The sequence below is a fragment of the Labrus bergylta genome, chromosome 3 (genome assembly GCF_963930695.1).
Source record: "Labrus bergylta chromosome 3, fLabBer1.1, whole genome shotgun sequence".
In the NCBI taxonomy this organism is placed as follows: Eukaryota; Metazoa; Chordata; class Actinopteri; order Labriformes; family Labridae; genus Labrus; species Labrus bergylta.
Window position 1 is genome coordinate 4,289,657 of NC_089197.1, and position 144,179 is coordinate 4,433,835.

General features: G+C 42.0%; 1 protein-coding gene and 1 long non-coding RNA gene across 3 annotated transcripts; one reads left to right on the forward strand and one right to left on the reverse strand.

Annotated features, from left to right (window-relative positions):
- Positions 1–30,589: 30,589 nt before the first annotated feature.
- LOC114921322 (uncharacterized) lies at positions 30,590–52,960 on the reverse strand. The gene is made up of 3 exons (XR_003809626.2): positions 52,821–52,960; positions 52,532–52,628; positions 30,590–34,463 (listed from the first exon to the last, which is right to left on the reverse strand). It is a non-coding gene; the product is annotated as an uncharacterized lncRNA (long non-coding RNA).
- On the forward strand, positions 51,934–93,807 carry tshz3b (teashirt zinc finger homeobox 3b). 2 transcript variants are annotated; one of them, XM_020654245.3, is made up of 3 exons: positions 51,934–53,647; positions 54,108–54,587; positions 86,532–93,807. In XM_020654245.3, exons 2-3 carry the CDS (start codon positions 54,548–54,550, stop codon positions 90,173–90,175), a joined length of 3,684 nt encoding a protein of 1,227 aa, XP_020509901.2. In that variant the 5' UTR covers positions 51,934–53,647; positions 54,108–54,547; the 3' UTR covers positions 90,176–93,807. The 2 variants fall into 2 exon arrangements, with proteins under 2 accessions (XP_020509901.2, XP_065808576.1); XM_065952504.1 differs by lacking the exon at positions 51,934–53,647 and having other exon boundaries at positions 53,707–54,587.
- The last annotated feature ends 50,372 nt before the right edge of the window (positions 93,808–144,179 follow it).

The window sequence follows — 144,179 nt, forward strand, 5'->3', positions numbered from 1 at the left end:
GATAATATCCTGCTGCGTTCTCACTCGGACTTGCTGTGGAAAAAATGCTGGGGTTCCTGCAGGAGAAACTCCGTTTTTCAGGAGTTTTCTGCAAGTGTGAAAGTCCCATAAGAGTAGGTTTGTGTTTTAAATCTTTCAATTGTAGAATAAGAGGAGTCTTTATGATATCTTAAATGTTTGATACTTGATTGCAGGGAACATTTTCACCAAATCCAGAGATGTTGAGATTTTGTTGCTTTGTTGTTTAAGATAAGATTAACGTTTATTGATCCCGCATTTTAAATTTTAACAGCAGAAGATGAACGGAAAGAAAAAAGACACATGGCACATAGTGCATGAATGCAAGTATTACCTTCATGTTGTTTAGCTTGGTTATCTTTCTCTTGTTACGTTTTTTACAAATGTTTTTAAGAGTTATAATAGATAACGATTTAATGTTTGGATGGGATGCCATTTATTCCCTGAAATTCCTGATTAGCACTTTAATTTCTTGTCGACTCTGTTGATAGTGATTTGTGATGAAGGTTGATCTGTCCATCAGAGTTCATCAGAGTGATGGTACGCTAATGTTTGTGCAAAAAAACATGCTACCAATGTGAAAAAAAATAGTAGCAAATTACTGGACTCTGAAATAAATGGACATACCTATACAGTACAGTCCTTCAAATTATGATGATGTACAGTATTGAAGAGTAAATGAGCTTACAAACAGTATAATGTGCATACAAACAAATGTATTCACAATGTTCAGAAAGAGCACTTTGGAAGTGAGGAGCTTTGGAAGATGGCTCCGAATTATGGAAACTAATATTTTGTCTTTCAGTTCAATAAATGCAACAACCTGACACTGTTGAAAACCGAAAACCTCCTCGACTCTCTCTCCATTTTCTTTTAAAACTGGCAAATTCAGTCTGATCATTCTCCACCCGCTCTCATAACTCCTTTACATCCTGTACATTTGTGTTTTCTGTGTTTTTAATGTTAATTTTATCGTTGTGTTGTTACTTTGTTGTTTTTATCTCTGCTTTGTAAGGTGACCTTGAGACTTTTGAAAGGCGTCTTTAAATAAAATATATTATTAATATTATTATTATTATTATTATGTTTATAGTAAACTCTGTTTCATGATTTGTGTCAATCAAAAACTGGAACAAAAGACATTTCATGTAATCCTTATAACAATTTCTCCTCTCTTGTGACATTGAGTTGCCCAAACTTGATCTGACATCAGAAAAAAGCCCAATACATAGAAACATTTGTACATACAGGGGCACCTATAGCCTGGCGGTTAAGAAGCATGCCCCATGTATGTAGGCATTGGTCCTTGGCACAGCGGCCGTGGGTTCAAATCTGATTTCTGCTCTTTGCTGCATGTCATCCCACCACTCTCTTCCCAAAATGTTCTGTCTCTCTCCTTCAGCTGTTCACTCTAATAAAGTCAAAAAGGCCCCCAAAATATATCTGTAAAAAAACAAATTGTCTTTGCAAGTATTATTTTGTTCGCCCTCCTTCAGCTAAATTTTGGATTCAGCAGGAGCAGTTTCAAAAGGCCTTGAGGCCACACACAAACACACATCTCCCTGATAACCAAAAGAAATGAGCCGAAAATAATGCAAACAGATAACGCAGAGAGAGAGAAAAGGAGAAAAGGAGAAAGAGAGCAGGAGAGGGAGATCAATGACAAGGTCAGGAAGCAGCGAGGAGCCGGCGGTCCTGCAGAAGTCCTGGAGAAAAGTAATATTTAACCCGAGGCTAGAGAATAATTTCACTTTCCCTCACATCAGTTTAAAAAATCTCTTGCTGTCAGAGCTTGGCAGATTTATACAAATTAATGGCCTTTAGTTGAAAATCTCCCAGCACTTGGGTTATTAATTGTTAAAGTGCATATATTAAACAAAATGAGCAAAAAGTCATTTTCATAAATTATCTCGTACTAAAAAAAAACTTTGGAGGTAAAAAAGGGATTGTTGGCCTTTTACATGAGCTGAGTGTGATAAAGGCAACAATCATACGTGTGTTTAAAAAGCAGAGAGGGGGGGAGAAGATGAACTTTTGGTTTCATTATCATTTTTAATTGCCTTCTCCCTTCTCATCTTTATTCCCAAAGTGTGTGTGTGTGATACTGAGAGTAAAAGCAGCAGACCTCCGGCTCGTCTTTGTCTGCTTTTGTGTTTGTGAGAAGCAGGTATAGACGTGTTGCCAGGTCCTGACAGGTGTGGGAAACTTTCCACACCGCTGTCCCGGTGGAGGTTTTAATTTTGGACCGCTGAGCGTGCAGAACAGATGACCGGGATGCAAAAAAACATCTCACTGTTTCCCTAAATGGACACTACAGCAGTAGACGCTCAGCGCTTTAAGATTAATGAAGCTGTTTCCTTTAAAGGGGAAAAAAAGTGTTTTTTTTAATTACGTCAAAGAGTGTAGATCAGAGGTTCTCAAACTTTTCACAATGAGTCCCACCACAGGAAATATTTGGCTCTCCAAGTACCGACATTAAGGCCAAAATTGAAATACAGCAGCATCAGGCTATTTAACTACGTATTATTTATTATTGACTGGGCTTATTCTCTGCGCGGCTCCAAAATGAATCCAAACTGGATGTGACTCCAGTCATGTTTTCTTACTGTTTCGCGTCATTTGTTGCTAGCGGGTTCCGTAGCGTCACTGCTAACGTGGCCTCTTGCTCTTGTGCTGGGTTCACTGTCGTTGACTTCAGTTTTTGCTTCGATGCCCGACGACCCGCCACACTTTTCTCTCTAATATTTCTTATATGGAGCCACAAATGCAAAAAGAATTGTAACCATCATATTTGCTTCCTCCACAGCTTTGCTTGTCAACCATTTGATTTGTACACCTTTATTTAAAAAAAAAAAATCTCTCCCAGAGTACCCCAAGAGGGATATGGAGCCCATTCCCAGCTGTCATTGGGCGAGAGGCGAGGTACGCCCCCTGGACTGTTTTCCATTCAATCACAGGGCTGACATATAGAGACAGACAACCAGTCAGACTCACATTCACATACAGGTCATTTTACAGTCACCCATTAACCTAACACGCTTGATTGCCCCTCATTATGCAAAACTCTTAGGCTTTATTAAAAACAAAACTAAAGAATTAAAGAAATCACCTCCCCTATACTGTGTGCATAAAGAAATTAGCTTTTTAGACCTGAATCTCTTTATAACCCAGGCTGTAAAACATGTTCATTTGGGGTGTAAAAGTGTCTTTTTTAATAAGAGATCTACCGGTAATAGGGATGCCTTGACTTTTGCAGCCGGCCTCAAGTGGTCACTTGAGGAACTGTCGTTTTTTTGCACTTCAACATTGGCTTCATTTGTCAACAATGGAGGATGCCGCTTGGATGAAATACACGTGTTGGCTGATGATTTTTTTATTTTCCACAGATAATGACTGCTAAACTGTTAAACAATTATTTTTAACTCAATGCACTGACCTAATATGTTGGGGCAAAATGAGTGTTTGTGTTTACACCCTTTTAGAATTTTCATTTTGTGACCAAAATGTAAAAGAAAAAATAACATTTGAGTCTCTGTCATAGTAATAAATCATGCAAACTGAAGATTGTGTATGAGCCAAATTCAATAAATGTGCCCCAGGTTGAAAGCACTAAAGTCAAAATGTTACATATTCAGTGTCTCATGTTTGGTACTTTAGGTCTATAAAAATGAACGTCCAAAAAAGGCAATTGTCATTCTTACGACTTTGCACAAGTATTTCTGTCTCCATGCACATAGTCTTGGAGTGTTTCTCTAATCTTAGCTATATTTCCAGATTTCTCCTAAAATACTCACACACACACGGCTGAGTGATGGGTACTTGAGGTGTCACAGGTCCTACTGGCGGGGATAGAGCAAGAGAGCAAGAGAGAGAGAGAGAGAGAGAGGGAGGCAGGGAGTGAGTGGGATGAGATGTTATTTCCTAAATTTGGCCCCTAGGACAAAAGAGAGGCCTGTTTGATATTCATCTATCCGCCGGTGGCAGACTGGCGGGGGAGCCTGTGAAAATCTATTCACTATGATAATGAACAAATTGTCATACATTGGGCTCTGTCTCCCCTTGACAGTGATAGTTATCAAAGAGAGAGATCGAGGCAAAGGCCGAGTGTGTGTGTGTGTGTGTGCGCGTGTGTGTGCCTCCCAGATTGTCTCCGTTCCAGAGCAGTGGCTGTCATTAGAAAGACAAGCCTCCTGGCAGGAAGCTCCTGTCATGTCACAGCCTCACATTTAAACGCTGTCATACCTGATTGATACACACACAGCTGCTATTTGTGTGTGTGTGTGTGTGTGTGTGTGTGTGTGTGTGTGTGTGTGTGTGTGTGTGAGCGTCTAAATAGTACTCCAGATTGATGTTTTCATCACTACTTTGTATATCATATTATCATAGTTTCTCTATTATTCACTTCTGGATCGATCCATCGGGTGTTGCAGAGGAACGTTCCCCTTGAAGTCATGAATTCAGATTTATTCAGCTCCAGAGAGGCGCATGATCGAAGGTAATGTTCTGATGTTTTTAAAGGTCAAAGGTCATGGCAACTGTTCATAGCAGGTCAAAATAATTCACAGGATGTATGGTGTTTATCAAATTACATTGTTAGGCATTTATATGGTAATAGGCCCTCATGTTATGTAACCTGTAACCTGGTATTAAGTCATATTATAAAATGGTTGAGAGCAAACTTTATGGTGCAACTACAACATTTACCCGGCAGTCTTGGTTTTCCTCACTGCAAAGACATGCTGCTAAGAAAATCTTCAGTGCTTTAATGTCTGTAAAGTGTGTCAGCCATTATGCAATTTACATTCATTTAGCATAGAGACTCCCAAAGCACCCTGGGTCACCTAACGTGGAAAGACGAGAAGACACGGCTCACATTCAACAGAGAGGAATGTATTCACTGGAGGGTTCTTTGATTGGACGGGGCAGATTGAGCTTGGTTTTACCTGAGGATGGTTTTTATGTCTTTTAGGCTACATATACAATTATACACTTTTGGAAATCATCAAATCATCAATAGATAAATCATAGCGACTATTAGATATGTAGTGTTGAGACGGTTGCTTTATCTTTAGACAATGAACTTTAATATTAAACCAGAATACTAAACTGTGTTTTACAGAAATATGTGTATATTTTTCATCATGTAGATGATGTTTTCCTTTCCCTGCTGATGTGTCTCAGCAGTTGAGTCGGTCGTCTCTCAACAGGAAGGCCGGGGTTCGATCCCCAGCTACATGTCTGATGTGTCCTTGGGCTACACACTTAAGAATATGCGACACCTCCCCTATTCTGAAGCCTCGGCTGTTGCCTCCAGCGGCACACCTCCGTGAAGGAGTTATCAATTCTGAACGCACCATAATTTAGCAGCATGAACCGCAAGCGACGGAAAAACTTGTCCTTTGCTTGAGTTGCAATCACCTGTGTCCTGCATTGTTGTGTTAGCAGGCTAATGTTAGCACACTTCAGTTAGCTCGTAGCTTCACATTGCACATACATTGACACAGAATGAGCGTGATCTAAAAAAGCTTATGTGACATTCAAATAATCAGTGAGTATGTTCTTCTTCTTCTCTCTAGTTCTTAAATAAAACAGCTTTTATACACAAGGGGAGGAGCCGGCCGTCCCGTCCATGTAAACACGGCTCTGACAACAACACAGCCAGCGGGACTCGAGCTTCTCCCTCATTGTAGACAGTCATGACTCAGAGACACATTTACACTGGATTTACTTGATTTCTGATATATTTATGTGTAAAATATCACACATTCTTCCTTTAACGCCAAGTTACTCCCGCTGCTTTGTTGGCAGTGTATGAATGTGTATGCATGGGATTAGTTAATTCAGAGAGACACTTTCTGCCATCAGTGTGTTGTCCAAGGAAACATTGGACATGATTTTTTTATGGTTAAAACTTGTCAAATATGAGGATTAGATGCATTTCCTATAACAATTACTAATTTGTTATTTGTTAAATTCTCATTCTCATTCGCATCTGTACTACTTGTGCAGTAGAGTTGAACTGTGTACATGCAGAACAAAAGGCCGTGCATGAGAAGGCGGTAGCTTACAGCCTGCAAACAGCCAGACCTGCAAAAAGCAGCATTACAGCAGCATTAGCCTGTTGTGACTCCCCGACCTGAGATGATAAAACGTTTCATTCTCAGAAGCTTGAAATAAATATTTAAAGCTGTGTCTGAAACCACATAATACATACTCAAAATAAATATACTGCGAGCTTCAGTGATTGGACAGTCTGAGAGCCGCAATGCATTGTGGGGTGGTTTAGTATGACCAGCATGCTGCCGTGCCACACTTCAAATTCTGGCTGATCTAGTAAACATCCGGGTATTCCTCACATACACAAAATTGTAGACTATCCAACTATTTTGGATCATACTACATAACCAATGTGACGTCACATATGTGGTTTTGTACACAGCCTAAAGGCCTTTGCACACTGAGTCTGGTTTTTCCGGATGCATTTTTTGGAATCTTAATCCCAAAAAAAAAAAAAATTACACACAAACACCTTTCATACCGAGTCTGATGCGTTAATTTTTCTATTAATTCCAGACAAAATGCCTCATACTGACGAAAAATGTCAGTCTTCATTTCTTTCATTCAGCTTTATTTCTAATGAGGTTATGGTTATGTGAACTTGTGTTTTCGAAGGACGTTGTGTGTCACTCAGTACCTTTCCAGAAAACCTTTTAAAGGTCTGAACCTTCCTTCAAAATCACATCCATCCATCCATCCTGACATCAGAGCCCGTCACATGAGATGCCTACGGTGATGCCCTTGAAAGTGTGGAAAGCTGTCCTAAGTGGCGATGCTCCAGAGGGCCTGTTGTAAATTACCCCGAGGAAATAGTAAAAAACAACTGTAATAACGCTGAGGCTGTAGGTGGCTGTGAGAACGCTTCGCCTGATGCTGAACATTAATCATCCTAATGCCTGACTTAAAAACCCGGCACACATAAACAGGAGGCTGCAGCTGTAATATACACACAAATACAGACATGTATTATACATGTATGAAAGCCCCCTGTGTTCCAATGTCAGAGCACGTTTCGCTTCAATTCAGGGGTGTTTGTATTTTACAAATGTTTGTGTCTACCTCTGAAGTCTTCAGGTCAGAAGAAACATTTCACTTCTCCTGAAGTCAAAAAGAGAAACTGTACACTTGCATTCATATATAGACTGTTGTTAATCCTTCTTCAATGGTAACAGCCGACCAGAATGAATAAAGTCAGTGACGTACTCATCACACAAACGTCTGTTAACATTGGTCACTAAATACATCATTGTACATTGTTGTTTTTTGTTATTCACTCTATGCTGAAGTGTGTTTTCATTTTGTGGAAATAATCACTAAAGATCGGTGACAATTTAAAAGAGATCTATAACACGGATCCACATGTAATTATCTGTGTTGTAGGACTTGAGATCGGTCTTGGTCCATATTAGTCTTTGAAGCATATTTGCTCTGGTCAAGACCATCACTGATTGGATGTTTTTCCACATCATTACTGTGATTAGAACGACACCACTTCTTTCTAAAAGAACAAATAATTTAAATTAATTTGTGGTTTGATTTTTATTTTTATCCCCCGGTTACGGCTGCAACCTTCTTGATGTTAGGCTCTAAGTGAGTGACACGCCCCCTGAACACAAGATGATGATTTTTCAATGATGTTTATGGTCTTGACTCCGACTTTGTCCCTAAATGTCTTGGTCTTGTCTTGGTGTCTGCGAACACTCTGGTCTCTGATATAGCTTAGTCTCGGTTTGCGTGGTCTTGACTACAACACTATTAAATGCACACATATATATAACGGTATGATGTTGGATGTTGGATGTCCGTACTAAGCCTCAGCAACGTTTCTTTAAACACAAGATTCACAATTGTTGGCGTAATCCCCGAACGTGGTTTCCTGCTTGGCCACTTGATGTCAGGTTCTGCCGAGGTATTGTAACAAAACATGGAGCAAAGTTGTAGGACACGCCCACCTTGGCAGCTCTTCTAAGGACACGCCCACCCAGAGCTGGCCAATCAGAGCAAAAACAAAGAAAAACAGCACAAACAGCTCCTCTTATAGAATTCATTATGGGCAACTACAGCTGTTTCAAAACCATAATATCCAACCAGTGAAGAAAAAATAATTTACCAGCTAGCACAGCCAGGACAAATGAACAGTTCAAACATATGTTGCCAAGTCGTGGAGGCCTGCATAGTCTGCATAGAGTGGAGGTTTACACTAAAACAAGACCATCTAAACATGAGACTGTGGTGCTGTTCAAATCTGCCCTAACAGACAGACGACAAGAGAAACAAACGCTCCCAGCAGTCTCGCCTCTCTCCACCTGCCCAGCCCCTCTGATGGAGAGCAGCCGTGGGTGGGTTGTGTGAGGGTTGGGGTGGGGTGGTGGTGGCGGAGGGGGGGGGGGGTGTCACTGATATACATGCCGTGCCCTTAAGGAGATGACGGCCCCTGTCACAAGGCAGAGGGCCCCGCGACATGCCGGGATATAAATCTACACAGGAGATAAAGAAAGTACATGATAAATTAAGCCGGTGCGTATAAATTCTTAAGAGCCTCCATTTTAATGCCGGTCATTATTCAACAAATTTTTCTAAGAAATGCCACATGGGCAGGAACAAGTAATTAGGGGGAGAAAAGTGAAACTGTCACCCGTAATGGTTTACTCTGCCGCCTCACCTTATCAGGGGAAGAGAGAGAGAGCGAGAGAGAGAGAGAGAAAAAGAGAGATAGAGAGAGAGAGAGAGAGAGAGAGAGAGAAAAAGAGAGATAGAGAGAGAGAGAGAGAGGGAGCTCCGCGGGGCCGTACTGTAGCTACCAAACTGCCATTAGGCCAATTCTGAAGACTAAGTGTTCAAGAGCTGCAAATCTACCCGCAGTCTCAGTCCTGCATTCAGAGCATTGTTAAAGGGGATGTTGTTTTCCTTACCTCCTCTTCTATCACTCTCTCTCTCTCTCTCTCTCTCTCTCTCTCTCTCTCTCTCTCTTTTTCCCCCCTCTCTCTCTAATCGGCCAAGGCCTCAATAAATCTACGGTCACGGGGGATATTGTTAGTGTTGGCCAAAGTACTATTAAAATGAAGGTAAATTTATGGATGACACTTTGTAACAATTAATCAGGAAATGTTGATTAATAAAGTTGGTCGGTTATCCTCCAGAAACCGAGGGAGGCTACGCCACATTGTCAGGCTGATCATTTTATTCATTATTTTTGATTAATGTACCCAGATATCCTGACTCTAAGAGAAGAGGAAAAGAGGGGAAAAAAGGATGAGGGGGGGCACTTATCCTGTATGCAAAATCATAAATAGTGAATGAGTGTGTATACGGGTATAACCTTGGCTGAGGCAAAGGGATTTGAGGGGAGGGGGGTTGTGATGGGGGGGGGGGGGGGGGGTGAATGTGCGCATTCAGCAAAATAAACTGCAAGTGGGGATTAAGGAAACAAAACGGGGTGGGGGTGGGGGGGTTTGATGAACATCACCTCTCTGGACCTGTCCGTCTTCGCTGGACGCCCATGATTAATTAGTTTGTTTAGATACTCAATTAGCCCAGCCATGCAGAGAAAAGCATGGAAAGAAAGTGTGTGTGTGTGTGTGTGTGTGTGTGTGTGTGTGTGTGTGTGTGTGAGAAAGAGAGAGACGAGGGGTCAGGGAGGCAGTGGGGGGGGGAGTGAAACTGCAGAAAAAGAGACAATGAGAGGAGGTAAACTGCACTGGGTAAGGTTATCAACATTTTCGGTCATTTTCGACCACATATTTAAAAAAAATAATAACGTTTCTGTAACTTAAGGCTCATCGTCAGCCCCATAGCAGCTGCAAAACAGAGACCACTGTTTAACATGCACAAATACATCGACAACGTTTCAACACCAAAATGTCCCCAAAGTATTTGTTCAATTCAGAGAGTGGGAAGAAGTTTGCCGGCCTCTATTGGGAAATACAAAAACAAGAAATAACCAAATAATAGCGGTCGAGGACTTCTTTTTTTAATTGCCTTGGTGTCAACACAGGTTTGGATGTCCTTTGATTTCACTATCATATGAAAGTTTAAAATCTGGGAATGTGACAACCCTGGATTGTGTAAGTAAATCTGAGATATGGGAACACACATCAGAGGGAAACACTCCATGCACTTTGAGCTTATTCAAAGCCAACATACAATCAGGTTCCCAGATCAGAGTCAGTGGCAATTATAGAGTCTGTTGGGGCCCCAGGCAAGACATATTTTTGACATATCAGGCCCTACAGCCTGCATTTATCACCATTATGTCTGCCATTGTACCCATGCTTACTCTTCCTTACTTCCTGTTTCTGTTTTCTCTCCTACAGATGGATAACTCCTCTACATTTTCCTTTGTTGACTTTTATTGACAAACTTTGATCACAGCAATAATGCATGCAACGCTTAGCAGGGCAATGAGTGAATGAGTGCTGTCAAATGGGGCCTCTTGGGAGGGAGGTTTCCTATACTGTCATCGCAAAATTTTGCACATTTTGGGCGGCTTCTGTGGTTTAAAGTTTGTGAGCCCTTAGGGGCCCCCTATACTGGTCTGGGGAATGACAAGCAGCACCTCTAATCAGAGTGAAATGTTTGATGTGTAAGAAGATCGCTTTAAATCTCGATACCAGCTCAGTCCTCTATGGTCATCTTCGACCACAAGGAAGTCAATCAAACAGAGTGAACACAGACTGTTATATCTGTCTGTGGTATTTACTGATGGGCTTGGTAATGGTTTCGGCAGACCATGGATGTCATAAAGTTATATGGTGACCAGTTGTAAGGTGGCTGGTTTGAGCCAAAAACGGCAGGCCCATGATGTCCTCTTCATGTACATACACGCCCATAAAAGCATTCAAAAGGAAAAGCTTTGGTTCATATTGACAAGGAAGCTGTTAAATGCTATTCTGAATGTCCCTTTAAAGGGCTGCATCCTTCAGAGGGCGCTTTGAACAGTGTCCCATTTCAAAGGCCCAACAAATGGGTCCTCTTTTCCTGCCCAAAGAAAGGACTCATCCAGTGCATCCTTCTTGGCCCAACATATCCCGAGATTCTATGTGTGCCAGCTCCAACGAGCTTGCAGACCCTCATGTGGCCGATAATACACTTTAGAATGTAAGTCATTGATTTCTACTCAATTTACAATATCTCTAGTCCTAACTTTGAGGGAAATTCTTAGAAAATGTCCCGATACCAATAATTTTCGGAGAATTTTGTCACTAGGAGTAACTCGTAGTACTTAGGAGGCTTTGTGAATACGGAGGTAGAAATATCTGACTGAAATCTCAGTGACATTTTTCCTGGTTAAATAAAATGAAAGTCTGTCAAAATATCTTAATAAAACCATCATTGATGCCAATAACTCAATTCAATTCAATTTTATTTGTATAGCACATTTCATACAAACATAAACTCAATGTGCTTTACAGAAAAGAAAGATAAACAAACACAATACAAACTCATTTAAATCAGAAAAAAAACATGAAATAATGAACAAATGGATTCTTTAAACAAAGACATATTTGTAAAAGGAGCATCCCATACAACACGCACCTGTTTCTATAGAGTGCACACAGGGACCATACACCAAACATATACACACACACACACACACACACACACACACACACACACACACACAAAGATAAATTAGCAACCAAAGACGCGAGAGAAAAGTGATGTTTTAAGACCGTTCTTAAAAGAACTTAAAGTTTCTACAGACCTCAGGTCAGCGGGTAGTTTGTTCCACAAAACTGCAACATGGTTACTAAATACACCTTTTGGTAAATTCAGCAGATCATTAAAGGTAGTTTAAATTGTTATATGTGTCAGAGACAGTACGTATATTGTGCCTGATATCTGTCCATTCGGTGTGTTCCTGTGAGCAGCATGCCGTCACTGAGAGACTTCTCACTGTAAAACTGGACATTAATAATAGACGCCTCTATTTCTCTGATAAACACAGGTCGTTCAATATACACACACTTTCCAGAGGTAAGAACACACTGAATGCATTCATGTATATATTAAAAGGCTTAAACTGATGAAAGTCTGCCAAGCCGTCCATAGGCAGGGCTGTATCCTCACACGGTCAGGCATGTGTTCAGTGGGGAGCAGTGTGGTGCCAAGAAGCCCTCTTTTTCACTTTGTCACATCAAATTTGCTGAAACAACAGTGAAAACACAACTGCTCTCTCCGACTGTCTCTTCTCCTTTGTTCTCTGCCCTGCTCCCCTCCCATCCACTCTCTGCAAGCTGGGACAAATGGCTGCTTTGGGACAGTGTGTGGCTGTGTGGTTTTGTGCCAGTGTGTGTGTGTGTGTGTGTGTGTGTGTGTGTGTGTGTGTGTGTGTGTGTGTGTGTGTGTGTGTGTTAGGGGGGGTGTCTCATTGTGTTATGTGTGATAAACTGCTGTGACAGCAGAAATGTTTGTGTGACAAGCGCTCCGCGGTTGGAGTCCATTAGCTTCCTCTTTTGAGTCTCCTAGGCGGGTTATCACTCTAACACACACACACACACACACACACACACACACACACACTCTCAGACAAATAGATGTTTATACTTAAAGACTCTCACACACACACAAAGCACACTTCACAAATGAGACAGTTGGGGCCTGTGTCCTAGCAACATGTGTCTCAGGGTATTACTTTGTTGTGTGTGTATTTGTGTGTATGTGTTTATTTGTGTTTTTGTCGAGTATACAGCAGAAGAAAAACAGCTTGAATGTTTGGCTTGTTAATAATCAGGACAAATATTCTGAATTGGGTGCATGATATTTCAGGCACGATGTGAATAATAACATGTTTTGTCTAAATCGAGTAAAAGAAACCCAGTGAGACGAATTGTTGCGTGCTTATAATCAGGGGGGACCAGACTTTTTGGACTGGGGGGGGGGGGGGGGGGGGGCACTGGCTTGTGCAGGGGTTGCCTGAAGTTTGCATGCACACACATGAATCAAGTGCATTGTTGAATCAAGTGCATTTATTTACCCCTATTCATCCCTCGGACACGCCCCTGCCTATAATGCAATAATATATTTGGGGCGTTTTTCTGCCTTTATTGGAGAGACAGGACAGTGGATAGAGTCAGAAATCGGGTAGAGAGAGAGTTTGGAATGACATGCTCGCTGACAAAACAGTGACAGAAACGTCTCCTCCTTACTTTAACTCTCTGATCCAGGTCTACACTCCCTCCCGCCCTCTACGCTCTGCCAATGAAAGGCGTCTGATCCGACCTTCACAACAGGGTCCTAAAACGCTGACTAGACTCTTCTCCTCTGTCGCCCCCCGGTGGTGGAATGAACTTCCAAACTCCATGTGATCTGCAGAGTCCCTCTGCACCTTTAAGAAAAAGCTAAAGACCCAGCTCTTTCATGAATACCTACTAACTTAATGATGAAGGTCTCCATATTATTGATGATGATGATGGTAATGACGATGGTTTTTGTTTGATAACGACGACTTATAAGATGGTTTCTATACTGATTAGAGCTCTCAAGAACTGCCCTCAATGTTGTGCTTTGCCTCTGGTCACTTCCTGTCAGCACCTGTGTGTCCAATCAGACTCAAAGCTGATCGTTTGCTCTTACTGACATTGTTCCCTTTTTTCTAGATCCTTGCTTGTGTTGTTCTTACTCTCTGATGTACGTCGCTTTGGATAAAAGCGTCTGCTAAGTGAATTGTAGAAATGATGAATTGTAGACATGCAGGAAAGAAGCCATAGGTCGGTTTTGAACCTGGGCCACCAGCGCCCCACCTCAATGGATTTTCTAAAAACTAGTTAACCATTATAGGATGAGTAGTGTCTTTGAGAACTGCTACAGGGGCTGTGGGGTGTCGACCATTCACCTGCAGCGTCTCGTCAATTCCAGCTAGACTCAGATCCCTCTCTCACCTTATTCAACCTATACAGGTTAAAACACACACTCACACTCACACACGCACACACACAACAAAATAAAACAATAGAACCGAGTGGTTAGCGTTCATACCTATACATGAACCCAAACAGTTTATCTTTGTACACATCATGTGCCCAGGTGAGGTTTAAAAAGGTGCACATGGTCTCAGAAGAAGCATCAGAGGAGAGGAGGACTGCTGCTGCTGTTGCCTCTCATTCTTTGATTTGGGGATTGAGTGTCTTTATGAGGATGTTTTTTTAGACTATGGCTTTGCATCAGTGTTCAGTTAAGTTTCAGAATAAATGTTTGAAGCAGGGTTTTACCCCCCCCCCCCCCCCCTCCCAGTGTCTGGTGCAAATCACTCTACAGCTGGAGTCCTAATTCCCCTTGGACCAGCTCTGCGCTCATATCATCGTTTAGCCCGGGCTCGCTTTCCAAATGGGCCTAACCTTTAGGGACTTGTTGGACCCCCCCCCCACCCCCCATATGAACAGCCCCAAAAATATGACCCCCCCTCCCCATGTATGCGCATGTCCTCACACGCACACAGATACACACTTTTCCAAACCAAGTGGATTGAATAATTGATGCCTCTCCTTCTGATGCATTTGTTAAGCTACACGAGTCAGACAGAGTCTGTCAGAATGTGTGTGTCTACCGGTCTGTGTGCGTGTCATACTCAATGTGTCTTCCAAAATCCCCCCCACTGCCCCATCATCACAGAAAACATGTACTGTCCTCTTCGACATTCATCATAAACTCCATATGTTGTCCCCCCCCACACACACACACACACTCTCTCTCTTTCTCTGTCTCCCTCGTTTCATTCTCCCAGAGACCCAGAACTGACAAACACACAAACCGTTTCTGATGTGAAACAGTGGACCAGACGAGCTTTTAGACCACTCGCTCTGACAGTTGAGGGAATAGAGTGTGGAAGGCTGTGGGGGGGCCATGCAAGTTTAAACAGACAATAAGAGAGGGGAGAATTGTTTGTTTCTTTTAAAGAAAAGAACGGAGAGATGTTGACAGATGAAAAAAGGGGGAAAAAAGGCAGAGAGTTATTGAATTCACTTTGTGTATTTCCAAGTCAAATGTCTCAACTCTTTTTTTTTGGCCTTTGTGCTGGCAGAGCTGTGTGTTGTGGCATGGCAGCTCGTCTTTTGTGTCTAAGTCTGAGGGAGAAGACTGTCATAAAAAAGAAAAAAAAAAAAAGAGCGTTACAACCTTTAAAAGACACAAAAGCCCAAGAACATGGCAGCGACTTTTTTTTAAATTTTGTTTTTGAAACACACACAAATGCATCATGAAAAAAGAAAAAGGTTTTATTTAATTTGAGGTCATGCGTCAAGTTTGCTTCGAAAAATTAAAAGACATCAGTGCTGGCTTTGTGAGTGGTTCAAATTGTTGAATTCAACACGGCCTCGTCCCAGTGCAAAGCCGAAGCTGAAAATGACAACAGAAAGACAACAAGAGGGGGAAGGCAATAACAAACATTCATCAAAACTACAGGGAGGATGAGGCTATTCATTCTAGAGGCAGGGAAGAGAAATATCATCAATATTTGACATTGTTTTATGGAGAAGCCACTTGATTTCGTCCCGGGTCCTGTGCGGGTGACCAGCAGCAATCAATTACCATTGACAAGATTTGTGTACACGGAAGGCCCTCGCACTTTGTTTTCGCTCTGCCTCTGCCTCTGTGAAGTTGCCTCCTCAGAGATCACAAAGCAAGTCCTCAGTGAGTGCTCCATCTTCCCTTCTGACTGCTCGGCGTCATTACTCGGAGGCTGGCGGTATACAGAGAGAATATTGGACTAATTATGTTGTTGTGTGGAGTGTAATTGAGAGTGGTAACAGGCCCTGTGCTCACAATGAACTGTGATGTTGAACAGACATCTGGAAGTGCATTGCAAATTCAAAAGGCGCTTGCATCACTGACGTTAAAGTGTATCGTCTTTGATTGCCTATTGTGGGAATAAGAAGCTTAAAACATCCTGAAGGTGTATAGAGAGGGACTTTTTAAATGTGATTATAAGTTTGCAAATATACCAGTTGTTCAGTTAGGTGTTTAGCAATGTTGCTCATGGAAATACTTCAATTTCAATTACAATTTACCATGGCCATTTATAAAGACAATGCTACACATGTAGCCATCACATGGACTTGAGTATTCTTTTTTTTTTTTTAAGTATCCCGTTTAGGTTTTTGTGCATGTAAAACATCATATCCCAATTTCAGAAACCCAAATAAACCCTTATTCTGATCTTGAGAAACCCAATAAAAAATACCTTGAGCATGTTAAAAGAAAAAGGGATACTGTGCCAGGTATACGCCTTGCCCAAACTGAAAGTTGCTGTATCAGCAAAACAAACATGGCAGTGAAAAACAGGAGCGTCCTACTTGTTACTTGTACCTGAGATGGATACGCCATATCTGCAGCCAATGTTAGCATTTTATAGTGCTAAGCTTCATAAGCCATATTGTTCTAATTTTTCTCAGATTTCAAAATGCTTTCACACACGTGTTGTAAAAATTACATCACAAGTGAAAGTGCAAATAAGATCCGGAAATCCTGAATTTATCAAAACGGTAAAAACCGCAATAAGGCTCATATAAGTGGGATACTCAAGTCCATGTGAATGTATTCATGGTAGCATTTCCACTTGCACAAGCAGCCTTTTTCTCTATATAATAAGTAGGTCTTACACTGCAGAGCTCCTGTATTTATTCACATATTGGTTATAAGGAAGCATATTGTTCCACACAACATCAATGGTTGTTTACTGTCACATCTCTTCCTCTGCTGCTTCTGGGCTGCTTCTCCTCCTGTTCTTCTTCGCTCAAGCCAAACATCACACCCACACCTACGGACACTTAATAGTCACCAGTTAACCTAACGAGCATGTCTTTGGACTGTGGGAGGAAGCCGGAGAACCCGGAGAGAATCCATGTATGCACGGGGAGAACACAGACTCCACACAGAGAGAGGAACTGGCTGATGGGGTTTCGAACCAGGAACCTTCAGGCAATAAAATTACTAACAATAAAAAAAGAAGAAGCAACTTAATTTAGAAACTGACAGAAAAAAACAACTCAAGCCCCTTCCATCGAGTTTAGAAGCTTTAGATTTCCATGGACAATCAAAAACATAATTTTTCAGATTTGTTATTAAAAGTTGTTTCATGGAAATCCTGCGAGGGTTGAAAACTCCAAAAAGATACTGTCCATTAAAAATGTCTAAACTTACAACACATTGGGTTTATAGGCTATTGGAGAGAGAGAGAGAGAGAGAGAGAGAGAGAGAGAGAGAGAGAGAGAGAGAGAGAGAGAGAGAGAGAGGAGTATACAGTAATTATGATGTGTCGCTGAGATACCGCTGAAATGAAGGGGATGCCAGTTGGCTGTAAATACGTCATCTGTGGGGATACAATTGTTACTTTTGAAACCTGTCAACTTTCAGACATGGTATAGATGTTTCAGGTGTCATGAAACTATCGTTCTCGCTCATGTGAGCTACAGTTTGAAGAAAAAGAACGACTTCAACAGTAACACCTTTCATTTGTTTCATGCTTCACTGTGTTTCCTTCTAATAAGCAAAATCATCATAACCTCATCAGAGCATCATCATCAATCAAACTTTATTTTGATTGGCATGACAGAGACATCGGTAGTGTAAATATGATGGTGCATTGTATTGTTTGTATTAATATGAGTGATGGATAACATGACATAAAAAACATGCAAACATATGAAACTCTGCATAAGAATACTTTGTTCCAAGGAAGTGATCTCACCTCCTCTTTGAACACTTTTTTACTACTTTAAAAAAAGGAACACATAACAGGTCCTCGCTGCACAAACCGTTAACAGTAAAAATCTTAATATGCGTCCAGCAGCACAGCTTCTTTTACGTATGGATTATGCCCCACTTATAGCTTGAGCATTCATCGTAGCTGGGTTGACTGTGACCCCACAGACATACTGGATGTATAGAGAATATTTTTGCATTGCTACATAACTCACTCATAATGGCTGCATGAATGGGCCGGTCACTTTACGCGGTTGTAGGCTGTAGTAATGCAGCAGAGGAGGGAACAGTGGTCCCTCGGAGTGCCGCAGCACTAGCTGGTGATTTGTAGCTCAGGGAGACTAATGAAGTGGTCGCTCTGCCACCCTGCTTCTTTTGCAAGATCAATTCGGCGTCAGGGCGCGTACGGCGGCCGCACTTTATGAATGATGGAAACCTCCTTAGGCCATCCATATACCTGAATCCCCCGGCATCACTACACCCCCTCCCTGCTCCAACCCCTCAGCACCCCCGCCCCCCCCCCCTCCCCGGGAGGCAGGGATTCAGCAATCTTTCTTGTTTGGAGAAAAATGCATTACCATCAGCCTCTTTGGCTCTCCGGCCTTTGCACAGCACACAAACACACAAACATATATTGTACACCCCTGCATAGCTTGACTCTTTGGGCTGCTAAAGGAAGCAGTTAACTTTTGTGTGTGTTGTGTGTTGTGTGTGTGTGTGCAGATCTACACACACTCCTCTTACCTCTGTAGGCTTTTTTAATAAGACCAAACTCGCTGCCAGAGCTGTCATCATTAGTGCAGATGATGTGATCGACTTGACGCGAGGCTGCAGTCACGATGACATCCTCTAATACAGAAAGAGGTGTTCAAGAGGGCCGGAGGAAAGAGGAGCTTTTAAACTGTTAATGCATAATGCGGTGGATGTTTTAGTCGCTGGATGGTAATGAAAATGAGCTAAAAGCGGCGGGCGAGGGAGCCAGTCGCTCTCTCCCTCAGCTGGCCTTTGATCCCATCCAGTCTGGCTTTGAAAGCATCTGCTTCCGTAATGAGGGAGAGTTTACCATAGCTGATGCAGATTCAAATGAATTCAAAAGTTAATGGCGTATTTGTCCCGATGATTAAGAGCTGCGCCTCGTTCTTTTGTGACATTGCTGATCCTCGCCGTAAAACAGGTTGTGTTGAAGGGAAAAAAAAAAAAAGGTATTTATCATAAGTTAGAACAATTATCCCCAAAACACCCAGGGAGTAATTATGGCTGCTTTAGTTGTGGGTATATTCAGTGTCTGTGTTTTTAGTGTGACGGGATGAGTGAGGCCTCGGGGCTGGCGGTGCACAGGCTGATCTCTGCTGCAGCGTGTGTCAATAAGAAAAATCTGTCAGGGGTGTTTTCATATTCAGAGATCACAGAGCAGCTCATCGAAAGGCGTCTGTGGCAATTTAAGATCAGGGCATCGTGTACAAAGACATCATGAGCCGAGGCCTCCAGCTGAGATGTTAAAAGGAAAAGTAGAACAACAATGAATACTTGCCGGAGTTTTCTAGAAGCTATGAAATTTAAAGGCCTCCCCTTTCATTTCACCCTTAGATTAAAATATAAAGAAAAGAGGGGGCGGGGGGGGGGGGGGGGGGATTGAGACAACAGATTGTAAGATTGTAAAGAGGTGGGAAATGAGGTAGTGAGAGAGCCGAGAGGAGGCGCAGCCTGCAGCCTTTACTGTTCATCTTACTTTAGAGATAGATTGGTCCAAGCTCCCTGCAAATCAGAAACCTGCACGGCAGTCGTCTTCCTTTATGATAATCTGAGTGTCAGCAGCCAAAGAGAGAGAGAACAAAATATGTGGCAGTGGGAGAAGGCAGAGTACTGTCGTCCAATTGAACCTCGGTTGATAGCCTCCCTCCCTTTCTTTCAGCATCCTTCCCCTCCTCTTCATCCTTCTTGTGTGGGCCGTGAGGAGAAGATGAGCAGGGGGGGAGTGTTTAATGTTTCCTCTGATGCTACTACAGAATGAGCTGGGCCGCTGGCACCTGTGCTTGGGAAATGAGCAATACGCTGATGATACTCTGAAATATTTTATTGTTGGGAAGCGATAGATTTTTCTTTTTTTTGTTTTATCAATAAGAGGACTGGTGTCTGGATTGGAGCACACACAATGTGTTACATTCATGACTGTTTTATGCACAGTGAAACATTTTCTACATGCATAAATGATCATGTCAAATATGAATAAAGGATTATCTTTGATTCATGGGCAAAGGGAACAAACACTTCTTTCTTTTTTTTTATATGTTTTCAGATATCTGTCTGTGTAAAACTTGTAAAGGAGCCCTCCCACAGCTGAGATTTCACATTTACTTTTTGTTTACTGTCAGTCATGAAGGTGACTGATGACCAGGGCCAGTTATAGAACAAAATGACTTAGGGTGCATATAAGATTAAAGGGGGTGCAGATACAGCGAGCGGCAGACAGCAATGAAAAAGTGTTACTGGTCCTGCATGTCGTCCCCGCTGAACAGACAGGTCACATGCATGCGGTAATGACCATCAGATCATGGATGTAAAGAGCAAAATCTGAGTCACTGTTGTCATTAGAAAGCCTTGATTACCTTGATTTCCTTTCCTTTGAGGTTGCAGAACTTGTGGGTGCACTGCATCCTATTGCACCCTTGTAGAACCGGGCCTGCTGATGACCTGAAGATGGGGTTGATGTAACTATTTATGACATTTTTTGTCAAACATGCTTGCAAACAATAACCTGTTTACACATTCAGTAGCAACAGACCAACATTTACATTAATCATTTTCAGTCATGTTTGCAGTCATGTGATAAATTGTCATCCAATATAAACGCTCATTTTGTCCCTTTTAACTCTTAGAGAAATATCACACTCTCTTATGACTAAATACTTGATGGTGACCACCAACATACTTGTGGGGTTGGTAGCAGGACTTGGGTTTAATTGGTGCAAACATCGAAATCAGCTGAATCCAGCAATGTGGAGCAGAAGGACTGGACAGAAACAGTTGCAGACCATAAGATCAGATCAATGAGTGTAAAGATACTTTAAATATTTCATGGAACTTAGAAGTGCAGTTGATTATTCTATTTTGTGGCACCTTTGAAACAAAATAACACTGAGGGCTTGATTAACTGAAGGATTGCATGACTGTTTGTGCCCACTGAACGCATGCAAGTGAGACATAAAAGACATCTAACTAACAAAAGAAAATGCAAAGCTTTCATTGCTCCCCAAACTGCACCACAACGAACAGCATTTTTGTTGTGCTGTTTTAAACTATTAAGAGATGTTATGCAGTCAGTTGGGGAAAATTTGACTCTTAAAGGCAGGGTTGTTAATTTCCTCCAGATCTACTTTTTAAGATGTTGGTTGAAATTGTCTTTAGGTCCTGACAGAAACTAATAACTCATGTGCTCTGAAAAAGGAACAAAGAGAATCCATCATCTGTATTGATGAACCAATCAGACGCCTCCCTGTCTCCCTGCTCACTCTCTACCTGTTGTGTGCTCAAAGCGCATCACCGATGACTTTAGGAGTTTATACTGTGAGTTTACTGACCGCTGAATGAGACATGAGAAGACGTACTCAACTGTACTTATAATATACACTATAACAGCTACGTTGAGAACGAGAATGTTCACGTACTTGCCTATGTACAACGCTTGTTACTGGAGGACTCCTCTAGACGGAGCCATACATAAATCAGACCATGTAAAACCATCGCTATGCAATGGCAATGTCTCATCATACAAACGCAGGTATTTGCGGATATGACTTTTTAACTTTTCTTCAAAGATTTCCGCCCCTTGTTGTAACGGCTCTCTGGTGTCTCCAATGTCGTCACATCCTGTCTCATCACCATACAACCCTACACCGCTCCTATCAGTTATATGCATATTGCATAGAGATCATTTTGGAGGACGTGCACAACCGACACTAACGAGCCCAGAATACGGAAGGCTGATGTCATGCATTTGCGTATGCGTAGTTAAAAGCAAGTGTACTCAGTGAAAAACCCGAGTAGTTTTAGAAAATGTACCGTCAATCCTTCAAATAAACACACAAACGTACATTTGTCTTTCCCTGTTACACACACACAGACTAACATTATACAGCAACAGACACATTAAGAACAGCTGTGGCTCACTCACGAACATGTATGCAAACCACACACACATCCCTCCAGAGCAGCAGGGGATGAGATCGACCAAGAGATACGGTGTCTGTGCAGCAGCAGCAGCAGCACTGAAGCCCTCTCCTTGTTTCCCCCTGAGAGTTCTGAATTTATTTTTCCTTTATATATTATTCAAGTTCAAATAATTAATTCAGGATATCAAATCAAGATGTAGGAAATCAATCAAGAGCCTTTTTCAATCTGCCTTTCATTACGCTCCCAACCCCTGGTCCTGGCTGTGCCTGTAGCAGAGCTGGCCTGCACTTCTATAAAAGACAGACTGAAACACTTACGTGGCATCCCGTCTGCTGGAGAGGATGACTGCTCCACTCTGCAGGGCCATGCTGAAGTACTTAAGCTGCATCCGATTGGGTGGTTGGAATTATTTTTGTATAGCGCTGATATAAAAATGAACCACATGGCGTACCAAGATCTAATGGTTCTGTTTGATAATGACTTTGTTAACCATTTGTACATTGTTGTAAGTGAAGTTTAGGATATCAGTCGTTTTTACTCTGCTTGATGTTTTAAGTGTGACAGACTATTCTCTTTGGGGGAGAAAAAAAAACTACTTGCTGCCTTTGATTTCACTCAAACTTTATTGTCACAAGAGAAAATGTAATTTCACAGCCAGGAAGGGAATAAAAGCAGTGCATGCAAACCCGTCCTCTTTGGATACACTTAAAAAAAAAAAGAAAAAAAAAAAAAGAGGATTTGATGTATTTGTGCAAAATGAAGCAGCTTGAAACCCTGAGCAGAGATAAAGTAAGAACAGATGTTGAAGGAACTTTCCCCAGTTAGCAGGCATGTATGCATCTTACCGTACAGTTTTACGGCATGTCCTTTCCTCATGTCTGCTGTCAAATGTGGTCGGCGACTTTATAGCGGAGCCGCTCTGATCCTGCTCAGCTCTGTTGGAATCAATAACCCTGGTCAAATGACACCGACAGGGCCGGATTCATCTCATCCCCTTTTAGTTGGATACTTAAGCTACATTTGGTGCAGCGATGACTCTCCCATCGTGAGCCAGAGGCAATAATGTTGTGGTAAAAACGTCAGTCAAAGAGCCGTGAATGTGAGGGTGGAGGTGTGTGAGTGTGTATGTGTGTGAGTGTGTGTAGGGGTTGGAGTGTGGGGTAGGGGGGATTTATTGAGGGAAATGTATCTATATTCTCATAGAGCCACTGTGAAGCCGAGATCTCCATCGCTGTGATAATTCGCGGTTGTTAAAGTGACACAGTGTTGGTAGGCTGGCCGAGGCGAGGAATGTGGGGGCCAGACCTGACAATTAGAGCTCCGTATATCACACACACTCTCAAAGGAGGGATGGAGGAGAGAGGGCAGCAGAGGTCAGGACACACACATACACACACACACACACAAATACACACCCAGGGACACATTTTTACACATGCTTCGTAAAGGCGATGCATGCTCGGTGGTGGACATGCTGTAAATATGAGCACAAATGCACTTTGGATTAAGAGGTCAGAACATATTGTTCTTTGCATGCACACAGGCAAGTGCACTGCACAAAACGATACCTCTCAGGTGAGTGGTCACAGTAGTCTCTCTAAACGTAGCTTGAAAAACAAATCTGAGTCATTTCTGGTGTTGTGAACATAAAAAAGGAGCCAAAATTTGAGTCAAATTTCAATTATTTTCAATGACTGTGAACTATTCTAATATTTACTGGAGCTTATTTACATTTAAAACATTGTATTTTTTAATTTACTTTAACACAGTTGGACCTTTTAATAAGAAAAGTGTCATGGCAGGTATTTTGTTATCAACAGACAGGTGTAGTGATGCCTGCCGGCGAAGTGTCAATGACTGTTGGGTGGAAACAATAGTCTGTAAAAAAAAAAAAAGACGGACAACACAACCATCTGTGAGTGAAGCCAAACACATTTGGAGCTCCCCTGCTGACTGGCTGCAGTATCAGATATAAGCTCCGCCTCCTCCATGTTATCAAACCAAACAATAAAATAAAATGAGATCTTTCTCAAACTTGGTTTTGTCGTCAAAGTTTATTTTTTATTATTTATGTAATGGGATGATTGACAGCTCTGTTGACAAATCCGGTTCCTGCAGCGTTGTGTGCACTGTATCAGCAGAATACGGGAAAAAATGGTGATCGGATATGGAAGGTAGCGTCCTCTTGAAACTGATACAAGCATCAGTTCTGCTGTGGTCTGTCACAACCTGAGGGATTTTTTGCCATTTTTTCTGTGTTTAGGTTTGCGGAAAGTGCAAGATTTGACTCATGCAGCTCCACCTACTAGATCCCTTCTGAGCATTTCCTGGCTCCACATAATGCCATCAGTGCGATACGTCAGAGGTATTTTGGCTTCATGTTTGTTCAAGGGGAGAAGGTAGAGACATGTCTTCCATATTTATAGACAATCGATGGTGTTAACTGATGAATGTTTGTTGTACACTACCTGAGTTGGTTATCTAAAGTATCTTTGAGGAGGGTGTTGAGGGTCTGCAGTGGGAGTCTGATTCTGTGAAAGTACCAATCATTAGCATCGCAAAATACCTTTGAGAAAAAATGTAGGAACCTGCTAATTATCCTATGCATAAAGCATATTGTAACCCACCATAAAGTAACATATCTTAATGAATATTTTCAGATAGAGGCGTGTCTTCCTCCTCTGTCTCTGAATCAGAAGTCTCCAACGTACTCCAAGGCTGTAGAGCTGATTATCACATGTGCTCTTGCTGTGCAGAAAAAAATGTCCAAAGAAATGTCCATCAAAAGTGTTTTTACCTTGGTTTCTTATAGTTGTGGACATTCAATTTCCATCAGATTGTAGTTGTAGTTTTTGAATGAGATTTTCCATATCTGTGCATTAATTCATTTCTAGAGTAACATTAATGAACTCTCGCCACTCCTTTGAGAAAAATGTGAGCGAATGCAAACATAAAATAAAATCCCATTTCCGACAGTCCAATCTGCATTATTTTTCTATATCTGTTCTATGACATGACAACACCTCAGACAAATGCCGTGTAATTGGACAACAGAGAGGTGGACGGACTGCACAATACTTAATAAACAATTCTGGATTCCCGTGCAGGGGTGAATTTACTTCCACACCTCAGTACACGCACAGAAAACACGCACATGCTTAATTTACCCACTTTATACTCCCGTTGCTCTTATAGGAGCGTCAGACGACCCAGGCTGGAGTGTAAAACCAAGAGTCAATAAGTGTCTGCGATATGAGGGTGAATAATTGTTGTAATTAATGACCTGTGGGTATAAACCGGAGCCATCTGACGGACCTCTGAGGCTAATTCTGCGACGGAGTCTATCTGATATCGGTAGCATCATTTACACTCTCAGAACAGCATATTACAAGGCTCTGTTTATGCTTTGTATAAATCTATGTGTGTATGTTTGCCCTTGTGTTTTGTGGGTGAGTCTGCTGGTGTATTGTTTTCTGCTCACGTCTGCCCCCCCCCTTCCTCTGTGACACACACACAAACCTGTCCAAAGTGTCTGAACTTATTCCATGTAAGATAGCCCGAGCCATTAGCTTCCTGTGACCTTTTACCACTCTTTCTCTGCCGTCACATTCGCATTCTGCCTCGACTGTGTGCGTGCGTGCGTGTGTATCAAAGTGTGGTGTTAAAAAAAAAAAAATGCTATGCTGAAAAAAAAAAAAGAAACATGAATTCCCCACAAGTCTGTGCACCAAATGATCAGACGCCTGCAATCCTAACCATAACCACACGTAAATATGTTGACTTCTACTGCATGTGTGCAGACTGGTGTAGGTTAATAATCAAACACACACACACACACACACACACACGCATGCAGGCATGTATTTGCAATGGATTTTCCTTTTCTTTTATTTGCTGTAATTGGAAAGTAATTCAGGCAACGTCAGGAGGAATCGATAAAGAATTAATGAAAGAAGAGGGGGAGTCATTAAAGGCAATAAAGAGGGAGAGGTTATGATGAAGATGGCATCATGGAGACACAGAGGAGACAAGCGCTGCTGCTGCTGTGTGTGTGTGTGTGTGTGTGTGTGTGTGTGTGTGTGTGGAGAGATGCTCTATGCATCGCAGAATAGGTTGCATTTTTTTTTCTGCAGAGCTTTAAAAAGAGGTAACAGCTTCATTGAATACGCAGATTTTCATTCTGCAAAAATAAAGGCGCTCCAGGGGTTAAAAAGGCGTTCTGATTGACAAGTTGATTTGACAATTAGAAGCAAATCCCAATTTTAGATTATTATTTTTTTTACCATAGTTTCAATTTCTCATCTATTGATAACACCGTCTTTTCATTGCTATATCCCTCAATAAAGAGCCCATCCTGTTCTTCCATTTTAACTGCGGGTGTCACACTCAATCATTCAAAAGGGTAATTATATGACACTGCTACGCTAAAATACCTACGCTCCCTTAATAGGATCTGAGCCATCCACATCCAACCTTAAGCTTCCATCCGGCCCCTACCACTCATCTAAGTGCCGTAAAGCTGCCAGAGGAAACAATACTGCCTCTCTGCTCACCGCCGAGGTTAATGGCAAATGGGGCTATGGCTGCCGGTGATATTGTTGGATAAATGATTATTGATTAGGTAAAGGTTGAGCTAATCATTAGGCTTCATCCATTTTACGGACTCTCTCTGTGACCTTTCTGCCTCACCCTCTTGGATCACCAGGATTTCTTCATACGATGATTTGATCGCTCCGCAGATGGGCACAGGGGAGGAGAGAGAGAGAGGGGGGGATAAAAAGAGGGGGGATCGAGGAGGGGGGGAAAGGTAGATTAGAAAAATGGAGCTGTGAAGGAACAATGGAGGAGAAGAGGATGTGTATGAGTGCTGATATGAAGCTGATACTGATGATGAAGTCCCCCTTAAGTACTCCACCTGCCCACCTCGCATGCAGACTTCAATTTCATTTATTTCAATTATCAAAACTAAGAGAGAGAAGGCACAGTGTCCAGGATGGGTGGGGTCTTTTATAATACAGCTGGCTTTCTATGGAGCCGGCAGGTGTGTGTTTTGTACCTTAACTCAATAAGCTTGTCTTTGACAATGTGTGCAGGTTTCAGGGGGAAACACAAATATTAACATTTTCTAAAACGGCAGAACTACAACCTTTTCAAGAATTTTACTGAAGCTTTTTCCTCTGAAGCTTCAGATAATCGTCTGATTTAAATTACACACTGTATGGAGGTAGTATATGTGTATGACAGATGAAAAGCCATAATGTAATCGTAATAATGTAGAAACCATATTGTTTCTGGAAGACAAGATCATAGTAACATGATCTAAATAAAATCTGATGAATATGAAACACAACATACAGGAGGATCATGAAAAAACCTCATGTAACATTTGATATTAGAAATTTTCAATCTCTGTTATTTTAATAATTCACAGCCTAAAAAAAATACTGAAGCTTCAAAATACTGCAGATTATATTTTTAACCCAAAAGAGAAACAGTATCTTTCAAACTGCACTAAAAGTATTTGTGTATTTCAGACAGCGTGGAGGAGTTTGCTCGCAGCTTTTGTTCCTTGAAAACAAGAAACGGGTACTGGGTTCCCAGGACTTCTTCTTTTTCTTGCTGTGGTTTTGAAACAGGTAACAAGATATTGTTTGATTTGAACATCTATCATATCAAAGTTCTGGTATCGTGACAACGCCACATGGATGATTTTTATTTTTTTGTGTGCGGTGTGCGAAGGTGCCGGAAATAACAAAAACATTTATTTTCCTTCCATACCAACCATTGAGTAGCTTACTTAATAAAACTGTATAAAAAGATGTAATGTTGCTAACTCCTTCTTGTAAACACTCAGGGTGTGGTCAAAAGTAAAAAAAAAAAAAAAAAAAAAAAAAGATTTCTTGCCTACGTCCTTTCCTATCCACTTTTCCTTGATCTTAATAACTAAGGTCACATGGTCGAGGAAAGGTGTGAATAAGAGTACAGGAAAAGAAAACCAGGGGAGTAAGGGTATACCACTGCATGTATTCTGCTGTATTTACAGATGTCTCTTTGGTTCGCAGTATAAAAACTACAATTTACCTAGGATGGACTACAAAGAGTGCCTCCATCATTAATGCAGTCAGAAATATGTGATATCTAGAATTATTTTTGAACCATTTAAATCCCTTGTTATTGCATTTATGTAGCAAAATCATCTATCTACTATGATTCAAATCTACTACAATCATTTGGACAGCATGTTTTCACGAGTGTAGTGCATCATAAAAATGACGCAAGGCATTGTGGGACATTTTTCTTCTCTCCTTTCCTAAAGGATTATCCTGTGTAGCGTCTGCTAAAGGTGATAAAAAAGGAAGCAATGAAGCTCTTTTCCTTATCTCTGAGAATTCAAACAGTGTTTATCATCAGACGGCGATTCTGGAGTCTGTTGGGGCCCTTGGCAAAAATTCACAAGGGGCCCCCTCCAACCGTTATTCATCACTAACTTTTAAAACGTTTTTACAGATTTTATATGTTAGAATTTTTTTCAAAACATAGATCTAAAGAACAGTAAAACCTTTCATTTTCATCCATCGAACAAAGGTTTTCAGGAATAATGCCCACAATGCTTACCTGTGCCTCGCCTTGCCTATAGCTAAGCAACACCTCTTATTATCACGGCTGACTCTCGAACACTTTCCTAACCTAAACCCAGCAGGTTCCCATTATCATGCTCTATTTGGAACAAGCATTTTAGTGCAGCTCTATTCAGTCCTTGGTGTTTTGGTATATGATTATCTTTTTGATTAAGGATCAAATTAAGAATTTATTTACATTATTTAAAATACTGCTGATTTAGAGGTCACATATTGTGCACTTCAACATGTTTCTCTAACACTAACATGTGTCTCTAGTCCGTCTACAAACCCCCCAATAATGAGAAAAGTTCATCCTCTCTGTCTTTTGCCCGCTCCACTTTTCAGAAAATGTGTGCTCAAGCAGGCCATTTGGAGATTTTCCCCTCATGACATCACAAAGGGCAGTAGCCCCTCCCCCCAGGTGGGTGACACTCCCACAGCTAGGTGTTTGTTCTGCCCTCTGAGTCTGCCTTCTCACCGTAAACAATAGGACATGGAGCGAGAAAGCCCGAGCCACCCAAGCCCTTCCAGAAAGGGGGCGTGGTCAGACACATCTCATTTACATATTTAAAGGTACAGACACAGAAACAGCCTGTTCTGAGCAGGGCTGAAATAGAGGGGTTTATAGACATGATCAAGAACAACATAATTAGAACAAGAGACTTCACACACATGTTTTGGGGAGATCTGAGACTTATTTAAACTGATTGAAGAGGAGGAGAATATGTCACCTTTCAGTATTTAAGTATATTATTAAAAACCGTAGGTACAAATCTTCTGTGACACCATTCTAAAAAAAACAACAGTTGAACTTGAAAAGACATTTTGATAATCAAAGTTAAAATCAAGTTCAAATTCACCTTTTAATCGAAGCGCTTCAATATCAGCATTCTTGAGTTTCGCTGTTCTCTATAGAGCCGAGTGTACAGGCCGAGCATTAGACACACTACAGGCGGATTGAAAACACTCGACAAGAAACATCCGCTCCGAAGCCTTGACATGGTGACAAGGAAATGCCTCGCTCCTAACAGCTCTATTTATTGAATTGTAGCGAATATTCCTGGCAGGCGGATTTTTAACTAAACCCAGCCCGGGGGTCTCAACATCTGCACCCAATCAGCGCAGGAGAAAACTCCTCTGTTCCTCCTCTCCTTCATTTACTCACAGAGCCAGCGTCCAGAAACAGAATGTTTATTTGAGGTAATACTTTTTCTCTCAACTACTGGATGGCGATACGTTAGGTTAGCGTTTTTCATTGCTGCATGCAGAATGTGTTATGAGTAATGAGAAACACTATATTTGTATCTCAGTAACCGGAAACTGTGAATGTAAAACACACCACATGTTGCCCCCCCCTCCCCCCCCCCCACCGCCTGTACATACTGTATAACCTGAACCTTTCCTTTACCCGACATGAGCTGCAGCTGATCAAAAACAGGAACGCTCTGACTTGTTGTGATGCTGGCATATGCAACATGATTGTTCTTTTTTTTTTTTTTTTACTTCCTTTCTCAAATCTAACTTCAATTATATCCACAAGTATGTGATTCATGTTGCTTTTATAGCAACACAACAGGAAGACGTTTCACAAACAACAGAATCTTTTGCACACGACATGACGGATGATTCAGCACAGAGCTGCTGATAAAATACAAACAACACATTTTAAAAATCAACTCTTCATTTTTTTATTGACTTTTTAACAGTCATATAAACGCGACAGGACACACAACAATGTTTCTTGTTTTTTTTTCTGCACATTTTTAGTTTAATGCACCACCAAACACACATGTACACACACACGTTTATGGATGTTCAGTAAAGTTATTTACATGCAGATCGTAAACGTCCAGACAGCGTTGAGAAAAATAGTTTCATGCAAAAATCAACACACACACTCACACAAACACACACACACACACACATACTTTACAAATAAGACAGTTGGGGCCTGTGTCAGGTTTTCACTTTGGTGTGTGTGTAATTGTGTTTTTGTCATGTATACAGAGAAACACACACACACACACACACACACACACACACACACACACACACACACACACACACACACAATAAGAGAAAAAATAAAGTAACACAGCAAACAGACAAAGGATGAGTTGAATAAAATAAAAATACACACTTAACCTCAAAGCTCTTTAGTTATGTATCAAATATGTGAGGTAATGTTGTGTCCTACCTGCGATCCTGGTTTCTGAAGTTTGCAAACCTTAGACAGCAGAAAAAGTGTTCAGGAGAAGTTTCTTTTATTGTTTAAAATCACTGACACCCTACACACACTGTCGACAAAGAAATCAAAACATTACATTTTAAATAGATCCTTTTTTCAAGCAGGTATTTTTCCAGAGGAGATCTCTGAAATTACTGAAACTAAAAAAAGCTGTTAAAAGATTATCCTTTGAAGTTTCAATTTCAACATAATCCATGTATTAATCATCAAAATACTCAACACATTTTACAGGTTTTAACTCAATTATAATTAAATAAAACAATACAACACTTATTAAAAATCCTAATACAGTTTCTTGCCTTCTTCTAAAGGTTCATCTGTGTTTTTTTGATTTTCCTGCTTCTTCATTTCGGTGATCTTTTGGAGGGCAAACATATTTGCATCCTCTTTTTGTTTTGCCTCGTTCTTGGTTCATCTCTGCCAGAACCTTCGGTCTAAATGTCTTCACTGTCTTCATCACGTGGGTGTATGTTACAGTAGATGAGTTATTAATAGACACAAACTCTGTGAAGACGAGGGCAGAGTTCACATCAGATCGCTAAAGTGACCCATGAATAATTAGCTACAGCCCTGCTTTTATTGAAGATTATTTGGACAATATCAATAGTTCTTTAAACAGCTGTGTCTCCAAGAAAAGTTGTTGTGTAAAATATAATTAAGATCATTTTGATGATTAGTGAAAAATCTGAAACCCCTTCTGTAACTGAAAATAGCACAAAGACGTTTTAATTTAAATTTTATATACGTTATTAATCTCTGAGGGGGATTTCTGGTTTATACTCGGTCTTTGAGAAACATGCTTCTTACAGTAAACACATAGGCCTGAATCACACACATGCACAAACAGGAGCTGTGGACATGCATTAGTGGAGAGAGTCCGGCTGCTACACAGGGAGCACGTCAGAGCTGTTGGTGCCTTGCTTAAGGACACTTCGGCAGTACTCTGGAAGTGACCTGGCACCTCTCCAGCAACCAGGCCAACTTCCATACTTTATTCTGCACCAAGCAATTGTAACATGCTAACATTAGCATTATGCTTATTTGAGCTGGATTTACAACTAGATGTCTGTGTCCTGAATCAGCTCCTAATTGTTTTATTTATTATTATTAGGGTAAAATGAAGGTTATCAAAATGAATGAATACTATTTAGTCAGATAAAGTCTTAAAAGTCAGATTGAAGGGTTTCATTCTAAGGTCAGAAAATCAGACATTTAATCAATTCATGAATTTATTTTTAATTGTATTTAATTGTATAATCTTTATCAATCCTGAGGAAAATATAAACTGCCGTCCCTCTTCAGTGTTTTTATTTCATTTATAATTTATTTTTTAGTAACATAATAAACATTAAACAACCAATAAACTTCTCTGGCATCAGCAAAAAACATAAATCCAAATCCTCCCCTCCCCAACGTACTCCTCACACATTATCAGTCACTCACCTGATCACGGTATGATCACTGTACATGTTGTTTTAAAATAACTTTATAGTCATTTATTTTATAAAGAAGTGACGTTTCCAGTGGTGCTCATGTTTCTGTGAATTCTTCCTCATTATTTTGCAGTCTGTGATCCATTCTTTGTGCTGCATTAAACTGAATCCACTCACAATTACTTTTTTTGTGACCATAAGTGACAAAAATAAATATTTTATTTGCAGATACGCTCATACATTTTCGCAGATCACCAAGTATGCATGTTTCTGGCATGAGTGTGATGTCTGAATTAGTGTCGATCATTGCTTTTTTTCTTTATCCCAAACCTGTACATCTGTACAGTGGTATTTGGACTACTCAAAGTGCTTTTACACCGCAGGTCACACCTACACATTCACACACTGATGGTAGAGGCTGCTGTGTAACGTGTCCATAAGCATTAACTAATCAATTCATACGCCACAGACGAAGCAGTGGGAGCAACTTGGGGTTAAGTGTCTTGCCCAAGGACACATCGGACATGTAGCAGCAGGAGCTCTGGATTGAATCCCCAACCTTCCGGTTAGGAGACGACCGACTCTAACAACTGAGCCACAGCCGCCCCATGACATGCTACACACACACACACACACACACACACACACACACACACACACACACACACACACACACACACACACACACACACACACACACACACACACACATAGGCCTGACGCTCAAATAGGACCTATGGACGTGCATTTTTATGAACAGAGTGTCAGAGTGATGAGGCTGCACGGAGACATGTCATCCTGAGCAGTTGGTAACCTCAGGAAGTGATCAGGTCCCTCTCCAGCAACCAGTCCCAATTTTCCATACTTGGTCCGTACCATGACTTGAACCAGAAGCCCTCTGGTTCCCAACCTAAGTGTCTTCAGACTGAGCGACTGTCGCACCCCTTTTCCACACAATTTGATGTGAAGTTTTGGAGTCATTACCTTCCTTTGAGGAAGCTAAGTGCTCTGACACATAAAAGGTCTGCTGGTGAAATTTAAGACACAATGAAGGTTTTTCTCTCCACACACTACTTCATAAGTGAAAGCCAATTCATCTACCCTCCTTGTCACACGGCCTCTCTCTCTCTGTGCCAGAAAAAAAGAAATCCTTCACATTCTGCTCTCCATCTGAATATCGCCGCTTTCTCCTTCCCTCTCGTCCTCTGTCCTGCGTTTCTCTCTCTCTCTTTTCTTCCCCTTCCCTTCCTTCACCTCTCCTACCCCTGCCGTTTTTCATTTAAATATTTCATCCAGTTGTCTCGCGGCTTCTGCGGCTTGCCAAGTGTCATCTAGATCCCAGGGCCCGACACTAAAGTGGAGCACGGAAGTCATTTTTAGAGACGTGTGTGTGAGAGGGAAAGAGACAGAAAGAGAAAAAGAGAAAGGGGGGGGTGGGACGAGAGGGGAGACGCTGAGACATCGGCTGGTGATAAGAAGTGAAAAGGTGGAGAAGACATGGGAGTGATAACTAATGTACTTCCTGTGTACTTCCTCTTCTCCCCTGTCAACCCCTCATGCTACCAACAACCCCCCTGCCCCCCCCATCCTTTGGCATAAGAGATATAACTGATGTGTGATGTATTCTTATTGTGTGTGTGTGTGTGTGTGTGTGTGTGTGTGTGTGTGAGAGAGTCTGGGTTTATCTGACATGTGGTATAAAGGAGATGTGCGTGAATGTGAAGATGTACATTTACGGTTCTGTCTGACAAACTGATGGCTGATGTGGAGAGAGGCGTGTGTGAGTGTGTTTTATGTGGGTGTGTGTGACTGTGTGTGTGTGTGTGTGTGTGTGTGTGTGTGTGTGTGTGTGTGTGTGTGTTAAACGACGATGTGGAAGTGGAGAAGCGAGGAATGACATGGACAGATGGGCGAGTGAGAGAAGAGAGATGCTTAAAACTTCTACTTAGTAAAAATGTCTTTACTCTTAAGTGTGTTTCTTTGCACTTAAATGTGTGTGTGTGTGTGTCAGTGTGTGTATGTTTGTGTGTGTGTGTGTGTGTGTGTGTGTGTGTGTGTGTGTGTGTGTGTGTGTGTGTGTGTGTGTGTGTGTGTGTGTGTGTGTGTGTATGTGTGTGTGTGTGTGTGGTCTCTCATACCCGGGGAATAGTTTGTTGGTTCCAGTCGGGGATCCATCGCACGGGGGTCAAAAACAATGCTCCTGCAAATGTCTGCACCGTCCTGCCGAACAAAAGCAGAAGAAGCAGAGAGAAAGTGAAAGATGAGCTTGTGACCACCGAGTTCCAATCTGTGTCGTCCGTCTGTCCTCACGGCAACAACTGGCTCCTGTTGTAGTTTAGATCGTAAGCTGTGAAAACACGTCGACAAACACGGTTTGCCTTTTAACGCGATTCCCCCCCCCCCGTCTCTGACATGCACAACCTGCCGCTACATCCACACATAGCTCGCTGTTATATGTTAGGAGCGGTGAAATCACTTCCACTTGTACATCCTTACTTCCTGCAGAGAGGATCACACTGAATCCCCAGGTGTAAATGAAAGTCATGCTGCTGTCGCTGCGGCAAAAGGTTGACGGGTCGAGCTTTGCTGCGTTTTATAAATAGAGAATGGATGTTCTGAGGAGAGGTATTACTCGGCCACAGTTTCTTATACTGAACGTATTAATATGAATAACAACAGAAGGGTAAGTTGACATGAACAAACATTGCTTTCACATGATTTCAAGACCGACAAAGACAGATGCGACTGATGTCTTAATGCTCTGGGAAAATAGATATCACCGCGGCAACGGCACAATTAAATGACCTGCAGCCGCGAATAGCATCACATTATTCGCACTTATCATCAGGTATGATGGTTAACACTGTTGTATACACTTTTCTGACACCTTCAAGGTTTTCACCAGATCAAAAATAACTGAACTTTATCGGAGTTTATGTCCGCTGCCGACTAAAACCTTTTAAGGAGAGTAGACTTCTGGTTTTGGTTTTGACTTAAGTGATTCTGACTCTCCTTCAGTACTGTAACACCACATGGTACATGTGTCCGTGCACTACTTTAAACTACTTTAAAGGGAGATCCGGCCTTTTCAGTAAAAGCCCCTAAACTGTGGAACAGCCTCCCTCATTCCATCAGGTCTGCACCCTCTGTTGACTCTTTTAAGTCCTGTCTCAAGACATACTTTTATATTTTAGCATTTGAGTCCTCTGGTCCTGAATAGACCGTTTCTTTCAGGTTCCTTTGTTGCTTTCTTTATTTTGTTGCTTTCTTTATATATTCTTTCTTTATATATGTATACATATATATATATTTCTCTCTTGTGGACGTTGTGATCTCAAGTTGTTTTTGCTTTTTTAATGTATTGTGCAGCACTTTGGTCAGCTGTAGCTGTTTTTAAATGTGCTTTATAAATAAATATGACTTGACTTAAATCTAAACTGCTCCGCCACATTAAAAAAATAATCAGCTTTAAGATTGTAGGCCAACCACTCCAGAGACTCTTTGAATCAGCCTACAATAAAAAGCATGTTAAGGCTGGCGAACAGCGTTTTGTCTCTGACTCTAAACGCGACGGTCTGAACACAGAATATAAACTATATCAAAACTGAGATACATTTTAATAAGGTCCGACTGAAGCACTCTTATATGGAGATGACTCCTAGAATGAAAGTCAGTTGACAGCCTCTGTGTAATGCCGTACTTAAAGTCACACAGCCCACCCACATGTCCCTTCAGTGGCCACCACGACCCAAACAGCATCTCCACCTTGAACAGACCCAGACGGTGAAAAAAGTGAAATGTTTGATGTCATGAGGAGGACATTCTTTTTGACTCGTCAACTGAGCTGTCTGTGAGGTTTTCTTTTTGAAGTAAAATGAGACGTTCAAAGGCGCAGAGGTGTCGTTCTTTTCCATCACTGCTGCTGCAGGGAGACTCTGCTGTCTGTGCAGTGGCTAAACTACGGTGCACCTAAAGGGACAAAATAGCATGCAATCAACGTAAGCCACAACCTGAGGTCTTGAAAAATGAAGCCAATGTGGAGAAGTGCAAAATTGTGTCTGCCCCGGAATCACATACACACCACAGCCAAAAAGTCATTTTTACAGAATAAATAAACATGTTTACAGCCTGGTACAAAAAACAAATAGATCTGATGAGTTATTGTCATCACTGAGACACACGGTACGGAGGGTGGATTGTTTTTAAACAGCCCCACTGTTATGTTAAATTGTTCTTCAGTTTTAAGACTCTTAAGACTCTCACACACACACACACACACACACACACACACACACACACACACACACACACACACACACACACACACACACACACACACACACACACACACACACACACACCAGCAGTAAGGTTTCTGTGGATGACGTTTCTGTTCTGCTTGCCGGGCTGCTCACTGACCCCACACATGTGTGTTTGACCCTTCAACTCTGTGCTCTCCCCTCAGGAGGAAGGCTCTGCTCTCTCTGATGCACCTTCATATGTACACACACACGCACCCACACGCCTACACACACACACACACACACACACACACACACACACACACACACACACACACACACTGAGACACTGATCCGTCCTTTGAGAGTGCGGATTTACCCTACAGGGCGGACTCCGGTCAGACTTGCACTCATCCACAGTAAAAGATAAAAGGATATATCACATCCTCAATCCCTAAAACCAGAAGTGGGTGCCTGGACACACACACGCACACGCACACACACACACACACACACACACGCACACACACACCGACACACATACTTTCAGGAATACACACACATACACTCCAGGCACTGAGCTCCTGAGTCCCCAGCTTAGCACTTGATCCTGTCTTTGGGAGGTTGACACTTCAGAGGGAAAGCCTTCACAAATTCCTTTGGACTACACACACATAAACACATGTACAAACACACACACACACACACACACACACACCACTGAGACCCTCCCATAGCAGATACAGTCGAGGGAGAGTCCCAAACCTCGGAGGCCTGTTCATGGTGATCTGCTGGTCAGCATCTGTTTGCTGTCGAGGACGCTCCTTCCTATTTCCCTGACCATCAGTCATCGGTTGCCTCGATGAAAATCCGCATCTCAGCATTTGAGGTGCAAGAGACACATTGAGGAAATCACGCCAGTAAACAATCCTCCTTGTCACTACGTATCCTGAAGCCAGGAGAATCACATGAGCATGTTGACCTCTTCGCTGCCCCCCCCCCCCCCCCCCCCCCCCCCCGAGGAGCGGCAGATTGTCGGCAGAGACGCTTCCCGCTCAGACAGGCGTGGAGCAGACGTGGCTTCCGACAGGGATGTCAAGTCAGCTAGCGTCTGTAGTACGGCCCAGGGGCACCTGACCGCCCGTTTGTAAGGGAGAAGCTGTGGCCGATGCACCCCGGGGTGCTCTTGCATTTAGCACAGTATCCTTTGTGCCGCTCGTGAAGAATGGATGTTAGTTCATCAGGAGGTCACACACACACACACACACACACACACACACACACACACACACACACACACACACACACACACTCAGACATAGACCATGACAAACCAAAGGGTTTATTACTCTGACAGATGTTCTGGATGATATTTTATTCTGTCTTTATTTACACTCGAACATCATTGAGAGCATCGCCCTCATTTACGATGACGTCGAGCAGGATAAACAATGAAAAATAACAAACATACATATATGTGTGTACAGATACACACGTAAGCATATGCATATACTGTATACATAAACACACATATATATATACACATCATAGATAAACAAAACAAAACCAACAAACAGATAATAAAAAGTATTAAAAACAAAATCAATTAAAACGTGCAATCAGAAGTAAAGGAGTTAATAATTAAAGCTCTAAAATGGACATAAAAGACCAGTGCCTTATTTTTAAAGTGTCTTGTAGCAAATTCCAAGAATATTGTATTAATGACTCCTGATTCCTTGAGAGAGTTCCTTACTTCCTTGCTTCCTTAATCCATGCAGAGTATGTGGACATTGCAGGTTGAGACCCACCTCAGCAGCACCTTGTTGCCTGTTTCTGAAGTGATCAAAAGTTAGGTTGTAGCATTCCAACATGCCATCGTTAGGCTTCATAACCTCTCTTCACAAACTAGTGGGTGACACCAGAGAGCTCATGTCCATGTTTTATACAATCACACAGACCTTTAGTGAAATCAGACGCCTATACCCATAAATCCTTGGGAAGACCTTAATATAGTCCCTCCATTTGTATCTGATAGAGCCCTTACTTCTAACCCAAAAATGAACTTTGTGTTCCTATTTTCTCTCCTCCTCTTCTTCACTTTCTTCTCCGTATCTCTCAACCCCCCCGTCATGTTAATCCACCTCTCTCTTTCTTCCCAGGCAGGCATCATGCACAGGGTAGCAGTGAGGTGGAGAAAGGAGGCTTCGTCGTAGTAGCAGCAGGGAGAATGTCACAGTAAGATAAACACCGGGTGCAGCTGAAGTGGCTTTGGGCTCGGCTCAGGCTGACGTGACAAAGAGTATCGCCTGTGATTTGTATCCACACGAGCTCTCAGTGTGGAGTGGCTCCCACGCACTCGCTATACATCCTGAAATATACAACGTTTGACTCCTGAGTGTTTCTGTAACCTGACGCTATGTTTTTATACCGCCAGCAATTTCATAATATACTGTATGATGGGGAATCTGCTAATGGCAGCGAGTTGGAGGAGCTCGTTCCTCACAGAAACACTTTTTTTAAGCACTATACTGGAACGTCACTTTGACATATTAAATTAAGTTTTTCAAGAACTTGTTGAGTAACACTTTAATGCTCATTTTGGAAATTTAGTATATTATTAATTTATCTTTTTCCTCTCTGTCATGGAGGTATGGCAGGAAACACAAATGTCAGTGTGAGAACGGAGGAGAGATTGTAACTAATACGCTGCATTTGCCAAGAAAGGTGAGGGTATACACACCACCACGTGCACCCCTGGGTGGGGTCTCCAGGGTGTCTTAGTCCTGTACCTGATCACAGACGGAGCAAACTGTGAGCCTAAATCCTTCTCGATCAGGCGAGACCAGCAGGTTAATCTGTGGTCAGGGACTCCAGAGCACATGACAACACCGTTACAAATCTGAGGTTATTTTTATATTTTTAATCTAAATGTATTTTTTTGTCTTTTTGGCTTGATGTCATATTTTTTATAGATTTAATATTTTCTGTGATTGTTGATGGATTTTTAAAATGTTCCATTTTAGTGTTTCTGTTTTGTCTTGATGCTTTTAATGTCTTGTGTGAAGCACTCTGAATTGCCTTGTCGCTGAAATGTGCCCTAGAAATAAACTTGACTTGAATTAATATATACATTATAATCATAATAATTTATAAGATATGTCCTGTAATTGGTGTTGGTCAGAGGCTGACATTTTTTAATGTGCTCTGTCACAAATTCTCTAAGAAAATGGCCTGTAATATAAATTTACATTTTCCATTAAGTGTTTATGTGTTACCTAAAAAGTGTTATGGGAGATATATATATATAAAGCATTAAGACATTAAAAACATCTGAAAACATTTGTTTACTACAATAAATTATCAGAAGTGGCAAAAACTAAAAGATGTAGTTCTGTCTCCTCTTAAATATCTTCTTTCATTTATCGCAGGGAAAGAACGAGAACAGTGCATCACACACGCAGACCAGATCAAAACAAGTGAGTGTGGTGAGTGTGCGCACCCCATGTGAAGAGACTAGCGGGCTATACGGGTTCGAATCCGACTTGTGGCTCCTTTCCTGCATGTCATTCTCCACTCTCTCTCTCTCACTCCCTGATTTCTGACTCTACATCCACTACCCCCGTAGTGGATAAAGGCATTAAAAGCTTAAACATGTAGCCTAATGGAATTCTTATCATTCAGTCAATGACGGAATTTATAGACTTGCATCTCACCACCTGCAGGGGGCGCACACCAAACAATTGTAACAAATAAAATGCAGAAGAAATAAACAAATTACATCTTGCTCCTGCCACATTATATCTTATAAATCCCAATTAAAAATATGTCGACATTGTACTATGATGATTCCTGATTTGTAACATTAGTCCAATGATCAATCGCTAACTTTAGGAGAAGCAAAAGATGATCTCGACACTGAGCAGGGATAGTTGCGGGTGTGCTATTTGTGCCGAATGTGTTGAGGGGCCGACGATTTAAAGGCCAGAGTGAGTCCTGAGGGGAACTGTACTTCTAAGAGTTGGGTGAAAGCCAGGCACAGTTCAACTCTGACCCACTGGGCTGCCTGTAGTTGTGCACGTTCACACTTTTCCTGTGTGATGAAAGAAGTGATGGCAGAGTCGTCCTTTGCAGAGGGGCCTCCAGCATGAATGAAGCCTTTTACCTCGGACAAGCCACAAGGTCAAATGTAAAGTATCTCAACATTTAAGAGTCACCAACAATCGAGGTTATTAAGTGTGGAGTAGAATTTCTGCTTGTAGACATTTATTTCTTCTCACTTCTCACTCTCTATCTTTAATCTTGATCGATACTTTTTTTGGTATCCTTTCTTATTGTCATGTTAGGGAATGTGGCCATGATGTTTTGTAATGACTAATTGATGAATAATTGTGTATTGTATATTATTATCGTCCAGATGGAATCTAGCTAATCAGCTGAATCTGGTGAACTTCATCTCCTCTCAGTAAGTTTGATAAATGTATATTTTGTACATGGTCCCTAAAAAAATTCAACAATAAACTAACCTAAATCTATTTCTATATCCATCTACAATATCTGTTTGTGATAAAGATCTGTTATTTATTAGATTCAGCAGAACAAACATCTTGGCAATGCCTGAATTTAAAGTTTAGTTTGAGCTCCTAAGAGGAGTTCAGATATTTTTTATTAAAACCTTTATAATACCTAAAAGCAAAATAAATCATCAGCAAGAAGATTGACTTTTTCTTCATTGTAATTTGTAACGCTGGTTGGTATCACACACATTGATTTAAAGTACTTTAACTGGAACACCCTTTGTCTTTATTTTAACACAGATTTACAACTTCATAATTTACCAACAAGCAAAGACATTAGACGTGCTGCAACACCAAAAAATGAAAATAAATCAAAACACTAATAATGTCATTTTTATTTACATAATTTCTCTATAAGAAACATGTTTTTTAGCCAACAACACCCTTGTCACCTCTGATTTGATTTCTAAGTAGACATCTTCATTTCTTTACTTCTAACCCTTTTGCATCATCCCACTTAGGCCCAGTCCACACATCAGCAAGTATTTTTTTAAAACAGAGGCTCTCCTCCTCCGTTTTAAAAAATATGTTCCCGTCCACACACGCTCAGTTCTCAGAAACATCTCCGTCCACATGAAAACGCAAAACACCCGTTACAGCTGTCATGAGTACGCTAAGTCAAAACTTGATATTCAAAAATGTTCTCACCATTCCTCTGCAATGAACTTTTCATAATTCAAAGTCGTCCAATCAGGCGTCTCTGCTCATCAACATATTGGGAGAGTAACTATGTGTGTATGCGTGAGCGTGTAAAAAGTCCAGTTAGCAACATTAGCACCAGCGCTAGTTTGGTTACGTCTCATGCAAACAAAAGTGACAGCGTCGCACATCGACTTCAAACGGAGAAGAAACCTTTGCACAGCCCAAAACTCAGTTTTCCCCGTCTACACATGAAAACCTTTAATTGAGTTTCTGAAAAATCTTCATCTTGGAAAGAGTTCAGCAAAAGGTGCTTTTTCAGTGACCTAAAACGCTGTTTGGTACGAAAGGCCAAACACACAGTAAAAGCTCAGAAAAATACCCGCCTATACGTGTGGACCAGGCTTCACATTAATCCATTCACTCTTTTTTTCTCATGTCTGTCTTTCTTTCTTTCTGTCTGTCTTTCTTTCTTTCTGGAAGTGATTTGTGAGTCCAAAACAAGAAGGGAGGGATGCTTGGCGGAGGCCTTATCGTCCTCATGTTGAACATAATTAATAAAAGCAGCCCATTCCGATGTAAGAGGCTGATTAATGCAGCAGATACATCACTGCATGAAGTGCACCATCTCTCTGTTAATGACGGGATGGAGACAGGGCTGGGATTCTTATGTCAGCCAAGAACTTGCTGATGATAAATCTGAGTAGAAGGATTTTTTTTTTTTTTAACGTGTGCAGTTGAAGTCTTACTGATGCATTTATGCAGAATAACATAAAAACAACAACTCGTACTGTTTTAATCTTTAAGATGACACATTTCTTCAAATCGCTACATCTTGTTCAAGCAAGTGAGGAATCTGAAATCTGATTTCCAATGAAACAAACATTCAGTAAACATGAAGCACGAGATGAAACCTTACTGTAAAACAGAGACTGTCTCGGATGTTAGCTCTTTTCTGAATGCAATATAATTTCAGAAAGACAACTCACGTTTGTATCGTTTAAAATATTTATTGCAGCAGAAAAAATTTTGGGTTTGGTGTCTAGGGTCTGACCTCATCACTCCTCACAGTTTTAATTTAAATCAGAAATATGAGGTGTGATGGGATGATACCTTAAACCCCCCGGTGGGAGCCTACAGGTGGATTCTGGGGCTGAGCGAGAGTGCGGTACTGGTGCAGGTCAGAGCTGGCAGTAAAAGAGAGAGGAGGGGGAGAGAGAAGAAATCTCGCAGTTTAAGTAGACCACCAATTGGAAGGAGAGTTTGTTTCCTGAACTAGCTTTGCAGCCTACGCAACCTTCTGTCAAATTTGGTGCAAAGGTAAGTTATTAAACTAACTTTTATAAATACATGAAATCGTAGCAACATGACATACACTGCACAACTCCTTAAAACAGAAACACTTCTGTTTTTTTTGTTTTTTTAATGCCTTTGTTGTAGAGGTTGGATTCAAACCTGGGCCTCCTCCCCAGGACCCCCATAGGCTAAAAAGCTGAAATATAAGAAAGCTACAAACAGCACAAAAAAATCAAAGAAAACTATTTTTTATTTTGTACAGGTAACAGTTTTACTTATCCTGTTTTACTCTTTATTACAACTGATAAAAGATTTCAGTAAAAAACGTCCAGATATGAACTTGATTGTGTTTCTGTGTTCACGCTGGTCGCTCCTCTCGTCCGCCTGAGAGCAGCCGAGTCAAACGCCTCTCTCCGCTTGTGAAAATCTTTAGAACCGCAATGCATGATGGTACATATTGCTCAGATAGTGACCATCGGTCGTACACTACTTTTCACAATGCATTGTGGGATACATAATCACTCAGAATTCAGACAGCACTACAAAATGGCATGTTCACTATATAGTGCAGTGGTTCTCAACTGGTGGGTTGGGACCCAAAAGTGGGTCTCGGAGCCATTTTCAGTGGGTCTCACGACCTGTGTGCCTGGAAGAAAAATGGTGTCAAAACGTCTATGACGCGGTTTTTAAAACAGGATTTTAAAAATTGTGTTTATCTTGTGAATCACGCTTTGTACCGCCTAATCTGATTGATTGAAAAATATCAGAAATCTGGGCGCATGAAGGAGTTAGTGGTGGGTTGAGACATAGCCCAGGTGTACGTGGATCAGAGAGGTTGTATTGACCTTCCTGTAGACCTACACAGACCGTCCAGTGACGGGCTGCAGCTTACGTGCTGCAACTAGTTTACAATTGGATGGTTCTCACAAATATGACAATGATTTACACAAGGACGACCAAAAGACAAAAAAACTGCAATTCAACCATTTCTTTACAACATTTGTACCTGTGGGGTACGCCTCTCAGGTAAGTGGGGGGTTGAAGAGGAAAGGGTTAAAGAGGAAAACCCGGGGTCTCTTGGAGGAGTCCTGGTGGTCCATGAGCCTGACTTTAAGACACCACTATTTGTAACCAATGAAGTACAGTAATGGAGAGCAGTGGCCTGAAGTGAAGCTATGAAGTCTTCCCTAATGACTCTAACACATGTGTGTCTGGCTCTCAGCCCTCTCATTAACGTCACTGGACACTGTATACTCTGTGACTCTGTGTGTGTGTGTGTGTGTGTGTGAGTGTGTGTGTGTGTGTGTGTGTGAGAGAGAGAGAGAGAGAGAGAGAGAGAGAGACGCTGCTGTTTGCCAATATAGCCAAGCTCAGAGTGCTGCGGTGATCTCATATCCGCTTAAGTTTGCTTGCCCTGTGGCTGTTTGTGTGTGTGTGTGTGTGTGTTCATGTACACACACACACACCTACACACCTCACTGTGATGTGCTCCATGTGGAAGAGGACACTTTGTACACAGGTGAGGGATGTCTTTCATCCTCTGCAGCAACTGGGACCACGTAATCCGTGTCACCTCCTTAGCTTCCTTTTTTCCCCTCATTCTTCAGTGTTTGGCAAATGTTTCTATTTAATGTGTTGTTTGAGACACACATGTTTATGAATATGTTGGACCTGTGTGTGTGTGTGTGTGTGTGTGTGTGTGTGTTGTGTTGTGTAGTAAACAGGGTGGTTTGCTCTGTGGAAGAAGGAATTTCCCCCAGCAGTCCCCATCAGTAATAGCGCCTGTAATGAGCTGCAGCTGTCAGCGTGGTTTCTGCACACACACACACTAAACACACACACACAGACACACACACATGTACAAAGTGAGGAGGAAGCAGTGACTCACACAGCAGTGTGCCGTCGCACTGTATGCTGATAAACAGTGTAACTCATCAGACTTGCATCAGACACCAGACACAAACATTTCCTCACAAATACCAACTGCTTCTAAAAATATCCGTCTGTGACTTTATATTTTACACTGCGTGATTTAATATTGAACAACAACAAAAGTAAGAAAAATACAGCGACATGAAACGCTCTCAACCTGCTCTGCTTTCTCTTAGTGTTTGTAAAGTATTATATTATTTTTATAAACCATGTCAGAGTATTAAAGGGACTTTCTCTTTTGCATTTCTCTAAGGAATATGTTGAACGTCCTATCATCAATTCATCCAATCAGATCGCACTTTAAGACAACCCTTGACCTCGTTACCTTGTAGTTGCTGACGCTGGAGAAGCAATATCATTGGTTTTTGGTTTGTGCAGATATCAGACAAAATAAATACTTCCCTGTCCGAACCTAAAGAAAGCTAAAACCTCTTACATTCATATTTCACAGCATCGTTTTTTCACACCGTGTTACCAAGGCGACCCAACAACCCGCACATTGACCCAATCAAGAGACATTAAACACCCTTCACAAAGATGAAACCAAGGGGTTTATTTTGAATAGACAAACAGCTAAATCATAAAACAAAGATCAACTGAAACATGAATTTAAAAACAAGTAATTCCTGACTGAACGTAACTGTAAAGCCTCTCTCCTCTTGAACTCAGCTCTGAGCTTTTTAAGCTCTGAGGTCAGGTGCACCTCATTGAGTAATCAGAAGCTTCACCTGGGCAGAGCTGGAGACTACGGAAGGGGAGGAGGGACAAAAAGCAGAGGGGAACATATCGCTGTAACAACTGAAAGAACTCAAACGTTATGAAGAGTATTTGTCTCATTTCCAGTCTAAACATGTCATTGCACTTAACATGAGCTGTATAAACCTGACACGTCCGGATAAACGTCTCATCTCAAGAGCAAACGTTTAGACCTGCACTGCTTGCAATGGCTAAAAAACAGCTGCCAATGCAGATATAATTTCAATAATTAATGCAGGGGCGGCTATTTTAACTCATTACAAGTAACACATGTCGTATCTCTTGCTTTTAATTTATCAAAATACGTTTTTTTATCTGGACTTGTCAGGAGGATGTGGCTGACATTAAGGGGTGATGCGATATTTTTGACTAGAAATTCAAAAATTCATTAATTAGATAATTCTGTGTTTGCAGTGTAGGTCCTCTATATGTTGGCTCAGGAAAAAAAATTCTTACTGTTACACTTTTTCTTAAATCAACACATGAGAACGGCGAGCCAAAATATCATGAAAGTCTTTTTTTTTTCAATAAAACACAAAAGTTATTATTATTATTTATTGACTTTTTAAAAAACTGTTTCCAGGATTTAGCCCAAATAAGGACAATAATTCAGGTAAGGCTTTTTTTGTCACTATTCTCATGAATAGTTGAACCTTATAGTCAACCTTATGTTTTTTTTTTTTCAGATTCAGATTTAGACGACTTTATTTATCCCAGAGGAGCAATTTAGTTTACAGTCAACCACGTCACATAATAAAAATCAAACCAAACGGAGAGACGAGCAGAGGAAACAGCAGCATTGAGACAAACATGTGAGGGACGACAGATCAGCTGTGAGGAGACAAGTCATGGAAGAATTCAAGACACAACTCTTAATAAACAAATCAATAAATATACACACCTCAAATACACAAGTTTAAGGAGGTACCCTATAGGTCAGTTACTGCAGTCTCAGCATTTAGCCGTCTCAGAGCAGAAGGAGTAAGAGAGTCGCAGCGTTCAGACTCACACAGTCTTGAGGTTATTAAGTAAAATTCAGGAGGCAGGAAGTGGTCCAACTGACTTGTAATGCCTTTGGCTTCTTGGCATCGTGAGTCAGCTGGTACTCAATATTTTATCATGTGTTTCATTGAAATACAAGGTTGTCGAGTCTTGGAGTAATTTGATTTGCTTTCTCACTCCATCTTTGATATAAGTCGTAGAGCGATATTTTTAACAATATAGATAACGTGATGTAATTGTAATTTCTTGTTGTGTAGTTTCATACTGTATTATATTTGTTTATAAATCTATGGCTACAGATTTCTGCTATATGCTAATGAAGCATCTGTAAGGACTACAGGGCCGTCCTACCCTTCCACTGGCACTGATCCTCCAGAATTCAATCTTTCTTCTTATCTGACTATTCCCCCTAAAAAGCAAACCGTCTCAGCCTGAGTCACCTACAAACTCTAAAGCAACATAATAAAAAGCTGCACCTCATACCAGCCCAGCTGAGTCACAGCTTTGTGTTGTGACCGGCACGGCCCTCCGTGACCTCTGCCAATTTTTTTATCTCATTTCACTCTAACTTTGTAGATCAGACTTTAATTTTGAAGCGTGGACCGCGGGACAGTGATGAATAGGCTACATCAAGCAGGGCTTAAATTACCCCTCTCCCTGGTGGCAACACTGACCGCAAGGAGAGGTGTGTGTGTGTGTGTGTGTGTGTGTGTGTGTGTGTGTGTGTGTGTGTGTGTGTGTGTGTGTGTGTGTGTGCGCGCCCGTGTGTGAGTTGTTTGGTTGTGTGTGTGTGTGTGTGTGTGTGTGTGTGTGTGTGTGTGTGTGTGTGTGTGTGTGTGTGTGTGTGTGTGTGGTGACCTAGTAACAGCAGACAGAGAAAGAAAGAGGGCTGGTCAGCACTTGCCCTCTCAACCCTGCTAGCTTCGCAGCACACCCAAGGAGGCAGGGCGAGGGGGGGGGGGGGGGGGGGGGGGGGGGGGACACAAGGGAGAAAGAGAGAGAGAGAGAGAGAGACAGAGAGAGAGAGGGAGAGTATATCCACTCCATCTTTTTCCAGCTTCTCTTGTCAATGCCTTGTCGAGTTTTCGGTGTGAGTTTGTAAGTTTTTAAGGTTATTTGAGGAGAAGCTAACCCTGGCCTCCTTTTTCTCCCCCGCCCCCTCACCATGCAAAACAAAGGTGCCTGTTCTTTTTAGTGGACACCCCCCCCCCCCACCACCACCAGCAATTCAGTGTTAGCAAAGACAACTTTTTGAGGTCAGTCAGATATCGATGAAACCTTAACACCACATAATAAAACAGTCGTTCTCAGATTGAGGTGGGCGAGGCGGGAGTGTTTGGCCGACAGCCACAGGCATGGCCTAAGGCTGAGAGGGAGAAAATCCAAAAAACAGAGTGACAAAAAGCAGATTTCTGGGAAAGAAAAAAACAACAACTTCAAAAACCAAAGGGGTCTTTAAAGGAGGTATTTTGGACCTACCTTTACACACAGTTCATTATTCCCAATCTACTGCCCAGTGCCATTTGTCTTTCCAAATAAAAAAAATGTTTGAAAATGTTTGAAAAAAAACAGACTGCATATATAATGACTATTTTAAAGTATAGATTTTTATTTAAGAAGATTCCACTGAACAAACAAGCTAATCTGGCCACACACACACACACACAGCAGGCACACACACACACACACACACACACACACACACACACACACACACACACACACACCATTACCATCTGGCATATGTTTATCGTCATTGTCCCACTTTTGTCCTGAACTGTTCAGTCCTGCTGAAAACTGATTAAAGGTTGTGCCATAGTTTAAAGCACTTATTGTGTATCATGTTATTTCTTTCCTCTTTTTTTATATACCGGTACATCCCCTGCTGCTCTGCGGACTGTGCCCCCCCCCACCCCCCTCCCCGGCTCTTTATCCAGCCTACTAGAAACCAGTGTGCCGTGAAGCCGGTGCGCCATGCCAGCGTGAGCGTCGGAGAAGAAGCAGAGGAAGAAGAAAAAAGGGAAACGGAAAAAAAAGAGTAAATCATAGATGGTGTAAAGTGGTGGAGCTCAGAGATAAATCACAGTTGTGCTCTTAAACTCCTTCTGGTTGTACTGAACCGAACGCGACTACTTGTATTTTTGAGGGGGGGGGGATCCTCTTCAGCCTAATCCGGAGAGTGATAAGAATATGGCACTGGAACTTTAAACTTGCAGTTACCCAATTATATTTTAAGGAAGTGACAATGTGAATGAGACGATTTTTCTTCTGAACAAAAAACTTGAATTGTGGTGTGTGTGTGTGTGTGTGTGTGTGTGTGTGTGTGTGTGTGTGTGTGTGTGTGTGTGTGTCACGTCCGAGCGCGAGGATGTTGAGGTCTACGCGTAACTTTTTTCCTGTTTGTACTTTTGTCCTGACTTATCGCTGGTAAAATAAAATATGGTTACTCTAAAAACATTTAAAAATATATTGATTATAAAACGAGGGGTCTGGATTTAGACTCACTCACAACAACAGTGTGTTAGTTCCAAAACCGTGCCATGCATCCTTGGAGAGGCTTTTGTGCGTAAAGACAGCAGCGGCAAAGGGAGAGGCAAGGTTCCAATTCCCTGAACACCCCCCCGCCTCCTCCCCACACACACACACACACACACACACACACACACATGAGCACACACAAAACCGGAGATTTAATGTGAGGAGGGACTGGCATAAATTACTGACCTTTATGCGTGAAACACACGCTCACAAACACACAGGCGGAAGTGGCTTTAATGTCCACAGGAGCTACTTAAGTGTGTAAGTGTGTGCGCGTGCTCAACTGAAACTGTGACCATCTTTACAATTGTTGGAATCGTTTTTTTTTTTTCAAAATTGTTTATGATTAACTTTATCACATGTACACCCGTTTTCCTCGCGTCTTTAAATAGATATTTGGCTCTCACACACACTCTCACATATGAGTCACCCACGATGCTGTCATAATATTTCTATGCGAGTCTGCCTCTATAGAGTATGCTGCCTGTGATTCCAGCGAACTTTAATATGTCGCCTGCAGATTCATTTCCCAGTGTGATGAACAAGAGGAAAGAAATAAATCTGCTCATTGGTGAAACTTGTGTATCACACATGCGGGAGAGCAGAGGTTTTTTGTTTTTTTTTAATATCAGCAGGAACACGAGCACAGCGGTCTTTTGTGATATCTATCCAACAGGCCCAATGGCAAGAATTAACAACATCTGAATTTTATACGTTGCATAGTAAGTAAAGTATGTGTTCCTTTCGTGACACAAGCACAAACTAGTTCAATCGTTTTGATGTATAAAAAAGAATTACAATCACTGTCCATAATAACATCTGGGGGGAATGAAATGGAGAAGCACGCGTCGGCGTCGTGCGCAAAAAAAGGCAACTTTTTGGGACAGGCACAAGAAGTTTTGCTCTATTTCACAATAATCTAAAAGTTTTACAATTTACCAACAATACAGGAATTCATAAAGGATTACATTATAAACAACAGAGTGCATGATCTGATACTGCAAATCTCCTCTTTTACAAACCTCGATCCCAAACACTTTCATACATAGATTAGTTCCAGTGATGATTTTAGCAGATTTGATTTAATTACGCACACGTTTACTCGCTATTAAAATAAAGAAACACAATTGAATAACTTTTTTTGCGACACAAACCAGTTTATTAAGTGTTTAACAACAAGCTCAAGCTTTAAATTCGTCTGTAAATGTTTTATAAAGTTTTATGCAAACGTGGATAAATGATCGGTGTCCTCTTGATGTTGCACTCTCTCTCTCTCTTTCTTTCTCTCTCTCTCTCTCCCATCTTACTCCATACACACACTCACACACTTACACACAAAATGTAAACTTACTAAAACAAAGAAATCACCAAAGTAGGACAATATCAATACGTAAATCTTTCTTTTTCCTTGGATCATTGAAAATGTACTTTTTGAAGAAAATCTGCACAAATTGGAAAATCTTCTTGGAGAAATAATGTTGGTATTTATAAAATAATAACGCACACTTGTGTGTAATTTAATCGGTTTGTATTCTGTGAAACATTCACACTTTGGCGGTGACTTTTATTTCACACATCGTTGAATGAAATGAAAATGAAAATCCTCGAACTTGGCAGCAACACCACCTTTAATATTCAGCATCAACTCCAAGTGAAAAGCGCACCGTTTGTTCAATCTCTCCGCTCACATCTGGTACAGTACATAACAAAACTTAAAGGCTTTCCATCCTGAACCCAGTTCAGACTAGTAGGCTATACAACTTTAGGACCTACATTTTGGTGCGTAAATGTCTCAGGTTTTGTTGCTTTTGAAACGCCTTAAACGCGCTGAATGAGTCGGTTATGTTTATTTGAGTTTATCGGAGTGTTCAAGCGATTGGCGTCTGTTTCAATCAAAGCCTCCCTCTCTCTTTCTCTCTCTCTCCCTCTCTCTCTCTCTCTCTCTCTCTCTCTCTCTCTGTCTCTCTCTCTCTCTCTTCCATCCTGTCCCTCCAACACTCCAGTCCTGTAAGTTTGGCGTCAGTGCATTGTGTATGTTTCTAAATCCTCCTTTCTGAACACGACCAACATGACAAAAGGGTTTCATTTTCAACAAATAGCAAGTCTAACAGTCCGTGTATCCAGATGCGCTTCAAACAACACGAGGAGAAGATGGAAAAAAAACAGGAGGGCCTCCTTTTTCAAAAAATAATATTCATGTAACGGATAGGACAAAATGTGTGAATCACTCCAGGAACAGGGTTTTAATTTAAATTGAGTTATGGACATATTACATTCACTTGTATTTGACTTGATGTTTAAAGGTTCGAATAGTTATTTTTTAGTAAATTATCGTAATGACAACTGCGTAAAAATGTTGCAATAATCACCGCTGAGCACAACAATGGCACATTAGAGTGAGCACCTCAGCAGGTAACACCACCGGTTTGTACGAAAGTCTATTCTTATTGTGCACATAATAACTCACGGAGCAAATTAAGGTTTTTAATCCTGGCGCAAATCAGCAAAATCCGCACAGAGCATGGCATTAAAATATTTCCAAACTTCATATGTAGTGATCAGAAAAAATGTTTATAATAATTGTCCGAACGTTTTGCAACTTCTATTCATGGAAAAAAAATTAAATAGGAGAATAAAATGACGCCGCCTTAAGAAGCAGAAAACAATCAGACTCCATATCTGAAGGTGAAAATGCGAAACAGTATAAGGCAGCGCGCTCCCTGACGGGCGTTTCAGAAAGTGGACTGTGTCAATCAGACGGAGAGGAGAGCGTGCGCGACGGTGTTTGCGCGTGTGAATGAGTATAATGTGTAAGTGTACGCTGCGGGGTGGGAGGGGGTATTGTAGTATCGCGGGGAATGTGCGCACGGCAGCTGTGTGTGTGGATGTGTGTGTGTGTGTGTGTGTGTGTGTGTGTGTGTGTGTGACACTGATGGATGCGCCAATGGAAAGACGGACAGATGCTTGGGCGGATCTAACGGCATGCAGTGGTGGAGCGGCGCACACAGTCGCGGCGAGATTAGGAAGAAAACATCCTCGTATCGGCGGAGAGTCACAAATCATCAATCCTTCCCACCGAGCCCCGGTGAACGGATGAGGAACGGACAGACTCCCCCCGTTTTACCCCGAGAAGCGACAACCAAGAGGACGGCTGAGGAGATCTGATTCCCTCGGCGGATCGAGAAAAGAAAGCGGTTTCTCTGCTTATTGACGAGCGTGAGAGACGAGGCGCAGCCAGCACCACATCTGGCGCAAAGGGGAAGACAGGAAGAGAGAGAGAGAGAGAGAAAGACAGCCTTCGCCAACTCACCCCTTTTTTTTTTGCTCTCCCTTGATCAACCACCAAGCTTCTTCTATCCTTTGTTTTCACCGCCGTGTGAAGCTGCTCGTCCCAACCTGAGGATTGCCTGAAAAATATAGGAGAATATTTTTTACCCGCTTCACCAACTCAGCTGAATCCACACACACACACACACACACACACACACACACACAAAAAAAACTTTTATCACTCACTTTAAGGTGAGAAAGGGACCATCGGACTCTCAAGAAAAATCTGAACAACTACCATAACAACTAAGGAGGATTTTTGAACTTACCTGTAAAGAAAAAAAAAAGTACTTATTCCATTCAAGCACAGCTCTGAGAGGCTTTTTGCGCCTCTCCGGTGACTTGAGGCGCCGCTGGAAGGAGAGCGGAGCGCATGTGTGTGATTCGCTGCGTGGCCGATTTAAATAGTTCCTATCAGGCCACGTAAAGGGGAGAAAAGTACCAACAGCAGCCAACAAAGTGTTTGGCAGAAAGGCGCTTGAGCTCGGCTGATCCGTGCGCTCCAGCCAGCCCAGCCTGCATGCATGGGAGCAGCCTGAGCCCGTCCCTCCTCCTCCTCCTCCTTTCTGCTGTACATTATTACAACGAGGGAGACCCAATCAAGCACGTATCTCATCGATTCACGCACACGCAGACACGCATACACTCACGCGCAGTACCAACCACTAACACGCACACGCACACACACACACACACACACACACACACGCATACTGAGTGTGTGACTTGCCCCTCAGCGGATTTTTCCAAAACGCTCTCGGACAAAAATCTCGTAGCCGCGCCAGGCAGGCAAGGGCAGCGTGTGGGCGACCAGTCCCGGTCGTCACCTCCTTCTTCTTCTCCTCTCCTTCCTCCTTCCTCCTCCTCCTCCTCTTTCCTCCTCCGCTGTCGGTCCCAAGAATAACAAACTGAAAAAGCTGCATGTTTTTTTTTCTTTCCTTCTTGCTCACCCCCTTACTGGACTTGCCAAGGGGGCGATTTGGATTTTTTATGAGATGGTTTCAGGCACGTTTCAGCTGCTTCACCTCTTGGCTTTGAATCGTGCTTGATTCCCGGGCGAGGGGGAGACGCGAAACCTCATGGATCACCCCGTGAAGTAAGTATGCATTTCCGTTACGTCCCTGTCAACCTGCGCGTTGCTTGTTAACGATACTGTATATGTGTGTGTGTGTGTGTGTGTTTTTTGGTTAGGCTGCCATGTGTCTGCATGATTCATCCGCAATGTGACTGACATTACGCACATTTTTTTTTTTTTTTTACCGTAACCAAGAGGTTGTGATTAGCCCGCTCGTTTGGAATAAACGGCTCTACAAAGAGGCAGTGAATGACAGAACGAGAGTGAGAGGGGGCAAGAGAGGTAGAGAGAGAGAGAGAGAGAGAGAGAGAGAGAGAGGGAGTGGGAAGAGAGACAGGGAGCTACGTGACGCCTATCAGCGGCGGAGAGGTTGAGCCGTAGAGGAGGGCGCAGGGCTTCAGTTGTGTCAGCTCTTGATGTGTTGTCCCCTTGTTTTGCGGACTTTTGACTGACGCGATCATTTGGTTTTTATCCCTTCAAGCTTGCCTGTTGCAGCCGCCGACGCCGAGTAGCGAGGATCAGACGGAGGCACGAGGCGCTTTTCAAACCTCCCTTCTTGTGTTTTTTTTTCTACCGCGGAGCACCCCCCTTCTGTTCCTGCTACCCAAACGCGTCCATCCAAAGCCGGAGCGGGCGACACAGCGACCGACGGGGAGAGAGCAGCAGACCGGGGGTTCATTCCCCCTCCCCATTCCTTTTATTTTTTTATTTTTTTACTATCCTCGCATCTGCTGGCTCTTTTTCTTCTGATTCGAAAACTGCACACCCTCCTCTGCTTTCACCCACCCGCCTCGATCTATGTGGGAGCCCTGAGAGCGCACCCAGGGGGGGAAACTGTGTATCAAAGCCTTGAGGATCCCCCAGGCAACCTCGGATCACCGGGGCCACAGAAGAACTCCCAGCCGGACCCCCGCTGCCGACATGCCGCGGAGGAAGCAGGAAGCGCCCCGGCGCGCCTCAGGTACGCACTGGCTTTGGTTTGCGTGAAATGTACTTCTCTCTTCTTCTTCTTCTCCTTCTCTCTTTGTGCATCCCCTCCTCCCCGCCTACCTCATCCACTTACTTTTCATTGATATCTCTCTCACAATTGCCCTAACATTTATGTTCAACAACATATTTTGTTGTGATCTATAAGCTGAAAATGAAAGGGCAAACATGTGGCACACTGTGGATACTTTTCTCAGCTTCACAGAGCCTCGAACACAACTTTTGTTTTCTGATGGGAGACATCTTTTAGTGTGTGTCACTGAAATCACTTCACAATCAGCTAATGTGCAACAGCAACCACTATTCTCTGTTACACCTCCTCTTTTGGGTAGATTTTTTTTATAATTCAAAGAATTTTAACTGCACATTCTCCATCTTTTAATTTAAGAACATCATGTAAACACAACCAACCGTCTATTATTGTGATCATCAGTCAATAAGTAGAGCAGTCATCAACGGAGGACATGAATCCCTGTTTGTCTGAGTTGCTGATTTGAGTTGCTTTTTCAACAAAACATGTCCAAAGTTTGCAGTTTCCAGCCACTTGTGCAAATGCATTTATTTATTTTTCTCTGGAGTCTTCAAATTCAGCCTCTTTGAGGGTTCGAACAGGAAAACATTTGTCACCTTGTAATGACGCTTTGGACAGCTTTAATTTTTGTTTTGTGTTTTAAGACGTGTTTCAAAATGTCTGATGTTAAAGGAAATGATGCTCAGATTATTTTTTCTTTTTGATTTCATATTTACATAAATATTATAAGAAGCGGGTTGTGTATATTTAGATGTAACTGGTTACTTGGAGTAGCCCTAATCACCCTATCGCCTCTCAAAAAGGTCACAGGTCAGCCGCTGCGTACCACTGCATGTCTTTTAGAACTCAGTGAGAACATTTTACGTTCTCCTTTTTCCCCTCTTCTTTATTTCCTCTCAGAGAACTTGATCTTTCATTGGTCCCTCTCTACCTATTTTCACTTGTTTGCGGCGCCTCCCTCCTCCCCCTCGGCTGCTGGTAGATATTGATTGTGGAATTAAGGATCTATACTGTGGAGGTTTTTTGGGAGCCCTGGGGTCAGTTGACTGTCACAGAGGCCCTTTGATGCTTTGCTGATTTCTGTTTGGGACGTCAGATTATCTCCAGAACAGCCCGATGCTGCACGAGAAGTTCATGCTTTTTAGCCACATTTGTCTAAAGTAGTCAGTATGTTTGTATTTTTCCTCTTTTAATTTATTTAAAGCATTATTCTGTTTTACTAATAGGTTGTGTTTGATCGCCTGCCATACACACGTACACAATCGTGTTGCTGAATTATCCTCAACAGGAAGTTGTAAATAGTTCTTATTCATATTATAGTGTTTTTCGGGAGCTCATTTCATCCCTGTTCTATCCGTGAATTAGTTTTTAAAGATTTTGTTACTTTTTACTCTTTCACAAAAAGCTTTTCTAATGATCTGTTATCTGTTATTAGTCCTGATTGTCTGCTCCTTTCAGACTTTCAGACTTTCAAACTGCACTTCAACCCTCTTTGTTTTGCACGAGGTCGTCCATCTGTTTTCTTCCTCCCCTTCTTCTTCTTCTTCTTCTTCTTCTTCTTCTTCTTCTTCTTCTTCTTCTTCATGTTTCTGGGAAAGACTTTTCTCCTCTAGTCTAAAGATTATTCCACAGCCCGGGGAAGGGAGTGTATACTGGAAGAGAGCTTTAATGGACAATTGCCATCTTTGATTTGATGCCTGATTGATCACCTGTCATCTGGCCGAGCCTTTGATCTGTTCATTCCCGATAAGTGTCAATAAATCACCCCCCCCCCCACTCCTCCCCTCCTCCTCCTCCTTTCTCCCCTCCTCCTGTCTCTCGCTCACTCTTGTAGCAGAGAAGAGGCCTGTTGAAGTCACGTCTGGCCTTCACAAACTACAAGACATTAGCACCATCATTTAATTGCAGCTTTGCATCTCGTCTGTGGCGTTAGACTTCCTTCTTCTTCCCAGCTCACCTCAGATGTGACGGAGTTAAAACCCTTTATTTAGATCTTCTCATCAGATCACGGGAGATGAATAATTTGTGTTCATTTACACATTTCCTAGACAAGTTAAATCCATTATGTAGCTTTTGCCCCGCAGTAAATATGGCTTTGAAACCTTTAACTCTATACATATTTATTGCTGTGAATTTTAATTATCTTTATTATGCATGACCTTTAGATTTTAATGTAAGCCGTTTTTGAATCAGTGCAACCTCGTTTGCAACTTTCTGTAACTCCAAAGGAGGTAAAAAGTGGCCTACCAGTACACACACACACACACACACTTTCTAACACACATAATTACATATGAGCAGTGGTGCATGCACATGCTGCAATGACTTCATAGTACATATGTGCAATAGTTTTTTTTTTTCTTGCACACACACACTCACATGGAGTGGTTTGAAAAATGTAACTATTAGCCTAATCGTGAGGCGGAAGACTGGTTTGCTCCATCAGAAGGAGCCGTCAGAGAGACTTTGTTTCATATTTGATTTAATTGTCTGCCCTCTGACAGCCACATTCATCAATGGCCCTAATGGTCAATCAGAGGCTGGCACACAGAGAGAGAGAGAGAGAGAGAGAGAGTCTTATGTATTCTCAGCCCAGGGCTTTACTTGATCAAAATGTTTTAGCCCTAATGGACACAAGGGGAGGAGGGGGAGGGGGGGGCAACAGAATGGGTGGACGGACGGATAGATGGATGGATGGATGGATGGATGGATGGACGGGTTGACTGAAAGCCCTTTTATTCAGCTGGAATGAGCGAGCGAGTGCGCCGGAGAGAAAATGAGGCATTTATTTTCCTCTGATGAGAGAACGAGAACAAACACGAGGCAGGGCGAAAGGAGGAGTTTCATTTTAGGCTATTGGCAGCTTTGGATTTTTCTTTTTTTTTTTTTAACCCTCCTTCCCTTCCTCCCTCCCTTGTTCACAGCTGCAACGTATAATGCTGAGAGGAACTGCATGGCACACACAAAGAGTGATGACAAATTGATTGTGCCGTAGTGATGGCGGGAGTTATGGGAGGATGGCAAATGATAGGCCTTGATTAGGAACTTTGGGGGGGATGCAGAGAACGCTCAGCCCAGCCTTGTTTTTTTTTTATTTCCAGAGCTTACTTTCCTTACTCCTTTCCCTCTCTTTTATCTCCATGATTCACTTCATAGTCTGCATCCAGAAAATGAGCCCCCCCCCCCCCCCCCCCCACCCAATGTGGTTACAGGCAGCAGGTTGCTCATACGGAGCTTCAGTGATTCATTCAACCATCAGATTTGTACAAATGACATAAACCCGTAAATCTGGTGAAAGGTCAGAGTGTTTATGGAAAGGTTCGTTTGGACCTGCTGATTTAGAACCCGTCATGTGTTTTTCATTACAGAAAACAGAACATGTGTGTACCCTCTTTAAGTCTGCTCTCCTGCACAGGAACACAGAGATAGCCTTTCGGTTTTTTTTCGACGGTATCTCCATCTTTTCCAACGATCCCACACACACTCTGCCTTTTTCCTACAAACACGCACGCTCTTCCGCCCGGCGACGGAGCGCACTCAGCTGTCTAAAAAAGAGGAGTTGTTTTGCCAGCTTCATTAGCGTTTTCCTAATTAGCCGAGCATCTGATGGATCTCTGACAGGCCTAATGATTGGAGATGACAAGCTCCGCACACTGTCACGCTCGGCAATTAGGTCTGCGGCATAGTTTGGATGTAATCAACTTGATCTTACACTGTCCTCATTTGCTCCCCCCCTCCCCCTGATCCCTCCATAGACTCGCCTTTCGCCCCAACATAGGTATAGCCGACTCTTTGGACAAAGGGGTTGCTTGTAATTAGAAGGCCGGCTGCTAGTTGGATATGAAGCTAATCCAAGTCGTTAGGAAAAAAACACATTTGTTTCTTTTGTGTGTACATCCTAAAAAATCTCTGGCTAATTTGTGCACACATGTATACGTGCGACACGCATCATTCTCCGAGTGAGGGTGTTTATTTTCGCAGCGCCCAACTTCAGGAAAGGACAAAGCTCCGCCGAGCAGGGGGGCTTTTGTCCGCAGGCTTCAAAGCGAGCCCCCGACCAAACAGATCATTGTTAAGCGAGAGGAAGCTCAAACATCAAACATGCAGAATATTATTTTTTATTTTTTTCACAGTTCCAACTTTTTACATGTCCTCACATGAGCAGCAGCACACCTATTGTTTCACAGCTATGCATTTCAAAAAAGGGAGGATGTTTAGCTGTAAAGAAGCAGCTGCATGGGGTTAACATAGCAACGAGTGTGTGTGTGTGTGTGTGTGTGTGTGTGTGTGTGTGTGTGTGTGTGTGTGTGTGTGTGTGTGTGTGTGTGTGTGTGCCTTCGTCCTATGGAGCCCCGCTGCAGATTGATGACGTTGACACTGGTCATTATTAGCTACTCAATGACACTTTCCCAGAGTGGAAACACCTATCATCAGCATGGTGTCCAAAGAGGCTAAGCATGATTTATGTAAATATTAACATCAAGACAGATCTGGTTCTGTCCGACGGGAGATAGATGGCAGCCGAGGAGGAAAAGCAGCTGATTTCTGTGATTTCTCTGCCTCCGCCTGTGAGTGTGTGTGCATGTGATTGATTGTAGATGAGAGCGAGAGATTAATCATGCTTGATGTGTGTTAACGTTGCACTCGCGGTGGATCTAAGTCGAGATGCAGTGGCCCACTTAGATATACTCACTCACACACAGATTCACAGGGAAGCGGGTACACACTCAACTCGCACATACAATCGTGAAACACACACACACACACATTTGAAGAAGCAGAGGATTTTGCATACATTAAAGCTCATGCATTTGTTTTTACAGTCCATTTTATAACGCCAAGCGACCTCTATGAAAGCAGATGCACTGATCCTGTTAAACAGTAGAACATACTGGCACCTTGAAGCATATCCTTTTGTCCCGTACAGTGGACCATCTAATGAAATATGTCTATATAATGAAGGTAATTAACCTTGTTTATAAAGGTGCTTGATGATTCTGTTAATGATTTCATGAAAAAAAAGCACCTTTCACACAGTCCACCATTAGATTCAGTCACAAAAAACAACACTGTGTCATTTCTGGCAGCTGGAGTCAAGAATTAACATGTGAAGTGTGTGTTTTTATATATAGCAATATTAATGGATACCTAACCTTCAACCTGCTTCAACTTCATGCTTCTTTGAGCGATGTTTAGAGAATTTACCGCAGCTTAGATAAATGAAAACTCAAATTTTTCAAGAAAAAAAAACAAATATGTCATCTTTGTCCTAACATTCCTTTAATCCTCACAGCCATCTCTTGTTTTGTATGTGTGTCCATTGTCAACATCAAAAAGCTTGTAAGAGGTCCTGTAAGACATGCGAGAGGAATCATTCATTGAAAGACGATATTCAGAGGTTACTCGTCCCTGACGTGAAAGTCGTCCACTCAAATTTTCTAATCAAGTGGATTTATTTGAATATCAGCGCTTCACAGTTTCCCCATCTGCAGTCTCACTCATCTGAAAGGTGTTTTTTTTTTATTTTTATTTTTTAATGCAAGGCTTCAACTTTAAACCAGACTCAAACTAAAATGTTTTTTTTTCTTTTTTTAAATGCAAACTCAGACGTTAAATCGTTAAATCTCCTGACAGATCATGCGAGCAAAGGACAATAAAAATGTTGGAGAGGTTTCTTTAAATTGAAGTGAGATTAAAAGAAAACATTTCCATGAACATTTCCAGACTTTGTTGAGGGGTTGTAATAAAAATACAATTTGATGAACTATAGTTCTTCAAATAGAAGTAAAGACAGTTAGTGAAAGGTTGTCATGTTTCAGACATTCACATATTTTTCTACTGCTTTCTTTAGTTTACTTAAATGCACAAACCAAAGGGTCACACTGAGGATAGATGTAATCACATTTAGAAATTAATTTTATGTCAATGTCTCAGATTATGAAGTAGATTTGACTTCATTTTATTTTATTTTGAAATCAAATGGCAAAATCAGTCGTCCTCAGACTCACATTGTTTTTCGACTCATCATGATTTACAAATATTCACCTGAAGTTTTTTTTAACATAATGTGCAAGTTCGTCGGACTCTTTTGACCACGACCATAAAAAAGATGTTCATATTTTCATTCATTTTTTTTTTGTATGCTAGTGACCACCAGCCCAGTGTCAAGTCCCCCACAAGAGGCTGCAGGATAAAATCATTCTGCTGATAGCAAAGATAGCAAAAAAAATTTGATTAACTTTTGTAATTATATGAAAGACTCAAAAACCTTCAATCGAGACCAAATGGGATTTAAATATGGGGTCAAAAGTTTGGAAATAATCGTAGTTAGACGTAATCTTTTTACAAGCTAGCTAACTCAGCCCGGCAAGGTTGAGGTCACACTGCAAAAACATTGAATCTTAGTCAGAGCATTTGTCTAATTTCAGGTCAACAATATTTCATTACATTTATTACAAGCCACATTCACCTGAACAGAAAAAACATCATATTATTAAGATAGAAAAGCAAAAGTATAAGGTTTGAATTGTTTGGAATAAGTGAAAAATATCTGTCAATGCAGCGAGCACATTCGACTGAAGTGTCTTAAAATGAGAAGAAGAATCAGAAAACGTTGGTATGTCATACATTGTCAGATAAATGTGGCTTGTTATAAGTGCAATGCGATATTTTCAACTAGTGATTAGACTAATGCACTTGCTAATATTGTAGTTTTTGCAGTGTAGCCAGTTGTAGTTTTTATTCAGAATAAAAGATCTCTGCTCGCTCTGCGTATCTCAAGTAAATATGCTTTAACTCCCAAATCTGCCTCTGACTAAATCTACCACGATTCCTAACTCTTTGCATGTCCGCTGAGCTGAGAACCCGGTGAGCCCGGGGTCCCTGCGTGCCAGTCTCAGTCCTGCTCCCTACATTACTTTGTGTGGAGTGAGTCTTTCCCAGGCAGCTAACTGACATTGTGATTAGTTATGGCCCTTCTTCTGCTTTTCTCCTCGTGCTCCTGCATGCACCACGCTCTGCCACAATGAACCCCGCAGACGCAGAGAGGGAGAAGATATAAAGTGGGAGAACTGTTGCATAGTTAAATATTCTATCATAGGGAAAGACAGAAAGGTAATGAGATTGTAAAAAAGATTATGTGCACGGGAAAAAAGAGGGAGAGTAGGAGCGAATGAAAAAGCAAGCGAGTAGACAAACGACAATCATAGAGAGAGAGAGAGAGAGACAGACAGAGTGAGAGGGAGGAAAAAGACGGCGAGGGAGGGAGGGGAGCAGAGCCCCCTCTTCTCCTCCTCCCTCCCTCCCTCCCTCCCTCCTTCCCTTCCTTGAGGATAAGTGGCTGATGGTTTATAAACAGTGTTTCTTTCCCTCCCTCTCCAAGAATCTTCCGTCATGGCTCCCATTAGGTTGACAGCTGTCAATTAGAGCTCCCTTGGTCTGGCGCTCTGCACTTTATTGCAGGCAGTTGATGCTGTCATTTTGCTCCCAGTTTCGCCTTGAGCGTTATCACGAGCGCTCAAACAGTCAATAGCTGATGCATCAGCAGTTATTTCTTAAATTGGCTCACAAGGCTGCATCCTTTCCTCGTTTTTTTTTTCTTCACCCCCCCAATTTCTCTGCCTCTCACTCCTCACTCTGCCTCCTCCCTGCTCTCCTTTTTCCCATCCCCAAAGATTGTTTTGTGAGAAGAGACGAATGTGGTGTGCCTGTGGAGGGGTGCATGGGTGTAAAAAGAGTTGAGGAGAGGGTGCACAGGAGAGCGCACACACACACATGTAATGAAATACGCTGTAGACACAGTATCTCCACAAAACAGATCAACAGTTTGAAATATGTCTCTCTATTTCAAGATAGAGGCAGAAGAAACAGACATTACATCTTTTGTGTTTTATTTATTGATTATATTTTAGATGTTAAACCTTATTCTGCTCTTCTAAAATATCTTAAAAATGGCTTTGCTTTTTCATTTTTCTGAACGTCGATTGCAATTAAAGACGCAAAAAGTAAGATACAGGCAAAGCATTGTACAGCGGCATTATTTTTCCACAAGACAAACAAAACAATAAACCTGCTGAAAACAGACTTTTTACACGATTCTAGTAAAAATCAAACACCTGTTTTGTTACCAAGGCAACCAAAAAGGAAAGTCCAACTCTCCTAATATTCGGTTATTTTTTTTGTATTTCTTTCAACCTTTCATTTGATTTCATTGGCAAGGTTTCTGTACTGAAATGAGTTGCTCGTGTTTGTGCCATCGAGACGGTGCTCTCTCACTTTCTCTCGTTTGGGTTCAAATCTGTCGTTTTTTAAAATGTCAGTACTTTTGATCATTAAAATAAAAGAGATTGTCTCTTTTTAAAACACTTGGTATCAAACAGTTTCAAAGCCTAACTTTGTTCTGGACCTATAAGGTTATTGGTCGCATCACAAACAGAAGCCACTTGCTCTGAGGTTTAAATCAAAGAGCATCCTGGGAAATTAGCTCAAACAGGAAATGGAGCGACTGGGCTTGCACACACATGCAGACACACTTCCTGTACTCACACTAAGCAGACATATGTGTATTTACTGTTATGACTTAAGACTCGCCCGGCTGTATTATTAGAATAAGACGTTTCTTGGGTTGGTCTGTGTTGCAGCCCCCCCACCCGGGTGAGGAAATGTCTTAAAATAAAATAAAGTAACGCAGTCATCATGAGAAACAGGCTGCGATTTATGAATGACATCAAGTTTCAATCTTTCTGAGAGGGAAACTTTTTTTAATAGTCAGCCAACGGTTTTTCAACATGACAGGAGCGGCTTCTGTTTGTGGTTAGCTTTATTTTTATAGCATGTACAGCCTGTTATACTTCCTGTCATGCTCAGGAGAGAGGCTAATGTTAGTGTGTGTAAGGGTGTGTGTGTGTGTGTGTAAGGGTGTGTGTGTGTAAGGGGGAGGATCATGCAGTTTAAGGAGCTGCAAGCTAGCAGGACGGTGATACAGTGTCAAGACAAGGTGTGTGTGATAATGTGTGTATGTGTGTGAGTTTGTGTGTATGTGTGTGTGTGTGCGTGTATCTTTTGAGTGTCATCTGGGCTCGGCTCCAGGTCTTGGTTTCTTCTTACCCTCAGTGGGGGTTTGCCTTTATGTCTCTAACGTGTGTGTGTGTGTGTGTGTGTGTGTGTGTGTGTGTGTGTGAGTTTGTGTGCATGCTCGTACAATCAGAGCCACTCATTTCCCTTTCCCACGCAGGCTTTGGCTGAAGCGACTGGCAGCCATCACTCTTGTGTGTATGTGTGTATGTGTGTGTGTGTGTGTGTGTGTGTGTGTGTGTGTGTGTGTGTGTGTGTGTGTGTGTGTGTGACGGTGGCTTTGATGAAAGGCAGGGGAGCCAGTGAGGACCTGTCTGAAGCCCTGGTAATCAGGGCCAGCCCGAGCTGACATCCTTCTCAAGCTGACAGTGCCTTCCTCTTCTCTCCTCGAACACACACACACACACACACACACACACACACACACACACACACACACACACACACACACACGGCTGAATGGTCACTACTCATTCACTGCCATAAGACAGTCCAACATACCTCTGGACCTCCTGTACCGACTCCTTGTTTTTTTTTTAAACAGGACCAGGTGGTGGGAATTATCCTCACTCTTAATCCTCACAGGACAACAAAACTCACTGCACGTGTGTGTGTGTGTGTGTGTGTGTGTGTGTGTGTGTGTGTGTGTGATTTATGAAGGGTCTGTGAGACGAGAGAAATTCTGGTTTGATATGATCTGTTCCTACAAGGGCGTGGTAGGAAATGTACGTGTAAAACCATCAGCATATTCACCTCAGCCTGTGTGTGTTTTGCTCTATTTTGTGTGTGTGTGTGTGTGTGTGTGTGTGTGTGTGTGTGTGTGTGTGTGTGTGTGTGTGTCTGTTTGTGAAAGAGGGCTAAGACCAAGGAGCCAGGTGAGAGAGAGAGAGAGAGAGAGACAGTGAACCATGCAAAAGGAGAGAGAAAAAAGTGAGAGAGAGAGAGAGAGAGAGATGAGAGGAGTGAGGAGGAAGGCTGTTTTATTTTATTCTGCGAGAGGGGCCTGTTGCTAATTAATGTTTCTTGGTCGGTTTCTGTCGGAGCTGAGTAATGTTTTTGATCTTTATGCCTGATAACTGCATACCTAATGAGATTTCAAAGCTGGTGGAGATGGGAGTTGCTGCTCCCTGCAATTATTGACAGATGCCTTTTCTCCGCCACTGGCTGCCGCGCCATAAATCCTTCCTCAGTAATGAGCTTGAGAAGTGCCACCCTGCCAGTGAGCTAATGAAACCGAGCAAGGGGGGCCGCCTCGCCTCTGTGTGTGTGTGTGTGTGTGTGTGTGTGTGTGTGTGTGTGCATGCGTGCAAAAGAGTGCATCACACTTCTCTGACACATTTTTTTCTCTTTAAATGCACTCTGCAGATGTCAGCCACCTCGCCTGCTAGCGACAAAGAGAGAAAAGAGGCAGGAGAGAGATAGTCGACGAGGGGGGGAAAAAAAAGAAATACAAAGCAAGAAGCCTTCGCTCTCTGTTCCTCCACTTTATGAGAAGTTTCAGGGTGGTGCTGGGGGGGGGGCACTCAGGTTACAGCCCCATGTTAAGGCTATTTGTCTGGGTTCGGCTGTTTTATTTGAAATACTAGTATCTCTGTTGCCAAACGGGACTGTGATTGATATTGTTGCAGCCCCCCCCCCCCACCCACCCCCCCTCCGCCGCCGCCGCCGCTGCTCGCCCTGCTCAATTCCTGCAGCTTCTTTCTGCTTTTCTTCTTTTCCTCGATGAACTCTGTCTCTCTGTTACTCAGCCAAGGATCGCAGAGGGCTTGAAGACAGACAGACAGAAAGTGGCACATGTGGGAAAGGCCCCAAAACAAAAAAAAGGAATCTAAAAAAGGGAAATCAGGGCGACCTTCTCTTTTCCCCCAATCACATTCACGCAGGCTGGTGTGGGTTTCATGTATGCGTGACTTCTATATTTGACCGTGCATTGATGCGGTGTGTTTGCAAGTGAATGCGTGCATGCGGATGAATGTACATCGGTGCATGCTTTTTCCCAGAAACAAGACGGGGGGGGGTGGGGGGGGAGAGCAGCGAGCAGACGAGCGGCCCGTCTCACTGCCAAACAGTCGATTTCCCCCCTCTCATCGTCCGCACCATACATCACAGACCCACCCTTCTCTCTTGACACAAAGACGTGTGTCATTTATCAAACGGGGGCCTTGCCAGGGCCTCACATGTGTGTGTGTGTGTGTGTGTGTGTGTGTGTGTGTGTGTGGGAGCACGTAGCGGTGTGATGCTTCTGTGTGTGTGTAGACGAGCACATATGTGTGTGTTTGGTGTGTAGGGCATTCCTTTTCCTCTGCTGCCTCTGAGGTCCACTTCTCCAGGGAGAGAGGGAGAGAGAGTGAGGGATGAAGAGTGAGAAGGAGAGAGAGAAGCGGACAGAAAGCGGGGGGATTACTGGTGCTGAATGAGCGAGTGAGTGTGTGAGAAGTTCGTAGACGAAGAAATCATTTGGACTAGTTTCACTAATGTTTTGGCCCGACTTCTTTTCCATATTTCCCCTTTGGGTTATCGGGGGGGGGTGAAAAAAAAACTGTGTCTGCATTTGATATTGACAAAGCAGCTTTAAATAGTATTTTACACACAATTACTCACATTTCACATCATAAATAAGTATAGATTGTAAATCATACCTCCATTAATCTCCTTGATGCATGTGCAGGCATGCAGTGGTGTTGGTGTGTCAATAACAATCTGTGTATGTCTCTCTCCCGTGCTCATGTGTCTTGGGGGTTGCTCGCAGGCGTGTATCAGTCACGATGTCTTATCTAACTCACACAAACACACACACACACACACATAAACTCACAACCAAGTCTCTCCCATGAGCTAGGGCAGTACAGTCTCTCTCTCTCTTCACTTCTCTCTGATTCAAAGGGAGGCCTTATGGAAGATGGATGCTCCTTAAAAAAAAAATAGCCCGTTGATGGATATGAATCTGGCCCTGCCATTCATCACTGCTGTATTATTTAGACTGGATCGCTACAGAGCTGTAACCTGAGCTACAGCTACAAAGTGGGTTTGTGTGTGTGTGTTTGTGTGTGAGGACACGGCAGGTGAAGGAGGAGGAGGAGGGAGGGAGGGGGGACAGTCAGGGTCTCAACAAAGGCAGGAAAAAGTAGAAAAACAAGAAAGTGAGGAGAAAAGGTGAGCAGCAAATAAAAACGCAGACGAGAGGGATTAAAGGTTGTGTGTTGTGTGAGAGTTGACGGCAGATGTTACAACACACTTTTTTATACTTACAGTATATGCACAATAATGTTCTGACTTTAATTCAGCCATTTTTTTAAACATATTACAAAGTTCAGGTAATAATCTATTTTACAGACCGTCAGTATGGATCAAGGAAAAACTTATTTTAAAACATCAGAGTCTGTTTTCAGGTCGGGGGGAGGATGACTGCACACACACACACACACACACACACACACACACACACACACACACACACACACACACACACACACACACACACACACACACATGTGCGCGTGCACAAAGCTGAAGGAATAACTTTTGACGAGCCACATGGGGGCTCTGCAAAGCCTCCAGTGATAAACTTAAAGTTGACCCGCTGATCCCCATTTCTAAAGGTACATATAGTGTTACAAAAGCTGGATGCCCAAACTGAACGTTTCTGGCAAAGTTTCAGATCAGGCGGGAAAAGGCATGTCTGTTATTGGAGTAATCCCAGGATGTGTCTGCAGAGGGCGCTAAAGGGGCTTGTTCTGCAAATCATGCGATAGTTTCCCGATATGAAAAACAAGATTTTCACGAGACAAGGAGAAACCTTTTAGGCTCTCCAAACTCTGAACAGCTCTCCTCTGGCAGCCCTGCAGCGTACTGCCAACCGGAAGGCCCTCTAAAGAGCTGGCCAATCAGAAGAGAGTGGGCATGTAGGGAGGGCGGCCTTAAAGAGACAGCAGCTAAAATGAACCGTTTGAAATATTTGTTTTTACAGACGCCATTAAGGAGTTTTTGAGCTGCTAATCGTGCAAAGCTTCTCTGTAGGTTTCACAGACTGATGACATGAAAGGTGAACACGAGGAGCATTTAAGATTTTCCTGTTGGCGTGGATGTGGTCTGAAATGGAAAAGTTTGGCATTGCTAGCAAGTTAGCAGCAGGTGTAGCCTCTTGCATAACACCGCTGTGTCATATTTTCTCTGTCCTTTATTTTAAACCAGGCATTAATGTTCTTACACCATTGAAAGGGTGCAGTGCAAGAGAACTGGATACCATTATTCAAGATGACGCTCCATTTATTCCAGTTGAGGTTGTTCTTCAGCGCAAAAGCCAAAAGTGTCCAGCAAAATTCAGGATCATGCATTTTTACAGAAATACCATAAAACAGACTGTGAGTGTCTTTACTTGTGACTGTGATTATTTTTCTCATAAGTACATCTTTGGCTATAGCGTCAAAACGCTCAATAACTACCCTCACTATTACATTTGCCACTGCAAAGCCATGTAGCAATCATGCAAAGAGTGGCAGATAATTATACTAAATGAAAAAACATGAAGGCCTCACTGCACACACATCATCGTGCACAACAGATCCCAGCGATTCTTCATTCATGACAAAGAGTTGGAACCAAATGTATACAAATACTCATTGTCAAGCCCTGCATGTACCCGTCACACAGAACTCATGTTAAGCTCATGTATGACATGTGACCACGCTGGGCGGATGGATGGTCGAGTGTTTTACTGGGGAAAAAAGGGTCGACACCTTAATAATGAGAAACGTAACCCCATTTCATTTTAAGAATGGAGAGGATGTTAATGTTAATTTGTTTTGCTCCTCACTGATTATCAATCAAATATTTAATCAAGCTGTTTTCACACGTGCACAAACTGATGATAGTTTTTCAGGTGAGCTGCATGTGTGGATGCGAACAGCTCCATTTTTTTTTTACACTGAATTTTTCCTGCCTTTTCCCCTGAAATTTTCCCACTAAGTCGGGAGGATTGGATGTGAGTGCGCAGCAGGAAGTAGTCACAGCGAGTGAGTTAGCGGGGTTAGTGACGTTTGCACGATGGTGTGCGACCGCTGCGCTCTTCATGCAAGTAATGAAGCTCCTTCAGAATATTTTCTTCTTCTTCTTATTGTTCTTTTCCACTCGGCCTTTGATATTGTGAATATGTCAGACGGATGACGGATGAGTGTCACTTTATTGTCATTATCTGTCACTTTGTCCGCCATCTTGGATTTTGGCAGCATTCTTTTTTTACGTCATGACATTCACATATAAATAAGGGCGCTGGTTGTTGTTTGCAGGAGTGCATGTGTGAATCAGCAGTTGTTGCTGAAATGACTCCATGTTAACAGAAGAGGATATATGTAAAAAAAAAAAAAAAGGAAGTGGGAACTAAACAAACTTGTTTTTGCTTGTTTCTTTAAAAACTTCTTCCTCGTGCATACAGGGCGTTTTAAACGAGAGCCGTTACATTTGGTGTTTTTTTTTCTCGGTATGCTCCCTGCTTCCCTTCCCTTCCCTCCTCCTCTCTCCCCTATCTCCCTCACTCTTCCCAGGTTTCTATAGCGCCAAGGCAGACGTGGTGATTTATTGTGGCCATCCATCTCCCGTACTCATCCATCACCGGCTGGTTGCTAGGCGATCATGGCAGCAGCTGTTTGCTTTTGAGTTCAACAGAGGGGCCGTCAGTCAGCGGCGGCAGGTGAAAAGCATTATGAAGGCGCGTTGTCACGGGGAATAATTAATCAAAGGCGGGAAAGATAATTAAAAAGATATGACCCTTGTTGGTACTTGGTCCTGGGTTTGTCCGAGGGGAGGGAGGGAGGGAGGAGAAGAGGAGGAGGAGGAGGAGGAGGAGGAGGAGGAGGGGGAAAGTAAAACAGAAAAGGTGAAACAGAGAGGACTCATTCTTTGTTCTTTGCCGTATCAAACTGTCTGACTTTCTTTTGATTCTCCCGTCCCCCGTTTATCAAATCTTGTAATAGATGAGTGCCGACTTTGCCGTAGCTTCACACCCCCTCCCCTCCCCTCCCCTCCCCTCCCCTCCCTCAGCCACTCAGAGGGACATAGAGGAGTGTAACCAGTAAGTGCTGATAAAACAGGCCCTCCTGTTATTCAGTGGCACTGCTCCATTTAATTAGGAGGAGATGGGCTGGAAAAGGGAGAGAAAGGTTTTCTTTTTTTTTTTTTTTTTAAAGGTCTGGGGTACGGAATAAAGGAGCTCTTCAAACTGGGGTCGATTAATCCGTCACCTCCAGTCGCTCTTGTGCAGCTACAAGCAAACAGCAGACTGAGTGACTGACACATGCGCTCTAGATCACTCAGAGTTTAGGTTTTTTTTTATTTTAGGCTTTTGGATGTTTGGACTGTTTCACCATTACGGACAAAAAAAAGGGTAAAACAGATTCTAGTTTGATGTCAGAGGGGCTGCTAGTCATTAGGTGACCCCAAAGCAGCGGCCGGAAAATGTGCAAACTTTTGCAAAAACGTCCCAAAGGGATTCCCACCTGACAGAACTCACTCTAGGGCCCCGACAGACTCTAAAATCACCCCTACACACACACACACACACACACACACACACACACACACACACACACACACACACACACACACACACACACACACACACACACACACACACACACACACACTTTCTTTTAATGAGTCCCCCAGCTATGTTTTTAGGAACAATAAACGTCTAACATTACAACATTTTTCTAAAAAGTCTGCACTGCTCATGCCATTCAAGCTCCAGTAGAGAAGCAGTCCTTAACTGAGTCCGTTGTATTGTTTCATTTTGAACAAAGTACAAGGATTAGATTGCTCACCTGCACATCTCAGTGCACGCATTTCCACAATCTAAAGCCAGCGAGTAGTTACACAAGAATGACTCTTCTTGTAGCTCTGACTTCATCCTGTTGGATGATATCAAAATGTAGCTTTGTGTTGATTCCTTATAAGTTCATCCTCATCTTCACAAGAACAGGCTTTCACATTTTTTTGACTGCATGTTGTATGTACATTGTACATCTATTTTTCTGTCTAATACAGGTAGACACAATTTATTTTGATCACACATCATTGTTTCCTTCTCTTCATATCCATCAAAGTATTTCTATGGTTTTCCAGCTCATACATATTGTGTAAAGGATTGCACTTTCTTATAATTAGTTAATCTTTGTTGCTTTATCATTTGACATTTTGTCAAATCGTTGTCAAAATCTGACAATTAAACAGAAAATATTAGATTTATTGAATGTATTTGTTCTTCTGTCTGATGATTGGATGTGTAATTTTCACATGCTCAAGAATCACACACAAAGTCGTTTCCCTCCCCGTGTGTTTTGACGTCCCTCGGCACCTTTTATTATCTGGAGTTCATACGGAGCCAGCATGCGGTGGAACGTAACGTTCTGTCCACACAACCAGCCGTGGTCTGAGACAAAACAACAGCGTGGGAGAGAGATTCTATTCTTGTATCTGGCATCATAATATACTACACAGCCACTTATATTCACTGTTTTTTTACTACATACCCCATTTGTGTGGACTTAAATTAATAAAAAAATAAAATAAATTAACATTAGCCTGAAAGAGGAGGTTTTGTCCTCTTGCATGTTAAGAGCTCTTAATCAACATTGTACTGTTTCTTTAAGAGTGGGTTGAATGAGGTGATGGTTGTAAACTTATTGTTGATCAGCTGGACCGTTTCTGTTGTCATCAACAGTGTCCTGTAAGTCCACTTTTTTGTTCCTTCTGGTTAATGAACCGTGTAGTGTTAGAAATAAAGTGTGCACACGTGCAACATATTCTAGTCTTACTCAGCCCTCTTTATGTCAACGCTTGTTCCAATACAGGACTTTATTAAATATACATAAGGACAAAAAAAGGAAAGACTTTTCTGCTCTGTTTCTTTGCGGGGGAAAACATATTTGCATCATTGTTTGCAAGAAAAACTGCAAAAAGAAATTCACAGATGTGATGTGATTTTTTTACTTGATCAATCAAATGTTCTGAAGCCATAATGAAATGCAAAACAGTGGGAATGAATTTACCAAATTTCAAATAATAAAATGTAGCAAAATATCCAGAAGACAATATCGAGCAAAGCAATTAGTCAGCAGAATTGACGCCTTGCATTCTTTTACTGATGGTCAAATTGAATGTTGAAATTTAAATGTTCCATGTTAACACCGTCTTCTTGAAAATGTAATTTAATTCTCACAATGATGCATTTTTTTTTTTTTAAATAGGGATTTGCTTTCTTTGTTTTTGTGCTTAATATTTTCCTTCGTACAAAACATCACCTCAAGCGCTGCAAAATAGTTCAAAATAACTTTTTTTTTTATGATTTTACATTTATAGCTTCTGCTTCTGTATTTGTCAGGGATGTTGCATCCTTCACAAATTGTACTTTTGTCACACATTTATGGAAATAAATGACAGAACATATCTGAAGGTTACGGGATGAGGCTGATTACTGTTATTCCAAACGCTACGCAAACATATTTTAAGTTGTACATGAAACAAGGAGGGACAAAGCATCAGAAAGAGTTAATGAAAGAAACATACTATGGTAATTTGAAGGGATAGAAATGGAGGGAGTGTAAGAAGACCTGTAGGAGCAGAAACACACACACACACACGCACACACACACACGCACACACACACATGCACACACACACACACACGCACACACACACACACACACACACACAGAGAATGACAACGAGGGGAGCAGCAGAAATTGCAGCTGTAGACGGTGCATCAGTCAGCGTTTAACATTTTGCTTTCTACTTTTTTTCTGCCACTCTTCCAGGAATTATTTAGCCTGCAGCATTGCCCCAGGTTATATCCCGTCTCACTGAACTCTCTCTCTCTCTCTCTCTCTCTCTCTCTCTCTTTTACACTCACACATTATATCTTGTAAACATCACACAACCCAGCGACACAGAAAATAAAAGTCTGTGTTTTCGATTGAACTAAATGAAAGAACACAGGCTATTTAAAAAGCACACTGGAAAACAGAGTCATAAGAAATCCACAGCGGACGAGGCTGGGAGAGAAAAGGGGGGAGTGTGTGAGGTTCTGTTTGTGTGTGTGCGTGTGTGAGTGTGTGTGTGTGTGTGTGTGTGTGTGTGTGTGTGTTTGTGTCTTTCATTAGCACTTATAACCCAGTCAATAGACACTTGATTGGTTAACATGTAGCTATTGATTCATTGATCGTTATAAGCTTGGGTGTTTAACGCTTCTCCATACTCAGCTACAGTGACAACTGCTGCTGTATGAGTGAAGAATGGGGCCAGGGCTGAATCGCATACAAACTGCAGTTCCTCATGTGCCCACTCGAGGCTGGCTGCAAAAGCAAAGGAGTTCCTCAACATTAGAGCCATTGAGCCATTGAGCCATTGAGCCATATTGAAAATCCCCATATTTTTTGTTGCAGAAATGAACATGTTTACAGCCTGGTTCAAGACATAAGGCTTTCACACTTGCAGAAATCTCCCGAAAAACTCAGGATATTTCCAGAAGACGCAAACAGCCACTTTTTTTTCACTCAGACTTCAGCCCGGAGTTCACCTGAAAGGATTCGGCTGTAGTGGTCTGACTGGCTCATGTCCTCAAGAGTCCTAAGAGTTAGTCGTAAATCAGCATGATTAAGGTGTTGTTGAGTTGAGTGACAGGTTGGCACATTGTTTGCCGGGAGGCTTAAGGCCCGCCTCAGATCCACCTCTTTGCATGTTGGATTGATGGAAAGTAAGGTTGAGATAACATTTTCAATATGGCGACTGTGATTGTCTGGCTTCAAATGTCATCAGAAACCAAAGGGTGCTATACGTCCATGTTTCATACAGTCTCTGGTGGAACCACTTTGCATTGAAACATTCGATCATGTGTTTTTCACTTTAGAGCTCTGAAATGTGTGTGACAGAAACTGAGTTTAATATGAAGTTTAACTGCAGGAAAACTCGATTAATGGGTGTTTCTGAGGAATCTCAGAATTGTTACACATTCCTGACCCTCCTTCGGTCAAATATCAATCATGTGTGTTAAATAACTCCCTTATGTCATATGGGCTCCATTTCTCTTGGCTGTGTTTCATGACTCATCACCACACGGCTTAAGCCAAAGCAGCCATTACATATCTCAGCCGAGAATTCAAGCAATTAACACTCAGATCCATATTTCCTCACTTCCATCTCGGGACACTGAGACTGTGTTACCCTGGAAAGAAAGGGGAATGAGATATCTATTATTTGGGCAGTTCAACAGAAATGACCGCTGGACTTGATGATAAACTTTTTTAAACATTTTCAGGCTTTACAATCTCCTGCATATAAATATGTGTATATTCAAATGAATGAGCATTGGCTATGAGATTTTGTATGTTTGTGCACAAAGCATACAATTAAGCTTTGTCGGTAAATATGTTTATTTAAAGCTGTCCGGTCAAATCTGTCAGCATTAAGTTTGCTAAATGTGACTGATGGTTTCATTTCTAGTGCCCATAGTCATGAGATACAGATTTATGTTCCTTGGTAATGCGATTGGTCTGTAAAAAACACTTTCTGTACTCTTATAGTTGAGGGATTTTGAAAAAACAGCTAAAGGAATTTAGTGCTATAATTTTTTTTAAAAACACACACACACACACAAGGGTTTGAAGTACGAAGAAGAGTGTTTGTTTGTGTGTGTGTGAGAGTGTGTGAGCGACAGAAAAGCGTGTCACTTCCTGTTCTTGAGGAAACAACGCTGGACAAAGTCCTGACAAGACTCTGTGTAAATGTATCCCATTGATTCCTCTGATACGAATGCACATTGGCACACAACAACACAAACACACACACACAAACACACACACACAAACACAAACACACACACACACACACACACACACACACACACACACACACACACACACACATGCACACTCATGCAAACACAGACAGTGTGTACATGTATGTGTGTACTGTGTGTTCAAGACTTATGTTGTGAATCACTCCAATCAATCGTAGCTTGTGTCAGTGCATGCCAGACATAGCCAACGGTCTGTTTTACATCGGGGGAGTGTGTGTGTGTGTGTGTGTGTGTGTGTGTGTGTGTGTGTGTGTGTGTGTGGGTGGGTGGGTGTGTCCTGCACACAGCTGTCACAAATCACAGTATCGATGTCTCCAACACCACAGTTAGTGTGTATCTTGTTGTTGTGTGTGCACTATGATATCAGGGACAGACACACACACACACACACACACACACACACACACACACACACACACACACACACACACACACACACACACACACACACACACACACACACACACACAGACACACTCAATATGATGCAAATATTTGTTTGTTTTTTTTGGTTTTCTTTCACATTTCAAAATGAAGATCCAGTATTTCTGGATCAACTTCATTTATGTGACGTCACACCAGTTCATTTATTGCCAAGTGTGTGTTTGGATTAGCAAACGTAAACCTGGATACTCTTTGATATGAAATGACATTATTAATATACGTCATTGCATATCGCTGCAGAATTAGAGAGAATATGTGATTATGTTAAGGAGAGCTTTATTCACCTCTCAGCAGTTAGTGTCTGTGTTTGTTCCTGTGTGTTTGCATGTGCACGTCTGCTTGTTCCCTGAAGGCCTGGTTGCCATAACAGCACTGTGAGGTTGTGTTGTTTGTCTTCTTGCTCTATCTGCAATAGTCTGGACTTTTTTGTGAAACAAAATAACACACATGCGCTTAAAGCTATTCATAACACTGTAACCATCACACATTGTTTTTTGACATCAAATACTTCCTCCTCTCTCTCTTTGAAACCTGATTACATGATTTGAAATAGTTCTCTTAGTCATTGCATTGTCTGTGTATTCACCTCTCTCCCTCTCTAAAACAAACTGCCCCACATGGGCGAGAGGGAACGTGTTGAAGACTACAGAGGGCCAGAGATCCCACATGTCAAATGTACGCAGTCAGACGCACACACTAACAACATACCAATTACTAATTCAGTCCAAAGAACTGATTTGTTTTTAACTCTCAGGTGACCTTTAAATATCGTTTTCAACAACGGTGATGGAGGAAAAGAAGTGAAAGTTAAATGTGAAAAATGTGCCACAGAGAAAATGTGGCGTCATTGATCTAGAGCAACGTGCAGAAGATCCCTGAACTGCAATATCAGCCTCCCAATCAAACTTTAATTGAAGTCATTGAAATTGAAAAATACTGAACGACAGAAGACTCTGGGTTTAGTGCTCATGAAAATACCTCTGATGTATTAGTTAAAACAGGGACCTGATTTAGTGAATGATATGCCACCATAGGACCATCGTGTAGATTCCAGACGATGCGTCGTCTTTTTTAACGTCTTTGTTATGTCTCAATGTGTGTTTCCCATGTGTCAACTCGATATAGAAGCACACTGTGGTGTGTGTGGTGTAACGGTGACTGGATTTTGGCTTATTGTGTATCATTTCAGCATGGAGCTCAATTCCCTCCGTGTGCTTTTTTGGCAGCATTTGTTGCTACAGCAGAATACGAGAAAAGACACTGTTGGACGAAATAGCAGCAAAGTTAACAGAGATGCATTCAGAGGAAAACTGAGGCGTTCATAAGCTCAGTGTCAGTGAATGATGACTTGCTGAAAACAATGTTTATGGAGACTTCAAGAGGTCAAAAAAATGTTTTACAGTGTTTTTAATTCCCAAATGGTTTGCTGAATTTCCCTTTGTATATGGTGTAGTTTTTCAGAATTACCAGGTTTATTTGAAAAACTAGGGATGTGTACTATGGAAGCCCTAAGTGAACATGCATCAACACATTTTATGTTACTCCCTTTCCACATGGGTTAGGGTAATTTCGGTTGTTTTCTTGAGATCTCAACTCCATTTTTTTTATTAACTCAGGATAAAAAGCGATGGTTTCCCGGTGATAACGAGTTGATTTCAGCAGTTTCCCCAGATCTAGAGATGTTAACTTGTTATTGCGGGGAAAAACCAGCATTGTTATCCAGAGATAACTAGATTAAAAAAAAAGGAGAAAATGGCAGAAATTTACTTGAAAAACAGCGTAAAATAAAGACAGCATGTATGTATGGATGTCTGTGCAGCGGAGAGAGACAACATGCTGTGACAGAGCAAACAGACACACTGCTGGTTGTGTAAAGTTTGTCCGATTGTCTACATTTTGTCATTTATTACGTGCATGTCTGTTTTAACTTGAGACGAAATTGCAGGTTTTGGTAACATTTCAATACTTCTCTATGCATGGAGGAATACTGCAAAAATGTCACCTTAGTATAACCTGAAGAAAAAAAGTGTCTTCACGGTTAAGAAGAAGCATTTTTGTTTCCTTTTTGTATCTCATGATTCCTCATCTGCTTGGGTGAACATTTGTTTCTCATCAGTCTAGGATTACAACTGTAACACGGACAGTCGCCTCAGAACCCAAACTGCATGAAGTCCACGTTTTTTAAACATGTCAGCAATAATTGACAACGTTACCCAAACTCTTGGGAAAAAGAAAAACAGAAATGTAATGACAGCAGGACATGCACTGTGAGTGTGTGAGTGTGTGTGTGTGCATGTGTGTCTGTGTGTGTGTGTGTGTGTGTGTGTGTGTGTGTGTGTGTGCAGCCAGATTAAAACATGTGTGACTGTGACTCTCAGCCTCATTAAATGAGCCTCATACACGGCTTGGCGCTGTAAACATGCTAATATTTCTTAATGGCATTCTCCTGCATTGATATGCATGTGAACTCGAGGCCGTTAACCCCCTCCTCTCCAACCAGCCCCCACCCTGCTGCTCATCAACAAAGACCAACACACACACATGCAGGCACTCGCCACCATTACGGGGGCCCCCCCCCGGCTCTCTGTTTTTCCATTAATATCAAGTGATTGAGCGTAACATTAGCAGATAAAGTGGGGACTAAGATGACATATATTCCGTGGATGGAGGAATTAAAGCCTAATATAATCACTCGGCCTTGCGTCGGGGTGAAAACCCACCGTTCGTCACCGCGCCTGACATTTTGATTTCCGACGTTTCTAGCACAACAAGCAAGCGGCTGATGACAGATGGAGACTGATTTTTCTTTTAAGTAAAGAGATACTTAAGTGATTATTCAGAGGGTTCCCGCACACACACACTTCAAAAAATAAACATGCATGCACAGAGTATTGATCCGTTGCCTCTTAGGAAGGAGGTGTGTGTAGGTGTGTTTGTTGGACGAGTGTGTCTTTAAGCTCTCGGTCCGGCTGGTTATTTTCAGAGCAAGTGGAGAGCACATCAGTTTTTATTAGCTTAATAAATCACCTTTGTTGTCAATCAAGCAGCAGAGAATAATTGGATATGGTTGAAGCCTTGCGTGATGGATTATAAATCATTCAAGATTAAATTAAAAGATAATGCACAAACTTAATGGTTTGTGTTTTGCAGTCTAAATTGCCTCGGAGCAGTGCTGTTTTCCAGCTTTATTGCCAGCCGTTTCTCTTTCCTCTTAAAACCCCTCACATTTTAACACCTTTTTATTGCTGAGACGGCGCTTCCCCCGATACTGTTTTTTTAAACATCTGCGTTCTGTTTGTTGTGCAATTTCATGTTTGAGAATTCTCCTTACCTCTGATGCAGGATGCTGCTGCAGAAGTGCATCCACATGTAGGTGTTTGTGGATGACGATTTTGGTGCGTTGTTTTGTTCACATTCAAAAGCCTGAATCCATCTCTGAGTGGCATTTGCTTTCAATCAGCTCTCAGCAGATGCACCTCAGGCCTGTGGCAGCGATAACCAAAAGAGCGGAAAAAAAGGGAATTATTGCACAAGAAGCGGTGAGAAGAAAAAGAGAAAAAGGGAAAGAAGGCGATACACAGAGGCAGGCAGGAAGAGACAGAGAAAAGAGCTATATCATGTATATTACGCTCGGGCCGCTGGAATTTAAGTGTGTCCGTTTGCGTTGGAACAGAGCGGGCGTTATCATAATCGCCTCCTGCCTACTTGACAGGACCTTAAAGTGATCCTGTCATTTTATTTACACCCCGACCAGTGTGTGATGTACCCAGAAACACACACACGTATACACACACACGTACACAAACGTTCCCCCCTTCCCTAACTTCCCCAGCGAGCCCAGTGGAGTAGGTCGGATGACATCTTTTGATCAGAGCTGTCCAAAGAGATCAGAGCAGACTGGCAGGTAATAGATACCCAGCGACTAACCAGACTCCACTGCAAAGAGTGTGGGATTTCTGACCGTGTGCATTTTGTGTACACGGGCAGAAGAAACAGATATTTCTACTTTTTGATTTCAGCCGATCCTGCTCAAATTGCAAAAGCGTCGCCATGACTGCAAAGGTACACATCTGCGTTGCCTGTTCGTCTTTTTAATGTGGTTTTTACGCCCCTGCATTTAAGTGCATGGCGTGTTCTTGTGTGTTTGTGCAGCAGAGAGTGTCCTTTTGAATGTGGACTCTCGTCTTCTCTGCAGGTCAGATTCTTTTCCCTTTAAGACTGATGAGGATTTGTGACAAATATTGAGGAACTAAAGGCTCTAATTAGTGCAAGTGAAAGTAGAGCCTCTGTGTGTGTGTGTGTGTGTGTGTGTGTGTGTGTGTGTGTGTGTGTGTGTGTGTGTGTGTGTGTGTGTGTGTGGTGGATTATAGCAGGTGAATCATGAAGAAAAAAAGAGAAAAAGGCATAAAGAGGAGGAGCAGCTGAGTGGGAGGTAAGGGTAAAGGAAGTTCAAAGAAGAGAAACAAATGAGCGATGTTGGAAGTGATGCTCTCAGCCCTGATTGGCTAACTCATGGTGATGACTATAAAACATATCCGAGTCATTACCCCTTAGCTAAAATCATAGCAAACGTCCTGTTGTTCAAAGCCTCATTTTAACCCTTTGTTTGACACGTTAATGCACCACACGTTCTATTGCTACCCAATAATGATACACATAACGCGTTCACTGATGCTCGAACATGCTGTTGGAGGAGGAGATATTGTGGAGCTCCGCAGGGTTGGAAACAAACAGGTTTTCTAAACTTTAATCTGCAGAGCACCAATCAGATGCATCAGGGGAGCAGTATTGGATCATTTGCAAACTGCTGATAGTATGAATCAGGAACTTTGGCATCAAATAAACAAACATTTGCACATGTTTTACGCTAAATGCTAAACTAGCATGTAGGATGTTAGTTTGGATGAATCATTTTGAACGCCTTCATATTTTTTCTTTCATTTGACTTACAAAATCATCTGAACTCTTTTTTTCTTTCAGCTGATGTCATATAGTGATCATGTTTTTCTTTTTTTTATATTACCTTGAATACAAATGTTTGACTTCTTATTTAGAAAATAGCATAAAAAAGTTACCTTTTCTGTATTGACACAACTCACTCTAATCAACCTTGAATCCTTTCTGCGTCTCTGAAGCTTTGATTTTATTGATTCTTCGTCCTCCTTCAGTCGAACGTTTCTTTACTATAACCCTTACTCCTTTACAGCTCCTCTATAATTAACTAGCAGCTTTACAGTTGGAGAGAGGTCACGCAGAGCACAGCGCTATACTGCGAGTGTGACTTTGTGTGTGTGTGTGTGTGTGTGTGTGTGTGTGTGTGAGGTTGTTAAATATCCACCTCTCTTGTGTGTGTTTAAGATGCCAAGAGTCAGACGAAGCTGGAAATACTGACTTGATAATTAGTTGGCTCACAGTTTAGTTTCCATATTTATAAATAAAATAATATCACTGCTTTAAGACAACACTTAGACACACACACACACACACACACACACACACACACACACACACACACACACACAACGAGAGAGTGTGTCAGTAGCTCTGCAGCCCAGGCGTACACCCTTGTATTGGCAGTGTAACAGCAGCATGTAAATATACTGTCAGCAGCTCCCCAGCTGAGTGGCATCGGGAGATGATTAGCCAGGCTAACATTGTTCTCACACACACACACACACACACACACACACACACACACACACACACACACACACACACACACAATGAAACACATATACAAACATTTACGGACGGACATATACAAGCGTGCTACCACAGCCTCTGTGTTTCTGAATAATCGCAGCATTTCAGTTTGCAGACAGACACACTAACTGTTGCCACTCCAAATCTAATCTCCCCTCGCTCGTCCTCTCTCTCTCTCTCTCTCTCTCTCTCTCTCTCTCTCTCTCTCTCTCTCTCTCCGACTATAACAGCCACCACAAAGTGCTGTAAATGCTGATATTATCGCAGCGTTTTTTTGAAAGGCATTTTGCATGTTTGGGACTATCATGCTGTTCATTACCCGTTTCAGCAGCACTGAGCGGCTTCCACATAAAAAAATAATTCATGTACAAACAGAAAATATAAAAAAAAAACACTTTACTCGGTTTATATAGTTTAAAAGGAACAGCAAAGAACAGCAGACTTAACTAACCACCATTACTAAAACATGATGGAATCATTGACACAAATGAGTTTTTTTTTTTACTTTTAGTTGTCAAACAGAATTCTTAGTATTTCAGATTTTATTCAAACATGAAACCTTAAACTTCAACGTGTACTTTCAGAACTTCTAATCTTGTGTGAATGAAAAAGCAGCGCACAGCCCAGAGTCCGTACATATGGAAGCCCTAAGACAGACATTTTATTTTACTCCATTTTCCTAACCAGTTCATTTCTGTTTTGCCGAGTGTGTAAATATAAAAAGCTCTGTAGCTGTAATGTTACATTTGATAACCGCAGATAGATTCTAACTGTGGTTTTGTTAATGACTCATGACTCGATATGTCCAGTGATGTTTCCAGCGACATGGAGGAACATTAGCACGTCATATTCCAGCGATACTGTAAATATGTTACAAGGCTGGTAAGTCACGTAGGCCCGTCCAAGGAACAGCTCCATTCGTCAGGCGTCTGGGTCGATCAAACATCTCCCGGGATCGATGGCACGCCTCGCCAATCCCAAGGCCATCACTGCAGACAGCCATGCCCCTTTAACCAGCCTTATACACACACACACACACACACACACACACACAAGCCACCACACACATCTAACCGTGTACGTCAAATCACAATAATCAAGCATTATCGATCTCAGATTCAATTAACTTCATTAATGTGGTTTGCTCTGGTGATTGGGGAGGGGGGGAGAAGGTGAGATTATAGGATCTCATCAAGTGGGAAATGGTGCAGGGAGGGGTTTAGATTCAAAGTAACACACACATATATATGAAAAGCAATTATCCACACACGCTCACGCTTAAGGTGTATGAAAGCAAATTCACATGGCAGCAGCTTCAGTCTCATCATAGAGGTTTTGTCTTCAGCTTTGTCTCCACAAAAAATGTGGCTTTGCATGAGACTGATGTGGGCAGTCTGCTTTTTCTGACACACACACACACACACACACACACACACACACACACACACACACACAGTCCACCAATGAAACTCCAGGGTCCAAGCCGAAGTGTAAACAGACAGCGCTGACGTGCCTGTGTGTCTGATAGGGCTGTTAAGTGGTTATATAAGCATGATAAACTGTTTCCTAACATCATAACATCTGCAGAGTGCAGAAGCATTTCCTCACTTTTTCACACAGACACGAACTGCAGTCCACTGCTTCATAATCAGATTATTATTTTTAATAAGATTGCAAGTTTGCTCTATTCACCTTCATTAGTTGTTATAATCGGAATGATTTTGTTTAAAAAGCAGCTTTATTCCGACGCCATGTATCGTTTCCTCTCACAGAAACAACGTTGTTTATTTTTCTGGCTTGCCTGGGTTTTTAAATCACTGATCCCTCCCAGCCTGTTCCTCTGATACTGAGATCAAACCCCTCTCATCCACCCTGCTGACAATTCATCTGGAACTCGCTCTCTCTCTCTCTCTCTCTTGCTCCTAATTAAAAGAGCACCTGTATACCTGTAGTGTTTGGCCCAGACTTCCTCTCCAGTGTGTTTCTCTGTTAATACCGCAGTATCCTGGGTCACAGGGTGTTCACCCTTGCAGCTTGGATTTAAGCCAGTGACCATGGGGATCATCTCTGCATGCTCATGTTTGTGATTTTGTGTGTGTGTGTGTGTGTGTGTGACAGTCTTGACTTCCTTCCAAGACGAGCCTTCCCCCCTAACTTATAGTCCCTCAGTCTCTCATCTTTCACATGTATCTCTGTCTCCTTTTTTTAACTTCTTTCTGATGTGTAGTTTGTACCATGTAGAGAGCGCCTGTTTGTTATTTTGCCTACCTGAATTACAAGTTGAAACCTTTCCGAGCCTAAAAAACGGACAGTCGTACTCCCTCTTTAAAATCTCATAGCAGTGTGACAGTGACTTTCTATAAGAGGGAACGTGAAGGATAGAAATGGAGAAGATAATTTGGGAAAAAATTGTCAGCATTTAAAAAAAAAAACGTAAAAGAAAAACCCAAACACACATGTTGGATAAGAATGAAGTGTGAGGTTATTTTCAGTTCATTAAATGATGCAATAACCAATAAACTACCTACCCTGACAGTGCTGACTACACAGAATATGGCCTAGCTTCATCATGTTGTGTGATTGAGATTGTGAGAACTACTCGGGAAGGTTGCAGAGAGGGCAGATAAAAAAAGCTGGATGTGAATGATGAATGATAACAGAGAGATGGTTACAACCTCTCCATCTCCTACAGCTCTAAGTTGTATTAATGTAGTCATGTGTGAAATTGACTGATCTTAAATACATACAGAGATAGAGCCCTTTACATTACAGTCTCGCTGTTTCTTGTGATATAATTTTCATCAATACATGGAATTGGATCAAAATGAGAATGAAGTGGGTGACTAATTATTGCACTCTTACGGTTATCTGCAGTGCGGCTTGCACATTATAAACTTGGGGGTTACCCTTTGCAATTGTCTGCATTTTTGGGGTGTGAGTATCTTGCCTTCAACTGGCAATCCACATCACCAGGTGACCCAGGAGGTGAAGTGAGCAGGGCAAGACTCTGAACCCCAAAGTCGCTCCCAGCGGCTCTGTCACCATTCATCTGAGCATGTGTGTGTGTGTGTGAATGGTTAAATAAGAGGGGCAATTGCAAAGTGATGTCCATTTTACCATTTTGTTTTTTAACACTTCACCCACTCAATGTCAACATGTCTCAATATTTCAACACCCTCTGCCTCAGACAAGTCCAGAAATCAGGCGTGCATTTCATGCTCCATGTATCCTACACACCGAGCTTTCATTCAGCAAACAATGTTCTCTCCCTGATCTGCTTGCATGTCTCACTATACATATCACACATTTGCAGGTACACACACACACACACACACACACACACACACACACACACACACACACACACACACACACACACACACACACACACACACACACACAAATACACGCCATGTTCTTTATTACACAAAGGCAGCTAATTTGAAGGGGAGTGTGTGTGTTTTAAAAGGAGATTTCACATTGATGTTTGGCCTTGATGAGAGCGCCGGGCTGCTGTGTTCGGCTGTTTCCTCAGCCAGAGCATTGTTCTCTTAAACAGCTGTCGTTTTGGCTGATTCAGAACAGATGGCATGTACATGTGGGTTTGCTCGGCTGCACATATGTGCGGGCGGGTGGATGTGTCTCTGAGACGGAGTGGGGGAGAGAGAGAGAGAGAGAGAGAGAGAGACAGGAGGAGATGTGGAAGCTCTGGGAGAGAAGGGGGAGTGCAGGTATGTGTTTGTGAGTGTGTGTGTGTTTGTGAGTGTGTGTGCCTGTTTGATGTTCTTACATTTTAAACCAAGCAGCTGCAATAGATCATGAAGGTTTTAAATAGTTTGAGTCTGTGAATTACAAAATAAACAAAGGTAACTCGTATGGTGTGGATGGCAGTCATGTGAAATTTCAGTTTTTTAGATCGCATGTGACAGCTTTTGCACGTAATATGAGATATCATGTATGAGGTGTTTCAGTTTTTGTTACTCTAAATGCTGAAGGAGACTGCCTGTTTCACAGAGAAGCTCCTGAGATCGCCTGAAGGCAGAGAGCTGTTAGGCTACAGCAGTTACAGTACAATTTGTGTGTGCGTGTGTGTGTGTGTGTGATGTGTAATGGGCTCTGGGATATCTGTGTCTCGGTGCATATGTTTGTCCCACGGTGGAGTCGTATCATTGCCGGTGGCAACCAGCGGCCTGACAATGACAGAGACTCATCTGTGTGTTGCAGCAGATGTAGTACCAGCATAAACACACACTCACATACACACACACACACACACACACACACACACACACACACACACACACACACACACACACACACACACACACACACACACACACACACACACACACACACACACACGAGTCACACAACTTGCAGTGCGCAGTTAGAAATTGGAGTCGGCAACAGCTGACGTGTGTTGTATGATATGTCTGGGAGGTTATGAGGGCATCGCTTGTGCCCATTTCCCAAATTTCCACTAAACTTAAGTAACAGTTTCAATTTCAAACTTTTTATTTTTGTCCCTTTTAGTTGTTCATAAAGAATTTGAACACGTAACCTTTTATTTTCTTGTATTTAACCGCTCTGTGTTTAGTGGTAGATTATGTGCCACACCCATCCTGCTGACCGGCTCACTCTGTGTTTACATACCAGCTTCAGATGAGTGATGGCCTGTTACACGGAGGAATGTTAGGCACAAGGCCGCTGACGTTAACACACACGTTCATCTTCTTTGCCAGTCTAGTTGCTATAATAGGAGATTTGTGTTTTCCTGTGTTTGCATTAATTGTTATTCAAAAACCTTTTAATCTCAAAGAACGAGCACGCCACGTTCCTCCTCTGATGCTGTTTTATCCTTTTGATAGACTTATTAACAAAAGAAAACATTCATAGATGTAGAAAGAGGCAAGACTGTGATTTGTCTCAATACATATTCTCTCTGTATGATTTCCGTTGTATTATACTTAAACTAGAAGGATTTGAATATAAATTGAAAGCCTCGAGCCCACTCCCTGAAGCTAAACTGTAAATAATAACTCTAAACTTTTTCTAATCTTTGGTAATTGAAGCAAATGGGTTTTTGCGGGGAGAGATTTGTCGCAGGCAAACGTACATACATTCATTTTTATTTACGAGGAGGCGAGGGCTGAGCGGTGTAATGAGTGAAAATGCATGCTTAATTTAAATGGCGAGTGTGTCTGTTAGGGAATGCATTAGAGTCTGCAGAAGAAGCGTAAGACATATTAATTGACAGACAGGAACCGCTGTCTCCGAGGTTGATACAAGTAATTTATTACTTCAGAAACGAATGCCACCGCCAGAATGTGCTTCATTAATTTCAAATTTAGTTTTAATTTCAAGCTGTTGCCCCTTGAGAAGAATAAGGTGGCAAGTTCTGTTTGAAGAGACATTTTTTTCCCCTCTCCCTCCCTCCACATTTCTCTCTCCTTTCTCCATCTCTCTCTCTCTCTCTCTCTCTTTGACTGTCTCTGATTTTCTGCAGTACAGAACAAAGACCTGGGGGGGGGGGGGGGGGATAGGGAGGGGGCGGTGACTTAATTCCAATTTGGAAACAATGTCAATGTAAAAGGGAGACTATGAAACAGTAATACTGCAAACATTTAATGATTAGAAATACTTTGTCTTGTCTGGATGATAGCTGTTTCTTGTGGAGACAATATGAATGCTTGTGTTTCTATCATTTCCCTGCAAGTTGGAGTAACAGGAATACTGAGTTAAGAATCTCTATCATTGGATATTCTGTCAGCTGTTCTAACAAATGTGTCTCTCTTTGTCTTTTCTCCTCTCTATCTGAGCAGCGTATGTCCCTGAAGATGAGAAGGAAGCAGCCCTGTTGGATGAGGATCTGGATGGAGATGACTCGGGTCACGAAGGTGAAGAGCCTGCAGCCAAGTTCCTATGTCAGGACAAGGACTTTCTCCTCAAGGACAGGCCAGGATCCACTGGCTTCCATGACTCCCCGAATGCTGCGGACTTTTCCGGTCAGGAACTGGACAGTGAGTCTCACCTGAGTGAATCCAGTGACAGAATGTCTGACTTTGAGAGCTCCTCTCTTAAAAATGATGACGATGTCCTCCTCTCTAAAGACCCCTCCAATGTCCTTTCCTTGTCTTCCTCAACTGCAATGATGGCGGCCGCCAATGTCGCTGTCCCGGTAAGTGGAGACGAGGCCGTATTAGCAACGACAGGGTCTGTGGCTGACAGCCTGGAGAAGATGAAGGCCATTTACACCTCCTTCCTGACCAACTCCTATTGGTCCACACTCAATCTGAACCTGAGCCAGCCCCCTGCAGAAAAACCCCCTCGTAGTCACAGCAGCAGCAGTAGTAGCAGCAGTAGCAGTAGCTGTGGAAGTGGAGGCTATGACTGGCACCAGACAGCTATGGCTAAAACCCTGCAGCAGGCCTCACAGAACCACCATCACAGACTGAGCATGGTTCAACACCCCACAGTTGCAGTATCCACAGCGTCGACAGAGCCAAACCTCTTTAGTACTGTCCAACTTTACCGGCAGAGCTCCAAGCTGTATGGCTCTATATTCACTGGCGCCAGCAAATTCCGCTGCAAGGACTGCAGTGCGGCCTATGATACACTGGTGGGGCTCACGGTACACATGAATGAGACAGGCCACTACCGCGATGATAACCACGAGACAGATAGCGAGGGTACCAAACGGTGGTCGAAACCCAGAAAGCGTTCCTTACTGGAGATGGAGGGGAAGGAGGATGCACAGAAAGTTCTGAAATGTATGTACTGCGGCCACTCCTTTGAATCCCTTCAGGATCTGAGTGTCCACATGATTAAGACGAAACACTACCAGAAAGTGCCTCTGAAAGAGCCTGTTACACCAGTGGCAGCTAAGATTATCTCCTCTGCTCGAAAGAGAGCCCCCATTGATCTAGATATCCCCAGCTCACCTGACTCTAATGGAGGGGCCACTCCTAAGCCCACCTCCCTTAATGACTCTAATGACATACTTCAGAAGGTAACCAACCCTTACATCACACCGAACAACCGCTACGGACACCAGAATGGTGCCAGTTACGCCTGGCAATTTGAATCCAGGAAGTCACAGATCCTCAAGTGCATGGAGTGTGGCAGCTCTCATGACACGCTGCAAGAGCTAACTGCTCACATGATGGTGACAGGACATTTTATCAAAGTCACCAATTCTGCTATTAAGAAAGGCAAGCCAATTATCGAGCCGTCCACCCCGACCCCTATACCCAATATAACAATTGAAGAAAAGTTCCAGTCTGTTCCCCTGGCTGCCACAACCTTCTCCCCGCCACCTGCCCCAGTGCCCCCTCCAACCAGCATCTCCCCTATTGCCATGATTGTGGATATAAAAAAGGAGGAGAAGGAGGAGGAATGTACTAATGAGTCTATTATCAACAATGGTAATCTCAACAAGGAGAAGAAGGCAGGAGGTGACGATGAGGCAGAGGAGAAGTTTGACATTTCTTCAAAATACAGTTATCTGACTGAAGAGGATCTGGATGATAGTCCAAAAGGTGGTCTTGACATCCTGAAGTCTTTGGAGAACACAGTGACTTCAGCCATTAACAAAGCCCAGAATGGAGCTCCTAGCTGGGGCGGTTATCCCAGTATCCATGCAGCCTACCAGCTCCCTAACATAATGAAACTCTCTCTGGGTAACTCGGGGAAGGGCTCTCCTCTTAAATATCTCTTCCCTGGAGGTGAGATCCTCTCTCCCACTAGTAAGAGCCAGCCCTTGATCTCACCGTCCAGCCGCCAGACCTCCCCGCTGCCCAAAAACAACTTTCATGCAATGGAGGAACTGGTCAAGAAAGTCACAGAAAAAGTGGCCAAGGTCGAGGAGAAAATGAGAGAACCCAGCAGTGCTGTGAGGGTATCTCCGCTGAGATGTGCCACTCCCTCACCCTGCAACAGCGAGGCAGGGGACTCAGCCCGAGGAGAGTCCCCCAAAGACAACAGAGTGAAAAGCTGTAAAACCCCTGAGAATTCAAGCAAAGTGGAAAAAGTAGCCGATGATGGAAGTGGAACCAATCACAGAGATTCAAATGGTGACATTTCCATAAAGCAGTCCATGGAGAACGGCGTGGAGTCCAGTGCGGTGACATCACCCTTGCCTGCCTCCCTGTGTGGCAGTACAGCCATCATCACAGACCATCCACCTCCAGAACAGCCGTTTGTCAACCCTCTCAGTGCACTGCAGTCAGTAATGAACGTTCACTTGGGGAAGGCTGCGAAGCCTGCCCTGCCCTCCCTTGACCCCATGAGTATGCTGTTCAAGATGAGCAATAGCTTGGCAGAGAAAGCAGCAGTGGCCGCTTCCACCCCACCAGCACATACCAAAAAGCCCAGTAATGACCACTTAGACCGCTATTTCTACCAGCCACATCCAAGCAACGATCAACCCATTGATCTCACCAAAGGCAAAAATGCTGACAAAAACAGCAGCACTGGCTCTTTGGGTTCAACAGCTCTCTCTTCTGCCACCTCCACCCCCTCCTCGATCTCTCCCTCCGCCACCCTCACTATGACCAAAGCCTCAGCTGCAGTAGCTTCCTTCATGTCTACCTCTCCTTTGAGAGAAAACGCACTGTCGGATATCTCTGACATGTTGAGGAATCTGACAGAGAGTCAGGCTGTCTCTAAATCCTCCACGCCTACCAGCTTCTCCGAGCGCTCTGAGATAGAAGGTGTGACACAGGAGGAGATGGAAGACATTTCGCCGGCCCAGAAACGTAAAGGGCGTCAGTCGAACTGGAATCCTCAGCACCTCCTCATCCTACAAGCCCAGTTTGCTTCCAGTCTACGTCAAACGAGCGACGGAAAGTACGTGATGTCGGACCTGAGCCCTCAAGAGAGGATGCACATCTCCCGTTTCACCGGACTCTCAATGACCACAATATCACACTGGTTGGCCAATGTCAAATACCAGCTGAGGAGAACAGGTGGCACCAAGTTCTTGAAAAACTTGGATTCAGGTCACCCGGTGTTCTTCTGCAGTGATTGCGCCTCTCAGATCCGTTCACCATCCACCTATGTCAGCCATTTGGAATCCCACCTGGGTTTCCGTCTGCGAGATCTGGCCAAGCTCTCTGGGGAGCAGCTGCTCAGCCAGATATCACAGCATCACCATCAACAACGCCACACCAAAGGACTATCTGAAAAACTGCTCTCGAATCTGAACCTCTCCGGCCACCCGTTGTCCTCTTCTCTACCCACATCCCTACCCCTCTCCCTGACCTCGTCCTTAATCACCTCTCTACCCTCGACTAAATCCCCGTCACCGTCCCCCGACCACGATGACGACGGCGGGGCCGTGTACCAGTGCAAGCTCTGCAACCGGACTTTTGCGAGCAAGCATGCGGTCAAGCTTCACCTGAGCAAAACTCATGGGAAGTCCCCCGAGGACCATCTCATGTACGTGAGTGAGCTGGAGAAACAGTAGCACTGGTTGGGGACTAATGCTGCGCTCTTTTTGTAATGGCTCACTTTCTTGCTCTGTGTCTTTTTTGCATTTCACGAACATTTCTTTCAAAAAAGTGGAAGGGATTATTATTGTGGTGGAACTGCACAAAGATGCCATACAACTACTGCTTTCAATTTTAGCACATGGTTTTCAATTTTGTGTAGTAGTCGTTTTTTTTCATTTGTTTCTATGTGAGGTTGACTCACTCCTGCCCAAGACGTTTGTTTTAAGTGATTACCTTTGACAGAATACAGACTTTTGTCGACGTGTGCAGAGTGTGGACTGTTGTCATGGGAAAGAGAAAGTATATGAAGGTTTAAAAAATGAGATTATAAAATGAAGTGGTGTGTATTTTGAAACTTCTGTAAATGGAATTTAGGTCCTTTATATTTTGGCATCACGGGTGTGGTAAGAAGCATGCATTAATGAAACTGTTTGGTTAAACATTTTATAACTAAATCTAGTGCACTTTCCATTTTTAATGTTTTTTTTTATTTTAAACCCATGCTCTCTCTCTATTTTTTCTCTGTTTTTTTTTTTCCCCGCACTGGAGTCAGCATTTAAATTTAACCCTCTGAGTACGTGTAAGCACTTCTACACCTAAGATAGTTTGGACTTAATATTTGGGAATAATCTAGATGGACAATGTTTGCCAGATGTTCAGTATATTAAGTCTAATCCTAGATATGAAAAAAAAAAAAAAACATTTTTCAAAAGACAGATTTTCTTTTTATTGCAAGGTTTCCATCTTGGGCTTGACATTTGTCCGAGATGCTTCCAAGACTTTGCAAAAGCATCGTAGCTTTGTGATAAAAAAAGGAACAAAAAAAAAGAGATGTTTGGTCGATCAGGGACCTATATTAATTCAGGTCTGTGTACAATATGTAAATAAAAATGTAAGAACTAATTCCTGTCTAAATTATGCATCATTTCTATATTTTTAATTTAAAAAGGATTATGACTATCTGCTGGTGCACAGTATATGAAGACGTGAAATAAATTGTTTTGCACAATAGTTTTTATAAATGTGTTATTTAAGCGAAAGGATATGGAGAAAAATTAAGATAGGTAGCAAAAGGATGACAACAGGTGATTCTTTTTATCCCACACTCGTGCTCAAAGGGTTAAAGACTGTTTTTACCAGACACTACTCGACATGTGCCGCTGTATGAACACTACACAGATATTGAAGGTTGTACAAAAAAAGATGTGACTTTATGAAGATATTTCACATGTAAACTGTTATTTATAAGCACTCTGGGTTGTTTCATATTGTTGAATGCCTTTTTCAATTGGTCCTATGTTTTCTTTTTTTTCTTTCTGTTCTGCCTAATTACTCTGCCATGATTCCACACTGCAGCTTTATCTTTTTGGGGATATGAAAGGTAACCATGGTTACGCTAACCTCCTGAGTGACAAGTTCTGCTACATGTTGGCAGTTCATTTGCTGAAGTAACTGACAGCTGCCAGTGTAGAGAAATGAGAAAAAAAAGAATCCTTATGTGTAAAATATCGGCATGTAAACAGCACAGATACTGTAATGCATTCTGTGCCGTTTGTCTTTTTCATTTCGTTCTCTCGTTTTCAGTTGTTGTTGTTCTTGACAATGATCCCCCCCCCATTATATGACTTCATATAACCTTGTTTTCTACTGCAGCATTAAAAAAAGGAAACTGTTTTTTGCAATAATGTGTGCGCATCGTATGTCATGGCTATCAATTATGTGTGTGCTGTGCAGTCCCTAATGAGCACATTAGACTGGGAGTGTGTCAACGTCTGTCTGTGACGAGCTGCAGACTAGTTTACAGTGAGTGGCAGCCACGGGGCTGTCACACACACACACACACACACACACACACACACACACACACACACACGCAAACAGACGGCATCAGTGTGGGACTTTCCCCATAGCCCAGTCTGTTGTCCTAGTGCCACAGACAAGTACAGTTGTGCAAGTGTAAGCTAAGTCTGCTCAAAAGACCTTATAAACAGTAAACAATGCCACAATGACAAAAACCTTGTTTTTTCATTGGGAAGGGGAAGTTTGGCCAGTGGAGCAGACAAACACCCTGAGAGCAACCAAGCTGCACAGGCATCTTCTGTGTCATTCTACACGGGATATGGAAGTCTAAAAACACAAAAAAAACAACTTGTCCATCCATATTTTAATATCTATAATTAACTCTGAAGTCCATTTTGTGACTTATCTCCACAAGGTGTAGAGATATTTGGCTTCACGCTAGATGACAACAAATGGCTACAAGATGAGCTGAAGCCTGAACTACGAAGCAAGTTAAGCATAGCCACGGTATCTATCGGTTATCAGGCCTCAAATGGAGATTTTGAGATGTTATAATGGTGAAACAAAGCTGCTTTTCTATACTCCATAAGTACACCAAGAGTTTGACCAATCACAAACATGAACCAAAGAAGCCTTTCGGAGGAGAGGTGAAACGTCTTCAAGATCTTCAACCAGTCCAGTCCAGCCTTTGGATCAAGCTTTAAATTAACATGTCAAAAATGAAATAGTTTAAATACATACTCCGGACTAAACTAAATACAGCTGCTGTGACTTATGAAGGAAAAACATGCACAAAGAACAATCACTTAATGTGAATACACAAATGAAGTCTCATGATGTCTCATAATCATCAACAGATCAGAATGAAATCTTCTCATAAATGCAATATTTTCTCTTATCTGACATGTCTTAAAGTTTAAGATGTAATATTTCAGCTGCAGCTCTGACTATACAGAGCGGTATAATGTGGCTGATAAAAAAATAAATATGAAATCATAGGTTGATTGAAAGCAGTAAATAAGTTTAATTTTAAATCTTAAACACACAAAAGAAGAATGCTTCAGACCTTTGATTAGTGATTGGTTGAAGGATGATACCTGTAAAGCTTTAATGATATAAAGTTCATAAATTTTATATTTAAAAATTGACATGGTGAAGACAAAGTTTGCTTTTCTCCCTCCTCCCCTCCCAAGACCAGATCAGAGAGCTCTGCAGGAGGGATTGATCAGTATCAACATCATCCTGAGAAAACCTGCTAAGGAGCAGTTTAGGAGCTTAGCTCAGGTTACCACGGTGATCTACCCCTCAGTAAGAAGTGAACCACCTCTGTAGTACTGACAACAGAGTTAAATGAGAATCAAGACATGTTTACTACGGATAAAGGAATGAGAAAGAGAGGTAGGTGAAACAAGAAGTGGCACATTTATCACCAAGACTCACGCAGAACTGCTCCTACAAACATACACATGTATTAAACAAACCAATACAAACATAAAGAAAGTGACAAAGCGCTCTGGTCCTGAACTACATCACTTGTTCTGCTCCTTTCTGCCACTAACATACCGTGCTGTAAAAACGCATGCATGGGCACGGGCCAGTATATCAAATTATCTTCTCTGCTTCACACGCACACACTTCACAAAAGGCCAATACGCGATATTCATAACACACACACACACACACACACACACACACACACACACACACACACACACACACACACACACACACACACACACACACACACACACACACACACACACACACACACACACACACACACACACACACACACACACACACACACACACACACACACGAATGAGCCAGGTATAAGGACTTCATCTGCAGTGACAAGGTGCCACTGTGTGTGAAAATGTCAGCCCTTCAACAATGCAGCCTGAAGTCTGGCACCGTATTTAAGGCTCTCATTAGCCTCAAAGAAAATATGCGTGAAATTGAAGTGTAAGAACGCCCCCCCCCCCCTCTCTCTCTCTCTCTCTGCCTTCACATCCTGTGAAGAGAGGCAAGGGCTTATTAAGGTTCAAAACTAGCATGAGGGGGGAAAAAAGGTACAAACCCCTGTGGGACACACACAGGTTAATGTTTCCGCATGCACTCACTACTACATCTCTAAATGTAATCATAGCACACTTTAATTACCATTATAAAGGTTAAATAATGAAGAAAACCCCAAAATTGGTAGAGTTGTTGCCACTCAACCAGAAGGTGGAAGGTTCAATCCCCAGCTGAGCAACATGTCCAATGTATCCTTGGGCAAGACACTTAACCCTGCATTTCTCCCGCTGCTTCGGGTGCGGTGTATGAATGGGATTTGTGTTGTACTTACCCTCAATGTACGTCGCTTTGGATAAAAGTGTCTGCTAAGTGAACTGTAACATTTTCCCCCAACACTAGATCACCAACTTTCAAACACATGCAAAACTAATAAGGTCCCTATCGTCCTCGTGCAGGGGCGTGTGCAGACATTGACTTGGGTAGCCCGACTGTGGTCTCATGCAGTGCTGGCATTTGTGAGTTTCAATTATCACACATTTTATCTGCACTAATCAAATCGACTTGAAACAAGAAACCTCCCCAAATAAGGCCACATACAAATCTATGTAGCTTAACTCTTTAAGGACAGAGGTGAGATGCATGCACTTTTAAAAAAAAAAAAATATTTTATTGAATTTTACATGAACAATGTCACATTTTTGTCAGCAGATCAAATGACTCAATTATCAAAGTGAAATAGTGAAGTATTTAAAAAAAAATGCATGCAAACTCCTGCTCACTGTCTTACATTCGTTCATTGGCAATGTTTTAGTACTCAAACATCGCTGGTTAGTTTATTGCAAGTGCGACAATGTGCAGGATTTGCTTGGACATTTTAATAGTCTTGTTCTTTTCCTAGCTGTCCCATGAAGTAGATTTATTTACGATTTAAAGTTCTAACAGAAATTTAAAAAATTTAATACTGACATGTAAAGGAAACTACGGTAACATTTTATATTAAGGTGCTTGTAATAAGCATTAATAACAGGTAATAAGTCACTTATAAGTCAATTATAAGACCTTATTAGATTCTTATTAACACAAATAAGACTATATAAGTGTTAATATAGGCATAATTAACAAATGTATTATGTCTTATAAGACACTTATAGGCTCTTATTAGAAACGTACTAACACTTTATATACCGTCATAAACATTAATAAGATGTTTATGAACATTAATAAGACTTCATGAGTGTTAATTAATCTATTAATTAATTTATAATTGGCTTGTAAGATATTAATTAACACAAAGAAACTTGTTTATAGACCACTTATCAATGTTCATAAGATGTTTATTGGCATTGATAAGACTTTATTAGGTTCATATTAATGCCTTATAAAGGTTAATAAATACTTTATTATGTACTTATTAACAGCTCAGTGGGAACAGGGTCCAACTTTCAAGTAAACACAGAAACAAAAAGGAGGTCAATTAAAAAAAATGCTCCTACAAATAGAAGTATTATCTTTAAAATTAACTGTAAACAACATTATGAAAACATTTGGTGTGTTATAGCTACCAACATATCTGATCAAATTCAGGGAGAAAGCATAGTTCTTTTTAAACCTGGTATTGACAAAAGAACCAAATTATGTACTTGAAAACAGGGAACTTCAAAGTGCACCAGAGTTCGGTTCGCCCTGTGAGAACATGGTCCGAACCAAGCGAGGGAAGTTAACCAAAATGCAATGCATTGTGGGTTAAATTTGGCCGCCTGTAAATGATGTCAAATAGGTTTGCTGAGTGTGGCTAACGTTAGCATCGCTAATAACAGCCTTCAGTCCTCTTTACAGGTTAAAGTATTCATGCCTGTGCTGAATGTGGTCACATATTTTTCTCCATTTTATAAATCAAACTACTGCCAAACTGCGTAGCGCTATCGGATGGCCTTCTTCCACTGTCCTGTTGTTTACTTCCAGGTCAAAGCGCAGCATTAGGCCAGATTGCAGTATAGCCACTGACTTTTTTTGTGTCATGGTTTGGTCGACACATCTTTAAAAAGATAGAAATTCCTTAAACCAAAGTTTTAAATGGAAAAGTTGGCTGATTGGTGACTCACAGCACTACCCAGCATCCCTGTTTACTGGACAGTTACAGCGGATAGCAATATACCTCTATCTTAAAGGATGACACCAACCCCTTTGCACAGTTATTTTCAGCTTCTTTCCTGTGGACGGAGGTCCAAAGGTGCAGAAGAAAGTTTCCTGCTGCTATCACTGAACTAAACTAGCTGTCGCGATATTTGCACAAACAAAACTAATTTTATCAGAGCAGAAGGAATAATTCATTAATTGAGGCAAGTTTGACTTTTTGTTTAACATTCGCTGTTCTCCACTCCAGCGGAAACACTTCTAAATACAATCTGCAGTCCATCCTTAAAAAGGGCCATTCCAACAACTGTTGGAATGGACAAATGCAGTGAGTAAAACATTCCCTTTTCTTGGGCTGACAGGAGGACACCAAAAATACAAAAGGACAGACCTTGGAGTGCATCTTCAAACACAATCAGTTGAAATGTAGAACACTTAATTTTCTGCAGCATGAGAAGTTCACAGCAAGATGAAGGTGATCTACAGATTTTGATCACAAGGACTGGGAAAGATAAAACAGCACTGTAAAAAAAAAAAAAACTAGTTATGACTTAAAAAAGTTAGTGTCTGGGTTGCCTTAAATAAGTCCTTGATAAGTCCTTCTTTTGCTGCAGTTATCGGTCACTTTTCTCAGTATTTTCAGATGCAATAAATCTATAAAATCAGGTAATTTACACATTTAATGAGGTTATCTTACTGTGGTAACACAAACATTTCAGCAAAGATCTGTGAGACAATGTCCAAATATTTCTTGGAAGCTTTCAGAAAACTCTTTTTCTCAGTCCATGGACCCTTGAAGGGGGCAGTGGTCACCACCGATATTCAATAGGTTCTTCTATATGACTTAAAATGTATACTGTACTTCCTTTTGGTAGTCAATGTTAATTGCATACAGCAGACCCATGAGCATAGCTACCATATGCTACCAATAGTCATGCTGCTTGATCTGATGCTCCAGGACGACCTCATCTTCTATCACCAGGAGGATGCTGAAGTTCATATGCTTTGTTATGCCGTCCTTAGTGTCTGTAGATTTACGAAAGACAGAATAGATATAGCTGTAAATTGTTTGTAATACTCTCTGAGAAACAACATTTTTAGCCGGCAGATCCACCTATAATCCTTCACTCTGTGAGTGAACTGAGCACAGACACATAATATGGCAGCGCCCAGTAAGACCTCAGGGCTTCTCTCGTCCTGCAACCCTAGCCCTGTGGTAACACTTAGGGGAGTTTACAGTCAGCTGAATCAGCGCATAGAAAACTTGACATAACATTGTGACAAAGTGGGTGAGAAGCTCTTCTCTTAATCACCACTTGTCACTTAAGTCTTTATTTTCTATCAAATCACATCATTAATTAATTACAGTTCTGTTTTTAGCTTTAATTTATTTTTGCTTGTGTAACATTGTAGCACTTACTACTATCCCGGGTTTGTTTGTGTTAGCAATAAGTTACAGTTCACATCAAAGCATATATTAACTTAAAGCAAACACACAGTCTTGACTTGGTTCAGTCATTTTTATTTAGTTTCTGGAACTGAAAAATATCATTTTTTGTCTTATCCATACTTACCTCTTTTTGTTCTTTTGTTTAGTTTCCCATGTGGTTCCATGCAGCTAAAAGGGGATAGTTTAGCACTTCCTAGGTATTTATCAGATTGATGATGTCATCGCTGACATCACTGGGGCAGACCATTTTGAAGGGGTTTTATTTCTGAGAAATGTTTTCTTTCTAATAATTTCTTTAATGTTTGAGTTACTGGAAGAATGTAATTTAATTATTTAAAGTTAATTGAGTTGAGTAAATGATCTGAGGTTAATTTAAGGGTTTATGTAGATTTCTTTGCTTTAAGAGAAAAGTGTAAACCCACTACTTGAGTTGTGCTGCACCCAGCTGCGGCCATTTTGTTAATGGGGCCATCTATAAAGCCAGGAGATGTGTGCTCTTGCATGAGGAGAGGTGAGGACGTGCTGCCTTTAACATGGTTTTTAGTGTGATTTAATCATGAAGTAAGTTGTCTTATTTACATTGAACTTTTGTTGTTTTGTTAAGTTAACATGTGTTGGTTTAATCACTGTAAAATACTCACCTCTTGAAAATTGATCAGAGTTATCAAACCTTCCTGCTGCTTCTGGTCATCTCAGTAAGTTCCTCTCGTCTCTGACTCACTGTTTGTTGTCTGTCAGGGGCCTGTATCAGAAAGAAGGTTCAACAAATTCTCAGGCTGTTTTTGAAACATCTACTATACTTGAGTACGTACTGATTTCTCTGGCAAAATATTCAGTAGATCATCAGACTAGTCTTCGCTGACTGTTTCCCACAATGCAAAGCGCCAGGTCAAAGATTGAAAAGACGGACAGCAATGGGTATGGTACCAGAGAAAATAAAAATAAATAAATAGGGGGAAGCATCCAGTGAGGGTAAGCCTTCCATGTGGGAGGGGCCAGCCAGTTAGCAGGCCAACAAAACCCTCTAGCAAAAAGCTAATTTGTTATTTACGTGGACTTGCAGGCCATACTAAACCCATCTCAGCTAAGATGACACAAATGTGCTTAAAAATGACTTTTATATTAAAATGCAAAACATTGATGTTAATGGAACCATTCTTAGGGCCTTGCTTGACTTTGGCAGTGATTAGACACTGGTACACAGGAAGTTTGTACCAACCAACATTTTCAGCAGCAGTGACACCATCCTTATCTGTTGTGTTCATGGAGATGAGAAGCCTTATCCAACAGCTGACATCTACATTAAGGTAAAAGGTCAAACTTACCTTTTGAACATTGGGGTTGCTGATAATGTGCCTTTTTGATGCTGTTCTAGAAAGAGACCTAAACATTGTTTTTGATTTGTTGGAGCCAGAACAAAGCAAACAGCGTACCGCTGTTGTAAACAGAATGCAGACCATGCAATCCAATGAGCTACTTTTCAATAAGGAGTTGGAGACCACACCTGGAAAGTCTCAGAAAACCCGCAGACAGAGAAGACACAAGAAATTCTGAAAGACAGAGATGACACCACCAACCAGCACTGAGCCAGAGTTACCACTAGGGTTTCAAGTTCCAGGTAATATAAGTGATATACAGAAAACCGCTCTGTCTTCGGTCTCTCTTTTCCAGAAGGAGAAGGAGCCGGAAGCTGCGTTGGACATCATAAGTGATGAGAATATCCTGCAAAATGGCATCCTCTATCATCAAGAGTCAACGTTGCAGCTAGAAACACCATACTTGCCTTGGGGCACTCGGTTCCCTGGGCTGGCCACCTGGGCCCAGAAAACCACAGCTCGCATTAAAAACCATTTCCACTGGCCTGGCCTGCGCAGACATGTTTCTCAGGTTTGTGAAAGTTGCCCTCAGTGCCAAATAACATCTGCTAAAACACCCTCCAGAGCTCCACTTCAAACACAACCCATTATTGGCAGCCCATTTGAGTGCCTTGGGATGGACATTTTTGGTCCTGTAGAGAGAACCAAAGCAGGGAACCGTTAGATGCTGGTTATAACAGACTTTGCTACCAAGTATCCAGAAGTCTTTCTGCTAAAATCCATTCATGCTTTCTGTTTGGTACAGTTCTTTTCAAGGGTGGGCTTCCCTTGTGAAATATTAACTGATCAGGGAACTAACTTTGTCTACTCTGCTGAAACAGGTGTACCAGTTACTGGGTATCAGGAGTCCTGAACATGTCTGCTCAGGACTACACCATATGTTCCTCATACGGATGAGCTAACAGAGCACTTCAACCAGACCCTGAAACAGATATTCTGGAAGTTGGTAAACCACACTGGTACAGACTGGGATCAATGGCTGCCATACCTCCTTTTTTGCATACAGGGAAGTACCCAATCCTCCACTGGTTTCTCTCCTTTTGAACTTCTGTATAGACATGAAGTTTGGGGGTCGTTGGCACTGTTGAGAGAGATCTGGGAGGGTGGGATCTGTTAACGTTGTATCCTATGTCATCCAGATAAGAGAGCGGCTGGAGAAAATGGGTGAGCTGGCCCAATAGCACGTGGCGGACGCCCAGCAGCAACAGAAGTCCTGGTACGACAAGCCAGCCAGGCAGAGATTCTTCAACCCTGGACAGAAAGTGCTGGTGCTAACAAACTGTTGGCTAAATGGCAAGGACAATTCAAAATCCTAAAGAAACTTGGGCCAACCAGGTATCGACACCAAGGCACTCACGCTCCAGTAGGGCACTTCACATAAATCTCTGAAAAGAGTGGGTGCTGCAACCTGGGAAAAAAACAAAACAGAAATGATGCTAAGAAGTATGCTGGATAAAGAAGTGGCTGAGCAATACTTGCCTCTCTAGTGACCTGGTAGACCATGATCTCAGTAACCAATCAGACGGCCAACGGCTTCAGGTGAGATCCATCTGTAATTCAGATGTTTTCCAGAAGAATCCTGGGAGAACAAATATTGTTGAACATGACATTGTTGTTAGAGAAGGTGCTTCTGTGAGAAGATTAACTTGCAGGATTCCTGAGCGCCTGCTGGCCTCACTGAGGAAGGAAGTTAACCTGATGCCTTCCCTGGGGATCACAGGGACTTCAAAGAGCTAGTGGTGTAACCCAATGGTGCTTGTACCAAAGAAGGATGGAAGCATAAGGTTCTGCACTGATTTCAGGTACCTGAATTGAATTTCTCTCTTTGATTCCTATCAACACCAATAATGTATGAACTGCTTGAAAGGCATAATACTTGACAACAATAGATCTCTACAAGGGTTATTGGCAGATTCCTCTCACGAATCGGTCACAGGAGCTGACAGCCTTCAGGACACCATGGGGCCCTTTCCATTTCACAGTAATACCATTTGAGTTTCGCAACTTTCCAGAGACTCATGGACCAGGTAATTTGTTATTTCTCTGGTTTTGCTGCAGCATATCTAGATGACATTGTCATTTACAGTAACACGTGGGAGGAACACCTCAAAGCTGTCTTGGATCGCCTTCATTCTGCCGGGCTGACTATCATCCTATCGAAATACCTGGGCCACATCATCAGTGGGGTTGTACGTCCTCAGGTCAACAAAATCCAGGCCGTAAGAGTCCTGTCCCCTGCCACAAACAAGGAAGCAGTGCTGATCTTTTTTGGGCTATCAGGCTTCTATTACCGCGTCATACCCAATTCCTCCAACAGGGCAGCTCTTCTCACAGACTTGACTAGATCCTAGAGTCCCAATCAGATCCAGGGGACAGAGATGGCAGTGGCAGCTTTCAGTGATATCCAGCAATCACTAAGTAAGCAACCTCTTCTATACAGCCCAAACTTTGACGAACATTTTCTTCTGCAAATCGGTTTGCAGAAGAGCTTCTGACAGGGCTTTGGGAGCTGTGTTACTCCAGGGACTTCAGGATGATCGGCATCCAGTCGCCTACATCAGCCGGAAACTGTTCCCCACAGAGGTTCGATATTTGACGGTGGAGAAGGAGGCACTGGCTATCAAGTGGGCCCTTGATTCCTTCCGGTACTACCTTCTTCCTCAATAGTTCACCTTGGAGACGGATCACAAGGCCCGTTTGGTTTGGAAACATGGTTTTCTGTTTTTGGGTAAAATAAAAACCTACCTTTTCTTTAAACTTACTCCTGTGTCTCATGCCTTACTACTTGGTCCCTAACAGTCCCCCAAAAGAGAATCCTTCTCACCAGGGTAAGAGTGTTTATAAGACACACTACAAGTGAAGCCCTGTGTCTGGCCATAAAATGTTTGTCTGATTTCACCTATGGCTTTGATGATGTCACCAGTTGTATTAATCCCAATGGATTTCATTACCTACATAAAGATGTGGGTTTTTTCTCGTCACCACTGGATGGTGACGAGAAGACGTACCACTATCTCCTCGCACAGTAATACGAGGGAAAATATGTACACCCATTTTTCTATCGTACATTTGATAAGTAAGGGCTAATATGTGTTATATTTTTGTCAACAGGGATATACAATGTGTTTCTACTCGTGTAAAGGATGTTTTTTTTTTTTCCACATTTCAAACTTCGGCTTATTGTTGACCAAATGAAACATAATTATTTTTCTTTTTGTCATCACAGCCATAGAAAAAGTGGGTGTAGGATCTTTGAAAGATGTTAGTCGAGACCCTCTTCTGTTAGGTTTACTTTCTGATAAGCAGAACTTTAATCCCACCTCTCTACACACTCGGCTCCAGTCTCAAATCAAGAGACTTCTGCTCCATCAAGGGCTGCAGTACAGTGGTGATGTTCAGTCTGGGCCATGAAAACACTTGGTGAGTTATTGTTTTATTACAGCACTTGAAAAAATAATTTTCACTTGTGTATCCATGAATTAAACTGTATTGGAAGATATCCTTGCTGCCTTGTCCATGTTATATGTTTATCACTGATGTTTTTCCAACTGCATTTTAAACTGGTTTTGGCTGTAATTATATTTATTGTCAGATATTCCCTCTGGACACCTCTGTGGACAAAATGTACACACAAAATCTGTAATTTTGCTGTTTTTCTGCTTTAGTTTTCTGGCCTTTTTCCTGCTTTTGACAGAGGGAAAGGCCAGAGTTACCACAAGCTATGAGGTAACAGAATGTGCTAACAACGATGCAGGCCACAGGTGAGTGCAGCAAAGAACAATTTTGTCCGCCACTTGCTCTTAATGGTGCGTTCTAATTGATTACTCCTTGTGTGAATGCGAGTGGAGAGGGGTTGGAGGTGTGCTGCTGGAGGAGAGCGGATGGCTCAGAATAGTGGAGGTGTCCCCAAACAGCAGTTTGTTTTGGTTTAATGCTGGTGCTCAAAGGGGCAGCACCTACTGGATCAAAAAAAGTCACACATTCTTCCTTAAATAATGATGAATTAATTTAAATGTACACTTTAAAGTAAAATCTTTCCTGGAAATGTTGGCGAGATTGAAAACCATCCCGTATGTCTTTGTGTAGATTTTTATAATACTAGTCTCTTCACAGGGTGATAAAAAAAATGTCCTCACTCTCTGGATGATGTACCCTCATCAGGCCAAGATCTGCTCGCTCACTGTCAGCGATGGCTTAATTACAGGTACACTCTTGTTTACAAGTACTGTGTATGTGTGTGTATATATATATACATACATACATAGCTAAATACAATTTTAACTCCTGAACATTTATTATCATAACATTTTACTGACAAGTGTAAAAGCCTTATGTCTTATTTATTGCTACTTTTATTTTTTTTTTTTTTGCAGTTTTATTGAGACTTTATTTTTACATTGTGTAAAGCACTTTTTAGCGTTGGTGTTTGATAAGTGTTTCGTAAACAAACTATGATTTCTAATGGGTAAAAGCGAAAGAATGAGGAATAGAAACACAACGTGAAACAGTTGCACAAAGTTCAAAGGCCTGTTGGAAAAGATTGTGTGATGATTGTTGTTGTCTTTTCTTCTGCGTAAGGAGTCTTTGGGACCTTCACTTCCTGGTCATGATTCACTGTTGGCCCATTCTGGTCGTTCATGACTTTGAACTCACCACAGAGTGTTGCTCTGCCTCCATGGTGGCGTATGTATTAGTGTTTTAAAACCTACTACAGCTGTGATTTATACAGAGAAATGGGACTCAAATAATGAAATATCTGTTTCACAGCCAAGACAAAAGCTGCATGAAGATGATTACACTGACCAAACATGACTACTGTCATGTATTTGTACAAATGCTTTTAGAGAACTGTGATGTGATTTTCACAAAGCTTTTGATTTTTCAGATCAACTCACTGCAAATACGATTTCTGCCCTCGATGACTGTTGCTTACTCTCTGGATAGGTCTCCTGTCTCGTCCAGACAAAAATAAACATGGTAAACAATCAACACTTATTACAGTGGTAAGTGGATCTTGCATGAATTAAATGTAAAGATTTCAGCACATTTAAGTAACATATTTTGCACACCATAGTGCCAACATGCTCTTCCTCAGTTGACTCGAAACATCACTTAAAACGGGAGCTTCTTGTTGTGCAGATCTTGTTTTTCTACATTCCTGCTTAATAACTACTCAATGTGTTTCAACATACTAAGCCATCTTTTTTTTTGTCTTTTGTTTCTCAACGATAGTCGAAGAGAGCTGATTTCTTCTGTCGTCGTCGGATGCTTCACAGAGGGTTTACCTGAGAACTTTATTTGGATGCATTTCCATGTTTCTTCCATTTTCTAAAATATTTGTATTGTTGTTTTGACTTATCTTTGATTCCCAGACTTCTTCACAAACACATGTTTCATGAGGCTGAGAAGTTTGCCTATCCTAACCTGTTTTAATTGTGTTCTTTTTAAGGAGGATAATTATGTTTCCAAAGGGGTGGAGAATCTGAAGTCCCTGGTTTCCCACCTCCGTCAGCTCCTGGACCTGCACAAGAAACAGGATTGCAGACTTTCCCGTTCAGTCTTTGAGAAGGTGTGTCTTCTGAAAAACCCATTTTACGATATACAAGTGTATAAGAGATGTTACAGGTGAACTCATGATAATATACGATATTCATTTCTAACAGTAAAGTACTTATGGTGTAATGTTTAACCTTATAAAGCAAATGGACTGTTAAAATAAAATGTAGAAAGTTTAGGTGACATTTGTTCCCAATTAACTTCGTTAACTCTGGAGGCCTTGGTTGCCAAAATGTACACAAAATCTGCAATAAAATGATCAATATTTGCTTTTGTATTTCACAGTTTTCTACACTTTTAAGAGCTTCTTGTTGTGCAGATCTTGTTTTTACTTTCATTGCCTGCTCAATAACTATTCAACAATGTGCTTCAGAGGCTTTTGCCCGAGAACAGGTACTTAACTTTATTTGGATGCATTTCTTTGTTTGTTCCATTTTGTAAAATATTTCTATTAATATTTTGTTTTCAAACTATATTATAAAATGCCCATTGTTTCACAAGTGCTCATCTTCTCTCTCCAGCTGCAATCATAAAACATTTAACCGGTTTCCACCAGTGGCGCTGCTCTGTAATGACCCCGGCTGCCTCGTGCTGAGAACCCGAAGTATTTATATACTTAATAATGTTATCGTTTGATGTGAAGGATGATGTTGATGGGTTTTTTTATGGCTGCAGCACAGGTGAAGAGCCAAAGACAAATTTCTCACTTTGTGAGACAATAAAGTTAATCTTGATCTTAAAACCATCCCCTGCGACCACTTCTGCTCCCTGCACTGTGATATTGTTTGTTCTGTTAAACTAGTTTTTTTTTTTTTTTTTTTTTTAGCATTTTATTCATGTTTGTTTAGAAGTTTTTTTTTTTTTTTAAAATAAAGAAATTCTGTTAAATACAAAAATGTATGCCAGTTTTCATTAAGTCTATGATTATTGTCTTTGGTGGTTAAACTGTATAAGGGACAACTGCTGAAATCTGCTTAAATAAAAAATTGCAATGAATTCTGACTACAGCGATGTGATTGTTGGAAATCCTTTCATTGGAATAACAATGTCACCGAATTTACTCGAGCAGCCCTATAGCCTACCCTGACCTATGTTTTCGTTTTGTTCTTAAGGAGGATTATTATGATTCCAAAGAGGTGGAGAATCTCAAATCCCTGGAAGAAATACAACTGCAGACTTTCACTTTAAGTCTTAGAGAAGGTGTGTCTTTCATGAAAACCCATTCTACGATATACAAGTGTACGACGAGGATGAGGGCCACGTTGAGTTATTATAGATTTACGATAGAGTTGTAAATTTACGAGAATAAACAAAACTCTTTTTTTTTTTTTTTTTAAACATGGCCCTAAGTGTTTCAGATGCAAACAAATCTGAAAATTCACAGCCAGAAAACAAGGGCTGAACTATTGATAAAATCAAAACGTATTTTGGTACCACTTAGTTTACAAGTTTTATTTTAAGACAGAGATAATGCTTTGTGGTGTATCAATGAATTAAACGGTATTGGAATATATGTTTGCTGCCTCATATACGTTTATCATTGATGTTTTTCCTTATAGGCTGTAATCATTGTAATTGAACTGACTTGTACGGAGTGTGGAGTTCTTCATGCTGATTGCCCGCCGCAGTGGAGAGCAGTATCCTGACTTGTGATGAGCTTCTTCTACAGTATATCAAGGTAAGACGACACCACCAAACCTTGTGCCCTCCTCGAATGTATTTATATTTTTCTGCTGCGTTAGTTAAAGAACTTTTGACTTGCTCAAAACATTCAATTACTTTTTTTATGGACACCTTCATGGCCAAAATGTACACACAAAATCTGCAATAAAATGATAAATATTTGCTTTTGTATTTTGCTGTTTTCTGCACTTTTAGGCTTTTGACAGAGGGAAAGATCTCGTGCGAGAGTTCTCCCTGGCTCCCAGTCTCAGGGGTGTGTGAGAGACAGGGCGGCTGTGGGAGAAATCTGTTTATGCGTTTACTTGAAAGTTGGACCCTGTTCCCACTCAGCTGTTAATAAGTGCGTAATAAAGTATTTATGAACCTAATAAAGTCTTAATGTCAATAAACATCTTAATGTTGATAAGTGGTCTATAAACAAGTTTCTTTGTGTTAATGAATATCCTAGAAGCCAATTATAAATTCATTTATAGTTTAATTAACACTCATGAAGTCTTATTAATGTCAATAAACATATTATTCATGTTTATGACGGTATATAAAGTGTCAGTACAGTTCTAATAAGAGCCTATAAGTGTCTTATAAGACATAATGAATGTGTTAATTATGCCTATATTAACACTTATATAGTCGTTGTGTTAATAAGGTCTTATAAGTGACTTATTACCTGTTACTAATGCTTATTACAAGCACCTTAATATAAAGTGTTACCAAAACTACTAGCAGCCTTCTGCACCAAACACAGCCCAAGTAGTGGCATTTATATTATGTCTCATGGCGGTCAATCAGATTTCAAGGGGGGTCCTGTGCCACCTTGGCCACCCCTCTGGACAAACCCTGCCCCACAGTTGATTTGTATTTCAGGACAAATTAACAAATGTCAGCTAACAGCTAGCTGTCCTGATGTTCAGGTTGTCATTGAGTATTTGAGCATGCTGTGTTAGCATTAAGATCAAAGCACTACTGTACCGCGCTGCAGTCTCACAATGCCCACTGTGTACTGAAGCTTAGTGCTGCTCCCCGGTAATGTAGAAGAAACACACATTAACAAACCAGCAGACAAAATGCAACAGTATCAAAAGTACATCAATCTAATGAGATGTCTAACATGATTTCACATTATCTGACATAATTACCCAATATCAAAACACACAAAAACAATAATTTATCTCGTTACAATGCGTAATAATTCATGTCATTGTGATTTGACAAAATGTTTCATATTTCAAGCTTTTCAAATTAAAAGACAAGTTTTTTACAAAAGGGCAGCGATACTTTGGACAAAAATAGAAGGGGGGTCGGGAGGTGGCCTTGAAATATTGGAGAAACTTTGGGCAAAAAATGGTAGTGTTAGCAGGTATGCCTATGATGTCATTGAACGAGTATAAAGCCTCAGAGAATTGTAACTTCCAACATGGCTTTTTGAAAAAGATTACCCCCAAATTAACCATTTTAATCTGCAACCGTCACAAAATCCAGGAGATATTCTGGAGCCACAGGCTGGATTCGAACCCGGGCTGCCCACTTTGAGGACTATAGCCTCCATACATGGGGCATAAGCACTAACCACTGCCCCACCAGCACCCCTCAGGAGATATTCTTTATTGCTTTATTAACATACTATAAGTCAACTAACTTTAAGTTATAAATGATAGGTGCAAGTTAGTTAAGAATAAGATGTAATCACATGTGGCATAAATGTGCTCAAACAAAATATCACTGCTGCCAGTCAGATTTACTAGAGCAAGTCGAGGTCTGCTCGGGCCGGTTCAATTGGCTGACCTTTAAGTTTATTGACAAAAGGTATTACCAATGAGACCTATGTTGTGTTTAACTAAACACCAATATAAGATCTACTATTCAGCTGTCTGCTCTGCTCAAAGGAAACGTTTGGTCTGTGGTTGAGTTTGACTGAGTGTGTGGACAGTAAAATAAAGATCAGCAGCGAGAAGAAATGGGAACAGAAAAAGAAATCAGGAGACAGTAAGACAGGGCGCTGTCCCCGTGTGTCTTTTGTGTGAGGATTGTGCTTGCTTGTACCCTGGCTTTATTTGTGTTATGTAGTGTGATTCCATTGTGTGGAGTAGCTCCACTGAGCTTGTATTCCCACCCTCCCATCAGCCCCCTGCTTTAGATAAAGCTATCTGGATCCGCAGCACACCTTTTCTCAAATGCTTGTGAGCTGCTTACTGTTGTGGAGGCTCTCTCTGTGTTCCTGGGAGATTCTGACGGTTGTATTGTGTTGGCTACAATGAGGGTGTGGTGTGTTGGCACATAGCACTGTCTTCCAAAAAAAACACTATTAAGATGTTAATGTTCACTGGCAGAGCTGGCTGCAGGCTGTGTAGTCCTTTCCCAACTCCCACTTTTAGAAAAGGCCTTTACGTTTAATTGCTTGGCATTTTTCTTACAGTAGTAGAAGGCTTATGTGAATATATTGTACTTCAGGATAGATGAAGAGCGGGCTATACATGCAATTGAGTTATTCCTTTGAGCTATGGTGTATTTGCAGCATTGGCTCAGTTGGTAGAGTTGATCCCCTCTCAACCAGAAGGTTGGGGGGTTCGATCCCCAGCTCATGCAGCCACATGTCCGATGTTCCCTTGGTGTTTGCTGGGGTTTGAAAAGCAAAGCTACGATTTAGCACAAATTACTCAATAAAAGTTTGACATTTACAATTTGGCGGTTCTTACAAACACATTACGGAGAAATATGAGTTTTACCAAGAAAAAGGAACTTATTTTAAAGTATTCCACCAGAAATTATTGCAAATATACTTGCAGCAGCAGCATAGTGCAGACTGGCAAAAATGCACAGGGTTGCACTGCTCAAGTCTGCAGGGGCCCTAGCAGAGGGTGCTCATGTTACACAAAGTATAGTCCAAGGGGAAACTCATTAGAATAAGTTATTAAACAATACTTACACAATTAAAATAATAAAATAAGGGTAAAATGTGGCAAATGATTGTAAGTGATGGCAAGTGGAATCATTAACTCTGCTACACAGGATACGGAAATACTTTGAGGTAACAGATTTCTCCCATTAACCATCTTGAATTGCAGACATTTGTCAAAACAGGCTGCAACACTGCAGAAACGGCATAACCTTTAAGAATTTGCACTACAGTAACAAACCAAATTGAACTTATTCAGCTGTAAAACATCAAAGGAAGGTTCTCTGAGGCCAAAAAGATTGCTCTCTGATTCACTGTCTTCGAGTCGCTCAGTCGTTAATTCATCAGAGCAACTCTTCTATGTAACATTACCAGGGCCTTGATTTGCTAATGTCTTGCTTTTGGGAGAGTTATTCATTTGTACAACGGGCTGATGTCTCTGATCACAGGAATGGCGTATGTAAATTCTGTCTGAGCAGGTTCCCGGGGCTGGATGCCTTAAGAAAACGGCGGGAAGTGTGCCAAGAGACTGGAAAGTTGCACATCAAAGACCCACATCAGAAGCAGCTGGAAGGTAGGATCATGACATTTACTTGCTTTTTTAATGAAATATTTAAAGAATCTTTACAAGGGTTAAGTTAAAGGATTCACACTTTAGAGCTGCTCTGAATTTTATCTTTGGTGCATAAAAGAGACGGAACAAACACGAACACTTCCATGTTTGAATAAATCAAGATGCAATCATTTTAAAAATAACTTTCAACATCTTCTTAAATTAAGCAACTTCATAAAGGTATCCGATCCTCATCATTTCTTTGGCCTGTTATTCTAAACAGTCCAAATGTCCAATGTGAGTTACCACAAATACAATGTGAGCGCTTGATGTTATAATGACCACTGGGCCACGCTAAGATGCTCTGCAATGGTTTGTATTATAGGGCCATAAGTGAAGATGTTGATGTTTTTGTGTTGTTTGGATTCATGTGCTGGTTACTAGATGAAAGTCTTGACAATGCCATGAGTTGGCCAGACAAGAAGCAGGGACTACACGCAGTATCTGCTCTTTTCTAAGGAACAAGTCCGGCCTGTACACCCCCATGAAAACAAAAAACTGATATCTTCTATTATAGCTGAATTGACTAACAAACAATAGATTACCTTGTGAGATGGTGTTACCTTTGGACAAAGCAAGGTAGACAGGTTTTATCCAAGATCATTTTATTATTAAATTCCCGATCTTCAAATTTTCCACTCGCATTTAAAAAGCAACATATCAAAATCAGAATCTTTTTTACCGACTGATCAGTGAATACTGTACTCAGGGGCAAGCAGGGGCACACATTAATGAAGAGCATTATTGTACCCATCACCTCGACATTCAAGTACCACTAAATAATGGCAACATGTACATCTTCTAAGCTTGATTCTTCAAGGACTCAGAACAACATGTATGTCCAAAGTCACAAATTGCTGACAAACAGCTGCCTGTTACAACACAGCCTGAGTTTCGACATATGTCCCATCTCTGGCAAGGCCAATAGCCAATAATAGTCAAGGATTTTAGGGTGGCACCTGGGGGTGGCCAAAAAAATTTCAAGGGGGGCCCGTGCCACACCTCGAGTGCACGAGTGCATCTCTTAATGAACTGTGTGGACTAGTTTAACGATGTTGCTAGAGAAGTAAATATGTATAATGTTGAGTGTGATGAGTCACTCATTACTTTAGTGTTCACATGTTAAAACTCACAGTTGCACCTACTGGACTGCACTGAGCATGTACAACATAAGACTAACTTGCATGTCTGCTTCTATGAGTCTGTCAGTCAGTAGTTGTGTATGTTTGTTACCCGAGTCATTGTAGATCCTTTATGGCCTCACATTTTCAAAGTATCTTAAAATAACGTTCATGATGAATGTGCAATCTCCCTAATTTACAGCTGGCTGCTGTACTCAGGGCTGGATGGAAATCTTAAATGGGGCTTGAACAGCACTCCTCACAACAAGAAATCAATATGCCATGCAGCCTAGAGAGGCGACCCGCTATCTGCTGTGGCCGAGGCAACGCTCGTGGGGTAATTTCCTCTAAACGCTACAAACACAGCTCAGCCACTTCAGCGACACAAATAGAATCCCAGTCACACGCTCTGATACACATACACTCTACAAGATGTATGTGGGGTGTGTATACCTGAGTGTGTACTGGTGTGTGTGTGTGCGTGTGTTTGGGAAACAATGAATAAATGAATGTGAAGTGAACAGACATGCACAACAGACACACACATACAGGCAGAAAAACATTGTAGATGGAATGATGGAGGGAGGATGGATGGCTGGAATGATGGATGGATTGAAGGATGGATGGATGGATGGATTGAAGGATGGATGGATGGATGGATGGCTGCAAACATTTATATTTCTGCTGTTAATAAACACTTTTTGAATGGGTGTGTTTGTGCAGCCAGCCTCACACTCAAAAAAAAGCATTTTGTTTGCACAGCATTGGGTTCATTTGGCAACACCAGAGGTTGGCGCTTGACTGTAACATACTGTGCTCGCTTCAGCTTACTAGCTCACAAAATAGCAGCCTAACAAATGTTTCGCCCTTAATGAATTTTAACCCTCTAAACTCTGCAGTACAAATGGCTTGCTATTTTTTTTAAAGCTTCACAAACCAAGAATCTATTTACCACCTGAAGGTTTCATGAGTTATGTTATAGCTTTATGAATTTGATTTTAAACTGACGCGAAAAAAGGATGTGCAAAATTATTTATTGCAGCAAATTTGTCGCTAAAACATTTAGTTTGCTCCGTTGTGAAATTATTGTGCAGACTTCCACTTGGAAAAGGAGCTAAAGGAGCCAAAACAATAGAAGAAAAAAGGGCCTGCCTTCTGCTGATATTGACATCATATGTGCTTCCACAGCAGCAAATGTTTGGATCTCTATCCTCTGCTGAAGAAGTATCTAATAGTGTCAAAGGTGAAACAAGCTGACTCAGGTGATAAGAGAAAGTGCTTAGTGTCATTACAAGCGACCCTCAATAACATTACATCAGAGGCCACATCTGCCCCCACTGTTACACGTTTTTGCTCGTGAATGTGTGTGCAAATGTATATGAGGTGTGTGTGTGTGTGTGTGTGTGTGTGTAGCTGTCCTCAAGGACCTCGACCTCCTGATGCAGAGCCTTGGGCGCTGATCATAAAGCTGCGTTATGAGGTCAAATGTTTGACCTCATTCAAAAGGATGAGCAGTGTTTTCATTGAATAGACACAACACAGCACAGCTCCATGTTCCCATAGCAGCAGTCATTTCTGCTAAATCAGCAGATTAGTCCAAACAAGATTATCCTTATTTTTTTTAATTTACTTAACCAAATCTGAGGTTTGTCTTTAAAAAAGAAATCCACATGTTAAGATTAAAACAGAAGATTCATATCTCATTAATCGTACAGTAGTTCATTTGAAGGTTGGGAAAGGTTCAAGTGGCTATTGATTGGCTTTGTGATCACTCTATTAGCAGGTACACGAGTGGAAAAAGAAACATAAAAACACAGGTTGATCTGGTTTGGTGTGATCAGCAAATGATCTGAGGTTTAGTCATTAGACGGTAGTGAAGTAGTTCTATCAAAGGGAAGAGGAGCTATAGGTACATGCATATCATGGAAAAGCATTTTCAGGATTTAATTCTTATATCTTGCCAAGGTATGGATTCGTGGCTAATTGTTATTATGTATATTTAGATCAAAAAAGATAACAGAGAAATGGAGGATTGTCTATGTCAGCATTCCAACGCTGAAGAAAAAGGTCTGTGATCAGGTAAACATTTTGACGATAAAGGCTAATGAGAACATTATAATCCCAGGAGCAGCATAAGTATCTAGTTGTGAAGGAACCACAACCATGATCTAAATGTGGATATATGCTTTTGTGGTCATTCCCCAGTGCTGCATGGTGGTGCAGTGGGTTAGCCTTACCTGCAATTCACACTCCGTGCGCTCCGCAGTCCGTCAGCACCGCGGTTTTGCTCCGCCGGACGGCTCGCGCCCATTCACACTGGAACCGCTTCTGGGACATCAGCGCAGCGCAGCGGAGCGCACCCATGACACATCACAGGAGATCTACAAGATCCCGCGGGAATAAAGAGAAAAACATGCAAACAACATCTTGCTTTGTCTTTCTGAGGATGCATTGTTGTTAATCCGGTTCCTGTTTTGACGTCATGTTGATAAGGTGATGAAAAATACGATCGCGAGTCCGTATATTATGTTTTATTTTGAAATTGACCGGATGCTCTGTGCGTTTCCTCGTCTGACTTCCTGTCCAGGCTGTCATATTCTGTCCAGCCTGACGCGTGCCTGCAGCGTACTCCGGCGAAAAAAGACTCGCTGCGTATTTGAAATGGAGCAGAGAGGCACGTGCTGGAGACGGACCGCAGCGCGCCCTGTGTGAACACAATGATTGACTAGAGTGGCAGCTAAGTACAACGTAGTGCGCGGCGCTGACGGACCGCGGCGCACACGGTTGAATCCCGGGTTGGTCAGAAGCCTTGTTTTGGCCTTGCATGCGTGGTTTCCATCCGAAGACTCTGGCTTTCTCCCACAGTCCAAAGGCATTCTTGTTGGGTTAACTGGTGAAATTAAGTTTCTGATAGGTGTGAATGTGTGGAGTGTGTTTGTTTGTCTTTAAGCCCTTTGAACCAGTACAGGGTGTACCCTTTCTCGCCCAATGCCAGCTGGGATTGTCTCCAGCAACGCCTCAGCTCCAGCTCTCAGCCCGGTCGACTGAAAGTAAGGATGAAACAGCATTTACAGCATGGAGACCGCCATCAATGAGTCTCAAAAGCCCCCTGCAGTTACAGGTTGGTGACGTCAGTCAGGCTCTGTCCATTTATACTTAGTCTTTGACTTAAACTTCACAATCAAAAACATAGTTCAGTACATTCCAATTTGAATGCAGTTTCTTTGTTGATTACTAAATGTTATGTGTTTAAGTATTTGGTGCTCAGGCCAGGGGTTTGAGTTCTGTGTGAATCCAAAATCAAACTTTCATTTGAGCTGAATATGCCTATTTTTTTCTATTTTTATGCTAACCTAACCACACAGCAATGGCCATGTGTTGGACAGGAAGGCAGTTGTGGGTGTGCATGCAGACTTGTGAACCCTCTTGTATTTTGATCTGGTAACCCACCAGGTGATTCAATGAAACAATATGCACAAGCTGAAAGGCAAGATGGAAGCTGGATGAAGGCCCAAGTTAGCTGAAGAGGACATTGCTCTACAAAAATAACCAAAATACATCCGCAATTTTTAGCAGTGGTGGACTGAACAATTTTAATCTCTAACTGCCGGTCACATGGACAGTAGCCATGCTGTCCAAAGGTGATGAGACCCATCATGCCATATCCGAACGGCACAAGCACAATGTCGAGGCACAAACCCATCCCCTCCCTCCCATATTTTGAAACCTTAATGTTGGCAGGTTTGTCTGTATGAGACGCTAAAGGAGTTTGTCAATGGGATGAATTAAAGTAGGATTTTATTGCAAACAAAAAACGTTTGTTGGATTCCACTCAAACATTCACACTGTTTATGAGGAGTAAATGTGTCTTCATACCTTCTTGTGGAGGTTGCAGACACTTCCAACTGGTAGCAGATCCGTGAAGGCAAAGAAAAAAATGTATCTTTACATTAGATCAATGCATTTCCTTCTTTACCCAAAGTAGAAACATTTGGAGCTCTTTCAGGGCTCAGTGATTTTAGGGTTTACATAAAACACAATCACAGAAATGAACATAATATAAATATTGGCAGTTTTTATTGGCTGCCACTTTGTAAACTCCTCTTACACATGCTCTTCCTGATCAAGCTGAAGTCAGGGAGGAGGGTTAGGGTTATCCCTACTATTCTGTGTGCCTGCTATCCTGGAGATCACGCCCCTCTCACTGCTCCTCTTCAAGCTCATTATTGCGGTTAAATTATTTCCTCCCACAAGAACGTTAATTAACACACACGTCCAGACCACGTCTGGCACAAATTGATTACAACATCAGAGCCAGTGAGTATGTGTGGCTGGCCTCAGCAGGAACAAAAGACGATTGGCCCTCAGTGGAGCCTGCAGGCCTCTAATGGCAGCGGAAACATATTACACATGCCACAAAATGTATAGCACGCTACCTGCAGTGTGTGTGTGTTAGTGTGCGCATGTAAAAAGGCATGTCTTCTCTGCACATGCTAATGAGAGAGGGTAATGAATGCATGTAGCTTTAACAAAGGGATTGCGGTAATCAAGAGGTATCAGATGCAAACACAAAAAGACAAGCGGCTGTGTGGGGGCACAAACACACACACACACACAGACACACACACTTCAAACTGAGGATGTGAATTTTGTCATTACGACAAAGCAGGATGGGTAATTTCAGGCTTGGCCTCAATCACCAGTGTTAAGCATAATTTTAGTCCTGAAGGGGTTAATTAGGGGCTGTGAGGAGAGGTCTGAATTAATTGCCTTGTGCCTGAAAAGACAGAGAAAATAATAGAGGGGGAGAGAGAAGGGTTGTGACATTTTTGTGCATCAGAATCAGTTGACTCACTCGAGCTGTAAGTATATATAGTATGCGTGATGATTATCAGAAGTGTTTGATGGAAAGTAAACAACTAACAGATGTTAGTTAAGGATGAGGATGGTAAAAATGTTACAATCCCATTTGGTAGACTTCATTGTACAAATCAACGTACGTCTGAGAGAAAGTACATCACAAGCAAGTATGTAGACAGGAGTCCCATCAGACACAGGCAGTTCTCAAAGGCAATGCACCAGCTGTATGGAAGTAGGTTTTGTTTTTCTTTCATCAACAGCATGAACTGCTTCATCATCATCAGTAGCTACAATATCATTATGTGTGTAGGTGTTTATGAAAGAGCTGGGTCTTTAGTTTTTTCTTAAAGGTGCAAAGGGACGTCAAATCCAAAGGAGTTTGGTAATTCTCCTTTGGTAAGAAGAGTCCGATAGAGACTTTGGCCCCTGTTATGAAGGTAGGACCAGGCTCTATGGGTGGGAGGGACTACACCTGCATGAAGGAGTTTGTGTAGGCAGGAGACATTTTTGTTGTTTTTTTAATAAGCAGAAAGAAGAACAGAGCACAGCGGACCATCTAGGTTATATGTTCCACCCAAACGATCTGCATTTTAAGATCAGTGAGCTAGATTATAGATCTCCCTCAATCTGTACCCCTCGTAAACATCTCTTTATACTCTGCAGATTGATCAGAAAGAGTCTCTGAGAGCCACAGACTTCAGATTGATCGTACTAAAAATTATTGTCTCATATTTAGTTTTTCCAGTGTTGTTCATATTAGAAGAAGTCCATCACTGAGTTATATTCTTTCACTGGGTGATATGTAATTCCAATCAACATGCACTGTAGTTTATTTTATGTGAATCCCAAACACACCATCCTACGTCCTTTTGTTAGTGCTCGACTAGTTCAAGACGTACTGAATTAGCACGTAGTATTAGCTCATTCTCCATAAGAAAATTAAGACCTGAGGAGTTCACACAAATCAGGTTAAACTTAGCCAGGCTGTCTTGGTGCTAGCTAGCTTGACAAAACCTAAATTATTTATGAGAGATAATAAGTTTCATTTGTGGTAAATAAATATTTATTTATCAACCAAGGGCCTGAGAGAGAGGCTAAAATACTTAGAGCTCCCCATGGTGACTGGCTGATGTAAAGGTCATGTTCCCAGCTTCCTCCATGTTAACAGATGAGACATTGGTCAAACTATAAAGTTAAAACTCAAACAACTTAAGGTTATAAACCCAAATTCTGTCAATAAAGTAAGTCCAAGAGTACATTTTTCTTAGCAGTTGTGTGTTAATTGGTTATTTGATGCAAAAACGACCGATGTGACGTCATGATTGACAGCTTTGTTGACAAATGCAGCTCCTTGCAGCTTTCTCAACCAGATGAAAAGCAAGAAAAAACACAATGAAAGGTAACAAGGCAGTGACTGAATGTTCAGTAGCCATGGTCGCTGCTTCAATTGACACAATAATTGTTTTGCTGAAAAGGTACTAACCTGCAGGATCTTTGACGTTTTACCTTGGTCAGTTCTGTAGTTCCACCAGCCAGACTCCCTCTGTTTAAGTCTTGACTCTAAACTACATCACCAGAGTAATATGTCAGTGCCCGGGTATTTGGGCTTCACTTTTGTGAAACAGAAAGAGAAGGAGACACGTTGTCCATATTATTATACAGTCAATGTTTTCTGCAGAAAAAATGGGGTAAAAAGGTTGTTTGATTAGCTTTTTTGCAAATAAGCCATGAGGTTTATGTTCACTGCAAATCATGGATTTTCTGAATTATTTAGTACATTTATTTAAATATTTACTAATACCTCACATCCATGTGTATCTGTTGCACAATGTACAGGTGCCAACCTTTAAAGTTGATATGACTATTTAAACATTATACTCAAAATTGCTATTAATGGGTTACCCTGAAATAACAAAACATTTAGGGAAATTCAAGTTTTATAGATTGAATATTGTTTGAGATTATTGAAAAACATTTGGCATCAAATCAAACTAAGCATGGGAACAAAGTCCAAAAATGTCTCTAGTTGCAGCGTTGTGTTCCCTTGTCCAGAACAGTAAATACATCAAGAAGTTCAGACCCAGTTAAACACCGGCAACATACCATTCAAACTAAAAACTACAGTACCCAGAGGAGTTCTGCAAACTGTGTAGGCAGGTCAGTAACTTAAGCCAAGCAGAATGCTCTAAGGTGTTATATCTCAATATAACGACAGAAAGACAGTGCACGTTAAAACTAGAAGCTTATAATGTATGAAGTGGACAGGACAGGTGAGCATATCTGAGACGAAACAACTTAGCTCTTTGCATCTACACTTTTTTTTTTATCTCTTCTTTTATATAAGTGGATGTGCGTTGATGGGCGCCATGCCTGAATGCCCATGAAACAGAGCTGGCAAAAAGCTGATGGGGGAAAAAAAAAAAAAAGAGTCTTCCATCCCCTCACTCTGTCTCTCAGTCTCTCTCTCCTTGCCGCTCTGCAGTACTGAAAGGCTCATCAGGACTTGTCATCGCTCTAATGAATATCATTTAAATTGCTTTGTGTATGGGAGTGAGTTTGGATGTCGATTTAATTTGCGCATGTGTTTGAGCTCTTGTGCTCGGCGGGGCGGGCGGACAGAGAGCGGCAGCCCTAATGAAACGCCGGCCCTGGTGACAGGCTGACGAGGCCCGACCCGATCAGACGGCTTTGAAAGGAAATTCTGACAGGGCGGCAGAGGTAGGGAACGCAACACACACACACACACACACACACACACACACACACACACACACACACACACACACACACACACACACACACACACACACACACACACACACACAGACACATTGACACACTCACACAAGCATGCAGACAGAATGAGAAATGCAAAGATGCAGAAATACACAAACACACACACACACACACACAGATTGAGACACAAGATACAAACTCCTGCAGGAATATTAATATCAACCTATTTGCATAGAAACTAAACACATGTACAGGGACAGATATCAGCCACGTCAAATCTGCATTTCAGGAAATAAACTGACTTGAAGCCGGGTTTGTGTTATCACAGCATCCCAGTGTGTTGTGCAAGCAACACTAGCTGAGCACCTGTCCTAATTTGCAGATCCTATTTCTTTTTAGTGCAGCAGTGCTAATGATGGCACCTCAGTGTCCCTGAGCGGGGGGAATATGTAAAATAACACTCGCTTCACTCTGCTCAAGATGAGCCATACCAGGCTATAAGCATGGCCTTATCAAAATGAAATTACAATATATGCTGATACCGTATTTCAGCAGCCCTATCCACACCCCCAACCCCCCACTCCAAATCCTCGCATGTGCACTCCCACTGCCGCACGCCCGGTGAAATATTACAACCTTTCCCAAAGCAAAAGATATAAATTCGCATTGAGGAATTGCAAAAACAGCACAAAGCATTCCCAGGCCGGCCTCTATCTAGTGAGGCGCTTATGATTTAGCATTGCAGGTGTATCAAGAACTCCCCCCTCCCCTCCTCCCCTTTTCTCTCTTTCTGTGCCTGTGGCACACCAGCGAGCGTGGTCGCGACACCACCCGCTCAGCCGCAGCGCCCTGTTTCATTACTATCACCCAGAGGTTTTTTAATTGAGTCAGATCCAATTATGAGCCAGCAATTAGCTATTAATGTAATCAATTACTCCTCCACGCTTGTCACATCAGAATGCGATGCAGATGTGGAATGTGTGTACGCTGTATTCAGCACATAACCAGGTTTATCACAGTCATGGTGAGGAAACAGAAACTGTACCAAGCTTAGGAGAAATCTCATTTTAATGAAGAAATAATACAATTTAAAAACGGAGGAGATGGATTCTTGGCTGCTGAATGGGGTTTAGTCTTAGGCCTGCACAAAATGAGAAAAATATGAAATGTGCAATACAATTGTCAATATTTCGATACAAATATGAAATGTGATAAATAAACACAAAAAAGAGAACATAACTTTTTGTTGGGGGGGAGGATAGTGTCTCCACTGCAGAGACAGTACAGTGAAGTCAGAAATCAGGGAGAGAGAGTAGGGAGTGACATGCGGTAAAGGAGCCAAAGGTCGGACCTGAATCGAGACTGCCCGCCCCGAGGACCACAGCCTCGGCGCGTGGGGTGCACACCATAACCACTCAGCCACCAGCGCCTCTTAAGTCACAGTTTCTTATGTCTAAAAGCTGTTTTTGCTACATGTTTCTCCTGAATCCAAAATAAATCCAAAAGCATTTTTTACCACTTTATTGGCAACAATTAAGTAGGGTATAGCTTGAGTTTCATCTGCCTGGTGTGGAAACATGACTTGAATACCCAGGCTTCCAATGGGTAAAAAGTAGAGAAGACGAATTAAAAAAATTAAGTCTTAATCATTATGATAAATTCAGACTTTAGCAATGTGTTTATTATAAATTCTCATATTGCGATAGTGATGAAAATTGGGTTTCATCCCACAGCCCTAAAGACATCACATCCAAAATGGTTCTTTTCTGCATCTTCACTGACAACAAAACAGGATGATCTGCTTTGTTACAATTAGTAGAGCTGGAGGAGAGCATATTCAAATTAGCATTTTGATGCAAAAAAAACAGATCACACAGATAACTGGTTGAAATCAGGCCGCAATTAAACAATGTGTTTTTACACACTGTAACCTCAATACTGTGAAATCCACATAGACATGGATTCAATCAGTAATCAGATTTATATATTAATGCTGACCTTAATTTGGAACATGGCGTGGTTGTTTTTTAGATTAAAACACAAATTTGAATTATTCAAAAGGAAACCGCTCTTCTCAAACAGCATGATAACTAAGTAAGGTATCAGGCCGCAACCTTTACTGAATTATTTTCAACATGTGAATCTTTGCTCATCTAGGGCAAGTAGTGAGCCATTATTAGGGACATTAAGGGGGGGCCGGGGTGTGTGAAAAAAAGAAGTAATATCCATGGAGTCCTATTATCAGTGATATCACCCACTGGTTTCTGAAGAGCACTTTTGAAGCCAGTCGAAGTTCTGAAGATGGTAAATGGACTTGAGCTTGTATATCGCTTTTCTAGTCTTCTGACTACTCTAAGTGCTTTTACACATCTACATATTCACACACCAATGGCAGCGGTTGCTAGTGAGACCATCAGAAGTAGACTTTGAGCCTCCTGACAAAAAGCTACAGCACCTCTGCTTTCAGTCAGATTAGCCACGCCCCTTATTTTCAATAACTCTTACTATAACTCTATATCAATATAATAATATTCAAACCACAGGTTTTTGTAAAACTGTAAACATGTTGCTGTCAAAATGGACATTTTAATATGGGGTGTGTGTGTGAATGCGGGTCTTTTTGAGCCAGCCTCAAGTGGACACTGAAGGAACTGCAGTTTTTTTGCACTTTTGCACTTGCTTCATTTTTCATCATCCGCTTTTGCAGCTTGGAAAAAACTCCATGTGGCGGTTATAACTTCACGATCAGGGTCTCGTAAAAAATGGCAACCATTTTTAAAGTCTCTCATATTTTGTCTGTAGGCCTATATAGTCTGTATCCAGAGTCTTATTTTCAGGGAGGCTGATGTCACAAATCTAACTCCGGAGGCTGAATGGAAAAAAAATGTTTTGGCCTGTTAGGCACGCTCATCAGCACTGGAAAGAATCGAAAAATCCCAAAGAGCAAGAGACAAAGAAAAAGGGAGAAATAGAGAGGTCCACGACAGTCCAGGCAACCAGGCAAGTTAAACAGACACACATAATAGGATATTAAACTTTAACTACCCCATATTCATTCCAATCATCCAGGAGAGAAATGGCTAAAACTTCAGGCTCCAAATTTCATTTGTGTCTCATTGGAAAGGTTGAATTTATGAGGCCTTTTTGTTAACAGAGGTATGTGCTGGATTAAAAAGTTCTCCAGGCCTTTTTGTTCAAGTCTCTCTCTCGCTCTCTCTCTCTCTTAGTGACATATGTCTTCATTTGTGAAGCCTCAGCTCGTGCCAGGGTGGAACTTTCATTGGCAGGAGCCGGTTTCCCCCAGGAGAACTGTTAAGCAGTGCACAGGAAATAAAAAGCAATGCCAAGTTACTTCCTAATGTCGTGAGTGATTTCATTACCTCAGACACTGGACTAATTTAGGGCAAGCGATGGAATGGGATTTCAACATGCAAAACAGCAGACACTTACCCACCAGCAAGCCACAGAGCTCTGAATTCATACAAAAACTGCTTTCATAAATGAAAACAAATGGGAATGTAAAACTGCAAAGAGGTAAAATGGAAAAATACTCTTAACTGCCTCGTGTCCTGAGGCCTTACTTCTCCGTGGAGGAAACTCTAACAGAGTGACAAGTTAAAAAATGACTACTTTAAAAAGGGAATAAAGAAAAGGGGCTTTCTGGTAGTTTACCTGCACCCCGTCGTGGCTTAGCCTTAACTGCAGCGGCCCAAGTTTGATAAAAAATAAACAAAAAGAAGCGGAATGTCATCCACTGACTTTCTTCAACACGTTTTCCTGACTCTGTTGAATTAAAAGGAAAATGTACAACGAATTAACCTTAAAAGCCTTGAAGAATTGGTGAATGGCCTCAATCAAAATACAGCTCAGTTTGCTGTTTGGATCATTTTTAAAGACTATTGAGGTGTGGCCAATCACATTTTTGTTGACCAGTGATCAGTGTTGTACATCTTCAGACAGAAAGGCTGAATTTTACACATAAATACAGCAGAAATCAAGAATATCCTCTGAAAATAACTCTGACTGTCTACAATGGGTGTAACACCCGAGTCCCACTGTCTGTGATGTTTTCAGAGTTTTCAGAGTCCTATCTTCACTTTGTTTACATCGCCCGGACGGCCGGCTGACTCCTCCCCTCGTGTATAAAAGTTGTTTAATTGAGGGACTAGAGAAAAGAAGAATAACATACTGTACTCACTGCTTAACTGTGTTTCTAGATCACGCTCATTTCAGGTAAATTTACATGCATGCTAACACAACAATGCAGTTGTTTTGGTTTCATGCTGGTGCTCAAGGGCGACATCTGCTGGATCAAAAAGTCCCAGATTCTTCCTTTGAACACTTACACATGGTGATCAGTGAATGGACTTAAACTTGTACAGTAAAGTGCTTTTCTAGTCTCCATATCTCTCAAAGCGTTTTTTTTCATACCGCATGTCACATTGACCCGTTCACACCACATACACACTGATGGAAGAGGTTACTGTGTAAAGTGTCCATCAGCACTAACTCATCCCATTCATGCACATTCAGTCTTACATTCTGACGCAGCCTCTTGCCAAGAGGCACTTCGACATGTGATTGAAGGAGCTGGGGATCAAACCCCTGACCTTCCAGTTGAGAGAAGACGAGCTCTACCACTGGGCCACAGCCGCTCCAAATTACAACAGCTTTTAGAAAAAAATTCAGGCTCCTGTTAAATCTTTTTTTTATTTTGAAGAATATGAGATACGGCCGTTGTCACATTGTAAAGGCTCGGTGTCCCAGTGTGTTGTTCCACATGTTTTTAGGCGCTGCAGAAGCGTGAGAGACACGGCATGTAAAGACACGGCACACACACACAATCAGGCATGGGCAAACACTCACACATACAATGCTGCTTCACCCTACTGGCTCTGACTTTATCCATTGCCACCATCTTGCCCACATTACACCTCTGCAGTGTGTTCCAGATAAGAGGTAGTAACAGACAGGACGCAGCAGAGGCATTAATATCCCGCCCAGGATTAGCAAACTGAAAGTCATGCATGTTTTAGTCAACTATGCTGGAAGTTAAAAACTATATTCATATCAACAGGTCAATGAACTGTAAATGACAAAAAGGCTTTGTTGTTCATATCATAGTTAGCGGTTAGCATACAGAACAAATGCAACATTAACTGAGGTTTCACGAGTTTGTGATTTATATTTTTATGGAGCTGAATTTCCTCCGGCAGTGCTGAACACCAAACGGCCCGAAAATAAACTCTCACAGCTAAATGATAATCAACAGAGACCAACATAACTCTGTGTGTAAACTGGGTAAGCTGCTCTGTGTTCTTATGATTGGATCACACCAAATATTTTCATAATAACTTTTAAAGTGTAAGCATACTCAATTAAAACCCAACATTATAAAAAGACTCAAAACACATAAATGGAAACATTTCAAATTGGATTGAAACGTATTGCCCGTACTTTTGATTACTATTATGTACACTTAATAATAAAGCTATTGAATATATAAGATTCAAGTGGCTTTAAACTGGGGGTGGGGCAGTAGAAGAAAGAAATGAGATCTCATTGCGGGGCGGACTTGAAGCCGAGATGATCCTGTGACGAGCAGAGCGCTTGTCAGGACGGCGAGGTCGTCGCCAGCCGAGATCTCTCTCCTCTTAACTAACCTGCATCTTGACAAGGCAATCAAGTCCCTCCCCAAGTGTAATTAAATGATAAGTTCATATTTGAGGGACAATTGTGAGGCGGCCGGTTCGGAGAGCGCTGTCACGGCGAGCTGCTGGCGTGACGAATACCCTTATTAGCAGCCACACTGCACCCTGTCAAGAAGAGGGCTGACCGGGGGAGTGTGTGTGTGTGAGTGTGTGTGTGTCAGAGGTAGTGTGGTGCTTTAATACACACACACACACACACACACACACCCTCTATCACACAAGTATGATGTTTAACTTTGGCCAAACATACACACACATACACACCCCGTACAGCCACCGCTGATCATTTAAGATATGCCCACAAAGGGCAGATGGAGGTAAAGGGGACATGCACTCCAGCGTGTCAGCACAACATGCATCTCCCTGTAAATCAATGAGAGATGATGTGAGCTCTGCGTCCCGGCTGTTTGATATGCAAAAGGCTTTCCTATGCAAATGTGTCTCGACAGCTTTAGACACGGAGCGGAGTGCTTTAAGGCCCAGGTGTACTGAAGGAGGAAGGATGAAAACACTCAAAAATAAACAAGTCAATGACAAAACAAGCCAATTTGGACTCGTGTGTCTGCACCTATGACGTTTGCTCCCACATTTGAATCTTTTTTTTTTTCTCCCAACCTTAATACTGGGATCATCTCCCCAAATAGCATAAAAGGTGCTTTGGCGGACACAATGCACCTACAGCGATTATGAAAGCGTGAGCAAAACATTACACTATGAGGGTCTTCATCAAAAGAAGCTCCCCACATATCGGTTGTGTTCTGTTCTCTGTGTTTGGTGTCTGTGTGTAAGATATATCCCTCCCTTTCCTTTTCATGGGGTGGATCTTGAAGTGTGTGTTTGCTTTAATCCCGTGTGTGCGGCTCGGTGTAGCGCAGGCCTGCTCTCAGCATGACTCCCATTGTGGCATTTTTTGCTCATTGTGTCTTTGGAATAAAAGCTGCCTCTGTTGTCTAGCCAGCTTCCTGCTTCAAACACCGCACGGTGGAGATCTCCCTCCTCCCGTCGTTCCCCCTTTTTTTCCCTTCCTCTCCATCAGTCACCCTCTCATCTCAGTTGTTTACCTCTGTCTTTTCAGTCCATCTCGCTCACTCTTACTTGATTCTACCACTGCCCCTCCTTTTCTTGCGGTCTTTAGAAAAACCAACCTGCTCTTTTGAGCTGCGGCTGTACAGTGAGGGCGGAGGAGGAGGAGGAGGAGGAGGAGGAGGAGGAGGGAGCAGGGTTTTTATAACAGGAGAGGAGCGGGGTAAAGAGGTGAAGGGATGAAATGACAACCGGCAGTCAAAAAAGACCAAAGAGGGGGGAAATGAACTGACACATACGGCACACAAGCATGACTCACTTTTCATGATTGCTTTTCAATGCCTGAGTCACTTCTGAGCTGCCATTTGAGCTAATGCACAAGCGCTAATGTTCAGCAGGGGAATAGCTGAGACAAAACCAAAAAGGGAGCGTGTAACTCACACTGCTCAAAACTGTGGACGGATTTGCCAACTCTTGAAAGTTTCCACAGGTGATACCTCGCTCTTCCTGCCCGTGATTTTTTTTTAATTTTTTTTGCAGCAAAGCACTAAAGAAACGGGCTCCACTTCAGATTTCAAGTTAATAAATCACGGAGGAGCGGCTTGTTAAATTGAACTTTATATAACTTCTGTGTAAAGGTCAGCGCTCCCTTTTTTCTGAGGTAATTTAAAGATTAGAGGAGTCAGTGTTTCCATCACGCTCACACACACACACACACACACACATTTACACAGATCAGGGCTGGCATATTCCCCGTACATATTATGCACACGCATGTGATCAACTCAGGGTGTAAGGTGAGAACGGGGCCCAAAGGTGAGACCTTTTAATCATTTCTTCACCCATGCTAACGAACCAGGGTGCCATTTGCGGAACTCCCCGGCGAAAGTCTAACTCTTAATCCCACAGTGGTAATGGTTATTTTCTTTGAATTTCCTTTGAAGCTTTTTTGGGCTGAGGAGTTTCAGATGTTGTCAGTGATTGGTGGGCTGCTGAGAATGTCAGTAACCCGCTATAGTGTCAGCAGTTAAGGCCGGGCATACACTGTGATTATATAAAAGTCAGGGTGGAATGTCATCTCACCCTGTACCAATGAATCGTATATGATGCACAACCAAAGCTCACAATTTATGAGCATCATATGCGAACAGATTGTGCTCACACTCAACGTGGTTAATCAGGATGGAGCATTAGCATATTGTCCCACAGATGGAAGTTAAAGTCAGATCTATGTTATCAGTCTCATGTACGTCTCAAATTCAAACACAGTCAAAAAGACTCTCGCTCTCATACACACACACACGCAGCATCACCACCAAACACTAGCTACCTAGCAAGAAAAAAACAAAATAGTCCTGGAGGTCCTCAGCTGTTTCCTGTCAACATTTGTCTTGTTCATATATTTCATGATAAGGTGGGGGGGGGCATTAAACTGGCATGCCTACTGTTTCCATAGTGCTCTTAAACACTGTTTGTAATCTTATGCAGGCACAATCAGGTGAATAAAGAGACCCTGAAATCGGATAATCGACTCATGGCTCTGCTCTTACTGTCCGTGTGTGCAGCTGTACAGACAAAATTTCAAACATGCCAGGTTGGCCATGATTTGCTCGTGTGATGACTTGTACACTTCACAGCAAATGAATCACAATTGGGTTAAAAATCCAGCTTCAAAATCAGTCCAGCGACTCAAAATACTGGGACAGAATCAACCTGAAATCATATATTTGTACCCCTGGCTCATCTTGACACAAACTGACTTGTAGGTTGCAGATTGTGATGTGACGCCCTTTAGGATGTCCAGCTCACTTTTGATCACGATCCATAAAAGTTCACAAACAAGTTGTAAATGAATTGAAAAGGAAATGGAGAAAAATATGATACATTTTTTATGACAACTTATAAGAAACCTGCCTTATTGCTCACGAACGTCATAACCATAAAGAGAGTTGAGTGAACATTCATAAGAACTGACTGACTCTGACTCAGCAGTTAGTTCATCAACACTGAGTGTAGCTCTAGTTCTCGAGTTAACTGCGCTTTTCTGGCATGCCAGGTGTGAATGAGTCCCTGATGGCTGTATTGCTTCTAGACGACTGGAAAGCAAGCCATCGAGCCGAGAAAGAGAGACAGAGTTTGAGCCGAGATGTCCATCAGAGTAGTACTTTTATACAAAGCACCTCCCTCCTCCTCCTCCTCCTCCTCTCTCTTTGCTCCTCTCAGAATGGCTTGTCACATGCACTTTGCTCTGATGGCTGACGGATCGGGCCAAGACACTCGTCTCAGGGCACTCCTCTATATATCGTTAATTTAATGCATGATGACGTGGCCAATTACAGCGGGGCCTGTACGCTCAAATAGCATGTCAAAACCTGTGTATCAATCTATTAGGTCCCGTCTCCTTGCGCATTACAAGGCACCTCGATGCTCGTCCCATGGTGCTGGAGGAAAAGTGCTGACCTCATGGGAAACAGGCCTCTGATCCTCTCTCCGGCCTTTTAAAGTCTATAAAACACACAACACGCCTTAAACCATCATGAAAGTGAGATGATATGACTCTGTATATGCGTGGATATTTATGCATGTATTCAAAGAGCAGTGTTACTGTCACGTAAAAGGCTTTTTACCTCTTAGTGTTTGAAGACTACTAAGTTGGTGTGTTCTGTAAAGGGAAGGTTTTTTTTGATGCACTGAAATGATGGAGTGAGCTGAGATGCCTCCCTGAAAACTTCTCCTTTGTCTCTTTCTCTCTCCCTCTATCCTTGCCTCCCTCCCTCCCTCCCTCCCTCCCTCTGGGATCTTCTTGCTGACAGGAGGGGCTGTGAAGTTTGACTGGCTCAGCTCAGGCTTTGATGCTGTCACTTCCCATCCACTCAGAGAGTTCAAGGCCATCAAACTCTTGCAAATGAGCAGACACCGGCGCGGGGAGAGATGTACCGAGTGGTGAGGCCAGGGGCATCTTCCGTCCGTCCCCCATACCCAATGCAATGCACTCTCTCAACTACAGGGCAATGATGTGCTGCAACCGGTCATGTGCTTTCTACTAAGTATGAGCACACAGTAGGAAGTTCTTTACATAACCAATAAGTAACTCGTTCTAGAGTCAGTTTCATATCGTGCCACAACAAGTGGGATTTGGCAACACATAAAGACTTCCCAGCAAGAATAAGAGAACACATTTCCAGTCCACTTATGTAAAAACATTCAACATATAGTTCTTTCACATCATTTCAGTGCTTCAATGTCAAGAATGAGGATGACAAAAGGTGCCTACTCAGGGATCCAAGAAGAAGTCTATTAGGTGGATCTTTCTTGTTCGACAGTTGTTTTAATGTTTTAATGCTGAGCAATATGAGGTTTTTTTGCCCAAGCATCAAACATGTATTGACATTTCATCACCACGTAATCTTTAAATTAGTAGGTTGGATATATTACCACATAACACCTACATAATCTCCTTTAGAAGAGATGCCTAAGTCAGCACACAATTTGTGGGTCGTATAATTGCAATTCTTTTTTAAATGTAAGACAAACCCAACAGAGTGCTTTTTAACAAAGTGCAAAGTAACAATCTCTCACTGGTGTTAATACAGTGTGAAGGAGAGCCTGTGAAATATCATTGTGTTATTAGTCAGCAAGCACTCTGCTGGTTGTTTACTGTGGTAAAACTCTTACTCTTCCTTCTTACAGTTTGATGTGCATTTGATCAGCACCAAACACGTTGACTGGCTACGTCTTGGGTAAGTTCTGGAGTACTTTTATTCACTGAGACTTGGTGGTTATTTGATGACTAAAGGTCACTCTGTCATTGTAATGACTGGATGGAAGACATCACTTTGATAATTCATTTGGCTGTCCATCCAACAACGACGAACAAAAGCTTTAAAGGGAAAGTTGCCTCACAAATGTTTGCAATAATGATGTGTTACTTTGACATGACCCTGACGAAGGCCACAAGCCGAAACAAGTTGGTCTAATTTGTTAATAAAGTTCATCCTCATACTACAAGTGCTGCTGGAGCTTTCACTCTTCATGCACCTTGTGAGTTGGTGAAGTTGTGCCTTAAAAATCCCTCTCTGTTTCTTCAGAGCTCTGAGGTTTTTGAAAGGCAAACCACTTCATTTCCAACTCTGTACAGACATCTCAAGATTTTACTGACTCAAACCCTTTATCTGTTTAGATAAAAAGCTAACAGGAGGTCTCATTCTTTACGTTTTTTTTAAACCGAAATGAAAATTTACTTCCCAGGTTGGGACTCGAGTTTTAGACTTGAACCTGAAATAGCTCTCAAAACTGGACTTGTTCCTCAAAGACTTTAGATTCTGCACTTGTGCATAATACTTTTATTTTGTATTTTTGGAGGCATTACCACAAACAGCTGACTGTCTTTCCCTTCCATCATGCTTAACCTGCTGCATCTGGTGTCTGAGTGTCCCCACTCTGCAGATGAAACCATGGCGATCAACTGCAGCTGCTGCACTGTCATTTGTCTCATACATAAACACTACCAGAGCAAGTCATGCAAGTACACTTACCAAGTATTTTTTTTTTTTTTTACTTTCTTTACTTATTTACCTGTACACGATAGCTGATCAATAAAGTAGTTAAGGATCTCCCCTTGCTTTTTACCGCCAGTCAGTGCTGCAAATAATGCCTGACACATGCTCTGCAGGTGAAGAGAGAGAGAGAGAGAGAGAGAGAGAGGGCCTCCCGTACATCCCTCGTTTGAATGCATTGACTAAGGTGTGACGTTTAATTTTAACCATGAACCTTCTCTGTTCTTTTGTTTCCCCAGTGCTCGAGTCCAAGTCGAGTCTGAGTCACCAAAGAAGAATCCGAGTCCAGTCCATGTGGAGTCCGTTTTACTTAAGTCAGAGCCCAAGTTGTAGGATTTGGGCATCTTTGTAAAATGTTCTGGCAATGAGTACTTTCAAATGATCAGACAGATAGTAGGCACAGAAAGAAGGTAGGAGGCGGTGTGGGTTATAGAACAACAAGGCACAATTAGGCCTTACTAACCTGATATTAACATTAAGATGCCATGACTAGGATTTTTTTGAGACTTTGAGACTCCACTTGGACTTGCAAAAAGTGACTCGTGCCCATATCTACCCAAAAACGGTACCTAAAGTTCTACAGGTAAAGTTGAAATGACCCCAGCTGAGACTGCATGACCCGAGTCAAGTCAACGGTCCAAGGCCCAGCAGCTGTGATCCCATTAGATGTGATACTTACTTTAGTCAAGTTTACGGTTTGTTGAAACAATTGTGCAGCAAAAATGGTTAAAACTCACTAAAAATAAAAGACACATTTTACTAGATACCTATAGGAGCCAAGTTACATTCATACATGTTGAAGTAAATAAATAAGCAGTGTCATTTTGGGTTGAAAGTTAATCTTTATTTTAGGGATTTCTAGTATAAGTTAAGTTGTAAAATGTAATAAAAGTCAGCTAAAGGCAATTTGATTTAATTCATGTGGATTTTCTGTGAAGTTAAAAGCAGTATGGTATTGCTGTTAGAGCAGTGAGGCAGGTTACCGTCACTTTAAGAGAGAGAGAGCTCTTTAGTGCTGTGGGAGGGTTAGACTGCTTTCAGGCAGTTGAGGATCAATTAAGGACCGAGTCACATGGTTTCTTTACTGTACTATAGTTCATTGATTAGGAGTACTTGACTTTAAATCATCCAGTAAGATTGTTCAACAAAACTGTGGATTAAATGAATTTGTTTTATCAGTTTTGTGGAAGTTTGTTCCTCTTCAAGTGAACATAGATGAGTAAATCCAAGGCCATTTGATCTTCAACCCACCACAATACCCTTTTCTCCACGTGGTCCCCAGCTGGCATACAACGTTTGGATACTCCTGTAAGTGAACAGCTTCTGGTTTTTATTTCTCACAGAAGAGGGACAAAGGTTAAAAAAAATCACTTTTTGTAAACTCTTGTGAAAACTTGACCAAAACCATTTTTAGCACAGACATGTTACAGGAGGACCTTTCAGTCTTCCCCAAATCGTGCAACAAGCTGCAGAGAGTGTTTGAGAGAGCGTGTTTGTGTGTACGTGCACTCCTCTGCAGTTTTACAGTGGTGTTATGTAAAAGATCCAGCAGGGTTTTTGAAACTGTGCTGTACCTTGTTGTTCGCACTACACAGCCTGACAGATACAGTGATACGAAGAGAAGGTGTGTGTTTGACTAGCTGTGTGGTTGTGTGATCTTCACACCTCTAGATATTCTTTTGTGTTATGAGCAATGCAAATGAGATCTTGAAGAGTCTCAATCTCATTTGTGCTGTACTGGATGTGCACCGAATCAAAAATGTAAAAGTGTGTGCGTCCTTGTGTGTGTGTGTGTGTGTGTGTGTGTGTGTGTGTGTGAGCAACAGTGACGGGCACTGATCTCTGGAGTGACAGGGCTAATCTCTCCAGTTACTGTCCCCGCTCTCCTCAGTCCTGTCGTGCTCCAAGTGGCTCTCTGATCAGCTCGCATTAAAGCTAAACTCTTTGACTGATTTGGAAGGAAAATCAAAATCAATTTGCACCAGGGCCCTCTATTTTGGAGCCGTCCCCTCGGGCCCTCTGGCTTGTCACATCCCCTCGGTGTAAAATTGACGTTTTGACACGCAAAGTTAGATTAAAAAAGAGGGAGTGAGAGAGAGAGAGAATAAAAGAGAGAGAACGAAGTTGAGTTTCCCTCCCCGCCCACTTCCATTATTTCCCAAACCAGTCTTGAGATCAAGGTTAGCCTGGGAGGTGTCAGAGCTGAACAGGTTCATTGGATGTCAGTCAGTGGCTTTGGCGTCCTGTTATGTAAGCGGTCGTTTTTCAGGCGGGTCCCATGATACTGAGGGGAAACCGGTGAAAGGACTCGCAAACTGATGAACAAATTCAATTGGCAGTTGACGGACAAGGAGAGCAAAAAAATCCAGCTCGGGGACAAGCTTGACTGACAGTCTTGATTGACGGCGAGGCCACAGAGGAGTGACAGGCTGACTGACAGATGGAGAGTGACAGACTAAAACCGGTCTGTGACACAGAACACCATCAGACAGCGGCGGCGGCGGCGGCAACTATTGTTGGCGTTTGACGTGCAGAAGGTTGTCACAGTGAGTAAAAAGTGGCAAAGGGTGATTGGCACATTGAGTCTTATCTTAGAGGTTTTGGAAGTGTTAGCATTCACTTGCGTGTGTGTGTGTGTGTGTGTGTGTGTGTGTGTGTGTGTGTGTGTGTGTGTGTGTGTGTGTGTGTGTGTGTGTGTGTGTTTGAGCCCTACAGGAGCAGGAGTGTGAAGCAAAGAGGAAGGAGGGAATATTGAATTACAAAAAATGTGGTTGTAGGATGAGAAAGAAAGACAGGAGAAAGAGATATCAGGTCATGTGGAGGTGAGCGGCCTTATCACACACACACACATACATATAGGCACACACACACTGACACAGAGGATGTGGTCCATTTGCACTGACACACGCAGTGATATCTCAGCCCGCATCGGCGAGGAGACGAGCTGTTTGTGGGGCCTTGACAGTTTTGGGCGGGCTCGGTGCATCACACCCGCTCCTCCACTGTGAACTCTGCTGAACAAACGTCAATCTCCCGCCGTCTTTAGGGGATTTCAAACTTGAGGAAAAAGAGGGGGGGGGGGGGGGGCAGGGCAGTGATAGATATAAGGAAATGAAGGGATGTAAAATATGTCTTGAACTGATAGCACTGTTTTAGTTTTCCGTCACTGTCACCACATGCTGAAGAACGCATGATTTAGGTTCCTGATCCTCGTGTTGTTGTTTTTTTTTTTGTTTTGTTTTTTTCACTGTTTAATCTCCTGCACCGGTAATGAATTGAGATAGCGTTGTGACTTGTTTGTTAAACAAGCTGTTTTATGTGTTTGTGCGTAAACACATGGATCAACTTCACTTGATTTTTCAGGCATCATCGGTTCCTGATAACTGCAGGGTTTCAGACCACCCCCATTTAATTAGCCTGATTATATTGTTAGGTTTTTTTTTTTTTTTGAACATGCTGACATAACTGTAGTCACTCTTTTAATTAGAATTAATTGCGTTCTAAGTGGAGGTCTTTCAATGAACATTAATATAAATTGTTAACTAATTAATCATCCTGTAGCTGACTCTCTTCTCATTTTTTTTTTTTTAAATCCTGTCCTGACCTCAGTGTGTCTCTGGCTTCCTGCAGAGGGAGGAGCACTTTCATTGAGGATTTCAAAACCATGTGCCATTCAAGGTATTGTACCCTATTTGTATTCAGCGAGGCCCCTCCCTCCCTGAGCTCTGGGCTAATATGATATCATGGTCAGTGTGTAAGCGAGTGAATCAGGCGTGTCACGGTGCTGACATTACAGGCAAGTCACGCTCGCTTAATGGGCAACAGCTCTGACGTCCAGTCTTGTGCACGTGGTCAGATCCAGCCATGTCACAGCGCTGACAGGCCTATTAGCTGTGGTGGACGGGGTGAGGGGGGGAGGGGGCTTGACAGAGATAGCCCCTGACTGAGGGTTATGTAGGAGACAGTAGGGTCTGATGACATAGATAGACTCTGATAGGAACCAAGCGGTAAGGGGGACATATATGTCAGAAAAAAAGTGTGTCTTAGGAAGTTTTGTGCATTTTGTCAAAAAAATCATACTGTATGTTTTTGTAACATAAAAGTAAAAACTTGAAACTCTTTGCTCCAAACCAACAGGCAATTTAAACTAAAATAAAAAAATAACAACACAAGTTAACTTCTTTCCCTCTCTTAAAGAAAATTCTTAAAGAGTTCTTTTTTTTTCCACCTGGATTTCTAACTCTGATTTTCTCCTTAACGCTCTGCACTGTGACTTCAGCACCGACCATAAGACCACTCTGTTGGGGCGGCTGTGGCTCAGTGGTAGAGTCAGTCGTCTCTCAACCGTAAAGCCAGGGGTTCGATCCCCTCTATCGTCAGGGTGTGAGTGGGTAGTTTTGACCTTCCACACCATGCCCTATTGTATACGGTGAGAAGGCAGACTCAGAGGACAGAACAAACACCTAGCTGTGGGAGTGTCACCCACCTGGGGGAGGGGCTACTGCCCTTTGTGATGTCATGAAGGGAAAATCTCCAAACGGCCTGTTTGAGCACACATTTTCTGAAAAGTGGAGCAGGCAGAAGACGGAGAGGATGGACTTTTCTCAACATTGGGGGGATTTGTAAACAAACATATTAGTGTCCCAAACCATGGTAAGGTGTATTTAGCATATTATGTGTCCTTTAATACATTTAATAAGATTATTATCATCAATCATAAAGTAATAGCATGCTTTGCTGAAATGGAAAAAAAAAAAGAGCTGCACTGCTCAGAACACACACCTTGGCAGTTAGTAGGGTCTTTAAGCACCACACTGGAAGCAGCAGTAACCAAATGTTGTAAAATTAGGCGTTAAAAAGTGTGTTGGAAGTACTTCAGTAAGCTGAAGACTGATGATTTAGGGAAGAGATTGGTATGTTGAACAGAATGCTCTGGGCGATAACATATGAACTATTCAGTGTCGGAGAGAGAAATGGAAAAAGAATACAGTGTTTCTGTTCTGATAGCACAGCCAAATGTCTAGGATAATGCACTCGGGGCTCCAGGCTGGTGCAGGATGACACTATCTCAATCATGCTCCACCGACACAAACACTGATGTTCCCCAGCTGGCCCAGGAAGACAGCGAGGTTAGAACACAGGGATCGACACACGAGCACAGAGACGACGGTTCTATAGCACACACTCAACCTCCTCCTCCTCCTCCTCCTCGCCTCATTTGGATGGATTCGCTGCACTGCAGGTAATGTTGATGATGGAAAATAACCAGGACTAATGAGCGAAGCAGCTAAAATAACACACTTCATTTCGGTTGCTCATCTTAACATGTTGAGCTGTTGTTTTATTGTCTCTGCACATGAATGTTGAATAGTTTTCTGGCAGTGTTCGATTCCGTTTTTCTTATAAAAGCTACTCAACAATATGTGTAGTTAAAGAGTATCTGAACCCCCAGAGACCGTTTTCCAGCTTTTGTCACCAAACCCTATAAAAACTACGTCAGCTGACTCAGCAAACTCTGGGGAGTCAAGTGGATTGAGAAAATCACGCGGATTGATTACAACGGAAATTGAAGAAATGTGCCGATTGTAGGTGCAAAAACTGGGTTATTTGTAAAAATAATTTTAAGCCGTAACATTCAAATCCTCCATGGGGCGTCCTCCACCAATCAGAGACCTGCCTCTCACTGTCCTCGCCATTGGCTGTCTCAGCACTCGCTGCCCTTTGCTGAGGGTTCAAACTGATACGATTCTGGACCGCAGTGATCGTGGTCTACAGGAGTCTCTGGAGGAGAGAAGTACTCGACTATAGACCATATTTGTGGGGCGTTGGTGATGCAGTGGTTAGTGTGCGCGCCCCATGTATGGAGACTGTAGTCCTCCAAGCGGGTAGCCCAGGTTTTGAATCCGACCTGTGTCCCTCTCTCTGTCCCTCTCCCTGATTTCAGACTCTATTCACTGTCCTATCTCTTCATTAAAGTCACAAAAAGCCAAAAAATTGTTATTGCTGCTCCTTGAGTCGTTTCTTCTGTCTACATGACTTATAGCTACAGCCGAAACTTGAGGGTTTAAAAGATTTTAGCAGATTGGTTGGGAAGATCCACAAATAACCAACAGTTAGCTTGGCATTCCAGTGTTACACAGTAACATCCTTCCACAAGCAAATTATGAAGTTACCCCCAATGTCCACATAATCCGGAAGCGGTGGTCTGTCAGCGCCACGCAGTTCGCTGCCACTCTAGTTAATCATTGTATTTCCACAGCGGTTGCTGCGTCGTGTCTCCGGAGCGTGCCACAAGCACCACTACGCTCTGCTCGGGTCCATTTCCCACGGAGTACGCTGCAGAATGTTTGGGACAGAATATGACAACCCGGTAGCAGGGAGAATCCCTCCCATGATTCCCCGCCAGCCTCGACATCATCTTCTGTAATTGATCTGATTGGGCGCCCCCTGGTGGAGGAATTTACATACTGTGCGTTTAATAAGCAGTCCTCATTATCAAAGTGATGCTGTGACCAACTGTTTTTGATTTCCTTGTCTTGTACCACTAGTTGATACTTTTAATGAAATATTGAAGCTGATGTTATTTCTTACAGGGCATCAGGTCAAGATGAAAACGATTTTCTTAAAGGCTTTATATGCGATTTTTTGATCCAGCAGATGTCGCCCTTGAGCACCAGCATGAAACCAAAACAACTTGCGGTGCATTGTTGTGTTAGCATGCTAATGCTAGCGATCTTTATTATGCTGAAATGAAATGAGCGTGATCTAGAAACACAGTTAAGCAGTGAGTACAGTATGTTATTCTTCTTTTCTCTAGTCCCTCAATTAAACAACTTTTATACTCGAGGGGAGGAGTCAGCCGGCCGTCCGAGCGATGTAAACAAAGTGAAGATAGGACTCTGAAAACTCTGAAAACATCACAGACAGTGGGACTCGGGTGTTACACCCATTGTAGACAGTCATGACTCACAGAGTTATTTTCAGAGGATGTACTTGATTTCTACATTTAAGTTTGAAAAATCACATAGAAAGACTTTAAGGTAATTAGACTTGATATGAAATGCATCCATAACACTTTGCTTGCATGGGATGTTTCTGCTAATGCTACTAAATCATAGATCTACCTTTCACAGTCTCATACAGCATTTTGTCCAACTTGTCTGGCAACGACTCGAAAGTCACAGACTTGTTTACATGCAAGCTCCCACACTCCAGCTTTAATGATCATTTGAGAATGTAAAGTCAGTCCATCACAGATGAAACAACGCTCAACAACTCTAACCTGACCCAGTAGTGATACAACATAATATTTACTCAAACTTGGAGGATAGACTCTGTTCCTACCTGAGCAGATACGGACGTAGCTGTCTTAAAGGACTACACTGACAGCTTTCATTTTAGGGAGGAACTTAATCTTATCTCTAATCATTTGTCTTTATTATTAGAAGTGATATATTGTAATTATCTCAAGCTGGCAAAGCTGCAAACTGGCAATATCACAATTCATCGAGTAAAAAAAACATTATCCATCACAAGGAGTCAGAAAAGATGTTTACTGAGGGTATTTTTAACCATTATCCTCCATATTTGGAATCTCAGTGAGTGTTTGTGTACCTTCCACCTCAACCCTTCCCTCCCTCCCTCCCTCCCTCCCTCTCTCTCTCTCTCTCTCTCTCTCTCTCTCTCTCTCTCTCTCTCTCTCTCTCTCTCTCTCTCTCTCTGCTGCAACCACCCATCGTCAGTTTCTCCCCTCAATGCTGGGAGCACACAGGCAGACTCCCTCCACTCACCAGGGTGTAATCTCTCTTTGTTTACACTGCCAAGGGGTTATTTGGCTGTCTGTTAGAGTGTGACACAGACAGCGCTACACTGTCAAAGACAGCCTCAGCACACTGCAGACAAGCCGATTCTGTATTCACTGTATAACACGTCAGCCTGCACTGACAGTATGTGATGGCCTACAATCCCACAATATGCTCCGAAAGACAGGATCCATCCATATCATGGGGGGAAAAAAAGATGGAGAATAGCCATTGGCTGTGGTTACACTTGTCATTTTTAGCCTGAGTTTTGAGACCTGATGTTAAAGACAGGATTTTGTTTAGGATTGTATGGCAACATAACAACACATGGCCGGTAAAAAGACGTTTGAATGGTCATGTTGATCCTTTTGCAGGATTTGAAATCTGTGTATGCATTGTTGTTTTGTCTACAATATGTTGACAAAGGACTCTGTAGATGGCTTGCATTGATATGTAGAATACACAATAGGAGTTTGACCAAATGCTGACATGGTCCCCTACCAGCAAGACTCAGTCACACTGAAAGAAAATAGACTGAATGCACCTAAAATATTATATCTTATTGGTCATTGATAATCAGCCATTTTACAAATTAACAATATTTAGGTTTAGAGTCTTTTGCCGTAGTACTTATGGCTGCAGATGAAGCAGAAGTTAGATAACAAAGATAAAAAAAAAAGTATGTTCGGGGGGTCACTCAGAAATGATGGGTGGGTCAAACAAACAGATTTTGTATCCACAAGACCAGGGACCCTGACTGTCAATATCCGCATTTTCAGTGCGCGCCATTGTGACCCCCAATTCACTCCCTCAGCGCCACGGCTTTGCCATCCGTTTCTGGGACGTCAGCGCAGCGGAGCGCACCCATGACACATCACAGGAGAACTACAAGATCCCGTGGGAATAAAGAGAAAAACATACAAACAACAGGTTGCTTTGTCTTTCTGAGGATGCATTGTTGTTAATTCAGTTCCTGTTTTGACGTCATGTTGATAAAGTGATGAAAAATATGACCGTGAGTCCGTATATTATGTTTTATTTTGAAATTGACCGGATGCTCTGTGTGTTTCCTCGTCTGACTTCCTGTCCGGGCTATCATATTCTGTGCAGCTTGACGCGTGCCTGCAGCGCACTCCGGCGAAAAAAGACTCGCTTTGTATTTGAAACAGAGCAGAGCGTAGTGCCGTCGGTGGCTCGTGCTGGAGACGGACCGCAGCGCGCCCTGCGTGAACACAATGATTGACTAGAGTGGAAGCTAAGTACAACGTAGTGCGCGGCGCTGACGGACCGCAGTGCGCATGGAGTGCATGTGTGAATTGGGGGTAAGGGTAATGCACATTAGGCATTAAACATTAATCTGCAGGAGATTAAACAGTGAAAAAAACAAAACAAAAAAAAAAACAACAACACGAGGATCAGGAACCTAAATCATGCGTTCTTCAGCGTGTGGTGACAGTGACGGAAAACTAAAACAGTGCTATCAGTTCAAGACATATTTTACATCCCTTCATTTCCTTATATCTATCACTGCCCTGCCCCCCCCCCCCCCCCCTCTTTTTCCTCAAGGCACCGCTTTAGTCAATGTTCCTGTTTTCACAGCAAGCACAACGTTCCATCTCCAGAAAATGCAAGCAGCGCAACTAGCCTCTGCTCCGTTCCAAAAACACTGTGACTAAAGCACAGCAGATCTGAGGGCTGGTGTAGAAAGGTGTTGACGAGGTAGACTCGTGGACTGCTCTCAGCATTGTCATAAACATAGTGGACCATCGGTATGTTTTGTGTCTGATATTTATTTTTTATAATGACAGAATCTGCAACAAATCGAGAACCTGATCATTGAGTTATGAGAGTATACTCCAAATGAGACATTTCTGAAAACGTCCATCCCTACTGTTTTCAACGCTTTGTGTCTTTAGCTTTGTGATTCTTTAATGTATTTGAACCTACATACAACACAACTATCCTTAACATGATGTTTACAAGAGAAAATAAAAGCACCCCAGTCACTTCTATACGAATGGGCTGAGCAATCACACAAAGAGGGGCGACCCCTTCCACCCTGACAGATCAGTGGACAGGCTCCAATAGATGGGAATGTTATGTGTGTTAGGGCCATTCACCAAAAAACATCGAGGAGTGTTTTCGCTACAGGAGGTGAACAACTCAGGGGGGAAAAGAAAGGTAGAGTAAAGCAGTAATGACTCACACTTAAAAAAGAAAGTGTTATTTTGTCTTCAGAAGACTCACTTCTAAAGAATGAACTCGCAGTGAGGACATCACAGAGAGAAAATAAAGAGTGATGCCCCCTTCTTATACGACACGCTCACACTCAACTCATGCAATATGACCCGATTCTACTGAGTAAAACCTGAACCTCAAACGTCAATCCTCTGATCCAGACGCACAGCAGGCGTGTGACATACTGTATGAGTGTGTGTGTGTGTGTGTGTGTTTGCCCTGCACGTGTGCATAGTCTGTGTCTGTTGTGCTACTGCTGATTTGCTGTTCATTAAGGATTCTGGTACATGGTCTGCAATTTCATTCTTCATACCAAGGTGTGCAGCAACTAATCAGACAGGAATCACCAAGTGTGTGTGTGTGTGTGTGTGCGTGTGCGCGTGTGTCTTAAAAAGCTCAGAGACAGATTTTATCCATTACGTCAATTATGAATTAGCACCTCTCTGCCATCTCTCAGCTCTTTGTCGCTGTCGACTGCTGTCTTAATTAGCCAAACATGGGGCATCAAGTCGTTCCTCCTGCTGTAGGAGCTTTCCTTAATATACACACACACACACACATACACATACACGTATAAAGACAAAGGTGTAAACATTCATTCAAGCACACCAACACACAGGTGCACACATATGCAAGATGCAAATGTACAGGGGCAGACATGCTAACAACACACTCAGTCATGCACACAAACTGAGCCGGAGCTTGGTGGTTTTTAAATGGAGTGTGGGGACACATAATGAGACAGTTCTTCACGTCATGTCAGGGTGTGACGATCTGTTACCAGTCTCCTATCTGGCCTGTTTCAAGTGTAATAATGAATCAGAAGGCCTAACAGGCCCTTAGCACATAGATCTGTCACTTTTCAAAATGACGTCTCCCAAAGAGGAAGTGGAGTTGCAACACGGCCTTCTGAGCGGATTAAAGGTTGAACAAGACTGACAGACCAGACACGGCCTCTTCACAGCCACAGATTGAGTGTAAATGTAGTTCTCTTAAGATTGAAATTCCAAACAGTTGATCACAAAGGACTCTGGCAGGTTTAGAGCTTCAACAAGGCAAAACAATGAGAGCCTTGTGTTTACGGATTATTCTGCGACACCCTAAAGGCCTCAAACATTCTGCTTAAGGGCTTAAAGCAACTGTGTCGTTTGTGATGTTTGCAAATTTGAATAATCATTCATTTATAAAAAAGAAGTCCCTCTGAAAACTGTTGAGTGTTGTAAAACAGATTGTTTCCTAAGCAGGATTGGAACGGTTAATGTGTTAGCCCGTTCATAAGAATTTCCATTACGTGTTAGCATCAAGCTAACAAAGTAAGAAGAAGAAGAAGAAGAAGATAAACTTTATTAATCCCCCATGGGGGAATTTTTTTCATTACAACAGCTCAAGAAAAACAGGAAACAGGAATATAATTATCAAAAATAACAAGAAGTTATAGAACAAACATATTTACATCAGTTAAATAAAGGCTTAAATAATAGAATAATTCCTAAGATATAAATAAGTAAGATATATATCTGATGCTGTTGCGAAGTCAGACATACATTCAAATCTGATCTTTTGAAATCAGATTTTGAGCCACTTTAACAAGTAGTCCAAAATCAGTTACATTTAGATTATTTTGCAATGCGGCCTAATGTCTGAACAGCCGGGTCGGGATGCATGCAGCTTTGACGTCACTCTTGATCGACACTCGTCACAGGTGGGAACAGGACTGACTCACGCACTTCATGAAAACTAAAAATGGAAAAAGCTGCGATGGAGGTCGTCAGTGGAGCGACAGCGAGGTGTTAACCTTATGAGTCTTTGGTTTGACACTTTTCTACAGGCAAAATGTGTGTTTTAAAGCATTTTGAAAGAAAAGTAAATTTGGCCTGCAGAAGAATTTAGCTGCAGTATCAAGCGGCAGATTAGCGTCTCTTTGTATTGATTGGCAGAAATTAATAAAAAAAAACTTCTGCTTAATAATAGATTAAGAGACGGATAATATAAAATAAGAGAGTACACCTGGCATCATCATCATCTTTCCCTACATTAGAGTCCGGAGAACCTTGAGTATCTGATTGACAAATGGACCAGCTATCAGACAGTCCAGGCTAACCAGAGGTTGTAAAGGGGCCGCTGCCTCCGGGCGCTACAGGATGGTGTGTGCTGAGGAGCAGGCAGTGTGACAGGCAGGCGGGCAGGCAGGGCCACCGAGCAGAGGGCTAAGTGAGTTAGCACGAGGCTGCTGGCTCTGTAATAAAGCGTTTAATGGACACACAGCTTCTCCCTGCCTTTCTGGGGCTAACACTAAATCCCTCTTTACTGTCGCTTGAGCAGATGTTGGTGACTTATTCATTTTTCCCCATCAGTCTGGAGGCTAGTGCAAGATCTCTAGGCTGAAATAAACAGAAGATTTTTTGAAGTCAGTCTTCTTTCTTCTTCTGCTGCACACATGGCACCCATACACAGTGTTATATTGTTTAAAACCTGTGCTTCTCGTGCAACAGGTGTTTTCTTTTCTATGCTCTACAATAGTCCCTGTTTGTTTGTTTTTTACACAAAGTTAAAGATGCATTTCTTTGTAACACTTCTGCTCAACACGTGGGCCAAACAGCTCCGACAGAGTGACACACTCTGATTCCAAAATATCCATTTTGTCCATTTCTGGAAATATAAGCACACGAGCTGGGCGTGGCTACATAATGCTGGACATCTCAGTTTAATTGATGACTTGTCTGTCGAACACTCTCACTCACTTATCATTGCATAAGGACATAAATGTCTGCAGGATTCTACACATGCACAGATAACTGTAATGCAGGCTGCAGGTAGCAAAGATGGGCAAGTTACTGAAAAATGTAGTTAAGTTAGTACTGCCAAAAAAGTACCTGAGTTACTGAATTATAAAAATAACGATTTACTTGCTGAAGTACTTTAGCCACAGACTCAACAGCATGTCACGCCCTCACCACTGCACACGTTACAGTACATCGTTATTCTGTGGGGAAACATGATATGTGTGTCCTAAAAGATGTTTTGCCAAGAGAACTCAAATATAAACTTGATTTATATGACAGCCTGGCTTTGTCTCCAGTGTTTAAACATGCCTATCAGGGCGACATAGCGGTTAGGTCGTTTCCCATATACAGGGGTTATTATCCTCTAAGCGGTCAGCCTGGGTTCAAACCCATCCCGTGGCTCCTTTCCCACATGTCTCTCTATGGGTTCCTACTCCATCCACTGTCCTATTAAATAAAAGTATAAAAGCACAAAATTAGCTAGTCTGCTTGAAGTGGGCATTTCCTGTCTGCAAAACAAAACAGCCAACTTTTTATGAAGACAGAAAATACTTTCTATTTGGAAGCCGAGCACTGCGAGCTGAATTGAACAGTTATATGTGGCAGAGTGCTTTTGAGACATTTAAATAATGCATTATAAGGAATTAACAATAGGGTTTGTAGTTTCATTGAGTTTTTTTATAGCTGTTAAATGTAAGTTTTTAGGAAAATATAGCGATTCAAAGCACATGTCTGGTACTGTAGTTGTTCTACATGGCTGGAATTGTGGGATGTTCTCGGCTAAATTGGCCGTGATGAGGAGTAAACGCCGGTCCAGTCTGCTACTGATGCACTGAGACTGCATTGACTGAAGGAATGATCTGTTATGGAAAGAGAGGAAGGTTAAGTAAACACAGGTGAAAGAAGCTTGTGATTTAAGTTGTCTTCAGATATACTTGAAATGTTTAGCTCAAAAACAAATCTTGGAAGTGTTGGCTTCAGGGAAGACAGGAGCTCTAGGGCACTGTTGTATTTTTTTTACATCCTTTTCTCCTTCTGTTTTTTTTTGTTTCCTCCTCTTTTTTTCTTTTGGTTCTTTATTTTCTCCCACACCGGCACAAAGTGTTTGTCTGGACAGCTCCGATGAGCCGGGGCGTCTCTGGTATTAAACATGTAAGCAGGACAAAGAGACGGAGAGAACGAGGCAGGGGCGGGAGGGGAAAAGAAATAGTGAGACCAAGTCGGCATTCAGCAAAATGCAGACGCGTCGGATCTGGAAGCGTGACAAAAATGTGTCCGGCCTAATGATGTCAATACTGTTCTCACCGCCCCTTTGCAGTGTGTGTGAGCCTGCGTGTGTGTGTGTGTGTGTGTGTGTGTGTGTGTGTGTGTGTGTGTGTGTGTGTGTGTGTGTGTGTGTATAGCTCGTCAATTTCAGCTTTTTGTGCATTTCCTCTTTGCTGTCTGACAATCTGGTTGTCAGGGAGAGGCTGCACTGCTGTAGGGATGAGACGTAAACCCCTTTCACCACACGCTGAAACACACACACACACACACACACACACACACACACTCAAATAACTGGTGATACAACTGAAATCTCTTTTGTTTAAGGGTTGAGGTTAACAAAATTCTACAGTTGAACAC

What these genes read in the sequence shown, in the direction of transcription:
- tshz3b (XM_020654245.3), top strand. Translation starts at nt 54,548, where the DNA reads ATGCCGCGGAGGAAGCAGGAAGCGCCCCGGCGCGCCTCAG. An exon ending in AGCGCCCCGGCGCGCCTCAG is followed by an intron (nt 54,588 to 86,531) that starts GTACGCACTGGC and finishes CTATCTGAGCAG; the next exon opens with CGTATGTCCCTGAAGATGAG.